We start from the raw sequence: 142881 nt of genomic DNA, 5'->3' as shown, positions 1-142881 counted from the left end.
AGGACCTTTCCCTCACCAATTATATTTTTCATTTCTCACACATCGGTGTTAAGTATGTCGGGAAGCTGCAAAGAACTGAGGAAAGGGTTTGTCCACTGGGATTGTCAGTTAAGGAAGTTCCATTTACTCCTCAGTGGGCAGATGGACCATGGTCCATTTGAATGGCGAACATAATGAATAGTTCATGCAACCTGTTCCCCCTTGACCTTCATGACCTGGGGTCAAACTGTCTTCAAAGCTTCCTGCTTAGAAACATGCAACAATTGTCTTGTGTGGAAACACTCATAAGCCCCCCCCCAGACTTTTTTGCTCATGGTTTGCCCTGACATTATTGTTATATATACAACATGCTAATGATGGCATCAATGCAGATGGCCTCTGTTTGTTTGTAGAAAACCATTTTGAAAAAAATCCACAATTCCTAAAATTTGCTCCGTCCATTATTTTTGTTGTTGCTTCTAAGTTGAAACCACCAATGACCTAAATTCAGGCTTCCTCAACGCGTCACCATACCGGGAACCAAAACTCACAGAGTCCTCCGGTAATCCAATGAAGAACTTTCATTAGATACCAAGAATTCTTGAAAATGTTTTGGAAATCTGCTCTTCAATTGACCGGAAGTAGCACATCGGATCCTGCCTCACTCCTCCCTGTCTTTATCTGGGAAACAGTTGAAGAAACTAAGAGCATTTCCCTGCATCTGAATGAAGGACCAACTAACTTAGCCTCCACCATTGTGTATGTATTTTCTCACACCCAGCAAAAACCACACGCCAACCCACTTGGTTCCTAGTGCACAGCTAATCTTTAATATACACCCATGCACCTTCCATCCATCTTTACACCATCTTAAATCAGTTCCATGTTTTGTCCCTGAACATTGCCAGGTAAATCAATCCTCTATAAATCTGAGAATTTTTAAGCACACGTGACACAGTAATGCACGACTCTCACACATAACCCTCACCACACATACTGTTTATTACATCTCTGGTTATGCATACAGCTATTGATTTCAGGGATGTGGGGCAATGGAGGGGGGGGGGGTGCTGGCTATGATGGGTTGTATTATGGTAATACCACGATATTTTTGTTTGAAAATACCTCAACCACGTGCTGGAAACAGATTTTCTCAGGACGTTGCACATTATTCGTGCATGTAATGGAGCCGCTGTCAATTTGCAGGACACTTCTGGGAGGGCATTTGTATTTTTGCACATATGTGCAGTATATCGGTTATTTTGTGTATATGGTTTACATATTATATATCTTGTCTTGTGTTTTTGCTTGCACTGCCTAGGAACTTGCTAACTCAGTCTTGTTGTGCTGTCATGTGCATTGGCAATAAAGAAGTAAATTCTCTGGATTGAATCTTGTATGTAATGTAAAAATGAGCCTTATGAGTGTTACGTGATCAGGGGTGCTGGGGTGGAATTAGGAGTATCCCAAGGGCCCCTGAGTAAGGAGGCCCATAAATTTCTTGTTAAATAACCAGATTGGTCTGGACTGGGGGGGCCTGATATGATGCGCTTTCATGGGGCCCAAAATCTCCTGCATGCAGCTACTGACCTGTGTTAGCCAGGCTCCTTTCATGCTGACCATTTGTCAACAGCTGACGGAGGAGTGTGTGCAGCCAGCAGTGCAGGGCCTGTCAAAGCTAAGCTTTAATCTTATTACAACTGACCCACAGGAGAGAGGAGGGCTGCTATGCCAGGGACCAGTGCCCCCAAGGGGGCAGCCTCTCGGCCCTCTTCTTTGATTCTCTGAATAAGACAGGAGGATTCTCCATTTGATACTTATCTCGTGTGACAAATTTAATCTCATGTGACTGTAAAATGTTCAGTCTGACTGTGCAGATAGACAAAAAAAAATTATATCACAAAGAGTCAACATATGTTTCTTAGATTTACTTTGATCATACCCATGTCTGATTAAAAAAAAAAGTATTTAAATCCCTTTATTTGAAATCTCTAATTTATGATTTTCTAATGATTGGATATATATGTCAGGTAAGCTGTGGATGTTTGTGGTTTGGGTAAATAAACAAAATTAATATTTATAATATGCAGCCATATATGAAAATCATGCAAAATTTGTGAACCTGTAAAAAGCAACATCAGTACATTTATCCTCCACTTATTGTAGTAGATATAAAAAATTTCATATTTTATCAGGCTACTGGTATGAGATAAAACTGCATAATGATTAAGTTGGATTATCCCAGACAAGGCAAAACAACATATAAATTTGTCATATTTGTCTTTTTAAATAGCATGCATATAAAACAAACTGTGATCATTTTAATTATTTATCCACAACAGGTGAGTAAAATATTACAAATTAAGAATGTTAAAAAAAGTTACAGAAGGAAAATAAGATTTTTTTTTTTTCAAGTTTATTAAGCCTATTTCCATGACTGCCAAACACTTTTGGCACATTAAGAAAAAGAAAAAAAAAACAACCTGTATGCATAAGTGCAAGGCCGGACGTCACCAAAAAAACTACTTTTTAAAAAGCAGCACTTGGACATTGAGATACATTTTCAATGCAACTCTGAGACGCCACCTGGTGGTTATATTTTATAATAGAAGTATGGTTTCTTATCCTTGATATTTTTTTATTCTTAGGAACATAATTGGTAGTATATTCAGTATTATATATATATGTATTTATATGAAGGATGTAGAGAAATATGTATATTTGATTATCTAAAACATTAATAAATGCAAATGCTATTACATTTCCAGCACCACAAAAATATCAGCGTTAAATCTGGTCTAATCTGACAAGTTTGTTACCAAACAATGTAAAAAACAGACCATACATACACATAAATCCACATAAAAACAAAATCTGGCATGACGTATAAAAACTATGTACAGACATACATACACATGCACACAGGAAATCCACGCAGTCCAGTTGTCGGCCCATTGACAGAAGATCTTAGCAGGGGGAGACCAGATCTGAGCTGCTGTAAACGTTTTAGCGCAGAATAAGACAGGTGAAGCAGGCGTGACCTGTTCTGATGCTCAGCCATTGAGTGGCCTAGCCACCTCGTCCTGCTGCACCGGAGTCAGTTCCTGGTGGGATTCCTCATCTCCTGGAACCTGGACGACAGAGAAGGTCAAAGAACGCAAAATAGTCAACTCCCACTCCTAAAATTACAATTCATAAGTTTTGTTAGCTATGTATGACAATACATCATATATATATACACCTCAAAAACAACAACAACAGTAACAACAATAATAATAATCAGTTTAACAAATGGTTCTGTGGATTAATGATAATAATAATTCAATGTATATCTATATTTCTCTCCAAAATGAGTTTGGTGGCCTTTATAAACCTGCCACCAAGTGGACTAATTGTGTATTGCAGATCAGCTCATAATGCTTCCAACAGTTTTGCTTGTGGTTTTATTAAAGCTTTTAAGCAGTTGACTGAATATTTTCCTGCCAAGCTTAGTTGGTTTTTCTCTGTCATCCAGATGTTGACGTTGGAGTATCGTTTTTATTTTCATTTTAATGTTTTAAAAGTTATGTTTAGATATTATTCCAACTGCAGGAAACACATGGGATAAATTAAATACCTCCCAGTAGATGTTGTCTTCAAAGCAATTGGTGTCAGGAGGAGACCCAAGAAAAGGCATCTTCAGAATGAAACCTACAGGCAAAGCAAGCTTCTTCTTCATCATATACACACATAATCATGTATGCTCAAGGTTAAAGGACTGTATAAATGACATGAATAGAATGGGGCCATCCCATGCTGACACACTACGCTTACCCTGCAACTGTTGCATGAGTTTCACGGAATTCCTCAGAACTTATTATGGCCGAGCTCACTAGAACAGGTTCAAATGAACGCCGATCCGACTGGAAGTGAAGCACGTCTGCGCAGTTTTCCGACTTACCCACGATGACCCCTCCCACGGCTGCGAAGCCCAGCGTGACTGCCAGGGAGATGGCCTGTCGCACACCTTGGCCAGAGGGTGTGAAGTTATTGTTTGCGATCTCGGGAAACACATCCGTCATTCTGTGGAGACGACATACTGTCAAGTGAGCTGTGATTCCCACAAATCTAACAGTCCAAAAGGCAGCATTGGTGGGTCCCGAACCATATGTTGCATCTTCATACATTATCTGAGGTCTAGTGTTTCAGGAAAACGGTGAAGGAGCCCCTCTATACCCGCTGGGGTATGTTACATGGTACTGTGCAGTGCGAAACAATGCAGTCGCATGAGCCAATGAGATGCCGAGGAAGTCTGCTCTCTTACCCATCACCGTAGACATCCCGCGATGCCGCAGAGGCAGTGATTGCCCCCACAATGGCTCCCAGGATACCGGGCATGCCATGGAGGTTGTGAACTCCGCAGGTGTCCTGAATGCGCAGCTTCTCCTCCAATATGGGCTGAATAAGATGCGAGAGCAGAAACAGCCACTTGAGTCCATGATAAAAGGTCTCCTGACAGTAGGAGTCACTTTATTTTGGCCAAACAGTGTAAGTACAGGGGCAGAAATAGCTGAAAGAACTGCTTTGATTGAAACATAGAATCCCAGTCAGCCTGAATGTGGTCAGGAAAGTTAATTATTAATTACTGAAATTGAAGTTGATTAAGATGTGCAAAGTTACAGATGTCTCTCCACCTGAAGGCATAGGACTAGATTTGTCTGCATACTCCAGAAGTTATGTACACATATTTAGATGTTTGGCCTTCCTGTTTACCGTCAGAAACTTGAAACCCAGGGTGGAAATGACTCCAGCCAGGAAGCCCACAATCATAGAGCCGAAAGGCGTCAGCATCATCTCGCCGGCTGTGCCCACGGCCACGCCTCCCGCGAGTGCTGCATTCTGGATGTGAACCTGACAGGGGAACCGATGGTTCATTTCATAGTGAACATTTGCAACAATGTTTATGATAATGGTGTCATTTACAATTAGAATGGTGATTTTCATGTTCATTTTACCCCATGGAAATGTTGCAAATGATATATATGCTGTTTCTGACAAGGGACTGGGGAAGCAAAAAAATATACGGTAAACAATAACCACTACTGTTTCTGACATAGCCAGGGAAGGATGGAAAAGATGCACAGTCCCTTTGACAAATTAGCGTGAATTTTGGATGATGGGGATGATGATGATTTATTTGCTTAATCATGATGATGATTTATTTGCTTAATCAAATTATAATTAAGACGATGCAGGTTAGAAAAGTCGTTTGGACTTTTCAGCTTTATTGCCCAGTTATAAACATTTGTTAGATCTGTAACCTATTATATTTCAAAAGTAACCTCCCCGGCATGGATCCTATGCATAAATTGTAAAAACTAGTATATAGATAATTTTGCAGAATCACATTATATTTGTGGGTCCATTTTCCTGTAAAGGCAAAGATATGTACAACACCAAAAAGCATGACATTTACCAGTCAGAGCTGAGACATTGAAAATCGATAGTGTTGAACCTTATACAATTGCTCCTCACCATATCCAGTTTGCCTTCATTGTTGACTAGTGCGGAGATGCCGAAGGTGGCCAGTGTGCAGGAGGCCAAGGAGTAGTAGGTGTTCATCGCAGTGCGGTGCTGATCGTCGCCGTGTGCAGTGACGGCCGAGTTAAAGCTGGGCCAGAACATCCAGAGGAAGATCGTACCTGGGTGGAGTCACATACGATTGGTCACTCCTGGGTGGAGTCACATACGATTGGTCACTCCTGGATGGAGTCACATACGATTGGTCACTCCTGGGTGGAGTCACATACGATTGGTCACTCCTGGATGGAGTCACATACGATTGGTCACTGACCCATGATTTCCACATTTACAGTACTGCACTTTCAGAGATTAACATGGATACGCAAAATATGGCCCGTTAAGTAACAGCCATTCGTTTGAATTAAAGAATGCAACTCACCAATCATGGCAAAAAGATCTGAATGGTAAACGGAACCATTTTTGTGCTTGCTCTTGTGCAGCTGGGGGCGATAAAGAACTCGGGCAACAACCAGCCCAAAGTAGGCACCGAATGTGTGGATGGTCATGGAGCCTCCTGCATCTTTTGCCTAGCGAGGAGATCAATGGGCACACAGATTTTTATCCATTCAAATGCTGTTCAGTATTCCAATACTTAATAAATATCAGTCAACTGCAAGATAGCACAAATGGAACGAAGACATGTGAAAAAGGTACGGCGTCCTTGGAAGGTATAGTCATGCGAGAGAAAAGACATGCAAGAATTGAGTTTGCAGATCCACTTACCTCCAGGACAGACAGGATAATGAATTCATTAACGGCAAAGAGTGTTACTTCAAACACAGCCATTATCATCAGCTGTACTGGACTGGTCTTCCCTAGCACAGCTCCGAAGGAGATCAAGACAGAACCGGTGCAGAAGTCCGCGTTGATCATGCTGCACACGGGATAAAAAAAAACACACAGCAAGTCACCTTAACTTAAAGTGTCACTTGAAGAGTCTAAACAACTGCGGGAGAAGGGTTAGGGTTAGGGGTTGGGGTTAGGGTTAGGGTTAGGGTTAGGCAACATTCAAAATATCAAATCTGCGTCATATCTGCAACATGTATCCAAAACCTTCCAGTATAGGTGCTGCATGACAATTGCTTCACATATATTTCCTGAGAGGCCCATCGGTAGCAGTGGGCCTGCTGTCTGTCAGAGAGATACATGCAGACATGGCCACCAGTCTGATAAAAAGCACATTTGTAGATATATGTGTAATATCTGATACAGTCACACTGATCATTTGTTAATTGTCCCAGGCATTATGCAAGAGTATTCATCGATCACTTTACATGTGCAGTACTATGCAAAAGGTTAGGCAGCTCGTATTTAAATTGTTCAGTCACCCCCTGTACCTGCAGTTACCATGTAATATATCCACGTATTTGTCACGTATTTGTAACTCACCCACTTGTACACCTTGTTTAGACAATAAATACTGCATGAAGTTAATTTACACATTCAGTTAATTGATTAATGAGCTATTGATAAAATTTACTAAGTACCAAAGCTGTAATCTTCTTGCCATATAATAACATAACAGGAATTCCAGGAGATACACAAGAAATTCTTATATTTTTCATTCACACATCCATCCATCCATCAGTTTTCTGCTGCTTATCAGGGGTCAGGTCGCAGGGCAGCATTCTAAACAGGGATGCCCAGACCTCCCTCTCCCCAGCCACCTCCTTCAGCTCCTCCGGAGGAACACCAAGGCGTTCCCAGGCCAACTGAGAAATATAATCTCTCGAGTGTGCGCTGGGTCTGCCCCGGGGTCTCCGCCCGGTTGGACATGCCTGAAACACCTCTCCAGGGAGGTGTCGAGGAGGCATACTACATAGATGCCAAAACCATTTCAACTGGGTCCTTTCGATGCAGAGGAGCAGCGGCTTCGAGTTCCTCCCAAATACCCAAGCTCCTCACCCATATCTCCAAGGCTGAGCTCATACACCCTGTAAAGGAAACACATTGCTACTGCTTGTATCCACGATCTCGTTCTTTTGGTCTCTACCCAAAGCTCATGACTATAGGTGAGGGTAGGAATGTAGATTGACTGGTAAATTGAAAGCTTTGCCTTCTGGCTCAGCTCTCTCTCTTCACCACGACAGAAGAGTACGGCATCCGCATTACTGCTGACGCTGCACTAATCTGCCTGTCCATCTCCCGCTCCCTCCTTCCCTCACTCGTGAACAAGACTCCGAGATACTTTAACTGCTCCAGCTGAGGCAGTACCTCATCCACCACCAGGAGAGGGCAATCTGCCCTTTTCCAGTCAAGAACCATAGCCACAGATTTGGAGGTGCTGATCCCAGTCACCTCATACCAGGGGGTCATGTTTGGCTGGCTACCAATCAAAAGCAGGGGTCTTATTGATGACTGATCATCGATGACTGATCATCGATGACTGATCATCGATGACTGATCATCGATGACTGATCATCGATGACTAAATCTGGCTATAAGTCATTTTAATTTTCTTACCATTTATTTGTATTTATCATAATGTTAAAATGTGATTTTATTTCTGAACATATATAACCTCTGCCCAGGTTATGATGGGATTATATTCCGCTAAATTTAGCGGAAGGCTAAAATACCGTAAGACAAAAATGCATTTTAATACAGTACACCTAACCTAACTAACATCATAGCCTACCTTAAAAATGCTTAGAACACTCACATTAGCCTACATTCATTAACACCCACTCAGGTTCAAAACCTATTTTTTAATGAAGTGTTGAATATCTCATGCAATTTGTTGAATAATGTACTGAAAGTGAAAAACATTTACCCCCTGTAAAGTTGATATATCGTAACACAGATCGTCGAACCTGGGGAGCATCTATATACAGTTAGTACCCAAACCAATTTAAACAAACTTTTCTTTGTCTGCCTAATACCTTAGCACAGTACTGCATCTAATTAGTCATGCGTGTCACGGTTAAATTTGCCAGGGTGTCACTATGGCCCTCAGGCACACAGCACACGAGTCTCGCGTAAGTGGCTGTCGTCCTGTGTGCGGGGACTTGGCTCGCACCTCTCCACCCCGACGTGAATCTTGCCATGGTGCATGCCGTGGAGGAAGCCCTGCATGAGGGTGGCCCACTGCAGGGAGAAGGCGGCAATCAGGAAGTTGAAGCCCACGCTGCTGAAGCCGTAACGCTGCAGGAAGGTCATGAGGAAGCCGAAGCCGATGAAGATCATCACGTGCACGTCCTGGAAGCCTGAGGGCCGCACACATACATGCAGTATATGAACATGTATTTATATATATTTACATTTGTGTGGCACATACCATATTCTTGATATATATATATATATATATATATATATATATATATATATATATATATATATATATATATATATATATATATATATATATATATATATATATATATATCTGAAGCAGGATTGGCACACCACTATATCTGACACTGTTTCATTAACATTATACAACATCCATCCTGACTGTCTATTTTGGTCTGTGTAGGTAGGTTCTGTGTGTGTGTGTGTGTGTGGGGGGGGGGGGGGGGTCTGAACATATCAGAGATGATTGCATTGTTGTACGATCTGTAGTTCAGGTCATTGGTCTCGGTCAAATTTTCCATATTAGCGAACCTCTAAGCATAGAGTGCAAGACTGGGGGGCAACCAGGACATTATTTAATAATAAGAATGGTTACTTTAATTCACAGCAGTCTTATTATTGAGTTTTAAGCTTCAAATCCACTGTACTCTAGAGAGACTGGGAGCCATCAAAAAACCTAACGAGCTTCCCTTTTTGTTTATTTTCCTCAATCTATTAATTTTTAGTTCTCCAATTAGGTGAGTTTATGGCCTCTTGATAGTAAACATTTTTTTCCCAGTATAGTTGCCTGGCAACTGGCCATTGGGACAGCAGGCACTGATTGTGCCAGACATGCTTCAACTGCTCTGTCCCAGATAGTCTGGCTCTTTAGCCCACATTTATTAACTCCAGATGACAGGCCCACACAGTACAATGATGTACTGTACTGACGCGGATGCTAGCAAAACTACTGCTTGGTGATGTCTTGCCTGAATGAAAATCATAGCATGTTATGGGGGATTCTTGAGGAATACACTATCATACTGGCATGTATGTTCTTAGGATTGGCCAGCATGGCATTCTTTCGTGTATCAGTGTAATCTAAACTGTCCCCCACTTGCTTCCCACACTGCCCCTCTTCTCATCCATGGACCGTAACGGTGAGCACACCCCAAAGCCTTTGCCAGTTACCCAGGGAACTCACATTCACACCCCTCATCCACCCAGAAAACCTGCATGAACCTGGGCGAAAGCCCACAGAGGAATCTCCCTCCATGCCAGCACGCACCCCAGCAATGAAGAGAGCGGGGCGCAGCTGAGTTCTCAGCACAGTGCGTTTGAGACACGCCCCTATTAACGTGGAATGACAGTTAAGGTGGAATTCCAGTGACCAGAAGCAGAATCCAGTTATATACTAAATGCATTTTTACTGTAAAAAGAAACTGTTGGGGGGGGGGTCGGGTAACAGATTTTACTCCATTTTAAACAACAGACCGACTGGACTGTTCGCGTCAGTTCGGACCCTTAGCAGGCATTGCATGCCCTGAGATCGCGCTATTTAATTGAAGGGATCATTAAAGTATTAATTTTGTTTCAATTGGTAAGAATCCAAAGTATAAGTGATACAATTTTGAAAGTAAAGTGAGCGAAAAAACTTCCTTAATGTCTAATGCAGTAAGATTGAGGACTTTGGTCATCACTGAATTAGGACTGTAGAACTGGTGAAGTCACGGATTAACGCCTATAAAGGCAGATTGTGCTGTTCAATTATCTCACCAAATAGACACTTTTCACTAGGCTGTGCTGTGATATTGTCGGTATACAAAATTCTGTAATGGTCAGTGCTCTCCATAAACATATGTCATCCATAATAGGCAAAGCTTCACAACCTGATGAACAGAAGCTCAGCTATTTAGATGGCGTAGCTATGGGGCGTGTTTTAGAATCCGCGTTGTGAAAGCTGAGCGTACCAGCCTATAGCAGCACCACCCCACAACACACATGGCACGACTTTACGATCTTAGCGGTTCCGCTGGTTAAAGTGCTGTCCGACTGAGCAGAATGAGAAAATCAAACGCAGGTTTGCTGTCTGGGACATTTAGAGTAATCTTATGCGACAGGATGGAAGGATGGGAAAAATAAATAATATGTGATATGTGATTTACCAGTTACAGTTATAGCACCAAAGACCTTAAACTTTGTCTAAGTCTTCACAACATTTGCAGGCCATTCAGAGAGGAGCAACTCAAATGATTTTCATAATTTCATACCTTTAAACCACATATCACCTCACACCTCTTCTGGGAAAACCTGATCCACTACGTTCTCCTCCTAAGCAGGTCCTGCTCCAACACCCTTGGACATACTTCTCTTTTCTTACATCCTACTAAGTGAACTCGGCATGGCTACTGACTGAATTCTTTAGAATTTTTAATATTTAAAAACATATTCAATATTCATTTAGGAACATGAAATGACTCCCAAAATTTCCCACTCCCAGGTCTGAAACATCCAGGTGGTTCCCAGGGCCAGGATTAGGGGCGCTGTCCTGAATCCCGGCAGGTACCCCAACTTACTCACTTGGGTAACGGTAGTAGAAGTCGTTTTCATAGTTGATGGATCTGTTGGCTTTCAGCTCTTTGTGCCACTTCTTGGCATCCGTGTCCTCGTCGTAGGTGACCAGCACGGCAAAGAGGATGATGAGGATCACTTCCAGGATCACGCAGACGATGGGCAGCTTCAGCCGCATGTTGGTCTCGTGGACAGCCATGTCACCTTTAATGCCAGGACCAGAACAGCCTTGCAGCTCCACCGAGTGTGACAGAGTGAACTGCTCAATGTGGATCTTAATGAATGTTAAACTTTTCTCTGGAAGTTCACGCCCGGAGCCTTATTTGGCCAATGAGGAATGACAGAGGATGTTGGTCCCTCCTTCACCTGCTTTAACTTTTTTTAAGGTGGACTGTGGAGTGCAAATGTTCAAAATGTTCTCTTTTCTTCATTGAGAATGTACCACATTTTGTTTCCTATTTATATATCACATTCCCCTTTTAGTATGTAAAAGATTCATATTCTCAAACTATGATATAATAACACTTACAGCATGTGGCATAAGAATTCATAAGAAATTGAGCTACTCACCCTGTTGCTGGTTATAATTGGGCAGTTGGGGTCCCGGTTGTACAGCATTATACAACGTCTACCCTCCGATGGGATGGTGATCCCATCCTGAGTTATTCTCTGCCTTGCTGCCATTGTTTCCTAGATAGGCTCCAGAAAATGTGATATTGAAGTGAAGAGGAATGATTATATAATCACACACACGTGCACACACACACACACACACACACAGGTTTGCAATTATATCTTTGTGGGGACTCTACATTCATTTCTGTGACATTTGGTGCCCACAATGTAATATAAATATAATCCACACTCGTGCACACAACGGAAGCGCAATGCATTCACAAACGAAAAAAAAAAGACACCTTATGTCGTAATTGCGACTTGTTATCTCGCAATAACGAGATAAGGACCTCATAATTATTAGAAAAGTTAAGGTATAGCTTATCGTTATCAACCTGCGCTAAGCGAAAGGATAATGCAGACCGCAGCGCTATGATGTTGAACACGGGAGAAACCCGGGAAAACGAGAGTGTTTACGAGATCTTTTTTCAGAATTACGAGAACGTTTCTCGGGGAAATACACACACACATGATGAATGGCATCGTTCCGACAAAGGGGAGGGGCTGTTCAGATGACCACCGTTTCAAGATCACAAAGTCCGAGAGCGTACAGTCATTAAGACAAATCCAATGCAGTGTCGCGGCATTTTAGAGACCACCGGGCACAAGGTAGGGTGACACCCCTTAGATGGGGTTAGTCGAGGCTGCACACACAATTGCGCACTAAGAGCAGTGCAGTTTACAAAATGCAATCCACCTAATCTGCATGCATTTTCTGCGTGGGAGAAGAAACGGGAGTTTCCTGGCAAAGATGCAAATTTCACAAGCAGAGGGAAGAACCAGGAATAAAGTTGATCACAATGAAAGTATGAAGACACGGTTCTACCCACAGGCCACTGAGTCGGCACATTAGTCATGCTGGGTGCTTTGCAAAAGGAGGCGCGACTCTTTGGGAAATTAAACAGGACAAAAGAAAGTTTGCACTACAGCGCTTTGCAGAATTAAATCTCCCTGTACATGTATGTGTATACAAGGAGTCTCAACCGTTTTTGCGCCGCAACACAATCGTTACCATGCCAGCTCAGTCGTGACCCCTGTATCAAGTATATGTTTAAATTAACGCTATGATGAAGTGCGGAGTGTACTCGGCAATTTATGCTAATCGATGCCTATCGCACAAATCTGATTGGATGTGCCAGTGAATTTTAAATTAAGCATCTGTGGTTCGGCTTCTGGGATTGGTTGACTGTTCACTAGTGTTGCGCTAAGCAGTTGCAGACCCAGGGCCCGTTTACAGAGGTTAATTCCAGGATTGGGGCTGGGAAATCTGATCGTGGATCAGCATGGGAGCTCGGTGGTTTTACAATGCTTACATGTCCAACTGTACCTCGTGACCCCTTCAGAACTTACCGCAACCCAAATTTGGGTCAAGACCCATGTTTTGAGAATCGCTACACTACTGTAGCTGCTAGGGGCAGGGCTGTGCAGTGACTTCCTGAGGGTGTGGGTGCTGAAAGGTTAAAAAAGGGACACTCTGTACCTTTAAATTTCACTTTTAATAGTTCAGGCAAAAATGGAAGGTGTCAGACACCCCCCAGGCAGCCCCCCCTATGCACATGCATAGCCAGAGGAACATGGTACTGTCCCAGTGACAGATATTATGCCCTACAAAGGAAATAGACATTATATCCTGATACTGAAATTGAGAAGGAGGGTGTTCCACCCCCTGTTTTGGTGTGACTTTTGTAGTTACTGTAATTTTCACATGTTTTCTTCTGTTTTCATAGTCAAGATATTTTGGCACAAGATAAATCAGAGCCAAAATGGCCAAATTTTCATTTGCAATTTTAATAAAATATGCAGTTTTGCCTTTGTGTGGTAGTATTTGCAATTTAGTGTCAGGGATTTTGACATGCGAGGCTTGTTTGCACACCCCTGTGAAAATGGAAACGAATGGAACGTACATAAATGGTGCGGATACGACTATGAGTTGAGTAATGTGGTCTGTGGTCACGGGGGAGAATTGTGTGTGTGTGTGTGTGTGTGTGTGTGTGTGTGTGTGTGTGTGTGTGTGGTGGGCGAGGGGCCCACAAAGAGCAAGTTCCTGCAAATCTGGTTCCCGTGAGACCAGGCAGCAGACATCATTCACCACCACTTCTTATCTAGCTAAACTGCCAGTGTCTTTAGCTTTAAAGAGCAGGAACACACGCGGGTGTTATGGTTTGAAGAATTTCAGGTGTTTGTGAGATACCTTGCGGGTGGGTGGAGCCATCTGTAGTGCTGGGTGAGTGGCTGTATTCTGATCGGGGGTGCAGATGAGGCTGCAAGGAATGCGACGCATCGATCCTTTCAAAGCAGCGGGCGGGGGTTGGGCAGAACCAGTCATGCGGAACATGCACAGCCAAAGATCCTTCTCACCTGCATGCAGTGTGTTTGCTTAGCTTGCAGTGTGGACCAGCTCAACAAACTGAAGATCACCTGATACACTTTAATCACCCATGATTTTAGCTTAATGTATATCTTTAATGAGCAATGGAGAGCAATCAGACCAGAAAAAGCACCTCAGACTACAACAATTCTTCACATTCACCTACAAAGTGTCTAACTATGACTTAAAGCAGTTTACACCAATGACCTTCAGGCTTTTGTGCAGTGGGAGTCAGTTTTACAAAGTAATTCATCTGGGGAACTCCCGAATGTCGGAATGTATTTTGCTAGGGGGGGGGGGCACTTTTACTATGAATGTCTTCAAGATCATGATTGACTGGTGGGACCACTGGTTTGCCAAACAGAAGCTAAAGAAGCCATGGGGCAAATTCTGACACTGGGTGCTTAAGAAAGATAAGGAAAATAAACTGTATTTTTTATCAGCCTCATATAATATTTATTTAAGCCTTGATCTGAGGTCACACTCACTTCCAGAAATCACCCTTTTCAAAATGCAGCCCAGTCAATTTTCTGCAGCGTGGCTTATACTTTGCAAAACCATTAAAATGTTACTGATTTGTTTCCATATCTATTAAGGATTTACACCAGTGATTTAAGGATGTCAGTTAACCTGCCTGTCTTTAGTCTGTGGGAGGGAAACCTAAACAACATGAGGAAACATTGCAAAATCACAACATAGAGTAAACTTCAAACCCCAACCTTCAGTGTTCTGCCCCTTTTAAGCCTTTGTCACTTTTAAATTAGGAATGACTAAAAATAATATTTGTTATTCAATTTTGAGGAAAGCAGCAGGTTTTCCTTCCTCCGTGTTTCAGTTGGATTTCGTCTGACACTGTAGAAATAATCATGGTAGAACTGCATGAAGCATCTGCTTGGAAAATGTGATTTTAAAAAATAATCTCCTCCAATACTTGTTAAAGCAGTACTGACCAGAGCCGGCTCTGAGAGTGGTGGGGGGGGATAACAGGTATATTTTCATGGGCCCCCATCCCACAGTCAGCAAAAAGGACCCATTTCATCAGGGGCCAAGAATTCCGTGCTACTCCCCTGGTAGTGACATGATGTGTCATGTGTGATGCTACAAAGCTGTGTAGTATTGAAATAATTACTGTCGTTTGGCCTTTCGTGTGATTAGTTTATATTTTAAAGCTTATTTATTTATTTATTTATTTATTTATTTTTTATTTACCTTTTGGCCACTGCAAATCCATGCAAAAAATCTACTAGGTTGAAAATAGTTGTCATTTGTGAAGCGTCAGTTAAGTTCTAGGTACAATTGTTCATAATTATATGTTGTTAGTAAAATAATGACTTTTAGAAAATATGCCGTGTTAAAATGCCCATAGCGTGTTAATGCGTGCATTTATGTGGAAGTGAATTTTTTTTTTTGTTGAATCGTAATGCAACCTACACTTCTCTGTGAAACCTAATGTACGTAGAGGTATTTGGCATAATGTGGCTTTTAATATTAATAATCTCAAGCAGTCCTCACAAATTTTAGCTCTTTTTTTTTCACAATACCGCATACATGTGTCATTAACGTAAACCCGTATGAGTGCTTGTGTAACAGGGATCTGTTTGTGCAAGACAGTGACTGTACTCTCTCTCTTTCTTCAAACACAAAGTCCGATTTTTCAAACCCCGAGTTTCCAGTTTCGCCGAGTGTAAATCCATCAGGAGAAATGTGTCACCACAGTAGCTACATATCTGAGCCTGGCATCAGAGAGCATTCAAACCCAAATATGTGGAAACAAGCACTGGAGATGTTCTTAAGAGATATAGGCTACAATAACACTGGCCTAAAAATATATCTTTGGGGTGTTTTTTTGCAATGATGCTTTGTCCAGAACCACTAAACCAGGGGCGTCAGAAGCATTTTGAATGTGTGGGGGGGGGGGAGACCCTCCCCCAGATATTTTTTAATGAATTAGATGCTTTTTCCTGCATTCTGCTGTATTTTTAACAGGTTGTTAAACACCTAATTTTACCTACAAAAGTTACTTAATTCAATGACTATTTTAGAGACTCAACAATAAGTCCTCATTCAACTATTCATCAACCTGTCTTTAACTGCTACCCACTGCTATGCCTAAGATGTGAGAGGGCGATGGGGCTGACGTTACCTCCTCCAGTATCGAGCAGCCTGCACCTTCACTGTCTGGTGCCTGCACTGACCGTTCTCTTCACTCGCCTGTAGCGAGTTGCTGTCGGTAACCCGGAAAACCCGGAGAGGCCTTTCAGAGGTGTGTCGGTTCTCATATCGATCAAGTGGAATGGATTCTTTCGCGAAGCAATAGAAACAGCGCTGGGTGAACTAATATTTTATTGTTAAATGTGTGGGGGTCCAAACGAATAATTATGAAATGTGAGGGGGACACATGCCATGCACTAGACACAACAAGCGTCAGTCATCCCAGCCACAAACAGCATCATAGCCACACACACACACACACACATATATATATGATATTTATGAATGACATCACAAGCCCCATCTCTGGTTCATGACTCCTTACAGATTAGTTATCTGCTGCACTTGAGGAGGTGTCCCTTGAAGGTACAGCAGGCCCCTATTAAAATGTCACATAGGTGAAATTTATACGTTTTGATGCTCTAAGATAAACGTAATCCATGAACATATGTCAAATGGTGTCAGTGCTACAAAGATCTGAGCATTGCATTGCAAAAGAAAAGAAAAACACAAAAAAATGCACTATTCCAGAATAACCCTTCGCCATAAAGCTGACACTTTGTAGTAAACCGAAAACCCTTGGTATTAGCAGCGTTCAATTTATAGCAGAAGTCAGTTATACTGTTTTTTTGTGCATTGTATAAATCTGATGGGTGCCAGGAAACCGAACGACTGAAGATCCGTCACTTGATACAGAGCGTGGTGCCCTCCCAGCCGACCAACTGAAATGATTATTTTTTACGTACAGGAAATGATAAAGCCCATTTTCGGTCAGTCGTAGCATTCCAGTGATACTAAAAAGCGTGCAATCATTTGCTATGAAGTGGCCGTATCGCGGCATCTCCCGCGAGTCGTCGAGACTCCACAGATAAGACAATCCGACAATCGGGCACCTCTGCTGGGGCGAGAGGGAGGTCAGGGTGCCTGAGGGAAGCGTAAGGGGTCAGCCTGAGGACACAGCTATCCAAACTAACTATAGTCCGCAGAATGCGAAACCTGATTCTCCATGACAAGTCGCGGCCTGCAGGTTATGCAACTCAAAGTACCAAATCTTCACATATAGTTTCCATGCAGTGAAAATAAAAACATCTGATTTCACTCCAGATTTTGATCAAACTGACATTCACGACAGCACCAGAAACTCTAAGCGACAGAAAAATACCATACAGATAAAAAATACAAAAGGTTGGTGGTTTGCAGGGTTCCAGGTACATGTTTCATTAATGGGGTGCTAGTTAGAATTTAGAGACTTGTGACCAATGTCGTTATTATACCAAAGTGTGTAATCTGGCCCACGGGGTGAGCAGTACATCCACATTCCTTGCTATGATAAGTATCTGCAGCATGACAGTCACATGGGGAGGCACATGCTTAAAAACTGATACGATAAATATTTAAATTTATCAACGCAAATCTACTATCTTTTTTTTTCTATTTGTATTCTCAGAACGCTGATGCTCTGGACATTCTGTCGTCCTGACACCGTCGTGATCATTTCACCCATTTTCTGCAAACACTTATCCTGTTTGGGAGTCACACACAGAGCCCTGGCAGAGACTCGAACCCAGGTCGCAGTGGCGTGAGGTGACAGTGCTGACCACTGCACCACTGCTCTGCCCCCGATCAGCGGTTTCATTAGTTTAAAATGAGTATCTCTCTTTAGCTGTTAGCTGTTAGCCATCATGTTTTTCACACCAGTGAAAAAGACAGTGACGAATCAACATTAGCATAGTCTGAAAATGATTTATATTTATTTTCTGAAGGGCTTCAGTTTAACTTAATCCATCATGACATAACAGCATGTGTTAACTAGGAAGATCTGTACATGATTTACTACAATAGTATCGATCCTAATCGGGGAGCAGTTTCCAGATTCCAGAGATGGTTGTAATGTGCATCTATATCATTAAAGCTGTCAGCTAACTGAAACAGTTGCATAACGATACCAAACACAGGCACATGTACGAAAAAAAAGCACCTATAGGATCTTTGAGATTTCACACAATGACCATTTCTTACCATTTCAAACTTGTAGATTCACGTCATATTTCCATAAAGTAATAACCAAACACAAATAGAAAACATGAAGCGTTAAGTTATTTTGAAGGGACCAATATACTACAAAAGATGTCATAGATGTTCCTGTCCATAGAGGAGAGCAGCTTTCAGACACTATCAACACAGTCACACATCGATGAACTCTGTCACTTACTAAAACAGTCCAAAGGCGCAGGTATTAAAAACAAGTCACACAACTGAATGTGGGCAGACGTTCCTCTTAACTCAACATTCCACGGAGGTAAGAAACACCTGTGCTTAAAATGCAAAGAAACAAAACTCCGAATGTCACCCTTGTTATTCTAATGGGAACTTGGTCTGCAGACGAGTGGCTCCTTTTAACAGCGTAAGTCACTGCAAACGAATGCAAATACAAATGTAAAAACGAAGTTTATTTAGTCACTGAGCGTTACTCCCTGACATGTTTCTGTCTCTACTTGTAGGGCTTTGCATATCTCTGTGGTGACTGATTTTCCAGTTGTTTCAGCTTTTTCTGCTCAGTCGTTAATCAGGTGCAGTAAGGGAAGAAAAAAAACCCAGATGTTTATGGTTTCCAGCTGCAGTCGCCGTCGGCTTTTCCCATAAAGCGAAGAATTGGCCTCACCTCTGGGAGAAGCCTGACAGGCCTGTCGTTTGGAATCCGTCACGCTGAAGGACAGATACGTGATCTTTACGACCTTTTAGGCACCAAAGTGTCACTACGTTAAATGAGCCCCTTTGAACAAATAATCACAAAAGTAACAAGTCAAAAGTTAGGACACACCTACTGAAAATCACTTTACTTTCCATGATCCTTTCAATTACCCTAAGTTGACCTTGAGGTTATGTAGTAAGTATTACCTTGTGAGAAATAAGGAAAGAGATGGTTTGCTGTGACAGACTTCTTACACCTGCCTCCCACAATCCCCCCCGACCTAAACCCTATACAGCTGGTTTGGGTTGAGTTGGATTGACGAGTAAGAGCAAGGTAGCAGACTCGCGCCCAGAAGTTATGGAAAACCCTTCAGGACTGTTGGAGAAGCATTTCAAGTGGCTACATCTGTAAGCTTGTTGACAGAATGCCAAATAGATAAAATAGAGACAAGTGTATTAAAAGCAGTTGTGTATAGATTTTTGACTCATACTTTATAGTTTGTAGTACAGGAGAACAGATTCAAGCAGAAAATCTTTTCGGCAGTAATAGAATTCAATTCTCTCTGTAAAATGAGGATTGCCAAGTATAATATCATTATTTATATTTTATAATATATGTTATAAATTATAACGCCCCCAAAAAAAGAATATTGTATAAGATGATAAGAACAAAAGACAGTTGTAATATTGTGGGGTAGATGTTCCCAGGCAAATTATTCTTTGTAATTTGTATTATTATACAACAACATTCTTATTCCTATAAAGATCAAGATTTCCCAGGTCAGCTTAATAATGGATGAATCAAGTTGGATTCGCATGGTTACTGGAATCTGAACTGCAATGACCATATTCAAAGGAACCATAGCTTCTATGTTTTGAATAAATCAAGGTACATGATATGGCAAAAAAGCATGTGGACACCCCAATGGATTAGAGGAACTGCCTAATTAACCAACACCCATTATTGCGCAAAGTTAAGCAGACAGTCACGCAATCTCCTGAAAAAAATGTAAAAAAAAATAAAAGCAGAATAGGTGGTTGTGCAGAAAAGGTTGGTGATTCTCCACTTGGCGCCATCTTTCGAAGACGTGCCACATTCCTGCCCCGCTAGAGCTGGTCAACCACAAGTGAAGTGTTTTCAAAGCTGAAAAGGTCTGGGAGCAAGTTCAGTTCACAGTGAGGGACCTTATAGCCCAACATCAACACCCAGTCTGACTGGCAGCAAATACATTTACGCTACATAATACTCGTTTGTCTGATGTTTTTATCCAAAGCAACGTGCATCAGCAGGAAGCGGGGTGTGCCCCCACCAGTGCCCCCACCAGTGCCCCCACCAGTGCCCCCACCAGTGCCCCCACCAGTAATGTTCTACCATCTGATGGAAAGCCTCCCCAGAAGGACAGAGGCTATTATAGCAGCAAAGAGTGGACCAGCTTCATATTGATAGTCTTGATTTCAGAAAGAGATGTTGGACAAACAGGTGTCTACATATTTTTGGCCTTATGGTACAGATTAAATACTTAAAAATACAATATGTTGTCTCTCGATCTTTAGTTTTGTCCAGTACAAACATACTACAAAATTCTATAAGCTGATTCTAGATGCAACTCAAACTGAAATACAACTAAGAACATAACCACAGACATGCACAAAAAATAGAGTAGTTAACTCAGTCCATTTAATTCTGTAACAAATATTGTTATGAAGTTTACATCAGCTGTATGCTGTTTACCAGCCCTTCCCACCCATTCTGCAGTAGTACCACTCCACTAGCTTTTGGGTCAGCGCCACATTGCCAGGCAGCGTCAGTATTTAATCAGCCTGGCAGGACCGCTGGGAGGAATGCTGACGACATGCAGACAGCAGCAGATCAGGAGAATCACCCACAGCCAGCACTTCTGGATGAAGGGAGTGTGGGGAGCTGAGGCAGGCGCAGGAGTAGAATCTCCTAATGGAGCCGTAAAGGGTGTGGCAGCCCTGCCGGGACCACGGCCCCTGAAAGCTCTCTTCAGGTCTCCAGTGACGCTCTCCCCAGGGCACCTCTTCACACTGCACTATTTTCCCATTGTGTTGCAGTGTAATCACCCACCTGCACACCGGCCTACTCCTTCCTCACATCTGAGCTTTCATTCATGTCCCAGCCCCCCCCCCCCATGACAGGGGTATTCATTTATGAAAAATATTCATTGCTGAAAAATATTCCACTAGATGGCTGTATAACATAACTGCAAGCAAATCATGAAGACACTGAAAGGATCCCAGCAATGTTTGTAGATCAGGGGTGTCAGGCTCCAGTCCTGGGGGACCGTCACTCTGTGGTAATTAGCAGAGGGAGTTGCAATGAGTTGAATCAGGTGTGTTAAATGAGGGGAAACCCAAAAAGGTGCAGGGTTAGGGTTTGGGTTAGGGTTAGGGTTTGATACCTCTGTTCTAGATTAATCAAGGAATGTACTTGATAGGTCACAGACCGCCATGAAGCCAAAACAAGCCAAAGCATTCACAGCGTTTATGACAACTTCCTGTGTCATGCTGAGGGCCGTCTCTAGGCTGTAGGAAGTTACCCCAGGCCCCCTTACAACCCGCATTGTGGTGAACGTGAAATCATTATTCATTTTCTTGCCGGGGGGAGCTAAGACTGTTGAAAAGTTACCGGTTGTCCTGATTACACTCATTCGTACTTAACTATTTAAAGCTACTGGCAGACAGCTAGGCAGGATCCCCTCCATTCTCACACCTTGGTAAAAGCATAATTACACTCAACACGCAACACATGCATACTGACAGCTATTTAATATTGTCTATTCATTCAGGTGCCTTGAAAGTATCATACATTTACAGTGTCTGATGTTAATTTTAATTCCCTTGATCCCCTCTGTATCTTGCACTGCCCCACATCCAGTCCGCTCTGGAATGCCTCGGTTGCCATAAAAGCCAAGGTGTCCCCCCCCCCTCGTCCTTAGCCTGTGGGCCCCACCCCTCTTCTTACCATAATCCTTTCAGTAATAATGCACCTCTCTTTTTGTCATTGCATCCTTTGCATTGCTGAAGGACAAATTCACTTGATTCATATTGTTTCCGGTCACCTTTACAAATCCTCAAAATAAGTCTACGGTTCTGCCCACTGCTAACAAGAAATTCAGTGAATCGCACCTGAGGTCATTTTTTTTCCCAGGAAATGTTTTAAAAATAAATAAATAAATAAATCTCTCTCCTCACAGTCCCCATTACCCAGTGCACTGAATAACTCGACGCACACAAGCAGAGAGCGAGCCTTTAAAGGAAGGGCCGAGGAGATGGATTTACACAATCATACAGCTCTGTTGGAGAATGTGGCAGGTTTGAACAAGACAAAATATAAGTCAGGTAAAACCTCTCAGTATAAAGTAGAGATGCTAAAAGCCCAGGACTTTGAAAGAAGAATTAATTACTCCTATATTTGGAATGTCACGACTTATATACATTCGGTGCTTACGAGTTAAAGCCATTTACTGGCCTTGATAGACAAGCTCTGACAGAACACTAATCCGGGCTATCCCATCCATCCATCAATCCATCCATCCATCTATCCATCCATCCATCCATCCATCCATCCATCATGCCAGGTATTCTGCCCCCTGAGACCAGCAGTCCAAACACTGCTGGAAACAGGGAACTAGGGGGATTTGGGCCATTGACAGGAAGGACGACTACAGGATGAGGCCTAGCAGAAGGCAAACTCACGCACATGTAGAAAACCTCAAACCTTCTGCACAAGACACCAGTGTCACAGCAGACCAGCTGCAGGAATGTCTGCTACCTGGGATCATCAATCCCTGAAAACAGAAAGCAGAAGCCCAAATCAAGATGATGGTCAACATGAACCCAACCCACCAAGCATGGACCTGCTGGCAACTGACAAGCACAAAGAAAACTGACCTAGTCAACCTACTCCCACAACACAAACATAAAACCATCTAACCCATACGCTCCAAGAGCAAAGACGATGACAGAGCTCTGAAAATTGCTCACTGCTCTCCTTAAATAAGGGTGGGATCAGCAACGCAGATCAAGCTCAGTTCACTAATCAGGGTCGGGTGTGACATGGCGTGTTGCACAGCGGTTTACAAATGCATGCAAATGCATAAACTGAAGCTGTCGCACCTCTATGGGAGTATATAGATACTGAAGCGCTGTAATCCTAGCTGGACGCAAGCAGAGCACGTTTGACATTTCACTGCGCTACACTGGTAGGTGAAATATTTGCTGAATGGTGAGCAGGAATGCACTCAGACGGCTGGCCCGTGGAAATATCAAAATTCGATATATTTTTTCCGCTCCGTAGGGAGCGCAAATGGGATGCAGAGAAGGCATGAGAGAGAGCAGTTGTCACCTAGAAATGCCTTCATGAATACTAATTGCTGTCCGAGGGAGGTCAGAATGAGTCCCATTGATAAGGATGTACAATGGAGAAAGGGCACAGGGGAGGCAGCAGAATCCAATTATTTGACTTTTCTTCTAACCTTTTTTTTTTTCTGATTGTCCACATGCTTCTCTGGGAAACGGAGGTTACAGCTTCTACAATGCAGTCCTTGTGTCTGGGGCACCAGGCCAGAGAAAATTTCCATGTACGCTCCTTCCTTTCTGCAGGACACGGTGCAAGATCACAACTCCAAGCTGTAAGAAAACAACACCCCAGTTCTCACCTCCGAATGCGGCGATCAAGAGCAAAAAGATGCAACTGACGATGTTATTAGGTACAATATACCACTGGGTGTAAGATTTACAATGCATGGATTATGCCACAGGAATTCAAAGAATTTCTCCAAAATTGGTAATTTAGACACCAAGAGCTTCTCCTCCACATGATAGAAATGTTCTAAACAGGAGCCTCATTTTTAAATGCAAAGGTCATGTTTACTGGAACAATGGACAATCCAAATTTCTGCACAAAATAGAAGTCTATTGTCTGCAAAAATGAACAGGTAGCAGCACATGTTGGCTCAGCTCGGGACACTGAAAATCATTTTCAATCAATCATTCAAACGTTCCACTTCAAGGTCCCAATCAACTTTCATAATGACGCACAGTCCCCTTGTTAGCAGGAATCATCACTGCACTATTCCAGAGAATTGGCCATTGAATGCCATTTAATCAGTCAATGAGTTTCCACAGGAAAACAATGCCACAATGTAAGCTTACCAATGAGCGACAAATTCCCTTTGTCAAAGCAGAGGATTATAGAAATAATTTAGTCCCAGTATCCCATGAAGCAAAATAATTACCAAAAAAAAAAAAACACAAGCATTAAAAAGAAAATGAGAAATCCTTTACAAAGGGAATTCAAACTGGCATTAAGAATATATTTAATTATATGTAGCCACAATAATATGCATAGCACTGAAAATGTGTGACATCGCACTTGGCATTAAGGATGCTCTTCAACTCTCTCTGATATCGCAACACATATTCAAAATGCTGTGCATTAAAAAATTATAAAATATGTTTAATATTGTATGCCATCATATTAACATGATTAAAGAAGAAAATGAACGCGTGAAACGCACGCAACATTAACACACTAATCTCAGTATCGGCAGAGACAGCAGGTCCGGCACAGCAAACAAAGGTTTTCCATAAAGGCCAGTTTGAGGAGTGTCCATGTCTCCCTAAGAACACTCAGCCCCCCTTCCGTCCACGCCGCGCTCACTCTCCCCCCATTACCCGTCATTCTTACATTGAGCCACGGCTGAAAGAGCACGCTGGGCAAACAAGGGAAGCTTTGCACTTTCTAATTAACATCTGGACCATTGAGGAGAAAAGAGCTGTTTGCGTGCCTCTTTCGGCCTGGCACAGCTTGTGTATCGAACAGAAGCCTGCCGGCTACAAGCCAGGGGAGAGCGAGGGAGAGGCAGAAGGAGATAGAGAGAAGATACTGCTCGCAGACAAAGCCACTGTCCTTTGAAGTTACTGCCAGTGTCTCTCAAACTCGGCCACCAAGCCCACCGCAAGGAAGCTGACGTGTTAATGGCTCAGTAAACGGGAACGAGTCCGACGCTTCACTGGTCACGTCAACTAGCAGGTCAGGCTTTTGCTTTTCTCTACAGAGGTCTTTGGGGATGGTCTCTTACCAGAGGTAAGGGGTTATATGTTCAGTTTATTTACCAGGACATGCCAACAGAGTCTAATGTTTACATCTCTGTGGAGATGGCAGTGCTGAGCTGAAGTGCTAGTTGCGCTTCTTCGTGCCACATGCATGCCAGTGTTCACAGCGATGGCAGGTGCCGCTTCGGTTCGGAAGGCTGAGGCTGATGTACGGCTCTGCAGTCTGCATGAGAACTTAAACTGCCCGCAGGTGATGATTACGGCCGTTTGCATTGTCAAAAACCGCCCCGCAGCTTGGAAGCCGCCGCCGTGCTGGTGTTACCCGCTAAGGGGGGGTGCTGAACACGCCTGTCTGTCATGCAGCCTGCAGCAGCCCTGGCGCTCGTCGTCACCTGCTTCACTTGGACGTCAGCCCTGCTGCAGCACAGACAAAGTGAGCAGCTGAATCCGCAGGCGTTCTTGAAATACACATTCAAAAGACAGGGCAGTGAGGTTTAAGGAGATCTGAAATTTAGCGGCTCAGGTACTAGTTCCAGTGGAGTCCTTCATATTTAAGCCTTGAATGGACCCCCCCAAACCAGGTAACTCAACACCCCCCACCCCAAAAAAAAAAGACAGACGTAAATGTAAAGGGCTTTGGAGAAAAGTGGAAGTAATAACCAAATGATTGTTACAAATGAAATTTGCAAATGACTGCTAAGAACCATTTAAATTTACAATAGATAAATAAATAATTAAAAAGCCACTGAAAAAACCTTACCAACAGCTTAATGTGTTAAACACACACACAGGGAAGCATAACTAGACATTTAGATATCAGTTTCAGGATGGCTGGCTGACAGTTTCAGAATAAAAAAAAAAAATCACAAAATTAACTTGATGGAAACTTGTTTACATTTGCAAACTGTCTGCAGCTGCTCATAAGAGACTGCAGTACCTGCTGGAGCCCCCGGTTTACGCGGAAATCTTGGTGCGGCGAGGGGCGAGCGTCACTCTGCCATGTCTGCTGCAAAACAAACTGACCTCGTACAAAGTCAAATGGACGAAACTGGAGCCGCTGTCGCCTGGAGTTGAAAACATCATCCTGATCAGCAACGGGCTCGCACAGAAGGGCTACGGACCGCTGGGACCCCGGGCCTCGTTACGGCGGGCTCACGCTCTGGATGTCTCCTTACGCATCGCGGGCCTGCAGTTAGCGGACGAAGGCAGGTACCGCTGCGAGCTGATCAACGGCATCGAGGACGAGAGTGTCGAAATCACCCTGAGGATAGAAGGTATAAATCGAGCCTTTCGCTGGGAAATATACTACATAATAAAGTGTATGTGTGCGACGACTAATGATAAAACTGCTGAGATGTAGGCCAGCTCTGGATTACATTGACATACTTCAATACATAACAGAGATGCTAACTTTGGTCAGCTGGCTGGAGTGAGATTTTCAATGCGAGACAACTCTGCACACGCATTTGCATGTATGTAACAATTTTATCACCTTGTAAATAGTTCGTAGGGTTTGTAAACCTCCTCAAAGCTTTTGATGTAGCTAATTTTAGGTTAGTAATGGAATAATACATATTTGCCGTAAGATTTCTTGCGTGAGGGTGCGAGTCTGAAAGAGTGAATGTCACACCAGATGCGTGACAGGTGGCGACCCTGACGTAATGTTTCTGCCTTTGAATGGAATATGCATGTATTTATTTGTTTGTTTTTTTACAGGAGTTGTGTTTCCATATCAGAGTGAGAAGGGTCACTACAAATTTACTTACCGAGATGCAAAAGAGGCGTGTGAGAGTCAAGATGCTACACTGGCAACATATCATCAGCTCTTCAAAGGTGAGCGAAATGGTATACGCTTGTGTGTTGGGTATTTGTACTATCTCCACATCCTCCACTTATTCTTGTCATGGTCATGGGGGACTTGGAGCCGAGGCCACACAGGGCACATGGCAGGAACTCACCCTGGACGGGATGCCAGTCAATCACCACGCACACAAGCAAACCCTCAGGATATTCATATTAATCCATATTATTAATCCAGACTTAGAGTTGGTCCTCTTTGTCCCGAATCATGTTATTAAGTAAAAACGTAATTAGTTATAAATTGTGACAAAGCTATTTCAGCGTAACAGAATGACAGCTCTGAACTTGTACGCCTGTATGCTTTTCCATTTTGTTTCCCTGTCATTATCTGTACATATATAATAAGATTATGTGATTGTAATACTTCAGACTGATGATTATGACTAAATCTGAAGATATAAAATTAAAAACTGATAAATGTAGAAGATAGTTCATAACTTTAGTTCTGTTTGAATGGAAGGAACATGACAAGTAGGCAGTGGCACTACATGATATTGAGCCGTATTTTCCTTTGCAGCCTGGACAGAGGGACTGGACTGGTGCAATGCAGGATGGCTAAATGATGGGACGGTCCACTACCCAATAATCCACCCGCGTGAACCCTGCGGAGGGAAGGAACTTCTGCCAGGGATACGTAGCTATGGGCCCAGAGACAAGACCCGCGACTATTTCGATGCGTTCTGCTTTACCTCCATAACCAAAGGTCAGGTGGCTTGCAAGACAAAGTGGTCTTTAGGGTTAAGGCTAGGGTTAGGGTTAGGGTTAGAGTATGGGGTTAAGGATAGGGATTGGAATAAAGCAAGGGTTAGGGTTAGGTTTAAGGCTAGAGTATGGGCTGGGATTGGTCATGTTCATAACCTGGGGACTGCTTGTAGCATTGCTGTGATGGTTAAGATTAAGCCATTAGTGTTTGGGTTGGCAGAAGAGTTAGGGTTAGGGTTACTGACACTTTGGTTAGGGTTAAGGTTAGGTTTGAATTAAGGATAGGATTTGGTTTAATAGTACAGTCTTAGAAAAGAAAGACTTGGAATTTTTGTATAGACTATCCCCAGCTTACAAGAACCTGCACCTCCAATCAAGGTTTAGAGATAAATAAGTAAATGTGTGTAAAAACAAATTTTGGGTGTCTGTACACATGCCATCGCTCCATTATCTAATGGGAGCTGCAACCAATACGACAGTTGCCATGGAAAATTCCCCCTGTATGGCAACACGAGCACCTCAGCCACTCAAGCATCTCCCAATCAGAGGTCACTTCATAACATTCTCACCTAAAAGTCAGTGTGATTACCCTATTCTGACATATGGCCATTTCAACATACGACCTGTCTGTTGGAACGGGACCCAGTTGTAAAGCTTTTCCCAAATGTACCTTTTCCCGTAACATTTGTTGCTTTAACTGATAGCCTGTAGATTGTACCTTTAACCGAGAGATGTACTGTTCACCTCTTAGGCAAGGTGTTCTTCATCAGTGAGAAACTGAGCTTTACGGAAGCGGTACGCAGCTGCGAGGCCCGAGGAGCTCAGCTAGCCCGCGTGGGGCAACTCTACTCAGCCTGGCACTTCCAGAACCTGGACCGCTGTGACGCGGGCTGGCTGGTGGACGGCAGCGTGCGCTTTCCCATCGCCACCCCCAGAGGGCGCTGTGGGGGCCTGCAGGAGCCCGGCGTTCGCAACTTCGGCTTCCCCAACAAGAGCCAGACCCTCTTTGGGGCCTATTGCTACCAGTAGAGGGTGGGGGCTACCAGGACAGCCAATGGTCTCCAAGCTCAGAGGGACTGCTGGACCCAAGATGCTTTAAAGAGGCTTATATGTTGCAGTTCTCTTTCCACGGGCAGTATGAATGTTTTCAAAAGAAATGTATACACATCACTAGGTGAATACGATTTTAGGTAACGCTTTACATTAACTGCACCTTCATAATGCCTTTATAATATACATTAATAGCGAACATTATATGATTATAATGCTTGTTAGTAATATATATTTTAGGTGTCAGGTATTGATCATTGAAAGTATTGTGAAAGGTATACGTTATGCTGCTTATGAACGTTCTATGAATGCATTATAAAGGTATTAAGAAGGTGCAGTTCATACAAAGAGTTATGTGGTTTTGATTATATATTTTTTACCTTGATTGGCACTGGTTAAAAAATCAAGGATCATTAAATAGTACACGTGTTTGTGTATATTACCGTACCAGAGATGATTAATGGAAAATGCCACCTCCCGTCTTCTAATCGTTTATTATGGTCACGGCTATGGGGGGGGGTCTGTTCCATGCAGTACAGGACACAATGCACACCTAAGGTGAGATGCTACTCCATCATGGGACACATATTCACACATACAATCATACTCTATGAATTTAACTGTATGTCTTTGTACTGCAGAAATTCATGCAATATGGGGGGGGGGGCATATTCCACACATACAGCAGAGGCAGAGGTGTGAATTATCATTGCTACCCACTAAGCTCCCCTGCCGACAATGTAAATTGCAAATAAAAGCAATTTACTATGGTCAACTGACTTGACTCTACATGCTGCTACTCCAGTAAATGATGTAGACACCAACGCAAAGCAGGAAGAAGAATTCAAGGAAGTTCAATTCTCAATACATTAAATACAATGAAAGCTACAGTAGTATGAGGATAACATTCTGTGTTTTAAGATTAGCCCTAAATGTCATTTTCAGCATTCTGTCGTCACACGAAGTGTTTGTTACTTGTGAAAGACTTCACGTCTTCATCATTAATTCATAACATCCTAATCCTGCATTTTTTAGGGCACTAAAAACAGGCATCTGTTTAAATGTATTTCTACGATGACTTTAGCTCCACCAAAACTGAGACCTGCCATTTATGTTTATACTGCAAAAAAACGTTTTGCTCTTAAAGAGATCGCCGAACCCTAAAAGCTGTTGTGTTTAGTATCATGCTGCTGAGAATTCCGAAGCCAGTAAATAACTGAATTATCAGCTTAGAAATGACAGTGAGGCTGTGTTGTTCCTGCTGAATATTGAATGATAAACTGTCAAAAATCTCCGACTTTGTACGGCCTTTGTGTTGTGGCGTCTTTTAAGGGACCTCGTCGGCTGCCTCGCGCTTTGTATGTATGTTTTCAAATTCATAATTGTCATTGAAGATGCTGTAATCCAGACGGCATTGTGTCTGCAGAGCTGGAAATTTGATGGGAAAATACCGGAGGGGGTGGAATAAAGATGCAAGATTCTTATCCACCCACTGCAGAAGCCCAGTGACAGGGCATCTTTGTCGTGTTAGCATTCTTGACCTTAAAATAACTGTCCCAACATCTCTTTTGCACCGCAGTATGTAAGGTTAAAGATCAATAGCCTAGCTGAGCTACTCGGTAATAAAAACTACGTAGTAACAAATATTATTAGTATAATATCTTCTGTAATAATTACTTAATTACATTCAAGCAGATTATACTAGAAAAATACATTTCCAGGCAATACATTCCCAGTGTTGCATTAAAAAAAATTCCAGTATCAAATTTTCAATGGTCGCTATAGTAAAGGTTTATTAAAATAATATCCAGCCCTAAAAAACCAGCAGAACAGTTCAGATTAGCTGTTAAACCTTCTCTTGATCTTGAAACTTTAAAACTGTAGCATTCATGTCGCACGCTAAAGAGCATTTTCATAAACATTTTCGTTTTATAGGCCAGCTGTGTTGAACAGTCAATTACACGATAAGAGGAACAAAAACATCCATGTTTTTCAGTTACTTATGACTTACATTTTCAGTTCTTAACCCTTAAAACAAATATGCCTAATTACACAATACGAATGGTGTGTTGCACTGTACACCTGGGTTTCTCCCACTGGGGGATCCGATCTCACTGCCAAGCTCACATTCAGTACACAGTTAATTTGAAAATAATATGAAACCTGCAATCGGAATTTCCTTGAGTTGAAGTTGTATTTTATTTTGGCCTACATGACCTCTGCTCATTGTTTTTGTTTTAGCTTAGGCAATAACTGGGATTTTTGGTTTTAGTTGAAGAAATTCACATGCAATACAAAAAAAAACACTATAGTAAAACCCTTAAATTTTCATTTGAGCATATACAGAAAATAAGTGAAATACCTTTTTATTAAAATTGAAACAATATTACTACATTTTATTTGAAAAGAGAGGCATAGGTACAGTAATGAATGTTAGCAGCTTTAAATATTTAATGGCTACAACTGTATTATAACAAAGTTTACTGGTAGAAAATGGGGACATATAATGCAATTGGGAAACAATAGCCATAAAAAATAAACTATCCATCCATCCATCTTACAACCACAGGGAGCTCAGGAGCCTATCCCAAGCAATGTAGGGCACGGGGCAGGGGTACACCCTGGGCGGGATGCCAGGCCTTCACAGGGCACGGGGCAGGGGTACACCCTGGGCGGGATGCCAGGCTATTACAGGGCACAGGGCAGGGGTACACCCTGGGTGAGATGCCAGGCCTTCAAAGGGCACGGGGCAGGGGTACACCCTAGGCGGGATGCCAGGCTATTACAGGGCACGGGGCAGAGGTATACCCTGGGCGGGATGCCAGGCCTTCACAGGGTACGGGGCAGAGATATACCCTGGGTGGGATGCCAGGCTATTACAGGGCACGGGGAAGGGGTACACCCTGGGTGGGATGCCAGGCCTTCACAGGGCACGGGGCAGGGGTACACCTTGGGTGGGATGCCAGGCCTTCACAGGGCACGGGGCAGGGGTACACCCTGGGTGGGATGCCAGGCCTTCACAGGGTACGGGGCAGAGATATACCCTGGGCGGGATGCCAGGCCATCGCAGGGCACGGGGCTAGGGCATCCCAGGCAATCATTGACTTTATTTTTTAATATTAAATAAAGCCAACCTAGCTTAACCTAACCAAACCTAATGTAACCTAACCTACCGTAACCTAACGTAACCCAACATAGCGTAACCTAACCTAACCTAACCTAATTTAACCTAACCTAACCTACCGTAACCTAACCTAACCTAACGTAACCTAACCTACTGTAACCTAACCTAACCTAACCTAACCTAACCTAACCTAACCTACTGTAACCTAACCTAACCTAACCTAACCTAACCTAACCTACCATAAATTAACCTAACCTACCGTAACCTAACCTCCTGTAACCTAACCTAACCTAACCTAACCTAACCTAACCTAGCGGGTCCATTTAAAAGAAGGAAAAAAACAAGATGCAGAAACAGGGATTTTACTATTATTTTGTTGACAGCAGAGGCAAACCAGACAGCATATTTTTCTTTCCTAGTGTTGCATTTAAAAGCTGGACGTTTACATTTTCAATAGCATATTTTTTTTGCACATTGGAGCAACTTGAGCGTATATTGTTTCATCTAATTAAGATGTGCAGGAAACTGCATTTCACTGGAAACTGTATCTTACTGGAAAGGCACCCATCAGAGATATTTTTTTCCAATATAAACGGCGGTGAGTGGCTCAGCAGGAAAAGCATCTGTGCCTGTGATCAGAAGGTCACCAGTTTGAGCCCCAGCCTCAGCAGGACGGACACACGGAGCCCCCAGCTCCAGGGGTTCCGCACGCTGGCCGATCCTGCGCTGTGACCCCCAGGTTTGCTCTCATCTGTCTGTGTGTTTCATGGACTGCAAGATAGGGTAGGCAAAGGGAATTATTCCATCCGTGCTCATACTTCTTCAGATGGCAAATAAAGTATCATTTCAATTGTGTGGATCTGAAATGGTGTGGGTGAGGTGATGGCAAGTCAGCGTTGAAAGATAAAGCGAAAGGAAATTACATTGATTAAAACAAATCTATATAATAAGCCAACACTCACTTAAATCTTTGCTGTGTGCTATACGGTCATTATAGAACTGTTAATTTACAGAAGGATCAGCCTTTGATGATTCTGGATGTCCTTACTTTTAAATAATAGGGACTCATAATAGTGGGCGTCCATCATCATCCAAACCGAATCAAAAAATTGAATTCTAAAAAATCTGGATGATAAAAACCTTGCATCCTATAGAGAGTATAATTGTGCTCCTAAAGTATAATACTCTGTGCAATCTAGCAAAAATACATTGTACTCCTAAATATCAATACTGTCAAGAACTAATCACACTGGAACAGACTAGGTGAAGATCTACAGTTGGGACAGAGGACTACATGCAAAGCACATTGGGACCAGCTAACAAAATGCGCAAACACTCATCTGTGTTCAGCTACAGGTAACAATATTATTTAGATCCCTTCTGAACACCAGATCACGACTAGGAAGCTTAGAAAAGAGTCTTAAACTTGTCTGAGACAAGCGATGGGAAGGGATGGATTCACAGTAGGGCATATAGATGAGGTCTAGATGTTCCAGTTTATGTCCCGAAACTCTGCTGCAGCCTTCCTTGTAGTTGTATCCTCCACAATGATTCCACGGCCTGGTTGAGACTCTGTGGCCTGGTTGTCTTCTGCTGAGTTCACTGAAATCAAGAAGTCGAGCAGTCATCCAAAACGGTGATGTGTTAAAGACGACTACGGCATTAAAAATAACAACTGTAGCATTCTGAACTAGAATCTTACACATATATGCTGGCCTATTCATTATAAGTCTATAATTACTCCTGATGGCATGAAATATCTTCTATATTCTCACCTGGGACACACATGAACTGAGGCTCCTCCCATTGGCCATTCGGTAGACACTTGATGATGGGATTATGTCTTGGCAGGAAGCCATCGACGCAGTAGTAGCGGACCATGGAACTGACTTCATGATGCGGATGTCCCTTGCTGAACACCTGGGTGTTAGGAAGAGTGGGGGGCTCACCACAGAAGGCTGTTCAACAAAAATGCCAGAGGACAAGTCAATACAAATTCAGACAATGCTTCAACCCAAAGAACAAAGATCACACTGAAGACTCTGCAATAAATGTATTGAAGTCGGTTTCATAAAATTGTACATATCAATGCATTTCAGAAATGGAAGTCAATGTAACCCTATCATATATTGCAGATACCATAAGAAATACATGAATTGTATTTCATTCTCCATGAGCACCCTCTTCATGTCAAGAATTACCTGATGCTGATAGACATTTGCATGCACCCACAGCTGACTCACCGGTACCCTTTTTGCAGATGTAAGAGAGATGGTAGTTGCAGGGTACATCGCTCCACCGCCCTCCATCCTGCCATACCATCACTCCACAGTCCTCTCCAGACAGGAAGTAGCTGTCTGGTTGCCCAGTTTTCCAGTTCTCATACAGCTGGAACGACATGTGGCATAGGTTAGTCAGTAGTAGTATTTTTCCCTCCAAAAATGCTCATTGTAGTTACTGGTTAATTTACAAATATCTGTATGATTTTCTGGAGGTTGAATAGATAACGAAATTTGAGCTGACCAAGGGGCTTCCATCAGACCAGTCAAAATCCCCTTCTATGGTTCTGTCATTGAGTCCTATCCACTGATAGTCCCTGTAGTTATCTTAGGAGAGAGACATCGCGATGAAAAGATGCTTTCAGATGCAGTAAGTGCTGCAGGAACACAAGATTAGGATCAGACTTCTCACACAAGACATAATATAAAGTCGAGAGCATTAGAGACCCATTTTTATTTTGGCAACACAAAAATGTGGGCTTATCGCGTACAACATCAGTTTTCCAAAGGGGTAAAGAATAACTTGAACTGGTAGACGAGCCGGTCAATGAAGTTGTGTAAAGGCGCTGGCTTTCTGCCAAAAGGGGTATGAAACTGAAAAAAACCAAAAGCATTTTGTTTTTGTTACAATGGGTTGCCAGGTCCATGGGAATTTGTCTGTGAAGTTCACACCCACGTAGACGTACAAAACTATCGGAATCAGCCATGTTGTGTTACACATCATGGGAAAGTATGCAATCTAAAGTTTTACATGAAAACAGATTTTATTTAACATTTTCTTTTACATATTAATAGCATTATCCAACTGCTAGGAGATCGAACATCAAACTTAGACTTTTAGATACATACGATTTTGGCATTTTAAATATCATATTTTACAAGTCAGTTTTATGATAGCCATTACATTCACACTGAACTTCACCGTACTCAATAAACTATAGTTAACTTTAATCAGAGGCCATGATTCCTTAGAGACCTGAAATCCTTGTCTAAAATTATTGCTGTAATGCAATTTCTGCTGTTCTTAATAAGGGTCAGACAGGAGCCGTGCATAGCAGAGATATCTGCCCTACTGTAGATGAAGTCCTGCTCCTCCGGGGTCCGGACGGACGTCAGGTGGCCTCCGTGCGCCCGGCAGTGCTGCTCCGCCTCCTCCCAGGCCTGCTGGTCGGTGAAGTGTCTGTAGCAGAAGCCCTGGAACTTCTGCCAGTCTGCGTCACATGGAGCTAGATCTGGCATGGAGACAGAGATAGACAGAGAAAAACGAGAGAGAGCAGGGGAAAGATAAACACGCACAATGGGAAGATTTATACTTATTTTTTTCTGGAATACATCATCAAGATAGATGCAGTGAAGGATTGCAACAATGCAATTTATTATTTTTTCTATAACAAATATATATGTTATATATATGTTCTTATGTTCTTATGTTCTTATATTACGTTTTGCTCTGTGGTGGTATCCCATCTGCTCCATCAGCTGAACTATTGAAATAATACCATTTACATCTGTACACTCCTTACAACCATTACATCTGCCGCACTGCTACTGTAAACTTGGACAGCATTTACAGTACATGCACTTCCACAGTATAGAGCTAAAGACAATTTATGTAGTGCAAAAGACCATTCCTGTACAATTACCAATAATTTAAGGGTACATTACAACCTATATTTCCTAGCTAACATAACAAACACTCACATTGGGTCCAGGGGGAAACGTTATTTCATTTCACTGAGTACTTGTACACGGCTGAGATGACAATAAAGTTGTACTTGACTTGGCGTTCGCCTGCCTTGTGCCTCAAGGACCGAGGAGGGTCTTACGATTTGTTTGAAAATTTGAGCATCATCAGATATTATCGTGCCTTGCCAAATGATTGTTTGGCGTGCTTCCTATAGGTTTTCAATATCGCAGAAGCAAGTCATTAGCTAGCGACGTCACTGTGGTACCACTCGTGTATCACAGCTGACAGCCTTACTAGCTGCAAATCTATTACTTCTGCATGCATCTCATGGTGTTAGAATGAACGTGCACCCTGAGAGTAATTGTAAGGAGCACAATGAGTAATGCTGTAATATAAGCAGCAGAGAATGTGAAGCTGACACCTCACCAGTCTGACAGAGGTGCCCCCCGTAGGTCGGCAGGCAGAGACACTTTGCAGAGGCCCCCACCTCCACGCAGGTGCCTCCATTGGCACAAGGATTCCTGAAGCAGCCACCTGAAACAGTCAAGACATTTCAAGAGATTACTGGAATCAGATGACTGGATCATGAAATGTCTTCCCAGTGGTTTAATCAATTGTGTCATTATTTGTACCAATGAACAAGAAAATTAACATAAATTGCTATAATTTGTAGGTGACACAACGCCCTCAAACCTCAAAGGTTGGGGTTTTGAGTCTTATCGAACATTTTACAATATTAGGTATTGTTCTTCTATATGACCTAACAAGTTGTTTGGAAGTATCCACTGCTCTCTCTCTCTCTCTCTCTCTCTCATCTCTAAGATTTGCTTACTAGGCTAGTTATTAATCATTCTCACTGAACAAATTAAACATTTGTAGACGCAATGAAGCTGTCCTAGATATCAAGTGCTGTAAATGGTAAAACAGTACCCACTTCTCTTAACTGCTTCAGATCTTCAAAAAAGTCCATGCCACCACAAGCTATGCGGCATCAAAGTGAAGCAAAAGCACTGCACGCAGTGATGAAGACTGTAAGATAAGTCTGGAAATTTCCTGCGGACCGGAGGTGCTCTCGTCAGGGCGTGATATCGCAGAGGCTTTCGTTGCAGCTGTTTTATCCGACCCCTGCTGTGGTTCAAAGTGGCCCGACCCGAATGGAATGATAACTTCTACTATATGGTCGCTGGGTCTACTAGCTTCCACCTCTGCTGCCTGATAGGGAAAGGTTGGTCCAACCAAGGTAAAATAGGATAGATGTGGTCATCAAACTGATGGTGACATCATCAGGTCGGACCTCATTGTGGGCCCCAGGCAATTTGCAGGACCCAGACACCAAGGATGTGTATAAGAAACTCTCTGTAACTTCAACAGGAACTGACCCAAAGCCTGAGATACCTCCAAGGACTGCAGAGCCAGTGGACGATTCTATTGCTGCATGTCCTGATGCCTCCACGTCGTCTGATGGAGCAGATGAGTCTGGCCACATAAGGCCAAGCGGTTTCTGTCTGGATTCTGCACCTGTCAGCAATAAATTATATGCTTATTAATGCAGAATCTTTCCTGCCATACACTATAGGTGTGACATTATATTCTAGGTGGTAATGAAGATGACATTATATACATTCATTCAGGCTTCTTTAGCTGTAAATGGCTATTTTCAAAAAACCTGATAAATAAAGAGAAGTGACTCACCAATAATTAGACAAAATCACAGCCCTATTAATCTCCTATTGTCCACAAATTACATTCTTTAAATGTAAAACGCTCCAGGCAAAACCACTTAAATCCACAAAGATGTGATTAAACAAGGAGAGGTGCAACACAATGTTTACGTTTATGCGTTAAGAATTTTACCTGCAAAAATGTCAGCAGATTGACTTTGGTGGGAAGACATGACCGGATCAAAGCTGCCAAGAAAAATCTCCTTAGAATCGCCTGACCCAGTGGGTATCTCCACAGATCCATCCACAGCCTCCTGACCCGCCTGCTTCACTGGAGAAGAGGAATCCGGCAACGCAGCACTAGACTGTTCCTGCGCAAAGTCAGTCCCTGATGGAGATGTACCGTTAGCTGAATGTAGCCAAACTGTCCATACATATAACAGCAAGTACCACTGTTATTAAAATACAACTATTATAAACAGAAAATCACAACACTAAACCAATGGACAGGAAAGATAATGTAAAGACTAAAGAAGAATGTGCCCAGAATCATTCTTGATTCAGTGTGAAACTAGTAACCAGCTTTCCAGGATATATAGAAGATATACATTGCAACAAATCTTTTTAGGAAAAATTTGAGGGCAAAGGTAAGGAGGTAAGGAACATGTGCTGGCAGTGCGTTCCTGCACCCACCACGAGACGAACCACCTGTGGCTGGTGATACCTCAGCACCACACCGGTCCGAATGGACCGGCGTGAGTTTTTTTCCAGTGGCTGGAGTGCCAATCCTGCCACCAACCCCTAAATTTCCCTGTAAGTTGGAGGACCTCAAAATTTGAGAAGCTGACAAATTTTTTAATAATTGCTTTGAAAAGGAAATTAATCACAAAAACTATAACCCAAACCAGTAGAATAATCCATAGATCTATCTAGTAGGAAAATTCAAACGTAAGTGTTAAAAAGAGTTGGGGGTTCTTGAAATGCCCGATTGTTCTTCAATGGAGTTTGGGCCTAAGAGAAAGGAATTACTGTGTTTTTCACATTTACATTTTACATTACATTATAAATCTTTACATCTATATTAATAGCATACTTAACATTTTATTATACCTGGAGAAAACACAGATGACCCACCAGATTTAGATGTCTGGACATAGTCCAGAGTGACAAAAGATTCTGTCTTCTGAGTTGGCAAAGTGCCCGTGTTCCTGAACTCCTCTGGGGCTGAGATGTTGTCCTCTCTATACACGGCTTTAACATCATCCCCAGTCATGGCCGATTTGGTAGGAGAGAAGCTGGCAAATGGCTCTGCAGTGCCCTCTGGTGGAGCGCCCACTGTGGTAGACACCAAATCAGAGGTCTGTGGGTAAGGTCCAGAATTTACGCTCATATCTTGGTAAGATTTAGCAGTCCCAGAAGTTTCATTAAATTTTCCTAACATTGCCTCTTCGTATTTCATATCTTCCTTAGAGGAAGATGGCTTTGGGCTGCCAGACAGTAAGCTTGTTTCTTGCTCTCCATGAGTGAGTTCTGCTTGGGTAAAATTAGGTGTGACTGTGGTTCCGTCTAAACGTGCTTCTGAAGTGTTGCCACCGGGGCTGGAACTGTCACCTAAATGTTTAAAATCTGTACCGCCTGTGGTCTGATTTGTCTTAGGCAGAATCTTACTAAGTTCAGTGTTGTCACCAGGAACTGTAGATGACGTTGTCGGAGTATCAGAGCCCATATTTGTCTCAGGCGTCGGTTGATGAATGGAGCCACCAGCAGTAATTTCAGATAGATGGACAGGATCACCTGATTCCAGATTTGTCTCGGGCATATCCTGATAATGTTTTGAACCATCACCAGTAATTTTATTAAAGCATACAATAGTATTGAACTCTAAATTTGTCTGAGAAACATGCTGATAATGTGTATTGTCGCCAGCAGTAATTTCAGACAGAAGTACAAGATCACCTGATTCCAGATTTGTCGCGGGCATATCCTGATAATGTTTTGAACCATCACCAGCCATTTGGTTAGGGGGGTTAATGCCACCATTTTCAAGATTTGTCTGTGTGACACGTTGATTATGTTTGGAGTTAGCAGGCATTTCAGATATAGGATCACTAGATTTCAGGTTCATTTTTCGATAACGTTTTGAGTTACCAATAAGCATTTCGGGTGATATAGCTGTAAGAACTTTCAGATTTGTCTCAGCCAAGGGCTCATGGTTTATGGCTCCTTTCATAAGAGCTTTGGCATCTTTGGACTCGGGCGCAGGGGTAGCAAGGTTCTGGGAGTCGGTGGGCGAAGACGTGTCCACCAGAGAAGTTACGGTGTGCAAATTCCTCATTGTTCCTTGGTCTTCTACCTGTCCACCAACATGGCCACCCCCGTTTGGCTCATTCTCCTGACCCAAGATGATCTCCTGCAGGGGTCCCATCATTGCCATTGTCCCTCCATTTGTCTTCTCGGACTTTGTCTCCATGCACTCCTTCGAATCATCAACTGGGGAACTCTTTGGGCCTGTCCAGGGAGAGAAATCATTCGCATTAATAAAATCATCACCGTCATTTACCGTTATAAATGTCGTAAACATACTTCTTGACCACGCTGTTACTCTACCTTGGAAACAATAGACACTGTGGAGGGTGTGTGGCTCAGGGAAGCTTGTCTGGTTGCTAAAACGGTAGATAGTCTTGACACCAGGTGTGGAACCTCTACAGTTTTCTCTTGAGTCCCCTACTGGGTATCGCACACTGCCATCTGCAAGCCAGCCAGGACTGCAGTGGTGGAGACCATCGTTCCAGGCTGCATAAACCTGAGCCAGTGTAGCCAGGTCCGTCCCGCCTGCCTGACAGTAGTCCTGGGCTTCTTTGAAGGTAAGGTGCTGAGGAGTACAGCTGTACAGTACTTTTCCTACAGGAAAAAAAACATTGACGGCATGATTTAACATAATGGATTTACAGTAGAACCTGTCACAGATAATATTACAGTGTACCTGTGCCTAAGGCACATGATGCAGCAATAGAAATCCCTGAAAACCTATCGAATAAGGCCGAGGTTTACTAATAATATAAAATAACTCTAACCACTGTAGGTTTCATACATCAGAGCACATATCTATAAAGTTTAGATGAACTATAATTAGCAGGAAGTAAGTACTAGTTAGGTTAGCTTGTTAGAAAAGCAACCTATTGGAGAGTTAAGGTTTTTTTATGTGTCAGCTTGTAACAGCCACGCTAATAATAAAATGGGTTACGTGTGTACGGAGTTTGCATGGGGTTTCCCCCACAGTCCAAAGGCGTGCGGAGGCGTCCTGGGTTGTTCCCTACCTAGTGCCCATAACTTCCGGGATAGGCTCCGGACCCCCCCGCGACCCAGTAGGATAAGCGGGTTGGAAAATGGATGGATGGTTACTTATTTCCAACCTGTAGCCTGACTGCAGTGCAGCATTATTCAACAGAGGTGGCAATTCCAGGTCCAGAAAGTGAAAATGATTTAGACCATGATTTACTTTCAACCAATCATAAAGAGTCACAGTCACAGATACTCATCTGATTGGTTGAAAGTAAATCATGGTCTGGATTTTTACTTTTTGGACCTGAAATTGCCACCTCTGAAAGTTTGTCATTCTCAAGGATTTAACATATGTACAGGTAGAACTGCTTCTGAAGGATGAGTCACTGCTATGCAGTGGGTCTTACAGCAGGGTATTCTAGTAGGTTGCATGTTATAATGTGAACATTTAAATCTATTAAATAAACAGATAAGGGTTCCTGTGATGTATCAACATAGTGAAAGAGGCCATACAATCCCATTACCAGTGACGTCCTCCACGTAGCAGAACACATCCCAAAGCTCTGAGGGATCCCTCCCTGTGTAATTCCACAATCCTCGTTCCTTTTCCTTGTCTCCAAAACAACCTTCTTCAGGGAACTGGATAGGGTTTCTACAGAAGGAATACACAGCTAGGATTCTCTCATAGAAGTTACTGGTGTGTGAGAACCTGGAGTGAAATTTAACTGCGTCAATTGTAGTATTATGCTACATGTGAACGCAGAACCTCATTCCAGTCCTGTTACTTTTAAAGAACAAAATAGAAATTAAATAAACATACTTCTGTGTCTATCACACTAGCAGCCAAAACTGTCTTACAGTGATGTCTTCAGTGACATACGTCTGAGACTCTTTGGGGCGATTAAGGGTTAATGCAATTTGCAGGTTGGGGGGGGCACGATGGATGACTCAGAAGACTGTACTGCTGCATCACCAAAGTCAGAGGCTAATCTCACCACTCCTGTCTGTGTGGAGGTTCCCACCTGTTCCACCTGTGTTGTGATGGGTTTCCTCTTGCAGTCCAAAGACAAATAGTCTAAATTGGTTATTTGGCATCTCTCATGTGCCTGTGATGCATTTGTGCATGTATCCAGCAATGGACTGGCATCCTACCCGGGCTGGACCCCAGCCTTGTGCCATATACTGCTTAGGGGCCTACAGACCTCCCCATGACTCTGACCACGGTACGCAGTTAGAAGATGGATGGGATTTGTTGGGTTCATTCCAATACTTTATATCCGCAATATAACATCCAAGGAAAATAGCTGGCCTGGCTTGTCACATTGGTAACACCGCAAAGGAACAAAATAGGTTGGCTTGTGTCCACTTTCTGGCACTAACCGGACAGTCTGATCGGACACCCAGCCCGCAGTACACGGCTCAGGGCCGCCTTGATAGCCTGCTAGGAACTGGGCTGGGGTGGCCATTCGGGCTCCAATATCCTCACACGCAGTCTGGGCCTCCGGAAATGAGAAGGCATAGAGGCTGGAAGCATGCCGGTAATGAAAAACCACTCCTGTTACGAGACACACACAACAAATTTGCAAGTAAGTTTGCATAGCTGGCCGTACAAACCACTACTCACGTTCTGTAAATGGCTTCAGGTAATTGGCACTGACGACAGCCGGTATTGTGTCGCTAAAATAGAGAACATTACCAAGGCAGACTGGAACATTGGTAGCTGCAGACAGAAAATGTCTGCCAATTAAGAGAGAACATTTATCCTAATAAGTCACTGTGGTCTATAAGAGCCCTGGATTCATACTTTCTGAATGTTGTTATGGTAACATGATGCCATGTCTGAGAATGCTTCCTTCTTGGCATTTTGCATCCGGATAATGAGTCCTGTCTCAGTGTTAACACTCACCACAGTGCAATGGTCATCATTAGTGCGCCCTCATTCCACAGTCACCTACATTGCCATTAAGGAGTAAGTCGGCTGCCTTGTTACCAAGGCAACCGCCTCCACGTTTTTACCTTTGACCTTGACAGGCACTTGGTCATAGGAGTCCTCCAGACCCTGCTGAGTCATGCAGCGGTAGACACCCGAGTCGTTGTAGCGCAAGCCTTCCAGCCTCAGGGTGAGGTTGGTGGAGGAAGAGAAGTAATTTGGCAAAGAGGCACGACCTTTGTAGACTTCGCTGACCTTCACCCTGCCCCCCCGGGCCACCAGAATCTCTGTCTCCAGGCCGGATGACAGCACGCTCCACTTGACCAAGGGCACGGTGTGGACGGCTTGGCGGCCAAAGGCAGTGGGTGTCTCTGCTAATGACACGAAGCATGCCAGTGTAATGGAGCTCCCCAAGACGGCCGACACAGGTGGAGTCTTACTGACAGTCACCTTCAGGAGCCTGGAATGATCTATTTGATAGGATATAAAAAGAAAGAAATCATTAAGATTTTGCAATATTTCAACTGCCGCAAATCATAGAGTGCATTATTATTATTCTGCATTATTATTATAATGTATCTGACCCATCTTATCACATGCGAAACCTTGCCGTATTCTGTACAACGGTTATGCTGTGATTATTTATGCACAGTGAACCCAAAGGTATACATCATACAGATTCATCCAAAAATGCAAGTCACCAGATTCCTGGTCGGGGACAGAAGAGGACGCCAGGGAACAGATGGCAGAGAGCAGCAGTAGAGGGAACATTCCTGATCTGCAAAAAAAGAAAGGACAGGCTGGATGTAATAGGCCTGCGTGCTGCTAATAGAATATGTAGGGTTTGACAGATAGGGGGCTGGAGAAGGTCACTTCACATCCGCGTCGAATCGCGTTAATGTATGAAAATGTGCAGCTCATTAAAGACTGCTGAACTCATCTCTGTTTGACAGGGTAGGAGAGAGTCTGATTATGGGGGGGGCATACCTTAATAAATTAAATACAATACAAAGGTCAATTTATTGGAGGGGATGAATTAAGCCAAACTAAATATTGGGGGAGGGGGGGGTTACCCATCACCCCCAGTTCCTACATTTCTGTCTGTGTTCATGGTTATTGTGACACACGAGCAAAGAATTAACAGGTCGGAGGTGAGAATAAATATTCAAAAAGTGAAAAATGTGAAAATACTTTTAAAACTTAAAAGGAGTATGGTATATAGTATAGAGTACAAATACTTCTTAACAGATCTCAGGATTAAAAGATGGATGGAAGTGACCATGACGCGAATGTGTGTGCGCGCTAATCCACTATTTTATCTTAATTTAAAATTAAAAGCTCTTCTGTACGAGGTGAGGCACTGCCCCCATATGAGAGGTAATTCAAAATCTCAGTTTCTCAATCAACTGGACAGCTATCTTATCTACTGTTCATTTCTTAGTATAGTAGTATAGCTTATCAGAATTATATTCTATCAGAATAAAGAATTCTACTATAAATTTTGCATTGAACTATAAAATAAAACTAGCTGTTCCTGTATTGTAGAAAAGGTGCTTATAAATAATGAAACTAGCAACAGATAAGAAGACAGATTATACATATAATACCAATATATACATATTGAAAGAAACTACAATCAAACATTCAAATAAAAGTAGTGGTTAGAGAATTAGGTATAATACAAAATCTGGATACAGTCAATCCTATATTGCATTTAGTTGTGTTTCCATTTAACTAAAAAAGAATTAATGTTCTCTCTGGTCCAAAAATATCCAGATAATTATAGGATTTGTTTCACTATTTAATGAAGGGGCTTGAGGGCTGGTCGTCTTGGGAGGAGAGAGTCAGGTGGATAAGAGCCGCACATCCCACCTGCTTTCCGTTCCACGCTGCCCTTTAAGGACTCTCTCCTGAACACCAAGACACCACAGAAGTGATTCTTAAATACACTCACACATATTTCAAGCTGAAAATGCTCCTTTTGTGTCTGTGTTCCACCGCTCTCTTATGATGGAGTGGTGGCTCTGAGGCTGGGGATCTGTGCTAGCAACCGGAAGGTTGCTGGTTCGAATCCCGTGAATATCAGGAGTGATTATACTCTGCTGGGCCCTTGAGCAAGGCCCTTAACCTGCAATTGCTTAGTCCTGGGTATGATATTAATCTACATCTAGCCTTATATGGAGGTATTCCAACTTACAGGGAATGACTTGCTGGCAGAATTGGCTCTCTGGCCACCAAGAAAAAAGAAAATATAAAAGGTACTGAGGTATCTCCTGCCGCATGGCTGCACTCAGGTTCTCATCGCTGAGGTGGTTCGTTGTGTGGTGGGTGCAGCAATGCATCCATCCATCCATCCATCCATCCATCTATCTATCTATCTATCTATCTATCTATCTATCTATCTATCTATCTATCTATCTATCTATCTATCTATCTATCTATCTATCTATCTATCTATCTATCACCATGGAGGGACACAGTGCCTGCAAGTCATGGGAGAAGATGAAGGTCAAACTGAGTTGGCCAGACAGAGAGACGGTTTTCTTTCACTTTTCAGGCTAAAGCTGCAAGTCACCTCAAACTAAATAGTCTGACACCCTGAATGAACTTTCGCCGCCAGCACACCGAGCTTCTCCCTGCCCCAGCAGCGCACCTGTTCCTCTCTTTCTCGTTCTCTACATCTCTCATCCTCTGGCTCCTCTTTTCAGCGAGTCTTTTCGTAGCATAGACAAGTTCTCTGGGCAACAAACATACGCCACAGTGTATGCAGGTCTGCAGGACAACCAGCTGAGGGGTCTGAGTTATGCAGAGACGTGGCTCATTTGCAGTCTCACAAGCTGACAGGGCAAAACAAAAACAGCTGCTGGCCTCTTCAAGGGCACAGGGACAAGGCTACAGAAAGCCTAAGACGACATTCAAGAGAGCAGAGCACACCGTCAAAATAAAACCATCATGGAAGGGCTGCTGTTTACGAATATTTGCAGGACCATCGACGTTATTAATAATTAGTGTGTAGAAATACAGGATTTCTTTCTTTTAAAGAGCATTTTTTTCTCTTTCTTTTGGAGTCTCATCTGGTGACTCTCTTATTAGGAATATAGCCGGACACTAACTCTGTATGCATTGAGGTCTCCTGGTGCTTTATTCTTATGCTTATGTGAAATGGTGTCTCTATACTGCCCAGAAGTATGAAAGCATGTGCCCTGTGATGGGTGGTGCTCCTTCAAGTGTGTCACCTGCCTCATGGCCTGTGTTTCCTGAGACACACCACCGTCTTAAATAGGCAGTTATGGAAGATGAATGGGTGGGTGGATGGAAGGATGGATGGATGGATGGATGGATGGAAGGATGGATGGATGGATGGATAATAAACAAAATCCTTCCATATTTCTATTATATTTGACACAACAGAATCAGGATAAAAATGCACCAACAATAGATTTCATAACTGGAGTGACTCATTTGAAAATGTGAACTAACAAGCATTTCGATTTTCAAATGAAGTGAATACAATATCATCAAAACCAACAAGGTACGAGTGGAAAAAAATGCAAGAAAAGTTTTAGCACTATTTAAGCGTCAACAGCGATGCGGCAGACATGTTTCTACCGTTTAAAGAACAGCAGGCAGAGATGCAAAATCAAGAAGTGATCAAATAAAACTGACTCTTCGGGCAGGCAGGACGTTAAGGGAAAATGTCGGACGGCTCCCAGAGCTAAAGAGACCAGTCACTGACTGCAATGTCAGTTCCTGTCACATTCATGTCTTACATCATTATCACCATCGGAGGAGAGCAGAGCTGAATACAACATCACCAGCTCTTCACCTTCTCAAGGGCTTTCTCAATAAACTTTGGTGTGATGGGCAACAATGTGACTCACCAAAGTATTCATGTGTATCCTGTCCGGTTCCTTGCTATAGTGTTTAGCTAAGGAATGAAATATAAGGTTTTGCCCTAAAGCTATAGTCCAAACGCAATATTATGCCTTATCAACATCATCCTTTCCTGGTAAGTGTTATATCGCTAATGATAGTGATAATAAAGAAGTTTTGAAATTCAGCTGTCAATCGCTTCTCATTTTAGGTTTCATTTCAGTACAGTCTTTTGTATTCAGAAATATGACATTTTATATCTAAAAGACAAATGTCGCCCCCCAAGTGCACCATCAGACTCTGCCTATGCTCCTCCATGGTGTTATGTGTACTTAAGGTGTATTAAAGTTCATTACATTCAATTTTCTACTCTTTTTATTATAGACTTATGAGAATCTTGGAAATTAAGTAGAAAGTCTAAGCACTTTGCAACTAATTTACAAAATGAATGATAAGTCAAGAAATATGAAGTGCAGTGATCCCTCGCACTCCATCAAGTAAGAAACAAGCATCTGGAACATCACAGCTTCCTCAGACAAGGAAACATGAAACTTTTATTCCTACCAAATGAAGGTAACTTGCCAGTAGGAAAGTGTAGGTTGCTTGTACATTTGTGGATTTTCTTATGAACAATGCGGCTAACATACAGTCTGTTTCTCTATCCAAATTAGATTCTATCTAGAATTCTGTGTAAATTAGAATCTAATTTCAGTGTCAAAAATTGAATTCCCCCTTGTGGGTCCCCACATAAAAAATAACAGGTTTTTATCACATATGTTCCCCACAATGTAATGTATACCTGGACCACACACACACACACACACACACACACACACACACACACACACACACACACACACACACACACACACACACACACACACACGCACACTATTCACCAAAAGAATACAGTACCTAGCCTGACCAGTCAGGGAGTATCATTTTAAACTTGCATTGCATTGTACTTCATAGCACTACACTCCATGTAGCATATTAACAGGGTCACATATGCATTTGTATTTCATTAATGAAGCAAAATAAGTACATTTAACAGGCCTAAATGTCAATGACAAAGATAAATACAAGTCAGTCCTAGACATTGTTCATATTTCCCAATGAAAGAAATAACCTACAGTCAACAGTTATTTTCAGAAGAAAATGTTTGCTCAGAAAACTGTCAAGGGCAAAACTTAAGACATATGATGAGAGTATTAATTTGTTGATATAATAAATTAGGTGTACAGTGTAATGACCTCTACAAATAGTCAACGTCATAAAATATATGTACACCCTAATGCACCGTTAAGTGTCGTATATCCTGCAGCGCAGCCTGAAAAACACACAGACTACCGCACTAACATGGAGCTACGGACCTTCCTCTGTATGAATAGCAAGAAAAAAAGCGCAAAGTGTTTTTTGAACTTTTCAGATCATCAACTCGAAAGACGATAAAATCGAGCTTACGTACCTTATTTCACAGTACACTTGAGGAAAGTCTTCTTTACCTTTCGTGTCGGTATTTTCTTCTCTACAAAGGAAACTGTAAAGCGACCGGTAGCGCACGACAACCAAGTCAATGCAATGTAACCCAGCCTTTCGTGCGACGAGAAGAGGTATCAGGAAAGACCTTTGCTGTCAGTGTAGACGAGGGCGAAAGGAAAGATGCGGAGACAGAGAAGGCAAGGAAAACATCCCTTATAAGCCGATTGCGTGGATTCGCCGGTGAATGGAAACTAAATGGGGATGACAGGGTGGTGAAAACAATCTAAGCACATCACATGCATCTGTTTGTAAACATCGAGCATGGTGGATGACTGGGATTCATCTTAAATGGAAAATGAGGCATGCAGAGGGTGGCGAATTAAGACGTTATTCAGGTCATACCCTGAATGTTAAAAAATGTGCAGACACAGGAAATCGAGGAAGCGTCGCTGGTGCTGCGTTGAAGCCTCGTGTAATAAGTCCTCTGAACATCCTGTGGTCTGTCAGTGCCCAGCCCCAGAAGCCGTAGGTTAATGGTTAAATTACATGTGGGATTTTTGTTATCGAGCTGGACAAAAAAAGGACAGCCCAAGTATGCCCAAGAAAGTGTTACTAACTACGGAGCAGGTCAACGATAGACAGATTAAACGTGAAGAAGCGGGGTCTTACCAGAAGGAAGTGAAATCATTCCCCGCTACTGCCAATATTACCGTGTACAAATTCAGCCGTCGAAAACAAATCAAACTGTTTACCAAAAGCGGGACACTGCACTCCACCAAGATGTAGACTGTACTTGTACGGGATTCATAATTTAATTGTCGTTCCAGGTCCTGTCAGGTAAATAGATGTGTTGTTCTGTTCTGTACACAGAAATGTACTCTCGACTTTTCCCCTCTGATTTAATATTTATAAATCTAGTTTAATATATGAGCAAAGAAAGGCATAGGCACTTTGGGGGGGGGGGGGGGGGGGGGGGTGTCTCAAATTGACTTGTGAGTATGACATCAAAATCAGACTCTTATGATTTGCGTCTGGGACCCAACCACACCTGAACGTGAGGTGAGCAGAATCATCCATTGAAGTATTACAAAAGAATGTTAGAAAGGAGGTAATGCGGGAAACAAGTCGGTGAGACAGGATAACACTGATGAACCACCAGCAGCGGTTAGCAGGGAGGGTGAATGCATCTTTGTCAATCCACCCTTTCCTCTGGTGGATGTGGCTACATGTCAGAGGATGGAGGAATTTCACACAGAGGCACAGGTGAGACTCAGTAACACTGCTCAGAAGTCAGTGGTGTTTTAATGCATGATAAATGGGAGGAGCCCAGGACTAACCCTAATCCTAACGATCATTAAAGTGCAGCTTCCATAGCTACTAACACTGCCAACTATTCAGTGTATCACTGTTATTTTTATTTAGCAAATCTGACATCTGCCTCCAGGGGCAATAGATAGCCAGATGCATATAGGTTAAGGTAATTTCCTTTAAAGGAAAACTAATTAACATCTGCCTCATTACCATTTTCAACGGCATTCCAATACACAACTATAGCGTAGACAGAATAAAATACCATGCCATTTGTAAATATGTAGAACATCTTTATGTCTAACAATCCTTTGACAAAGTTCACATAAATCCTCCAGTAACTAGCAGACACAACCGACGTTATATCTGTATATTAACCATTCAGTCACTAAAAGCTTCTTTAGGAAATCAAGGCTCCAGGAGAGAAAAAGTTGACTAGAGAAAGTCCATCCAGGTGGGAAGTGTGTCATCCACTGCGCAGGCAAGTTGCAGTAAGTCACACTGCGTCATGTTTTCTTAGTGGTGTGAATGTACAGTAGGCAGTAAGTGCAATGTTCTGGACTTCCACAGCTGCCAGAAGTTCTTCTCACTTCAGGAAATCAGGCTGGACTGAGACTGCTAAGGAAGCACGTCCTGTGTATCGACCAGGCTGATGGTGAATGTAAGATAGTTGGAAAAATTCGGTCCAGAACAAGGCCTGAGTACATAACTCTCAACTCTAGTTTTTAGGGAAGGTCTTTCTGTTGTCTTGAGACACATGATCTATTGGTCTAGCTTAAACTAATCTTAAAACAGTGATTCCATAGTTCTGTCATAACAGCTAAGACACAAAAATTACAAGGTACATTTTAGGGGACGATCTACCCTGTTAGATTATTTTATATCATTGTTATTATTTAGGCTACGGTGGCAATATCCCATCCATCCATCCATCTTCCAAACCGCTTGTCCTACTGGGTCGCGGGGGGTGGCAATATCCCATCCATCCATCCATTTTCCAAACCGCTTGTCCTACAGGGTCGCGGGGGTGGCAATATCCCAATATATCAAAAACATTCCCTAGCTGTAGCTTAATTACAAATTGTTTTTCTCGTGCGAATGTTTCATTCTCTTCAACTAAACCCTATTTTCCCCAAAAACCAAAAGGTCAAACAGCATGTTCTGGCAAAGACATCCTCCAGAAAAAAGGGCATTGCTGACTCGGGTTTAGTTTGAAGGGGAGGAGGGAGATGCGTGCAGTTAATAAGATGCTATTCAACTCACAGCACAGGATTAATGCCACCTTGCTTTGCCCAGCACAGAAGTGGTGCCAGGCTCTTTAATAAAGGGAACCATTTGCATAGAGCATGGTCCAGCTTGGACTTAAGACAAGGTAAAGAACTTAGGCAAGGACATTATTCATTTATGCCTTTGTAAAAATATATATAATCGTCCGTATGGTATGGTACCTTGTCGCGGCTAAGACTGCCAACGTTTCCATAGCAGAAAAGTAACAGAAAGCTGGAAGTGGTCAGGATGGAAATGCAGCTTGTTATCTTAGACACTGGTGAACTTACAAGTATCCTAACCCAGTCTATTTAAGTCCTGCTCCGTGCCAGACATAGGGGTCCATGAGGGTTGGGTTGGGAAACACCGACAAAGACTAAAGTGTCACGACCAAGTGAAGGTAATAAATCTGAATAGCAAAGACGTGATCTGCTGCAGATTTCTCATTTACAACTTAATTGGAAGCTGAAAAGGTGACACTGTGAATTCCAAAAAGGAAAAGAAAAAAATTAACGAACTTAGAGAATATAACCTTTGCCCGCCAGGACATTGGAAACTGATTTAAAATGCTGTACCAATCTGGTCCAGCGGTCAACAAATGAATACTGGACAAGCAAAAGTGCAGGGCAGATAACAGAAGCCAAAATTAAAAAGCCTCAGTTAAAGGGCATCTTGAATAGTTTCTATCTATGTGGCCACTTAGAGTTGATGGCCCCTAATAATAAAGCATGATAAATAACTCAAGGAACACAGATACATTTACGGTTAAATCCATTTAAAAATCCACTTAAAAACTAGTCTACAGGCCATAAATTAAAGCTAAATACTTATTTACTCCATTCTGAGAAAAAAAATGATAATGACATTTTGTCCACAAGTCATAACAAATGCCAGTGCTGATTAGATTATCTGACCTAGTAGATTATTGGATTATCTGACCTAGTAGATTATTAGATTATCTGACCTAATAGATTATTAGATTATCTGACCTAGTAGATTAATAGATTATCTGACCTAGTAGATTATTAGATTATCTGACCTAGTAGATTATTAGATTATCTGACCTAATAGATTAATAGATTATCTGACCTAATAGATTATTACATTATCTGACCTAGTAGATTATTAGATTATCTGACCTAGTAGATTATTAGATTATCTGACCTAGTAGATTATTAGATTATCTGACCTAGTAGATTAATAGATTATCTGACCTAGTAGATGGCAGCAGCATTTCAATAATTCTGACTGCTTATTTATTTTCTCAGCAACTCACATTAAGAGGGTGGCTTGAGGGTAAAACTTATTGCAAACATTTGTATATGTGGTATGGATTGCATTTTATACATCATAAATCTGATGTGTACTTTAACTCAGATGAGAGGAAAAAAATTGTTTAGCATGACAAAAATGATCAATTTATACAATTTAAAACCAGACCGATAGGCAGACAGACGGAATATGAAACTACCAGAATTGCATATGTTTCTGAAAAAAATAATCAAATTTCAAGTATGACTGCAAGGGAAATTTAACATTTGTGTATTTCAGCTAAAAATATTTTAAAAGGACGAAGCATTAAATCACACTCTGGTAGGTTTAAAAACATGACCCAATGTATTCACTGGCAGCATTAAAACAGGACATTTACTACGGTACATACCAATCACAGAGTAAAAAGGCCAACTGGCTGAGGCCAGCTGGAAAGGCAATTCCAAATTTCCATAAGAAAACATGCTGACAATATTTCGCCGTCTCCCATTTTACAGACGCATACAGTCCTTCATACTCCAGCTCCTCTGACTTCCCTTCCAATGCTCCATCCTCAGCCGTTTCTACGCCATCAGCTCTGGCTGCTCCCAACGTTCATATTCATCGCCAAATGTTGTTCCCACTCTACCTCCACAGTCTTATAAACATCCATTGAAGCTTTGGCATCCTCTACAGACGAGTGCCCCATTTTGCCCACCTGAGGAAGGCAAAACACCAAGTTATATGGAATATAACACACATATATTAATATGTGAAGTGAAATAAGAGTACATCTCTCTCTCTCTCTCTCTCTCTCTCTCTCTCTCTCACTATAGTCCGAGTTACGATGTTCGCACTTTACAGGGGGCAAATGTTTTTCCAATTTCAATACATTATTCAATAGCTTACAGAAGATATTCAGCACTTTATTATAAAATTGCCTTTGTGTTAATGAGTTTGCCCAACTGTAGACTTATGCAAGTGTTCCAAGCATGTTTAAAGTAGGCTAGGCTAGGATGTCTGTTAGGTTAGGTGTGCTGTATTAAAATGCACGTTCGACTTATGATATTTTCGCCTTACGACAGGTATTCTGGAGCATAACCCCAGCGTAACCCTTGGAGAGGCAGTGTATGTATGTATATATGTATGTATGTAAGTGTGTGTGTGTGTGTGTGTGAATACAGTAACAGGTCAGGTGTGTGTGTGTGTGTATACACACACACACACACACACACACACACACAATATAAAAAATGTATATATTTCATATATTAATTTCCATTCCAGTTAATATGCTGCTGTGGTACCAAGAATTAAGATACCAGATAAAACAATATATGGCAAGACTTAGAAGTCTTAATTTAAGTATAACACAGAAGATGGTGAATTTGGGATAAATCCTGGTTGTTCTTGCTTACCTGGATGTCCTGTTTAAGGAGGATCCGAGAAAGTTTCTTAAGCGACACCGTTTGCTGCTCTGGGAAACCAGCCTTCTTGCTGAGCAGTGGAATTGTAGCGATGTCCCGCGTGAGGCCAGGCGGATGCGTGTAGTGCAGGACCTTGAAGTCATTTTGGATGGAATGGCCCACAACTACCTTCTCCTTCAGGATCTTCAGGATCTGGATCATTTTGGCAAAAAGAAAAATTACAAGTCAGGAGCACTGCTGAGCATTCTGCAAACCTCATAATCCGTCTTTACACTTGACAGTACGGATGTGCAGCAGATACACAGTTTCCAAGGTTAGCACACGATTGGGTAATACAGCCTCGATATGCTTACCTCAAACCTGGCTTGATTAAAGGACGCAGCTTTGTGGAGGTGCTTTGGTTTTATACCACTCCAGCGAGTACGAAAGTCAGTCACGGGCGAGGAGGGTGAGACGTACTTGTCGTAGACGACGTCGCCGTTATACGAGACGATGCTACAGCGGGCTAGCTCACTGTTCCGACCTTTGGGCCCTGTGCCGACCATCTCACAGTCTAAGGCCACGTACTTGTGTGGATTTCCAAAAAGGCAAACTTGTTCGGAGGTCTGCCTAGAGTTGCTCAGACTTTCGTTAGTCTTGGGTATGGCAGTAGTGCCATTTCTCTCTTTTGACTGAATGGTCAAAGAGCTTTGGCTAAAACTGTGTGGAACGGCGGAACATTCTTTGCTCAATGACAGCTTCTGAGTACTTTGGGAAGCAGAGGTCTTAGGGACAGCGCATGTAGTGGCAGGGGGATTGCGGACAAATGGAATATCCTGTCTTTTTCTCGCACAATCAGGTCTTCGATTGGGCTCCTTTGCGTGTTCCTTCGATTGCCAGTGCCGATGCTGTTTGCTGCCGAGGAGGCCTTTGCGCTCCAAGAATCTACGCCTCTTAAGAAACTCTGAATGTTTTTGTTTGCCAGCTGACGTTGTTTTCTCACTGTCAGGCACACGATCATTGGAAAACTCCAGGTTGAACATAAGTTCAGACATTTCTGGCAAATGTTTAGTTTTCACTTTTCTGACAGCAGAATTGCCTTCTTCCTCCCTTTTCTTTAGCTCAGTACAGTAATGAAGAAGACACGCTGCCTCATCATCTTAATGCGGGCTTGGTCTCGGTCCGATGCACCGTTCTGACAAAGAATAAACTGTAACTCATTCAACAAGACAGAAACATCTGAGTAAACATGAGCAGAACATTCTCGTTTCATTTCATTAACTTGCATTAATTTTAACTCGCGTTTTAATGTTTTTCAAGAATTCAATTAAAATACTAAATTCACGCTATCAGATAGTTTCGACACACTAAAAAGCAGAAATACATTTCAGTGACAAATACCGCTTGTCAAGATATTTCAATATTACGTAATTACAGGTAAAGCATAATACCAAGAGCTCATACTGACATACAGAAACAGAAATTTCATATACAAGTTGTTACGTAAAGCTTAGATAACAAATTAGCTAACAAGATAAGAACAACTAACACATACAATGAAACCTCCCAGAACAACTTTAAACTGTACACTAAAAGCTTATAACTCGATCAGCTGTGTACATACCAAACAAGATATTGCAGGTAGCACTAACTGGCCAAAGAGAAACAGTAGCTAGCAAACACTTATAGTTTTTATTTTCGGGTACGGGTTCGCTCCTTGCCTTTCATTTTTCACCATGGTTAACCATGGATGTGAACAACATACGATCTTCCCCCGATATTGATAAAAGCGAAACATCAGCCAGGCTGATACGTTCTCACACAGGAACACCGTGGACTTCGCTCACCCACACTACTTCCGGGTTCACGGGTCACGTGGGCAAAATACGGTAAATACGTTCGGTTGTCCTCGGGATTTTAAAGGTACGAACGCATTATTAAACTTGTTTTTAAATATCAATAAATAATAATAATAAAAACATTGGAATCACGGATTCATGCTGGCCTACTGTTTGTTCCGTATATACAAGATCATGATATCTAGCTTCAGACAGTGCACAACGTATGTGAGATGTGTAGTAAGTGTAATGTAATTTGAAGTGCCCGTTACACTTTGAATTGCACGGCAAGTTCCTGCTACATATTTGTTATTTAAAGCTGGCTTGTGTATGCAATTTGCCGTTAGACCGTCATGAACGAATTGTTGTGTCGATGTAAGGGAATCGACGCCTGTGTAGCACCTGCAGCATGGTCTTACCGGCGGGGTCGCCGACGGTGACTGCTGGGCAGCGGAGACAGCTGGCCGGAGACCTGACGGCATTCCTCTCTCAGTACAAGTATATCTCCGACTCCTATGTAATTGTACGTACACATGACTGAGGTTGGCTCCTGGTTATTAACAACATTATTATTTTAATGAATATTGTCTGAGTTACACTTTAACTTATCACTAATGCCTATAAGCTCTGTATCGTGAAATTCGAGTATATTCCATTTTAGATATCAAGAATAAAATAAAATTACAATGCAAGTGTTACATATCCGGATTATGTTTTTTTGCAATTTTAAAATCTTTACTCTTGATCATTTTGCATTCCTAAAACCTTGAAAAATCCCTCTGTAATTGGTCATCTATAGTAAGATTATTGTAAGTGTACAAACCCCAGTTTTCAAATTTGGGCAATTTAGAAACACCAATTTCCACAGACTACAAGTCCCAAGTTGTGAGGTCACAGACTTAAGCATTAGGAAACCATGATACAATTTAAGGGAATGACAACACATTTAACATTATGTCAAAGTAATAATCCGAGTGTGCGAGGACTGGTTTAACTATGATTGTTGTAATTGCGTTATCAATGTTTAACGTTTCTAACTTTTCTTATTCTGTAGGAATTTTTCAGTGAGGATTTGTGGAGCAAATTGCCCCTCAGCTGGCAGGATGCCCTGCATGACCTGTCCGCTCCCCAAATCGCTGACCTGTTACTGGACAGAACCATCACTCAGAGGCGGTAAGCACCTCATTGAGCACTTATGTAAAAAAAAAAAAAAACAACAATATTTCTACCAGTAATCAGTATTTAAAGATAAATTAAAATAAGAAAATCTTCTATATACCAGGTACCCTTCTGTCTGGCCTCTCTCGCTGTTGGCATTTCGGACGACGGCACACACGCTGGCCTTTCCCAGAATGCCCCACGATCAAACAGCACAGGATGTAGGTTCCTTGAGGCCGAGGGAGTTTCAGCAGAACCAGAGCCAGAGTTTACTGCTGGGACACATATTTCGAAAGCACGTCAAGCCTAAGAAGCAGCATGAAATCCGACGGCTCGGAATGGTGCGGACGCTGGGTGTTCATGCGGACGTGCTGTCTGAAGGGGTGGCATGCTGGTGCAGTGGTTAGCACCGCTGGGACCCGGGTTCGAGTCTCCGCCTGGGTCACATGTGTGTGGAGTTTGCATGTTCTCTCCATGTCGTCGTGGGGTTTCCTCCAGCTACTCTGGTTTCCCCCCACAGTCCAAAAGCATGCTGAGGCTAATTGGAGTTGCTAAATTGGCTGTAGGTGTGCCTGTGTGAGTGAATGGTGTGTGAGTGTGCCCTGCGATGGGCTGGCCCCCCATCATGGGTTGTTCCCTGCCTCGTGCCCATTGCTTCCGGGATAGGCTCCGGACCCCCCGCGACCCAATAGGATAAGCGGTTTGGAGGATGGATGTATGGATGCTGTCTGATACTTGTTATTCAAGAACATGGCACAAAATGTTACAAAGTGATACGTTTATAATATGAAAAACTAGTGTTTCTCTGGTTTGGTGTGCAATCTCGATTTCTGTCCCAGTTGGTGAAAACACTCTGCGATACAACAGACTGCAGCAGAGTAGTGGACGTGGGATCTGGACAGGTAATCAAATGTTATCTGCTTTCATATTAACATGCTTCTGGTTTAGTAAAACATTCCAGATGTTTCTAAGAACAAGGTGTGTTTTGATGTCTCTAAAAATCTGTCCCACCAGGGTCATCTGAGTCGCTTCATGTCATTTGGGCTTGGACTCTCTGTCACTGGCATCGAAGCAGATCCCGCCCTGGTTTCCATGGCTTCAAAGTTTGATGGACAGCTGATGAGCACTCTGAAGAAAGAGAGCCAAAAGAAGGTCAGATTGTTTGTCCTACACTGTCATTAGATTACTCATTATATCGCCGATTCATGATGAGTCTTTATTATGTAGCTTATTAATGTATTTGTTTTTCCAGAATAACAGGATAGACTGTACCCTGTCTGCCCCTGGTCCCTCACCCAATCACATTACTGGTTGGGTGAACCCCAAGGCCTCATGGGAAGTATTCATCAGACAACTGGAGGTGGCGGAATATGAAAAGAAGGAAGTAATATTCACTCCAAAACAGCTGAAATCAGTATCAAAGCCCAATCAAGACGTGGACCATGCGAGCCGTTCTCTATCTTCAATTCAGTCTTGCTGTAGCTGCCAAGAAATGAGAAATGACGTGTTATCCAGCGAAAACGGCGATCTTGGCTGCCGGAGACCAGCTGCGCCCGTGCAAGCCTGTCAGAAATCCCCAAACCTTGACCTGCCATCTTCTCCGAAACGGCAATGTCTGTTTGAGAAAAGTGTGAGTCAGTCGTCCAGCTCTACCAAGCCTTCATGTGTGGAAGAGGCTTCTGGCTGTTTGGACCCTGCAGAGCGCGGCGTGGGGTCCGGCACTCGCGGGTTCATCTTGACTGGCCTTCATTCTTGTGGGGACCTAAGCGTCACCCTCCTTCGGCACTTTGCCAGCTGCCCCCACGTTCTGGCCATCACCTCGGTGGCCTGCTGCTACATGAAGCTCACCACCCTGGAAAACCCCTCCCCTCCTGGAATCCTGGTCCCACCTGGTCTCGCCCACACTGAGGATATGTCATCTTCGGAATTTGGCTACCCAATGAGTTCGTACGTGAAGGGGTTGCCTGAACACCAGCTGTCCTATAAAGCTCGCGAGGGGGCATGCCATGCCATAGAGGATTATCTGCAGAGGTTAAGGCAGGAGAACGGGCTGCTCAGGACGCACTGCTACAGAGCGGTTCTGGAGGTGGTGATCAGGGGGGTGAGACCAGATCTACGCAGGGCCGGCATCCAGACCATCAAAAAGGCCCATCTCCTTTCCTTCTCAGAGTTAGTAATCACGAGAATTTCCAACAGAAATCATAGTTATACTGGATATAACTTCCCTGGCCTGTTGCTATTCTTGATAACTATTTCCAATTTCTATAGAGTTTTTTTAATCAAGCATTTAGTTAAATAAGTCAATATTTTAGTTCCATTAAGGTTCAATTTGTAAAATGTTTTTCTCTGACATTTAAATTGTTCTGTAGTTTGACATTCCTATTTTGCTTCTTCATACTTTAATCCCATTAATATGCATGACTGCAGTGCCCTTTCTGTAATTAGAAGTTTTACTGAAGTGCACCTGCACATCCATGTCGCTCCTCTGCCTGACAGTTGGCTTGGATCTGCTTGTCTGCAGTTACGCACGTCTGGGTCTGCCACGAGTCAGCCTGCCACCTGACCTCCCGCTGGATGACATCAAGCTGGGTGCTCTACTGCGGCAGGAGGGCCGAGTGGTGGTGTACTTCAGCCTGGGGCTGCTGCTGGCTCCCGTCGTGGAGAGTCTGGTGCTGCTGGACAGGATGCTGTATTTACAGGAGAGAGGTGATCAGCCTAGAGGCCGCAGGACAGAGGGATTCTCATTTTAAACATGTGTGCAATAAGCATCTTTATGCATTGTACCAATGTGGACCTGAAAATGAATAGTATTGATTGATAAAATAATAATAAGCTTCTCTGATCATTAGTGAGGGATGAAGGGAGCAGAGTTGGCAGTAATGCGGAAGCTGCACCTTTCTGTCGTGGTGAAGAGAGAACTGAGTCAGAAAGCTATCGATTTACCAGTAGATCTACATTCCTACCCTCACCCATGCACACAATCTCCGAGTAGCGACCAAAAGAACGAGTCTCCTTCGCAGGGTGTCTGGGCTCAGCCTTAAGGCTGGTTTGTACTTCCCTGCACGAGTGCAACGCTCACGTATCTGCACACAGAAATGTTCAGAGTTCTCCGGCCAAATCGCATTCTTTGCATGTGGTATCTTTAATTGTTAATAATAATATAATAATTCATAATATTCATTAATAATGATTAATAATATGAATAATAATTATTATTCTGATATTCCCTGCACACGTACCGCAGCAGTTAGGTTTGTGTACGTTCCCCTTCGTTTTACAAACTCCAGATCACAGGATTGCCACTCACATCCACACGCATTTACATGTATGTAACAGTTTTATTACCTTGTAAATAGTCAATGACGTCAAGTGCGTCATAAACGTTTGAGCGGACATGTCCGCTAGCACGTGTACGGAGAAGCGTGAACCAACCTAGGGCTGAGGTAGGGTGAGGCCCTCAGACGGCTGGGAGCGGCTCTTAGCGGAGCTGCTGCTCCTCCTCATCAAGAGGAGTCAGTTGAGGTGGTTTGGGTATCTATTTACGGTGCCTCCTCAGCTCCTCCCTTGGCATGTCCCACCGGGAGGAGGCCCCGGGGCAGTCCCAGGACTTGCTGGAGAGATTACATCTTTTGGCTGGCCAGGGAACGCCTTGGCATCCCCTCGGTGGAGCTGGAGGAGGCGGGGGAGAGGGAGGTGTGGGCATCTCTGCTTAGATTGCCCATCCTGGATAAGCGGCGGATGGATGGATGGATGGATGGATGATACGTTTGATAGCCAGTTGGTCCACCAGCGTCGATACATCTTCAGCTGGCCTTCCATCTTTGCAGGTCTTCAGAGTCAGCTGGTGCCTCTCTTTGATCCTGCATTCTCACCTCGAAACCTGGTGCTGGTGGCAGTGAAACCAGGAACAGGACAGCAAACTGCAGAAGCTGGTAGCGTAGCCTCGGCCCCCGCGGAGACGTGCGCTGCTGTCAGAACCTGAGAGTGTGTGGTAGAACACGACTGTAGCCTTCCTGCTTGGAGAGTCTCCCACGGACCCTGAAACACGTGTGATCTGACAAGCATAATTCAATGGGTTTTGTTTTTATTCCCTTGTTTTTTAAATTTAACTTCAGAATATGTAACTAAATACTACAAATATATATATATTAAATACAAATATTTTTAAATGAAAGATTATTTTAATATCTTGTTTTACCATATACATAAGAGTCATTTCATACACCGTACTTTCGGATTACAGCCTCCTACTTTCGGATATCCACCAATAAAGTTACATCCCTCGGTAAACACACCTAACTCCTTGCCACAAGAGGGCGATCACTCAGTTCTTGGAAGCAGGATGGACAATGTGTTTGAGAAGCAATGCTTGACAAATTATTTCTATGGACTTAAACATGTTTAAATGGGATTTGAAAAGTTACCAAAAGAAAAGGCAGGACACAATGCCTAAACTTTGGGTAGCTATTTGCTACCATTAAGAGCAAAGAAAAAATAGCCTGAAACAGAGTATAACATCGGAATTATATCATTTCTACATTTTAAAGGTCAAAACACTGATTTGCAAATGTTATGATTTGAAATCTGAACGTCAATTAAATCCACTGAACTAGATTAGCATAGTACTTTTCTTGCAAAATTAAACCTTTATTTGATCACATTAAAAAAAAGATTTTTTTTTTGTTTTTAATTTCTTGTTTTCCTGCTGTGCTGACACCTAACGGACATGCATATTAAGTAACTAAATAATTGCTCTTAAATGGCTTAATTTTAACTGTCAAATGTTCACCACACAACAATCAGCTGCGGTGTAATACTGTCACTCTGTACCTCAGTGGGTTAAGACGCTATATCTGTAACTGGAAGGTCACTACTGCGAATCGCAGGGTCAGCAGGGGCAACTTCACTATTGGGATCCGGAGCAAAGCCTTGAACCCCCTTGATCGAGGGGCCGTCTGATCATGCTTTCTCAAAACGTTATCTTGCTTTGGACAGAAGCATCTGCTAAATTAATTAAAAATGTTAAAAAGCTGGGTTCACCTAGAACAACTGTGCTAGATTTCTCCTGAATATTTTACAATCTTGGGTAGATATTTAATTGTTTTAAGCTCTCTCTGTCACTGGCTAGAAGGATAAAGAGTGTATTATGTAATTGTTTCAGAGAAACTAAGCCCTGCTTTTATAGATACTAGCAGACATTATGGAACTGTGCAGCCACCACTGAGCCCTCTGCCCTTCTGTGGTCACCTGGCGGGGGCTCGTGCGGCTCCATCAGAGACGTTCCGTGCCCATGCATGTCTTCAGTGACAGAACATCTGCCCTCGTTTCGCCTCAGCACCTTGGCAACACAAACACTGTTGTGAGGTATGGCTAAATGTTTCATTAAATGTTAGATATTACCAGGCCAAAAAAGAATTAGCGTATACTCGTTTATTAGAGAGAATAATGAAACGGAAGAGATTGAAATGTTTGTGCCGTATGCATGGGTTGACAATTTTATAATCAAGCAGGTAATTTATGCCGTGTTTACGGAACTATGTTTAATCTACTGAATAACTATGTATATAAGGAATTTGTATTTTGTAATATTTGTCTTCATATTTCGAATTGTGTACTTCCCACATTATACAGTATTTACTCCAGCAACTGGTCGGATTATACTATATTGTACTTATTCGATTCTAAATGTAATTAAGATAATATGTACCCAGTCATAGCTGCATTGTACATACACATTAGTACTGTTGTGTACTAATGATACATTATGACACATGTTTGTGTGTATGAACATATATTGTATACATGCCAGCATCATTTTATACGGAATCTGATGAGCATTGACAGCCTGTAGATTTGAATAATATAGCACAGCACCATGTCTAAGGAGATAAAAATGACATTAAATTCCTATGCATGGTGCACCATTAATTGGCAGGGTAACACTCTGATGTTGACAGTCCCTCAGCATATGTCTAGACTGCAGTGCTAGCTTCGATTCCCTACTTATAGCAAAACTGCTTTAGTGGGAGGGGCTACTCAGACAGGAGGCTCCGCTGCAGCATTATGATTGGCTGTGGCCTTCATGAGGTCACCATTTTCCTCGGTATCATCCGATTTCTTGTGTTCTCATTTTCTCTTTCTGGCCCTAAGTCATTTTCGGATGGTATACATGAAGCATTAGGTGAGACCGAGTTGCAGTATGAAAAGGTATCAATTCATTGCAGATGTTTATTGAGGACACTAATTCCACACTTCTGTCTGGTACCATGGAAATGGTCGTCAATATTATTTTGCAGATTTTTCTAACTCAGTGAGCCCAATTTAATTATCCTAATTAAGCAGCCGCACACCTGCCACCCAGAGCAATTGCCAATTCATCTAAATCTCATCGGGATTGAGGGAAAAAAATACTTAGTACTTGTTGAATTTATGATTTGTCTCCAGCTTCTGGCAGCTCATCAATGTGTGCAGACGGAATAAAAACGCAAAGTTGATAAATGCACTTGTTTAGTAACATGACGGCCACTGGGATAACAGAAATGCATGGACCATTTTCCACTCTCAGACTGGCATTTTAAAGATCAATAGCTGCTACCGCTCAGGAAACAAATTCTCAACAACCCAGGCAAAGCTGGAGTGTTGGTCGTAAGGGGGACTTGCTTTGTGGAGTCATTGGCATGTGATGCCAAGGACCAGGTTCGTGCACAGAGACAGGAGACCAGGTTCGTGCACAGAGACAGCAGACCGGGTTCATGCATAGAGACAGGAGACCGGGTTCATGCATAGAGACAGGAGACCGGGTTCATGCACAGAGACAGGATACCGGGTTCGTGCACAGAGACAGGAGACCGGGTTCGTGCACAGAGACAGGAGACCGGGTTCGTGCACAGAGACGGCAGACCGGGTTCGTGCACAGAGACGGCAGACCGGGTTCGTGCACAGAGACGGCAGACCGGGTTCGTGCACAGAGACAGGAGACCGGGTTCGTGCACAGAGACGGCAGACCGGGTTCGTGCACAGAGACGGCAGACCGGGTTCGTGCACAGAGACGGCAGACCGGGTTCGTGCACAGAGACGGCAGACCAGTTTTATGCACAGAGAAACCAATATACATCCATCCATGCATCTTCCAACCCTTTCCTTTTCTTTGACATGGTTGTTGAGGGCCCTGGAGGCTATCACACGCAACACAGGCCATAAAGCAGGAAGACACTCTAGATCTAGAGAGAGCAAAAATGTGGACTGTTTGTGGCTCCCAGAGGACAGGGTTGAGAAACACTGCCCTAGATGGGATGCCAGGCACTGTAGGACACTCACACACTATGGGCAATTTAGAGATGCTGAATCACCTAATTATGTGTCTTCAGGCTGCAGAAGGAAAGCAGAGGACTGACAGAAAACCTCACAACATGGGGAGAACGCACAAACCCACAAAGACAAACACAGAGAACACGGGGCAGGATTTGAACATTTGGCCCTGGAGGTGTGAGGCATTACCCACTGAGCCACCAATATACATTTCAAAGCAAAAAAACATGTAATATTATTAATATTATTTTTCAACAATTTACAAAACAAAAGACAAAATACTTCATACATGAAATACAAATTTGTTACATTCACTCATGAAGAAACAGGACAGTAACTCTAAAACACATACTCCAACTGTTAACCTGAATCCATCTCTGTGAATCATTGGGGTGTTACTAACACTCCCACGTCTCCTGTACTGAGTACAAAGAGGAGTCATGCAGAACAGTCTTTGCATCACATCATTGCTCAATTGGAGCACTGGCTTCTCTAATTATACGTTAATTCCGTTGTTGAGGAGTTACATCAACAAAGGCAAACCCTCCTCCACCAATGGGAACAGACTGAGTAATAAACGAAAAAAACATAAAGCATTCATCCACTGAAAAATGCACTTGCATATCAAAATATCAAAGTAAAAATAATACCGAAGGACATGACCACTCCTGCAGGCAGGCAGGCAGTCAATCAGACAGGCAGATTTTTATATATTTTATATATATATATAAAAAATACACAGGTTTGTAATTATATCTTTGTGTGGACTCTCCATTCATTTGTACAGGGAAAACTCTAATCCCAACATGACAACCTTAACCCCTACCCAGCCCAAGCAGGCCCAAGAACGTGCCCAGATGCACGATGCAGCTTCAGGTACAGCATATGTAGGATTCTGAAGCAATCTGTAAGAAAATAGTGCTTATGGTTACCTGCTTACTCATCCTCACTGGTTCCATTGCTGGATTATGGACCAGGCCAGTGGGCCCAGCGCCCCAGGCTGTCAGGATGGAGGGAGCCTCGCAGCACCACCTGGCGCCCCCGCTATATATAGACCAAGAATTAACCACCAGAGACTCAGGGCTCTTTGACATACACAGCACAAATTAGCCAGGAGGCTCTCCTAGTCCCGCAGCATATCTGTTGTGCTCTGGACATCCAGTTCTGGAAAAATTTAAAGGAGCGGTACACTGTGAAGCAGGCTGCTTCCAGGCTCAAAGTTTCTAAGACAGGCGTACATAAGAACAAGCAGGAGACACTGGGAAAGATCAGAAACCAGTAGAAGCAGAGGGCGGAAGCGACATTCTAATGCCAGAGATGACCGTCAACTTATCCGACAGTTTTCTCATGAATCAGAGGATGACATCAAGTGATCTTCAAAAAGAATGGGAAATATTAAGTGGTGAAGTGCACTGCTAGGACAGGATCGTATCAGGCCCCTAAAAGTAGGACTGAAGCAAGGAAGATGCCGATTGATGAGAAGCAGGGAAGAGCCAGGCTGCAGTTTGCAAAAGAATGTATGAGCATAAGAAATTTACAAATGACAGGAGGTGGACACCCATAAATTGAGGAAGGAGTGAAAATTAACATTTTACTGTGGTCTGGTAATTTTTTGTAGAGCTGCATTTCTCCAAAGGTGGATTTTAACATCTAGTAACCTGCTGATTTATACAGTGACGGGGCCATGGATTCTGATGTTTTACATGGCCGCATACCCATAAATTGAGGAATGAGTGAAGCTGAACATTTTGCTGAGGTCTGTTATTTTTTTCCAGGGCTGTACATGTCCCCACCTCCTGCCCACCCCACCCCCCATGACAGGGGGGGGGCCTCAAATATCACCATGATCTAGTCCTGGCTGGCCCTTCATTTTTTGCAAACACGACATCCTCTGTTTTATGTTGTCATAGCCGAGTCCATTTGGACATCCTCACTGCAATTCAAATTTATTAAAGGCAAGTAAACGCATATGAAATAATCGCTGGGGAAAATATCTGCAGTCTATGTCATGCATAGAAACAGGAGCAAATAATAATAAAAAAAACAACACTGATGCAAACAGGACAAATGATATTTCAAATCAACCAGACAGCAGTGGTTTGTCTGTTGACTGACTGCATTATTATTTTAAAAATTGCCAACATGCAACTCCAAACAATATTCATTAAGATTACAATTATTTCCTGTAATATCTCTACACCTTGCACCTAGCACCCCCTCACGGCTGATAACATGAGTAAAAATGAGTCAGTTCAAATATATTTGGAGTCAAGCATCATCTGTGATTTGGATCAAGAATTCTTTGCAATAAACTTCCCTGTAATATACATGAAATCGAGACCAAATAAATAGATTATAGTTAAAAATAGATGTCAAGCTAATTATTTAATATACTTTAAATATTCATCATGATGTGGCCCAGTCTTAAAAACAATGTCACTAGTCACTGCAATTAGGTGTTATTGTTAATAGTAGTATTAAAACAGACCATGCAAAGTCCTGTTGTATTCCAATTATGCTTATATTACAACTATTCTGTTCTAAAATAGTTATTTTTAACAAGCAGACTGTTTATAGGGCATCCAGGAAAAAGTAGAGCCATCTGTATAACCTAGTTCTTGCAGCTATGGTAGAACATGCAGTGTTGCATTTTCATCAAGAGATGGCGCTAGTAATTCAGCTTGTGTGAGGCTTAGGGAATCCATGGTAGCCTGGAGCTAGTAGAATGGCACAGGGTTCTTCATCATCATCATCATCATCATCATGTTACAACCTTTTGTTTTTATTTTTGTGTACTATAAGCCATTCATTTGGACTGTGCCTCCTTTACTTGTTTTCAAAAGAAAGAAAGAGCAGAGACCTCATCTGAAAGCTTATGGTGTTTATTAAACAAGGAAACTTCAGGAGGAGGAAGATTCATTTCTTCATGGATTCAACAAAGAATTCATTACAGGACACAGTCAATGCCGCAACGAGAACTACGAATTCCTGGAAGTCGACTTCCCCGTCACAGTTCGCGTCCAGGTCTCTCATTATCTTTTCTACCACCATTGGGTCTTTACTGGCCTGTCAAAGGAGAGAGATGGGAAAATAAGAAAGACAACCCAGTTAACGTTATACCTGGAAGTGGTTCTACGCTTCTCCGTTAACTACACTCACATGCATCACTACAGAATTTAACACTTCATAACTGTTAAAATTTCATATATTTAATATCCTGTTCCATCCATCCATCCATCCATCCATAACCGGTACAGGGAAATGGTGAGCCTGGAGACAGGAAGTACAGGGTACGAGGCACACACACACACACACACACACAATCACACACTACGGGAACCCCCCCCCCCATGTATGGGCTGCGGGTGGAAACCTCTACAAGCACAGGAGGAACATGCACACTCTACTCGTCCACAGAGCCAGCTGTGGTGTTCCGGTCTTCACTCACCGACAAGAAGCCATTGAGTTCTCCCTGTAGGAGACTCTTCAGCTCTCCTTTGCTTAACTTGTACTTATCACCCTCTTTGGAAGAATAGCTATGAAAAACATGGATGAGGCTCTCCAAGGCCTTCTCCAACTGGGAACTCATTTTACTGGCAGATGATCTAACAAAGATAAAAACAGATTATATTAAATGAGAGGACATAATGAAAATGTGCAACAATGTTTACTTACTGGTTCTGTAACTGCGATATTTATTATTTCCATTGCAGTAAAGCCTAGATCTCGCTTCTACTCTTTGAAAGCATGTTCACTCCATTGTTGGTATGTTATCAATGTACATCTATACCAAGAGATGGACCTGAATTAATAATGTACAGCACTCCTGTGGGGCTGTGGTTAATGAAACCCAATCTATCATCCGCAACTTGAGTGAGACAATATTTGCCAGTTTGCGAAGGCATAAAAATAAAACACACTTGAATAAAATATCCAAAATCAAACTTACTATTAAAACTTATTTAAACATCATTCCGAAATCAAGCAAATGTATCACACTAAAAGATTTATGAGTGGAAATATACAAGCCTGATTAAAATATTGTAGTAAAAATTATTACACGAAAATCTTCCAGCTGATCCCTTGACTACGGTATATTCGAAACGCACGTACTGCTTGCCTCACTTGCGCTTCGTCATAGATAAAAGCGTCTGATAATAAATAAATGTAAATCAGCTTTTTACAAAGAGACTTTGCAAGTATAAGAACATTTATTTATATTCCTCTTGTTTTTTTGCGTTAGAAGAGGTAGTGTGAAATGTACGATACATATTTAAATTATTGTTTTCCAAAATTATGATTGCACTTATTATTTGTAACACGTGTTGCCACTTTTCGAAGACTGATCTTTACCATTGGAAATTAAAACATACAGCCTCTTTGTCACTATTAAATAAATTGCATTCAAAAATACTTTTCCGCAAGCATTGGTAAACAGAAATTGTGCTGTGCTCTGCTGTAAATGAAGTGTTACAGTTTTACAGGACAGTAGTTAATAAAAATTACCGAATGCTTCCCAACAACCACTTTTGTATGAAGGATGCAATCAGCAGCGAAATAGGTATCTTACAGGTATTTTATGTTCTAAATATAGCTATGCTGTAACTTACCGCACAAGTGTACCGGCAGGAATAAATGCTTTGAAGGTGACCAGAAATCCCTTGATCCCCTTTTTATACAGCTGCCCTGCACCTACCTGGGGAAAAAAACGGCAGAAGCGCCTCCTACGCACGCGAAACTAAGATATCTAGTTTAAAATTCATAAGAAACACTTTACAGGACATAATCAGTCATTTCTGAAAATACAAGATTCTTTCTTTTACTGTTTCTATGTACAAGCCAGCTAAGTTCCTCGACTCATTCTAAAGGTTCTGTGACTCCTTCCTCGTGTCCCAGCGCCCAGGCTTGTACTCCAGTAAAATATAACAATAAATCTGCTAAGACATTAGGAAGTTTGCCTCCAGCGGAAGATTTGGCCTTATATAAATATGTTTTTAATACCTGAAAGGGATTATTAATGTTTTTGGGTTTATGTCAGTATCATTTTTTGGATTTAAAACTATGAATTCAAAATATACAACATATTTCAAAAACTATGCATTGTGCTGGACTCCAAAATAATACATGCACCTTAATAAGGTTCAAAGTTCACTTTACTGTCATTCGTAACACGTCACATGAAGAGAACAAAATTTGTGGCTCAGGTCCAGCAGCACGCTGTACATTAACATAGGACCCTCGGGTTATTTAATAAGAACTGATTGTGTTTTTCTTTTCTTTTTTAATTAGACGAGGCATATCCACTTTCTTTACTTCAGATATGTAAATACACATAACACAATCAACTATATCTTATTTTCTGGAATCTAGGCGTTAATTTCAGCTTTTTTTTTTGGCGCGATAGAGCGCCACGTCTTAGCCCACTACTCGACGCTTTTATGTTCATGTTGCATTTTTCTTCCACTTCGAATCTTTTTTGTAACATCTCTTTGGGTAAAGTCCCATTAGCGTTTCTCCTAAAGTGTACATTTCATTTAGCTGCTTATAATTTACACAGTTCCATACACTAGAGGACCATCGAATCTTATTTACTTTTATTTTGTATTGCATTTTTCCTGAACTATGTTCCTTGTGCAGTTATCACTAAGTGGAAGAATTTAATGAACCATGCACAATTTCCTCTCATCCCTGGGGTCTTACAACACTCTCTCTGTTCTCTGTTACTAGCAGCAATCATTGAGCCCGAGCTTCTTACAGTACTGGTGGTATAAAGAATAATGAATATTGAATTGCCGACGTGCAGATCATTGAACATCTCAGTGTAGCCAAACCTTCCAAAAAATGCAGATAACCTCATTGCGCTTGTGTGTACCGATACGCGCATTAACATAAATCCACATTATGCAGGCGAAAATGAACAAATTAAAGGAATGATAAATAAAACCACATTACGAATAAATTCATTATTGAGCCTGTTCCAAAGCTGAAATCCTGTTTTACACATATGTAGCTTTCCGTCAAACCTATAATCATTTTCAAAGAAAACATAAGCAGAAAATGCACGAGCATTGCATCTGATTATCAACTAAAACCACCGCAGTGCATGCGACGTCATGAAGGGAAAGCGCAGTGTGTGATCTCATCGAAGCACATGGCAGGCCTTTTACAGGAAGAGTACAAGTCCACCCGTCTGTTCGTAGACCCACTAATATTTACGTTTAGGTTAGTTTACTGAACCCCTGGGGTACAGAGAGGATAGGAAACACCGTGGCAGGGAAGTCACTCATCGAGGCCGACCGTAGATGAGTCAACAAAGCTAGTCTCGGCAGGCGTTGCCCCGGTGATCGGAAACCTGATGTAGTGGAGCTGTGTCGCATGAAAAAAAAAAAAACACACCATCCTTTCCTTTTTGTTCTGGAAACTAAAGCTTCCATCTCTAATTACCACACGACGAGAAGCTGAAGCTAACTGCATTCCCATCATATTCATGTCCATCAAATATGATTCTGTTCAACAAAACCTCAAAACAAATCTTGGCATAGGCTACATTAGGCAGGCTAAGTTACAATAACTAGGCAACCGGGAGATATATTTGGGAATATAGCCCATCAGATCACTAGGAATTAGCCTAACTTGAGGGAGTGCAAGCACGCATGCATAAATCGATTACATTTATGTACCAAAAACTATTTAGATGAATTAACTGATATCATAAAAAGACTATGTAGCAGTTCAGGCACTTGAGTTCATTGTTCTGACTTGCTGCTTCTTTTGTAACAGTGACTAATCATGAAGTACATTTCTATGCATGTGAACCAGAGAGAATAAATCTATATAAAATAAAATTCTATGGGCATCCAAGTTTGGTATAAAAAAAAAATAAAAAATAGTTGAGTTAACCCACTGAGCCAGTGTGAGTCAAAGCCCAGGAGGCACCCTAGGCAAGCTTCACTGCCAGTGACCTTCCCGGCAAACCTTGCTGCCAGTGCCCTTCCCGGCAAGCTTCACTGCCAGTGCCCTTCCCGGCAAGCCTCGCTGCCAGTGCCCTTCCCGGCAAGCTTCACTGCCAGTGCCCTTCCCGGCAAGCCTCGCTGCCAGTGCCCTTCCCGGCAAGCTTCACTGCCAGTGCCCTTCCCAGCAAGCCTTGCTGCCCATTTCTGCTTTGCTGCCTATGTCTCTTAACGGGCTGACCAGGACTGCACTGAGCTACAGTAGCATGCTACTCTCATTCAGTTCAGGCAGGCTGACATTAAAAACGCAGACTTCCATTAAAAGATTTAAAGACTCTAGTTGAAGCATACTTGGTGTCTAGGGTATGCAGTGTTGCTGGTGACCCGTGGTGCCCCTTGAATGATGTTACCCACCTTGCCCTTGCAAGGATTCATGCCAACACTGTTAAAGAGCAGAAGCTAATAGTCATCATCTTAAATGGTCATCGTTTCCCTCTTAAGATTAATAAAGTACCTATCTAAAGTTTACCCAGTAAAGACCATCTTACAAAGTTCTTACAAAGAAGTTTACTAAGAAAAACACAATATACCATATTACAAAACTTAGCATTTGTGATTTTTTTCCTAATTAAAAAAATACTTAGTATTAGATTTAATTGAGTTGTAGGAGTCATGCACCTTTCTATTATACAGGATGCATGTTTTTAAAAAAAATACTTTTCATGTGTAGTGAATTCCATACAATACAGTGCAAAACGTGAACTTTAAATAAAGTATTAAAACTATGTAACGCCCTTAATCTAAAATACATTTTTAAGTATGAAAAATAATGCTGTATGTATATAAATTCCAAGAATATCAAGGAATATTCCTCCAAATACAATTCAGAAGGAAGCTTCATCCATCCATCCATCCATTTTCCAAACCGCTTATCCTACTGGGTCGCGGGGGGTCTGGAGCCTATCCCGGAAGCAATGGGCACGAGGCAGGGAACAACCCAGGATGGGGGGCCAGCCCATCGCAGGGCACACACACATACCATTCACTCACACAGGCACACCTACGGGGCAATTTAGCAACTCCAATTAGACTCAGCATGTTTTTGGACTGTGGGGAGGAAACCGGAGTACCCGGAGGAAACCCCATGACGACATGGGGAGAACATGCAAACTCCACACACATGTGACCCAGGCGGAAACTCGAACCCGGGTCCCAGAGGTGTGAGGCAACAGTGCTAACCACTGCACCACCATGGAGGAAGCTTCAATAAAATGAAAACATCTACACACTGAGAAAACACATGCCACGTCAGTTAAACCTTGTACATTACTCTGCTCCTCAGGTCAGTGTTGGAATTCATTTAGGCTGAACGACAGTCTATAAAGATTCTTTTCCGTGCACCTCAGCTCAGCCAGTGCTTCACGTCTTCCTGCTGGGAGCACACGTTAGCCGTCTCATTTAATTCTAATAAAATTTTCCGAAACGTTTTTTGCATAACCATGTGAATTAGACATACTTTCCAGAGCTCAGAATTTTTTTCCCCTGAAGATACCTACAGTTTGGTAAAGGGTTTGTAACAGAAAAATGGTCATTCCAGGTGTTGTTTTTTTTATGAGCTGTAACTTTTGTATTATTCCAGCTACAATTTCCTCTTTTCAAGGTCAAAGTTATTCCTGCAAACTACATTTCGCCAAAATACAGCAAAAGGACTCGGAATATCAAGTTAATTTCTTTATAATGAAAATTGCATGTGTACTACTTGTATATAAAACATTGGCCTGTTACTTGGCCCCCTTCACTGGACAAGCACCCCAATAATAAAAAAAAAACTATTGGGAAGAAATTACCATTTAACTGCTTTCAAACAAAATTAAAATAGTATTGTTCAAAAATTCGGTTATTCCATGGGGTGTAGGACTTACGAGGCTTGCACTCCATGAAAACCCCCCCCCTCCCCAAGGAGCTGTCTCTCTCCAAACAGCTTCAGTGCAAAGCACAGCCCATAGCTCCAGTGGACTCTCAGGATTCATGTCATTGGCTGCTTCATATACTGCTAGATCCAGTGATATAACAAATTTGACTCGCTTTTTTATCATATAGTACATTCATATTACATTTAAACATAAAGCAAACCCCTTTTAATAAGAGTATATTAGTTTAAACCGATACTGCAAACATGACAACTTTAGGTCACATGACATTAAAATTTATTTTGTCGGCTGAGAGCGATTCACACCAAATAATCCAAATAGTCACCTTTGGTAAAGAGAAAGAACCTTGTGTCTCTGTTGATAATAAGCCAAAATTTCAAACTGAAAATAAGGAGGAAAATCTAGCCCATAATTAACGAAAAGAGAATTTGTATTAGTTGCCAAATAAACCGTAAAACGTGTCCATATGAATCGTACAGCCTGAAACATACTTGAAGGTCGAGAGAACTCGTGACTGATTACAGAAAATCAAAGGATAAACTAGTCATTTTATTTTGTTTACTGGCACCTCAAGTAAACACTAATAAACAAAACACTTCAATTAAAGCTTTTTCTGCAAAGTTCAGTTTGAGATTACGAGTTGGAGGGTGCGGTTTGTGCTGAAGTCGTTGGGGGTGAAAATGATGCAGGTGAACCATGTAGCTGTGACGATAAAGACGGTACAGCTCAATAACACTGTGGGTTATCATTTTTTGCTACGAATGCTATAAAAATGTGCTACATCTCAAATGAAAAAAATGATGTTAAACGCAGGAACATTTTTTTTTATTATTAAATTCTGAGCTCTGGAAGGCAGGTGTAATTCACATGCCAAATTAAAAAAAAAAAATCAAGATAGGGCCGAAAAAGGCCATTTGTTGAGTTTAAATGGAATGACCCAGCCCTGCTTTGCCATATGAGGGCACCAATTAGCCAGGGAATTTTGGCTGTGGAAAGCAGTTTCTTTGATGTATGGTAAGGATCATAACGAACGCTACCTCTGTAGGGAGAGATCAGTTTCATTCATTTCCATGTTCACTTCATCCCTATTCATTTCTGAGAGAGCTACTTCCTGACTGTGTACATCTGGCTGTCCTGTCATTGGATTTTCTAAGTGAAGCTCTGACACAGATTCGCTGCCTCTTGATGAAATTCTAGTTCTCATACTGAGGGTCCGATCCCTGGTGAGAACAGGTTTGCCCAGCACACTCTTCAGCTGAGCCCAAAAGAAGATCTGCTGCTTCGGGTCTTTAGGCCACTCCAAATACGTTTTGGTATTCAGCATCTTTTTAAGTTTGCAATACTTGTTGGGCAAAGAATCCGGGTCAATGGGCTCTTTAAGCACCAGGACGACGTCGCTGAAGGTCTTGCCGATGGCTCGTTGTTGAGCAAAGTACAGCTCATAGTTGCACCACTCACTGTTGACAAAGTGCTTCGACAGTACGAAGATTACCTGAGAAGAGGGGAGATACAACAAGATAACTACATGGATACTTAAAGTGCAGGACTTCACCGTATTTATTTTTCGGGCAGCCAGTGCGTTCAGATTACAAACCTTTTGTATTTGCATTTCCAGAGACTAATCCAATAAAATTGGACACTTACCTTGCAGGTGTCATTATGGCAATTTGTGTCAAAATGTACTCAATATGTACTCAAGCTTTAAGTTTCCTTCACAAACAGGAGTCAAGTCAGAAATACTAAACAGAACATCTGATCATCATTTATTATACGATGGTGCAATTTCACTCGCCTCGTATATGAAATCTGCGTCTTACCTTTCGGCTGTTCTCGATGTTCTCTATGATGTTGTCAATGATCCATTTGCCTGGCATGAAGTCTCTTTCATGAATACAAATGTCATACGGGGGCTTGTTGCTTTCCAAGCAGGTCAACAACTGGTCTCTCACCCAATCAGCATCCGAATGGCTGTAGGAAATGAAGGCGTGATAGACAAAGGTCTTTGAAATGCCGAGTCCCTCCTGGTAAGCTCGGTATTTTGCCCGGATAATATGGCAAATGGCTCTAGTGTACCAAGGCACGTTAAATACGTAGCATAGCAGCATGAGCACCAGCACCACCGCTGCTGTAGTTACCACAGAGATGATAATGACAAGTCGAATGTCACATACTAAGAGTCCAGGGAAAAAATTAGCAACCAATGTATTAAGCATGGCTTCGGGGTGGTAACATCTGTAGTTACCCGGCCAGTCTGTGATATTGACTTTCCCTTTGGTTGTAGATTCCTGAATAAAACTGTGAAGATCACAGGTGCAGTGGTATGGGTTGTTGCCTGCTTTTAGTTGGGATAATCGTGGCATATCCTTAAAGGAGCTCATGCTGATGAGTCCAAAGGAGTTCCCATCCAACTGCAGCGAATGCAAGGTTGGATTACTCCACCCCGAAGGGATGAACTTGATCTTGTTGCCACTGAGCAGGAGTTCCTTCAAGTTAGAGACTTGCTGGAAGAAGTCCATATCCACGTGGTCCAGGTTACAGTCGGAGAGGTCCAGGCGCTGCACGGTGGTTGGAAGGCAACTTAAGTCACTCTTGCCAAAGTCATTATGATGAAGAATCATCGTGGTAATATTCTGCTTCCAATGACATACACCCTCTTCTTTGCTGGTGCCAAACTGGTTATAGCTAAGATCTATCACCTGCAGCTTTTTAAATTCTCCCACAAAAGCTGATACGTCAACCAGACTGCTCAGGTGATTGGTGCTGATGTTAAAACGCTGGAGAGCAGGGACTCTACCCACATAGTCACACTGCTTGTTATAGAGGTAACTGTCCTGTAACTGATTATTAGACAAATCCAATAACTCTATGACTTCCATCTCATCCCAGGCATCACAAGGCACGAAGTTGAAATTAACATTCCTAATAGTCAGTCTCCGAACCTTGCTAAACCATGTGAAGTGCGAGTCAAATCTCAAGATGTCCGGGTTACTGATATCCCTGTAGAAATATACAGAACATAGTAAAATCGTTACAAAGGTTCTTAGATTATTACAAAAATGCATTCACAGACAAAAAGGAAATATTTTATAGCATATTAATCTTATAGTATTTATAAAAGCTCAGGCTTTGTGCGACAATAATGTGGTAGTGAAAAAATACTAGATACTAATACTAGATAAAGATACTAAAGATACTAACTAGATAAAGATAGATAAAGATACTAACCGAAGAATCAGATCATCCAGAACAAGGTCTGTCACGCTCGAGTCCTCATAAGACTCCAAAAATTTTGGTGACCGAGCAAAATCAAGAGATAGAAGTGATAGAGATTTAACCGGAGAAAGCTGTAGGTCGACCAAAGCATTCCTCAGAACATTCTCATTGAACTTCCCACGATACAAAATGAGTTGTTGCATGTTAATGTCTTTCAAACCTTGGAAAATGTTCACTTCACCAATGTAGTACCTGAATTCAAAAAGGTTCCGAAAGCGAAGCTCACTAAAAGTCATGTTAGCCAAGTCCTGTAGTATCATTGGTAGATAAGTGGGCTTTAGGTCTAAGGCCACATCAAACCACATCTTTTTGGTCCTGATAAACTTCAGACATCCTTGTTCATATTGGCTGAGACTAGATGCACTTTTGATAGCAAACTTTTCCAAGTATATATGTTGTATAGACTGAAAGTCTCCCTTTTGTAGAGAGGGTATGAGAGGACCACCCAAGGACAGTATCTTTAGTTTGGTGAATGTGGAGAAGACCTCAGACAAAGTGGCATTGCGATATAAATTGTTGGACATATCCAGGCTTTGCAAGTTAGTGAGGGGCTCCAGGGCTTTGTCGGGAATGGATGTTAGAGAGTTGTTGAAGATGTTAAGGTCTTCCAGGAGGGTGTTACAGTTGAATGCGCTGTCTTCAATCAAGGAGATGTTATTGAACTGAAGTTTGAGGACGCGCAGGTAACGGAGGGGACAGAAATCTCTTTCGTGGATTACTTGCAGTGCATTTAAGGACAGGTCCAGCTCTTCCAGTGAAAGTGGGAGCACCTCTATGGGAACGTAACTGAGATAGCGCCCCCTGCAGTCTGCTGTGCGGTTGTCCTTGGAAACGGCACAGATGTTATTCAGTGGCATACGAAGAGAAGAGCAGTAGGCACTGACCAAAAGAGTAACCACTATAATTCTATAAATTCCAATTCCTGAACATAGGACCTGTTAAGACATTAATAAGCAAAATCAACATTTTTTTTTTAAATAAAAGTTTATGAATTTGTTTTGTTTATCAGCACAAAATATAAAAATGAAAAAAAAAAAACACACACACACCTATCTTCCAATCACTGTCAGGGTTACGGGGGGTAGGGGGTCAAAGCTGGAGAGGATGTCATTTTGACCTGGGGTACTTACACCCTACAGGCAATTTAGCTGCACCAATTAGCCTACCTGCATGTCTTTGGACTAAGGGAGGAAACTGAAGCACTCAGAGATAACCTGTGTAACAGAGAACATGCAGAGTCACACACAGAGGTCACACAAGCACCATGTTGCCCTCATTTAATTCATGCAGGTCAGAGATAAGGACACAGACTTCAGCACATGAAGGTTGCTTGTTCCCAGAAGGGCCCTGTTGTAGGACTTTTCTGTAAGATGAATTTCTCTAGTAGCAAAAACTTAAAAACATAAACTGCTGAAAAGTTGGAGTACTCAAAGATATTTCTCAGGGATTATTTAGCCATCCATCTTCCATAACCACTTATCCAGCAGAGCAGCATTTCTCGGTCCGGTTCTCGGGGACTCAGTTGGTCCATGTTTTTGCTCCCTCCGAGCTCCCTACCAGGCAGTCCATGTTTTCGTACTGGGAGCTGGGAGGGAGCAAAAACGTGGACCGACTGTGGGTTCCCGAGGACCAGACTGGGAGACACTGCAGTAGAGGGCCACAGGAAGCCAGAATTCCATCCCAAGAAGCACATTAATTACTTGCCTAAATCTTTATGCATAACTGAGGTCAGAATATTTATCCTGATACGGACACACATTTGCATTTATAAATATTTTGCAGCTAAATGGAAAACATTGTCATAGTTCAGGGCCTTCAAAAACACCTCACTTTCAGCATGTTATCTAAATAATTATGTCCCGCGGTTTCAGTGTAAGATTTTGTATTTGAATACTGACTAAACAATTAAGAGTAACCAAGGTTAATTCAAGGCGGCGCTGTGGGTTCGAATCACACTTTCACTCCGTGTTTGCACATTCTCCTAGTGCTGTGCAGATTTTCACAGGATACTCGGGTTTCCTGCAACCGGACAATGACATATAGCATCACTAATCGACCCGTATTGTATGGTTGGGCGTGTGCACGTGTGTTCTGTGACGGACTGGCATTCTGACATACTGCAGCCCTGCACTCTATTCTGCCTGTGATAGGCTACAAGATACCGTAAGCAAGATAAACTTTCTCTCCATGCAAGTGGTTTAGCTGAGCAACGAAGTGTTAATAGATTGAGTTTGAAATATTTCATTCTTTCCAGCTTGACAGATAAAGAATGTGATAATGTTTGCAAGAGTTAACGTGTTCTCTACTGACATATAACACGTTAATTATGCATTTAAATAAGCTGAGCTATTTCTGCAGATGTGAGATCCTGTATGCTTACGGTTTCGGTGCGCCCAAGGTATTTATTGATGACTAATGAATAGCATCATAATAGTCCCATGAATAATGCATTTAAGCCTCAATCATTCTGTTATGTGAGCTTTGCCATCTCTGGATTTGTCTAAGTCACATTTTTTAGAAAACAAATAAACAAGGAGGATCTCTCTCTAATTGATCTAACATTAACTTCTTGAAATAACTAAAGTTTTATTCGTAAAATATTCTCAGCGTTTACCATAACTCAAGCCACTTATTTGCCTGGGGCCTGTAAGGTTTGGGGGGGGGGGGGGCGTGTTGGCTGCAAACAGTCACTACACAAGAGGGACAGGGGGCCCCAAAGCAATCACAGAAACCACATACCCACCCCAGGACACGGATGTCAGTACCGAGTGACAAGCTAATTACATGGTTTGCTTTGAATGGTTAAAAATGGTCAGTCTTTGCAGTTACTTGAACTTGGGCTGGAAGAATATAACACTACCAAAGAATTTCACAAGATTGAACTCTTAAGCAACACGGCTAAATAAACATGTAAATGAATATCATGAAATGATAATGTTTCAGCACAGTTATAGAAACTGTGGCCTCTTTGTGTAGAGTTTCCCGGACTGGTTTTCCTCAGTCTGCTCTGGTTTCTGTCCGCAAAACATGCAGTTAGACAAACTGGTGTCACTGGATCTTATCTCACCTTCAGTATCTAACCAGTAAGATAAACAAGAAAAAAAAATTTGAAAAAGAAATGTATGAACAACAAAGATCAGAATAAAGTAGAACTACTACACTTAGCAAAATGTAATATTGCCCTATTCCCAGGCTAAGATACAATGGAACACAGAATACAATACAAACAACAGAATACAGATCATTTTAAAGAAACTTAAAATCTCAACATACTAGCTTAACATGTTCTCAACGTCGGTCACTACTTCGTAAACACGTTTTCTGTACTTTATCAGCAGGTGAGGAAAGCTGAAGGTACCTTAACGGGTTTCTCCATCATGGTGCCGATTTCCACAAAAATAGGATCCATTCTTACTAGTCACATTAAAGACTGCAACTTCTGCGGATGCCACCTAAATAGGAAGCAAAGATCACGTCAAACCTCACATGACGCTACCTTTTGTCCAACTATGTGCATTCTGCCTCCAGCTATTGTACTGCGTAAACCAACTGGGTAGAGCCAATACCTTTTCTTTAATGGCGCTGAAAGAAATAACCGAATCCCCACCCTTGCCCAGTCAGCACTTAATGTTTTCAGCAAGCTTGTAATTTCTCACCCTGGTCAGGCTGAATCATGTCTATGAAAACACCCCTCAATTCAGGAGGTTGGCTTATTATGATCTTGGACGTCTGCATTTTGGCTGGTTTTCCTCAGCAGATACTAATTCATTTCACACACTTAAATAGGTGGCTGTTTTACAACCACGTCGGGAGCTCCAAAATATTCATAGTTTTTTCACAACAACAAATGCCCCGCTGTGTGTTAGTTGAAGTTAGCAGATCGCCATAGATGCATCATTCCACAGGATAATATTACTTGATCCATACTACTTATTCTAGAGCTAACCCAGTGGGAGCACTGTAAAAAGGCAGGTCCAAACTGGATGGGATGCCATTCCATCACATACTACAACCTCACACCTTTGGGGTGTTTCAGACACCAATTCACGTAAACATGACTTTGGACCGTACAAGGGAACCCAAATGACCTGGAGGAAACCTGCACAGTCATGCAAATTCGCACATAGCCAGAAATGGGAAATTAAACCCACAATGTTAGGGATGTGAAGCAAACCACCATGTTATTTATTCTGCCACCTAAATATGAATAAACTGATGCTCAAATCAGTCTTGTTATAGTGATGATACGTTGGGCGTATATAATGACCCACAGAAATTTACAATCCTTGTAACTGTAACCCTGCAAACATCTTCCTCAGATTTCACAGTGAGGCAACGACAGTTTACAGTTAAGATGAAGTTTAACTTCACACATCATTTTGAGCTTCGTTTCCTAGAAAACAGGGGAAACTTGTTGAGTGAGTAAATCACTCACTAGCTAACAAGTTGTCCTAGAATCGCCAGAATTCTGGTAAACTGAATAAAATATTATTCTCCTAATTACAATGACCTAGGCGAATCACAGTTCACTGTATTAGTTAATGGAATAACTACAAATATACACTGCGACCAAATAATATTATACTATGGCCAACATAAGCCTAAATCACACGGGTGTGATGATCCAAATATCACAGAAACTTTTTTCTTTTATTGTTATTTTTCATTCAATGTATTGTTATATACATTCAAGAAGATTTTTTTCGTTCTCACTAAATAAGCAGATAAAGACTGCAACCTGCGTTCTTGATTAAAAATGTTTAATTTCCAAAACTTTCAACAAACATGCAGATTAACTTACCTCATACAATAAAAGAGAGAAGCTGATGACAAACCACTTCCAGACGGCAACACACCAAATACACAAACTCCCTTCAAAAACACGCAAGTGCAGCTAGTGTAGCGAGACGTAAACATCACCGACCAATCCCGTCACACGCTTTACGCAACCCCCCCCCCCCCCCGCTCGCGTGCGCGCGCGCGGCGGAATGCGGAATATGCGCGAGCGAAAGCTGATTTTGGAATAATAGTGTAAAGTACTGCGCGGACTAGTGATGGGTAATCCTGCAATAATCAAAGTTTTATTTTTAAATTATGATTAAAAGTTTGTAAAATCAGTAAATGTTGCTGTTTTTTGAAAGCAAATGCCATCAAACAAGGTGCACAATACTAACTGCATGTTTTTAGCCTGTGAGATGCACCCCAATATGACGCACGAGAACGTGCTAATTCCACGCACAAAGCAGAGGCAGGATTTAAAGCTCAATCCCTGATACCGTGCTACATACACTTGTAATTTTTCATAAAGAAGACAGTGATAAGTTTATGTATTGATTTATGCAAATGCTGTAGTTTTTATCCTCTATAGGTTTGGAACATTAGCAATTATATCATGATTGCACGTTCACATTTTAAAAGAAAGCATTTCTTATCCAAACGTACAATCATAGCACTCAAACCCTTTAGAATAAAGGGGAAGTCTTGCGCATCAAAAATACGCTTCAGTTAGCCACATACTTCAGGTATGCTTCACGTTTGTATTTAGGCTAATTAGCTGCTCTTCCCCTTTTCACCAACTTGTACAAATAATTTGTCAATAATTATCATTTTAATATAAAGTTTCTAACTGGTGGTGGCTGTTGATATTGGCCGGTTACTGGTTTCACCGTAGTCAAGGTGTTTGTTTTTATTTTTACAGGCCTGGATGATTCGAACTTGGGACATTTGCATGTTCGAAAACGGCACTTTCCATTGTATAACATGACGTATGTGAAATAGTGTGCTAGAAACAGCAGAATGCATTCCTTATGAGATAATAAATCCACACAGTGCATCATTGTCAGTAAATCTATTGCAACATCTTACCTGTATACCTGCATGCATATTTCACATAACATTTTTTAAAATAAAAACTTATTACATGACATATTGGTATGTCAGTTGTAAGGGCAGGGGGAGTATTTATACATTTTTTATGTGTCAAAAGTACCTCCTTTTCTGCACTGCTGGTTTTCCGGAATGTTTGGATACTGATAAGAAGGAAGTGGAACAAAATTCCTATTGTTGTTTCAGTATATTATTGCTAGTATTGGTACCAGTTATGCCTGATGTGGCACCCTAAGCACGCAGCAGCACTGGCACCCCCCATCCAAAGCAAAGTGAAATCGGCAGGCAAGTCAGCGCGCCCCCCCCCCCCCCCCAGAAGTTTTCACGCCAGGTAGCTGCCTGCGTCACCTACAGAATTCACCAGCCCTGATTAGAAACAAAAGCAGGAAAATCAGGCATCACATTTAATGTCTTTATAAATTATAATGGCATTATAAATGATAGTAACGGCTATACTGACAAAATATAGCAAAGGACGACCTATTTGAATTAAAGAAAGGTATAAATAACAGAAGAAAGGTATAAAATAACATTTTTATGTTAATTGTACCCGACTCTTATTGAAAGCAATGTAGCCAGCATTTGTTCAACAGAATGTCTTGTCGGGGCTTAATCCATCCAACCATCCATTTTCCAAATTTCCTATTGGGTCGCGGGGGGTCCGGAGCCTATCCCGGAAGCAATGGGCACGAGGCAGGGAACAACCCAGGATGGGGGGCCAGCCCATCGCAGGGCACACTCACACACCATTCACTCACACATGCACACCTATGGGGAATTTAGTGACTCCAATTAGCCTCAGCATGTTTTTGGACTGTAGGGGGAAACCGGAGGAAACCCCACAACGACATGGGGAGAACATGCAAACTCCACACACATGTGACCCAGGCGGAGACTCGAACCCGGGTCCCAGAGGTGTGAGGCAACAGTGCTAACCACTGCACCACCATGCCGGTCGGGGCTTAATGTTGATTATATTTCCCATGACGTGGCATGATGAAAGACAACCCACTTGTGGCGGACAAATGGGGAACTTTATTTTTAACCCAATTCAAAAAGACAGGAAACAAAGGGACCACAGGGGATCTGAACAAAAAGCAGATAGATATCGTGGGAATTGACAAAGACGCACTGGAAAGCAAGGAAACACAGAGCTAACTAACATACTGGGAAGGGGTATACTGGGAAGGGGTATACTGGGAAGGGGTATACAGCAAGCGGCGTCAGCAAGGAACAGAGGCGGACACACTCTAACACCTACAGCACATACCTACAAAGTCCGACCTATGGACAGGCCAAGGACAGGAACATATATACACTGATACGAGGGATAATGAGGAACAGGTGTGGGCTATTAATCATTCCAGTGTAGCAAGGATACAAACACTAGGAAATACAATGAACATAAGTGTAACAGGACATAACTAAGAATCCAGATACAAGCAAGGATAACTAAGAACAAAGACACAAAACAAGAACGAATGCTAAGACACATGAACACAGTATAGAAATATGAAAATAACGGATGGAACGAGACAAGATGGGGAGCGGCCCTGTGGTCCAATGTTCGCTGATACTCAGTTTTGGAATTTTGGAACCAGATTGGGCACCATATGTGTGAACCAGAAAAGTAGGCCACTGCAATAAGAAGCCTGAATGACACCAGAGAATAATTTGCTAATCCCAGCACTGGTTACAGAAAAACCAGTGAACCCTGTGTGGGATGCACAGTAAGGAAAATGGACAGCTCTTATAAGAAGCTAAGAGCATGCATTGATTAATACACGGAGGCTAAACCCTTTTGGGAGGACGGAGAGTATTTTGCAGCCATGTGTGATGCACTGAGTGGCACTGAGAGGAGCTGTGATCCCTCTTTGCTGTTGTAAGTAGGGCACAAGTAGTTACTCTCTTGTATCTGTGCTGTGTGTTATTTGGAAGCTCACTGCAGGTAACAGTTCTCTTAACATCATTGCTTTTTGCCCTGAAATGGGGAATGCAAGTTGAAGCCCTGACAGATTTCATGTATAACTGATTAATGTAGCCCTTTGTAATTATCACTTTCAGTATTTCAATATTTATAAATCTTAACATGTGTAAATATATTTATAAGAGGGAACAATGGCTCGATGGGTAACATTGTTGACTTAGACCTCCAGAAATGGGGGTTGTAAGTTTAGCTAAAATGTATATAGTTGGGTCCCCTAATTCCGATCCTCGAGGGCCAGATAAATGTGCTTCCCTGCTGTCATCTAAAAATATGTGTAATGATTACACAGAGTGGGTCCAAGCACTGAGACGTCTGCTTTAATGTATCACACGAGTCATGGTCAAAAAAGTCAGGACCGGAATATCACAATATCGTAAGTCGAAATAGGATCCAGCAGACAAAACATGCTTTTCGGCGAATTGGTGTTTCTATGTCGCGTATCCATCCATTTTCAGTAGCCACTCGTCCTGTTCAGGCTTCGGAGGGGTTCAGAGCCCATCCTGCAGGCTAGGGGAAGAAGGCGGGGAGCGACCCAGGATGGGATGCCAACCCATGGCAGGGCACACTCACACAGCAGTCACTCACACACGCACACCTACGGACGATTTGGTAACTCCGATTAGCCTCGGCATGTTTTTGGACTGTGGGAGGAAACCCCGCGACGACACAGGAAGAACATACAGTTAGGTTCAAAGGCATCTCCAGATTAGTCAGGGTGTGTCTGTTTTTATGCCCTGGAATGGATTGGTGCCCTGTGCTGACTGGCATAGGCTCAAGGCCCCTACAACACTGCTGCGAATAAGCGTTTGGAAGATGGATGATGGAAAATACTAATAAAACTGGTAAACAGAAATAATAACAAAGTAACTACAGGAAAAAAATAATTCTCTGCAGAATGGCAGCTAATGTGTGACCACGTCATTATCAGCACAGAACACTCAGAGAAGGCCAAACAAGGAATTAAGAAGTCGAGGAGATAATGTTCTTCTCCTTCCATTAATGTACTTAATATTACTTCTGCTTCCATTAAGTTCAGTGACTGTCTAACTAGTACAGCCCTGTAACACTGACAAATGGAACCAAAGAGATTCATGATTCACTTTTTAGTTTTTAATGAAAACTTTCTGAGCTGCGTTCAAAAATGTTATTGCATTGATGTTTGTTTGGAAATCAGCCTCGATTCTGCTAATGTCACACTATACAGAAGCAATGTTAGTGATGTTTACTGGAAGATTAGTCAGCATCACTGCCCCATTTCATAATCATTTTGTCATTTTTGTCATAAAAACTCATTCATAGATCTGCATAAATTCCTAGCACAATATCAAGTTCTTTAACAGTGCAACTTCATACAACTTGAATCAATATAAAAAAAAAATATTATTTACAGTATTATTATTTAGTGTCATTTACCGGTATGTTTCCTGATTGTTAAATTTCTTTCCTGTACTGGAATCTTTTACCCTCACAATCGCTGTGTTGCAAGTCTAGGAGATGATGATTACATTATATTTATTATTATTAGCTTTTAACTAATGCTGAAACCCTGTTTCATTTCTATCTTCATTGGATAATGGTTTGAAAAACCTGCTGGATTGGAGGTGGGTGCAATTATAGTATTGTCCTTTTTTTAAACCGTGACACAGATCAAACTAGTAAGTGAAGAAGAACATAACCATGAGTGTTGTTCTGTCACTGAATACTTTATTCATTTTCAATAACACGTTCGGTGGAAGGGATCAGATGGCAACTGCTGGATTTGATACGTCTCTGTACATTTACACCTTTAAAGAGATCTGTTCTGCATTAAAAAAAAACCAGACATAACTAATCAAAATCTATTATAGAACAAGAAGCACAAAGACAAACTGGTAGGAACAGGGGACACGTGAAACTCTCAAAATAAGTTTGTTCTTTTTTGTATTGGGCTGGACCTTGAGCAGATACATAACTTGTAATAATACGTGTCAGGACCAGTGTTTGCCAAGTGAATGTGGTTCGGTCCAGTTGCTCCCTGGGTTCCTGTTTCGTTCATCCACCACCGCTTCTGGAATCTGTTTGATTATTTTTTGTCTTGATTTTTTTAGTCCCATGCCTTGATTTTGACTCCACCAATAGGCGTACTTGAGTCTTTTTCAGCACACCTCATTCTGGAACATTCCATCCAGTCACTAGTCCAATCAGACCATCAGGCTGCAAACTTATCAGCATGTGTGAGATTTTCTAGTTCGGGACACTTCTGAGTCTTTTCAATTCTTGGATAATAAGTCTGGCCCCAGCAAACCCTGCATTCATGTTTTGATAGCTAGTACAAGCAGAAAAACAGGACCTCTGTGAATCACGCTTTGTCGTAAAGGTCAAAGCGAAGTACACAAAGTTAAAATAGCCATGGAACATTTTCGTATTTTCCGGATATATTTCGAAAAAGGAGCCACAAAAATGTAACTCCCATTTACTTCATTTTTAATGAAAACATTTTTAAAACTATGTGGTTCATATCAGGACAGCAGCAGAGAGTGTATCTGTCTTGCGTGAGAGTGGTCTGGTAATCAGGCACAAGGTATAAAATGTGCGGGAGATAAATGAACAGATATGACCTGTGTTTGGTAAACACCAGACTCTGCTCTCTCAAACCAAGCCTGGACCACTGAGAGGGCACCACTGCATGACAGATCCAGCCAACTGTTGCATTTGTTTAAGAGATCTACGCAAATTGGCACATTTTTGGCTAAGTCAAACAGCATCTTCAAGTTGCATTACATTGAATGGCAAAAATGAAACTATTACTCAGTTACTTTCAGGGAGCTACGTGCCATGTATAAATATATTTGACAAGTTTGTCAGAAGGAGCTGGAGAGGGTAGAGGATGATATATACCTATTGACATGCCTTCTGGTTTACTGTTGAGATCAGAATTCTAATATCTCAGGAGTCATGTCAAATTTCACATTGCAGGAAAACCTCAAGCACCACCAGAAAAGATCAAGGAAAGTAAACATCCAGAGTTCCGTTCAGCCAATGAGTAAATATTGGAGCCATGCACTGGGAGTATGGCGGAAGATTGGAGGATGAAAGAATTTAGGAATGAAACGACCGCTAGTTTTGAAATAGTTACGTTACGATGTGCCAGCCCCATCCATCTTCCAATGGCTTATCCTTATCAGAGTTGTGGGGGGGGGGGGGGGGCAGCTGGCTATTGCAAACAGCACAGGGCACAGGGTTGGAGTACACACTGCCTAGGATGTCAGTCCATCACAGGGCATCAACACGCATCTAGACAATGGGAAACCGAGAGTCGCTAGTCAGCTTAACCTGCGATGGGTTAGTGCCCCATTCTGGGTTGTTCCCATTGCCTCCAGGATTGGCTCCCGACCCCCCGCAAGCCTGAACAGGACAAGTGCTTTCAGAGGATGGATGTTTAGCTTAACTGTATGTCATTGGACTACATCTTATTTACTTAGCAGACGCTTTTCTCCAATATTTGCGAAAGCAGGGCCCGACAGTCCCTAAAGCAACTGGGGGTCAAGGGTCACACTCATGGTGCCCAACAGTGACATCACTTTGCCGACCCTGGGATTTGATGGGAACCTGTGTGAGCACAGGAAGAGTATGCAAAATCCACAGACGAAAGGCAGGATTCGAACCACTAACCCTGAAGGTGTGAGGCATCAATGCGGCCCAGTGAGCCTCCTCTGTGCCCCTCCCATTAAAAATTAATTTTCCTGCTCTTATCCTCCGTGGAATATCTGCTGCCTTTGCACTAGGTTAAAAAGGACACTGCTGAAGCCTAGGAAACGTGTGTCTACCTCATTTATAGACTTTATAAAAGGAGGACGTCAGTCGCCGTATTAAACACTGATTTCCCCACTGAGCTCAGCCAGATATATATGCAATATACAATTCTCTAGCCATCCTTTCGAGAACATTATCACCATATAAAATATACTGTAAAGGTCATATTTCATACACGCTGGTAAGGAATGGCACACATCAGCCAAAGGTAAGACTATAGTGCTAGCTCTATATAACAGCATGTCACTTAACACAGCAACTACAAAAGGCACGCCTATATGTTATGTACACGCGTGGTGTTGGTTTTGCTCGTCTGTTCTGTTTCGGTACACTTCCACTACTGGTTTTCAGTGACTTGCACTGCAGCTGCTTAAAAATCACAAATAATTTATGGGAAAATGCAAATACTTAAATCTCAGGGACCTTGCTCAGAGGCAGTGGCATCCTCAACCCTCCCCCCTCCCCCCCCCCCCACCCCGTGTCCCCCAGAGTCTCATTTCTAGGACTCCAGCCCAGACTCCAAAGCCAGCGGATCGCTCCAGATCCTCTTCTCCTCCTATCCTGCTGTCCTTGTTGGTTATGTGACATACAAGTTAAGCTTGTATACTTTTGTTTCTGGCAAAGCGAGGTTCATATAGCAGTATTCCAGCCGGAAGAATATCCACAAAGTAGCACAGTCACCTTTAAAATCAGTAAATAATAAAAAAAAATACGATACATCCTCGTAAACTAGACTAAACCAATTTAGCTCAAATAATGACCCATTTGGGCCCGAAATGGCTGGGTTCGCAAAGCACTCCATACAGCTGGAATATCATGCCAAATCTCTGGATGTCCCATGATATCAATATTGTTTGGGGTAGGAAACCAGCTATCTTTTAAAAGCTAATTAGAGAAAATAGGGTGCATTGAAATGCCAACAGTAATCAATATTTACGTGTTATGCATTTACTTTGGTTTCTTCTGCTACGGTAACTCATAATTGCAGGCTTAGACACCTAGGACCGGTCACATAATTATCGCCTAGCTTTTAACAACACGAGTTCGGTGCTTTTACGTCGTTTCATAAAATCTAGAAACTCTGCTCCTAATGAGGCTTTTCCTTTGCCATTCAGTAAATGTAACCACAGTGGGCTGGTTTGTCACTGTAAATGATCCTTCTGGGGCATTTTAAAGACGGCCCACTATTTCTGGGAACTTCCTAGGAACAATTTCTCTCCCGGGAGTCACCAGCGGCTCTGCGAAAATGGAAACAGCCGAGGAGCTTCTTGGGTCAAAATAACGACGACATGTGCATGGAACTCGCAGGCATGCTTTCCTGCAGACGCATTTCCCAAAGCTGTGATAAAGTGCTGTGCGACCCAAACTTAAGCATCATGACTCTCTCTGGGGTACATTTTTTGGGGGGGTTGGCAGGGCTACAACAGCCAGACTGTGGCAGCAGCCAGGAGGAGGGATGGACCAAGGGTGGAGGCTAGGGAGGCCGGCAGGGACCCGCCATTGAAAACTAGCCGGTAGGACACCACCTCTTCCTTGTGGCCGTTCTCCAGCGACATGCAGCGGAACACGCCCTCCTTGAGAGGCAGATCTGGGGTAGGTGCTAACACACAGGAGCCGTTCAGAATGGAGCAGGGATAACGCTTGATGCAGTTGTCCTTCTCCCAGCGGTAGGTGGCGTGGTACGAGCGTATCGGGCACGGCAGGAGGACAGGCCCGTCGGGGTCCACCACCACATCCTTGGGAGTAGTGCTGCGGCTCTTTAGAGCTGTGGACAGAACAAGGCGGAGGTTCGTGTATCTTTCCGCGCTGAATTACTGCTGAATCGTAAGCTGTTTGCGATGCAATTTCGGAATGTGATCATTCATAAGGTTAGGAAGAAGATAAACTCCAGCACAACAAATGTGCAATATAAATAAACTGGTGATTCTTAAATGTTTCTCAAACCAAGATCCAACTCCTTATTCCTTATAGAATAATGTAATAAAAATGACAATTTAACCTGGAAGGAAACAGGAAAGCCAAGCAGTTAACTAGTGTTGGACTTACCGGTGGATTCTTCGCACAAAGAGGTGTTGGACGAGTCGAGACTTTGGATGATTGCACTATAAATAAAACAAAAAAACTGTTTAAGAAACAATTACAGTTACAGTTGCCTACAGGGTATTCATTGTCCGGCGGTAATTTGAATCCTACCCAGTGCTGATGTTATATCCTTCAGGTACGGCGGTACACCTCTTCCTGAAAATCTCCCATCCACAATAGGGATCGCGAGAGAGAACGCATTCCCTGCAAGTGTCTCCATAGCGACCACAGTCGGCCAATGGGAGGCGATGGGCCTCCATGGCCGTACTTACGTAGAGCTGGCCCTAACGATGCAGCATGAGTTAAAAACGAAACAGCTGTAGCAGCAACAATTAAATGTTAATTAGTGCAACAATTAAATTTCACAGGGAATCGGGCGAAACAGAGTTATGCATGAAAGAGTGGATCTTAAGATAAAAACACCAGAAGGCTTATCGTGCCGACTGGAGATTAAGTGGCTCTTCAGAGGATGAGTGATACAAATAGAATCTGGTGTGTCGTCAGCCTGCTGTTTAGAAGAGAATGTTGCGTGTTTGGTTCCTACCCTCTGGGAGTCGATGGCCATGGCAGTGACTGGGCCCTGGTTCTGGAAGAGTGAGTACTGGGAGATGATGAAGGCTTCATCAGCTGTATGCAAGACCTTGAGGACTTCACCCTTTTCTGAGGAGCGATACGGTTTAGTCAAACACGTCGGAAGAAAAATAACCACAGGTTACATTCACTAAATTGGACCAGTACAGTCATCATCAGTAATGAAAATGAATTGCACTAGATTTGAACTCTGATCACCTAAAACTGATCTTTAGAATTATAACAAAATAAGAACAATTAAAATGCAATGAAGGTTTTATTTATTATATATTATGCAGTACAGTCCTCTAGCCCAACGTACTGAATATGATCCCAGTCAATTCTTAGTGGTTACACCTGGAACCTGTAATTCCATTAGCACTTATCTGACACTGAGCGATTTACAGTAGAGGGAATGAATGCCGACGAATGGCAACCATAGCTGGTCCAGACAATTGAAATGTTTACAAAAGCAAATGTTATTATATTTGTTTACTTTAGTCAATTGACACACCAACCAAACCTATTTCAATCTGATATGTATGGCTAAAACAAAACCCCAAACTTCTAAAATTGAAATTGCTCAAGAGTTTCATTGGCATTTTGTTTCTGCAGTGTTGTGTTAAAATTCTTTCGTCACCATTTATTATTAGCTAAAGCTGCTTATATCCCCATTTCTTCTTGACCTCTGCCTCTTACCCGTTCCCAAGTACAAAACACCGTAACGCTCCTCATTGACTGCCGGCACGGAATCGGCTACTATCTGGGTAAACTTGTCGGAGGTTGGCAGGTCCAAAGGAGCTTCCCCTACTGGCTTCATCACAGTCTCGATCTCTGGATGGTCTCGTATTATGCCCAGGGTCTTAGCGTTCAAAGCCAGCGACACATTCTTTGTAATACACTGCAAAGGCAAAAAAAATTAACTCATTAGAAGAATGTCAAAGAGCCTCACAGTCAAAAAAAAAAATAACGGGGGGGGGGGGGGGATTTACCGTTCCAGGCCGCTGTCCTGCCACGGACAGGCTATAGCCCTTCAGTTTAGATGTGGTGAAGGCTAGGTTAATGTCTTCTATAGAGTATGCACACACCACCGTCGTGTCCCTAGGTAACGGGAAAACATCATTATGTCCAATAGCAGTTGTTTATTGTTTTCTTTGAAGGCCTTAGATTGCACAGCATATTAGCAGAGATGATTAACAAAGCATAACTTGCTTCCTAAATGTTGACCAGAGGACCTGCCATCTGTCTCCAATTACAGACCCAAAGTCCAGTCTCAGTCCTGCACCCTGACCCCTCAAGAGAGAACCGTATGCTCACCAGGCGTTGGAGAAGAGGCCGTACATCACGCCAGTTCTGTTTTCACGGGCAGTTAGCACACTGGCCTGTCTGATGTTGTTATACTGCTGCGAGGTGTTACGGAATCCGCACATCACGCGAGCTTTCATGAAGGTGGTCCAGGAGTCGGGTAATACTGCTTTGGTGCCACCATCGTCCGCCTGCGGGAAAATGGCATCGCGGTGTGACGGCTGAGTGATTCCACTTCGTCGCTAAGCCCCTCCTAAATTCATCTAATTGAACTATTCATTAATGCATGTGCTAAGGGTATAACACTTCCCTTTTAATAATAAAAAAGACACCAAAGGTTAGGAAGGGATTTCAACATAATGAGTGATCGTTTTTCCTGAGGTGACAAAGGCCTGTTGTTGTTTAACGCAAACTAATGTTCTGTAACGGAAAGCAGAAAGAGACGCGTGGGATCAAAAGGGGACTGCAACCCCAGTCTTCTTGATTAATAACGTTCGGTTCCGGAAGCGTACCATGCACACACGTCCGATCCAGGCCTTGTGGGGTTCCTCGTCCACTTCAGCCGTTCTGTTTACCTCGGTGAAGAAGAAGTAAATTTCTTCTTTGAATTTCTGAGGAGCTGGGATTACAGCCGCCCCAGCAAACGTGGGATCTGTAAGACAGGAGGCCACAAAGCTGATATCACAGGATGGAGCAAAGACGTAGCCTGCTGGGAAGCTCAGCCCAGCCAAAACTGGAAACTAGTATTTAGTCATCGGTGTACTGCAGGCGTCAGGGAAACATACTTCATCGTTACTGTAACTGTTCTCCAAGAAAAGAACAAACAATCTAGGCTAATAATATATCGTTGTATTATGCTTTGAAGAACAGTTCTGGGAATCTCATCTTCCCACCGCCGCACGGAGACTTGCCCTGTCACGCCCTAACCCACACTTGGTCTTCCTTTCGTTTTCATTACGCCATGTCACCTTCCACTCCCACGCCCTATCCCGCCTCCACCCTGCGCGGTCCTCCATCCACGTTACTCTCAGCGTTCCCCCCGCTCCGACTCACTCAGCAGCCATTTGCCCTCGGACTTCAGCAGTCTGCGGGAGCCGAAGGTCCGCTGGATGGAGCCCCTGTGGCGGCCGAACGCCGATAACGCGGAGTAGAGGTTCCCGTCTGCGTGGGACAGACACAGGAAGGGGAAACACCCTGAGCTGCTCGGATTCACTGCACACGCTCAGCATCTCCCAGGATGCAGCCTGCTTCTCCTTTAAGTCTTCAAACTAATACAAAGTACAGCCAAGGACAACTGCGGGCAAAACATATTAGCATCACTGTGGCGGATGAGATGGTGCATCCCATTAGTTTTCGAGTTTTTAGCACCCTATTCATGAGGCTGGTGAACAGATAGCTGGCAGCTTTTTGCAGCTATGACCTACCTTAATATATATATATATGTGTGTGTGTGTGTGTGTGTGTGTGTGTGTGTGTGTGGGTCAGATATGCATTGCATTGTGGGGACCAAATGATCCCACATTGTAATACATACCTGTCATTTTGACATTGTGGGGACCATTTGTTTGGTCCCCACAAGGGAAAATTCAATTTTATACAAATCTGTAACTGCAATCAAAAAACTAAAAATGACAAAAGTCCTGTATTTTGTTTGGTTACTTATGGTTAAGGTTAGGGCTGGGTGGGGGGTAAGGGTGTCGTTGTTGGGATTAGAGTTTTGCCCATAGAAATGAAATGACAGATATAAGTATAGGTCTGTGTGTGTGTATGTGTGTGTATAAAGGTTAAGATTTTTACCTGTTTTGGAGGAAATGAGAGATAAATAATCAAAAATATGCAAAAAAAATAATAATAAATGTGCATATTTGGGTATCCATGTTGTCAGTGTACTGCTTGTGACCTGGAAGTATCTGCACTTATAAAATGCTGTCAGAGTCACTAAGCCTAGGATGTGGGTAATTTGGCACTTTGGGGACCGTCTAAGAAGGTCAACTGCAAAATATAAGGCTGCGGGTTCAGCAGGACCAGAGCACCAGCTGAGATCTAGAAATTTCCTGCTGCTTCTGTGGACTGACTAAGGGCTTTTTTTTGCACCTGAGATGTAGGTGTTTTGCTGTAAGACACAAAGTCACACATTCCGGATCTGGAGGACGAAGGCACCAGCTGGGCCAACCCTAGAAACTCACCTGCTGAGAGACTAACAGACCTCTGGGAGGGACTGCCTGGGGAGATGTCAGACGGGGTTATCAACAATCCGCCGGCTGCAATGTCGGTGAGTACAGTTTTGTTCACCTTCAGAGAAAATTACATTATTAATAAATCAGTGAGTACTAAAGCTTGGGGAACCTGCTAACAAAAACATAGCCGACGCTTAATTACAGATCCAAAAAAAAGAAGATAAAGTTCTGACCAAGATTAGTAAAGAAGTAAAAAATATAATAAAAATATATATCAATATATACCATATACAATTATGCTTGTTTATATGACCCAGTAAATGGTATAATGTGATGGCTTACCAACAACCAGCATTTTGGTGCTCCTGCATTGGTTCCACACACCACAAGACTATCGTTGACTTTCTGAATAACTGTTATGAAATTGTCACAGTTCTGCAGGATGAAACACAAGGATGCGATTGCTTAGACATCATCACTTAATCTGGCAGCCAACTAGAGTCAAGCCTCTTGCTAACTAGAAAAAAATAGAGATTTCTTTTTGTTTTACTGGGCAGGTATAGCCCTACAAAAAAATTTACCATTTCGTTTGAGTATTTCAGCGAACTTTTCCATGGGTAGAGTAGTGGTCTCCTAGGTGACATGAGCTCTGGAACTCACTCTGAACATACTACAAACGTACAAAGAAGCAGCATATTCCATTGTGTCATGACAAAAAGGCAAAAAAAAACATCTATCTACCCACCTCTATTGTATCATTTTTGCTAATACAAGCTTCCTTTGCATTCTCGTCTGCCAAGACTTTAATCTGGAAAAGATTTCACAGCAAATTAATTTTTAGGGCAGTATGACACTCTTCCCCTAGGAAATGGTCAATTCCTAAAGTAATATTTCTCAAAATCCTATAGTGAAAACATGGTCATGATGTTTTAAGAAACTTAACAACAAGATATGCTCAGTTATACAGGGAGGAACGGAAATTAAATGTTGGTAAGGGGGGCGACCAAACTTCAAAGATGTTTGTTTTGGCCTATAGTTTAACAACAAACGACTAAACATTAGAGAGATGGAAAGTGAACTTAAGCTGATGCATGACCTGTGTACTCAGAGGACTATGGTTGTGTTCAGATACAGAAAGTATCATCGACAAGTTTGTCATCACCTACTTGAGTATCCTTGACCCCTTTGTTAGTAAATGTCAGCGAGTAGATTACTGCCTGGCCTCCCACATACAGGTCATCACTGCCATTTTGGTGGTACACTGTCACGTAGTTCTCCGGTTTCGGGAAGAGAAATCTGGATGGTTCTAAAAGCCCATCATCAAGGGAATGAGCACATTACAGCAAAATTTTACATGATACATATATAACACACAAACCTAAGTGTAGGTTTTTTTTCAGGTTAAACAATTCCCCACAAATGTACATAACGCAATAATAATAATAACATTAATAATATTAATAATAATAGTTATTTCTCCTTTAAGTAATCGTTGCAATCTCATGGTCCTTCAAAATATCCCCAAGCATTCTTGTGTGACTCACAAAATGCCGCGCTCCCATGAAATCAAATGAATGTGGTTGCCATGGCAAATAAACTGCCCCAGAGACAGGTCGGACGGGAGTTCGCCCAAATAAGACCTCTGATATGATAAATAATACATCTGAAATTACAGCGCGGACCTGCACCGCTGTGCTTTGCGGTTGGCTTCTATACATTTCCAGTGAATGCAGACTTACAGCATTTCGCTGTCCATGGTACTTAATATTGTACCATAAGCAAAACATATGGCGACAACGAAAGACGAAAAATTTCAATGCAGCAATTATCCCTGTTACTCATACTCTCATCCTTCTTTTACTCTATGACAACTGTTACACTGTTACTCCCACTTGATAGTACGTAAGTGATATTTAAATCGATCGAGGTGCTTGAGTTTGAAACGGATTCAGCAAGCTTTATCCATATATATTTTTTTTCAACATATTTCACAATTAATTAAATGGTATATTTACTTCATTCTATGTGGCGGTATGTGTGTATGCGCACGTTTCTGATGCTTTCAGCTGCTACCACTACATCCCGACCCTGCCTCAGCTACCGCAGTCCCATCTAGTCTGCTCGTTCACCTGCATTGCAGTTCTGCAGCGGAAGCCGCGCCGTCGTTCACTACGCAGACAACATAAAATTGCATTCAAGATGCTTGATATTCACTCAAATATCTGACAATCGGTGCAAAATACATCCAGTTTATTGGAAACAGAATTGCATATATCCATTAATTTTTTTTTTTAACGAAACATCTGCAATTTGGTGCGTGCTATTATATGCAAATGTAAGACTATTCAACGATGTAAATTACCATAGTTTGCATGATAGTCAAACCGGTTACCCTGACTAATAATCAATGTGTCCACGCAAGCAGTCCGAATATTGCAGAGATTGTTAAAGTATCTATAAATAATACAAGATGAGCCTGATTATAATGCATTTGTTAAATATGTATTGTGCAGAATAGTGTTGCAGATCTGATAAACACGTGGTATGATCTGCTCGCAGAACTATTGAATAAATCAAAAACGTCTGAGTGTTACATATGCTGCCTGTTACATTCGCCATATCTCTGTTCTGTCTTTTCTGCGTTTCTTGTGTTCCAGTTTTGTCGTCACACCAGTAATAAAATGTGCAATCCAGACGTCACACATTTTTATCGCGTTTCAAAATCTGACATGTCATATATCTCACGTCGCAAATGGAAAAATAAACTGTCCTCAACATCAGTGAGATCTTGAAATCACGCCTGAAAAATGACTAGGCGGTTATTACCGGTGCTTCAATGCAATGTACAACAAACCAGCAACCAACTATAAATACGACAATGCCATAATACTGCCTTATATTGATCGCGGCAGAGTCGTAATTATTCATTTGATGACATCCGACGCAAACATACGCTAAATATAATTATAAATGTACACAGAAGCACAAGAGAATGTAATAAATCCGTGGGAGGACAAACCTACCGTTGACAGTAAATTTTAGCCTTGGTGACTTCTCGGCAAAACCCAGGTAAAAAAGTGAGACTAAAATGAGGTAATTCATAATTACTCGCTGCCCGTTGCCTAAGGAGGTAAAACTGTGCCCCTTTCAGATAAAACACTTTATTCCGAGATTCTTGTTGCTCGGAGGAAGTGACGCAGGCGCAGTTCGCTCATCTATTGCCCACAGCCTCGGCTGCTTATCACCCTTTTCTGTCTTTCTCTCCAGATCACGTCGCAAAACTGGGGGTCTCAGGCTCCTCCTCAAAAGTGTGTGTATCTGGGTATGTGCGCGTCCCTGCCAGATGCCCGTCCTTCTGGACGTGGACAAACGGGTTAAGAGGTTTTTATAGTCTCTATGGCAAATCCCGTTCGCGCTTCCTATTTGTACATTCATGTATAACTTTGCCTTTAAGTGTGGTGTCGCACTGCTATACACAAACAGGTATTGTACTTGTGGATTGGCTTGTATATGTTCTGGATACTTATACTATATATACAAGGCAGAACTGGAGTGATAAATGAAAACCGTCTGTAACCTTGTGGTTTATTGATAAATATTCGCATTACAGCCATTAGTACTAAATATGGAAACTTAATTAATACATAATGCATTATTTAAAAGAATGCGTACAATCCTTTATGGAGTTATTAAGCCTAAATACTGTCGCAAAAGATCTGCAATGGTAATTTGAAGCTTACCGACGCATTTTTCGAGGTTATGCAAGTCAGTAAGTCCATACACTGGCGCTGCAATGTGGTTTTGCATTGCATTGTGTGCGTTTTGTTGCAGGAATGACGAGAAATTTACATTTCAGCAATGAGAAATTTAATGATAAATTTCTTCTGGGCCCTTAAAAACTGCATCAAATTTTTGGAGTTTCTGGCATCGCAACAAGTAGATCGGGGCCGAAAAGTAGGTATATAGCCCATAGTTAGCATATTTAATTTACGGTGATTTAATGACATCATGAGTAACACTTAGATAATAGTGATTAAATGAGTAGTTTAAACACGCTTATACATCTACGTATTTAGAAACAATGAACTTTTCGTTATGAATGAATAAGCATCAAGCCTGAGCCCTCAACCCTTACTGTAGACATTTAAGAGACACCATGCTGGACAGACCTATATAAGACTGTGAGGGGCACAGGAATTATCTAAAGGGGTTTAATTCCGGTTGTACACGTGATTAGAGTTTTCTAGGTTATACTGGGTCATTGTAAAAATGGAAAACGACTCACTGTTTAACCCACTTAATATTCCGCCGTGAAAACCGTCAGTGATGGTGGAGAGGAAGGGTCGCCATTGGTAATAGGGCCGCAGCCAGCTATGGGGTCTCCGAGCTCCGGTGCTTTTTTTAAGAGCTAAAATTGAAGCTAAATATTCACCTGAACAAAATTAGGCTAACGTTTCACATAACTAATTAATTAGAAAAATAAACAGCTTATGAAGGAGTTAGTATCAATAATGTGATTGACGAGATCCAGCCCCAACCCTCACTATTTTTCAAACCTTAGTCTGGCTACAGCTCTGATTGGTAATTTCACATTTAAAAGAATAATTATTAGAAAAACGCATATATCAATACGTTGTTTATTAATGTCGCAGTAGGAGCTACACAGAAATCACTAAGTAGCCTAATACAGTGCGGTACAGAAGTAAGAAACGTTGAGGAGTCTTTTGCATAGATTTCGTTCCGTCGGTTAGCAGTACTGCAGCCTACCGTCGAGACATTTCTAAATTATGAAAACATTCGCGAAACATGTCAAACTGCCGACATAATTCAAGTACTGACGTGATGGAGGGAATGGCACAGCATTCCTTAAAACGCCACAGGCGCTGTACAGCATTATTAGTGTACAAGCACAAGAGTGCAATGGTGCCATTTCCGCATACAGCCATTCATACACACACATTGAAAATTTAATTAAAATATACATACGACTTAAAACAGAATAATAATTTGAATGCAAAAGTATTTCTCCAGAGAGATAGTAAGCAGACGAGTTCCTTGTTCATCAGAACACAGGGATTGCAGTAAGACATAAATATTCATAATATAATATCATCCATCCATCAACTGCTTGTCCAGTACAGGGTCACTCTGAACTTGAATCTTATTGCAGGAAGCGTGGGGCACAAGGCAGGGGAGACCCTGGAAGGGATGCTAGTCCATTGCAGGGCACACATAACATAAATTTATCCTTAAGAATATTTTAAGCATCTGCTTATGAAAGACATGGTAGAGAAATGTTATTTATAATTCTGAAAACAGTCATTGACATTTGACAGTTTGGTTTCATAGCATTTAAAATTTTGGTAACACTTTACTTGAGGGGCTACAAATAATGTAGTAGTACACTCTTACTTAATGTATTAATTAACCAGAAACTAAGTGTTAGTTATGTACCGATCCCATGTTTGTTTATCATTAATCATAATATTTCTTGCATTTCACGCAGTTATTATATTTGTTCATGATTTGTATTTGAGCAGTAACTGAGTTACTAAGTTACTTCTGCCCCCTCAAGTAAAGTATTACCTATTTTTTAAAATTGTATTTAATATGAATATTCTTACTGAGTGTTCTATTGATATTAATAAATACTTACCTCCAGTTTATTCATCACTGATCATGATGTACATGACTTAAAGCATGCAATTAAAATAATTTTTTCGGCTACAGTAGTAATAAAATCTATCCAACCATCTATCCATCCATTCATCCATCCATCCATCCATCATCCAACTTACTGTCCGACACAAAGTTGTGGTGCAACTGGAGTGTCTCGCAGGTAGCAGAGAGCACGAAGGTACACCACTGCCGGCATGCCAGTCCATTGCAGAGTACATTCACTCACACGCCATTTAGCCTAAATGCATGTCTTTGGACTGTGGAAGGAAATATTTCAAATCACAGCCTAAGCCCCAGTAAACCAACTGCATATCAGTGATTTCTGCCTGTGTGATAGTCAAAATACGTCCAGCCTTTGTGCTCATAAGTACTGAGCAAGTATTATGCACCAATATAATATATTCTGAGCCAGAATAATTAGCAGTTAGAATTCCTAGCATAATCAGATAAGTTTATAATAAGGTCATAATCTGGTAATATATATTCATAAGCACCCTGCTTCACCAGGGCAGGGGTCCTACATTCAGTTAAAAGTTCATAGTCCTTTTTCTTGCGGTATTTATTTAAAGTTATTGGCAGCTCTTGGTTTCCCAGCCTGCCTGCACCTCTCTTCAAATGAGTTTCATTGTGAATCGCGAGTCTCCTCCTGCTCCACCTCCCATGGGTCTCTGAGGCACAAACTCGATGGTGGAGTTGCGTTTTATCTGACCCTTTCCCCGGCTCCAGAAGAATATGAAGACAAAGCAGATGGCGACTGAGCTGAGAAATGACAGAAAGCCCATAGTCATGGCAATGACTAAGGTCTTGGCATCGAACGGTAAGCGATTCTGAACTTGGGCGGACGTGCCGTTTGCAAACTTCCAGCCCTCTTCGGAGTAATTGCGGAAGAAGCGGTCACCCAGCACACGCAAGGTGATAAAGACGCTGTCGTTTCCCGCAGCGTTGCTTGCAACACATAGAAAAGTGCCGCCGTCCTGAGTCTGTGCAAACTGAACCTCCAGAGTGCCGTTGGCCAAAACACGGATTCTTCCTTTTGATAACAGGGGTGTACGCTTACTGGTCATCCAGGAGATGGAGGGTGGGGGATCCCCGTCTGCCTTGCAGTGAATAGTCACGCTGTTTCCCTCTTTCACTTTAATTTCCTGAGGCCTGAGATCGACGATGCGCGACTTCCTGCAGGTGAAGAAGCGCGACACCTCAGTGTCACGGAAATCCCGCAGCTCTCGCTCCTGTACTATTCCCGGTGAAGAGCAGGAGGGTTGATGGCCATCAAAATCCAGGCTCTGGCGCGCTGCGCATGACCCACAACAAGCGGCAGTCACATGCCAGAGGATTGCCATCGAGTCTCAGGATCTTCAAATTTCCTGCCGAGTGAAAGACACCTTCCTCGAGTGTGGAGAGCCGATTTGATGATACATTGAGAAGATTAAAGCGGACTAGTCCTATGAAGGCTCCTAGCTCAATCTTTAGTAGGTGTCCCCCAGCCAGGTGGAACTCCTGCAGACGAAGCAGGTCACTGAGAAGGTTCCTATGCACTGTGGTTATGGGGTTATATGACAGGTCCAAGTATCTGAGGTAGGCCAGGTGGTGGAGTGCTGTGTAAGGGACGACAGTAAGGTTGCATTTGCTGATGGTGAGGGAGGTAAGATTGAGGCCAATCAAGCTGCTGCTAGCCAGTGTATCCAGTACTGGCCAGTTGGAGATTTCAAGGCTACGTAGCCTATTCAGTTGGCGAAAAGAATTACTGGGCAACATGCTAATGCTGAGTCGGTGAAACCTGAGACGAGTGAGACTCAGGAGTTGGGACAGTGCCTCTGTGGGAATGGAGGTCAAATTACAGCGGCCCACATTGAGGTCCTGGAGGTTTTGGATACCTGCAAAGGCTCGATGGGAAATGAAGACCAGGTCATTTACCCCTATTTCAAGCACGTGCAAGTTGACCAGCTCACGAAACGAGTCGTCCAGGAAGACAAGAATCTCATTGTCACTCAAGTCTAGCAAGTATAGACTGGGTAGCCCAGTGAACACTCCAACAGGGATAATCTTTAGAAGGTTGTGCTTAAGACAAAGGATGCGCAATTTCTGAAGCCCTTGAAAAGCCTCCACCTCGACCATGGAGATATTGTTATAGCTTAGGTCAAGCTCCAATAATTGAGTAAGATTTGAGAGCTGCCGGGGACCTAGTATTCTCAGTTTGTTGTGTGACAAGTTCAAGCTCTGAGAATATACAGGGAAGCCACTGGGTATACTAGTCAGGTGCTTATTAGAACAGTTCACTTGCAGCTTCTCTTGGCGGCAGTCACATATCTGAGGACAAGACCAAGGAAGTTCAGCTGCAGATGTCCCCAACCCCACCTGGATGAGGATGGTCCACAGCCCCCAACAGAAAATGACTTCCTCTACCATGTTGTCCCAGTCTGCATAAGAAGACAAAAATGCAGAGTTTAGAAATACTGTATAACAATGCTTGTCAGCTCAACATACAGACGGTCCCCAGGTTAAAAGCGTCCGACTTCCGGACAACTCGTACTTACAAATGACCTGCCATAAAGCCTGTTATATTAAAAATTCAGGTTAAATAAAATGGTTTGTAATAACAAACAGACGCACTACTTTGTAACACTCATGAAAACATTGTGCAGCTTCAGTGGTTATTCACCTCAAGATACAGTCTGGTATGTAGTTACTTTTAATATTACTGTATAATTATTTCTGTGTACTGTACTATTATTTTTCTGACTTACCTAGAAATTCCACTGAAAGACAGATTTAGGAAGATCCCGTTTCTAACCTGGGGACTGCCTCTATTCAGAACAAGCAACATGTATTTGAGACCAGAAGGATTTTGTGACATATTCTACTCACCAGTTTGATGAGAAATCACAACTTTACATAACCGGCATTGTTCAATTAGGGACTAAGGTTAGTTTTCTCCCCCTTTCATTGTAAATTATCTTCCATGAAGCCTGGAATGAAATTACAGAATATTTAGTATTTCTGGGAATTCTCCACATTGTATTCAGTCAGATCCTTTTCAGAGGGTCATATTATAAAACAGGCTGAAAACATCCGATCCCAAACTTGGCTGCTTTTTTTCCCCTCGTTGCTTGTTCCATGCAATCAAACGTAGCTTTAAGGTGTGTAAGAGCTGCTGCTGCCTCCCTGACTGTCATAACGAAAGCATTCAGAATTCGAGTTAACAATCAGGTTAGTTATAATCTAGAGATAAATGTTTATTAATAATCAATAGACCCAGCCCGCTCTTTCTGAATCTGTCCATCCTTGACCATCAGAATTTAGTTGTTGCTATAAGGGTTCCACGCACACAACAAACCACAATCAAAAAATGTTCTAAAGATCTTGTAGAAAAATGCTGTTGATGCCTATTGTTCTGGATTGGGCTACAAGGCCATTTATGAAACATTGAATCCCAGGTGGAGCCACATCCCCATAAAAGGATGGAGGTTTGGACACCTCCACGAGGACGGCCATCTTGGCAAGTCTCCAAGGTATGGAGATGTTAGGAAAGCCAGATTCGCCTGTCTACATCAGATTGGCTCGAGAACCAGATACTGGATAAGATCCTGGAAGATTTCCCATATTACATAGGGCACTGGGCGTTACATGACTTTCATCGCTCATTAAATGGCAAATACACGTTCTTTTTTGACCTAACGACACAAAGAAATCAAAAGATTTCTGGTGGCCCTCTTGTCCAGAATTTCCATGGGATCGATAACGTGTGTCTTAGTCTTTATACATGACGGAAATGTATTACAGCAGGTATCACTGACGGATTAAGAGATGTGACGATGCTGTGCCCTTAAGCTGCGTCAACAGTGCGATGTTCAAAAAAAGGATTGCGGAAGGCTTACAGTGTGTTATTTATTTATCATTACATTGCACAAGTCTCATTTTATCTCAGACACTTTTGTAGAAGCGGGAGGGCAGGCACAGGGAATGCTGCTTTGCGCAAAGCCCATGTCACTCTGCTTTTAAATATACAAGAGAGAGAAGCTTGGCGTCTGAGTGCAGAGTCAGCTGGTGTGCTGTGTCCCTGGAGCAATCTGGGGTTCAGGGCCCTTTTCAAGGGCTTAACTGGGGACCTTCTGATCAGAAGCACAAAGTCCTGCCCCTCTAAACCCGCCCCCCCCTCCCCAAGTAGTAAGAGACTTGCTGAATTAGAATCCTGCATCTTTCCCACCGCACCACTCGTGCTGTTCTTCGTCAGGTTGTTCTCTAAAATCATGGAAGCAAATGAATATTCAGTTATGAATATTCATATAGTTATGGGTCCCTTCCTTCAGCTATCACAATAAAGGAGCGTTGAAATTGCTGGTCATTTTTTTTTTAACCTCCATATAGTTTTGTTAGCTATCGGCAGCAAATTTTTCACCGCGTGGGGAGCACAAATAACCATAAAAGTATTACATGGGTAGTTTTTGTTTTTAAGATTAGGCATGAGGTTTAAACAGGAAAAAAAAGTCAATCGTTATACAGTAGTAGTATTCTTCAGTATCATCAGACTAGATTTTTGCTAAAATTAGTAAATATTCCCTGATCATGATCATCAACCACAACATTTTTAAAGCAACATAGGACCACAAGATTTACTTTCGGATGATTCTTCCCTGACTGACATGCCAAGCAGACATCTTTTTCACATACATCAGACTGATTGAAAGTTCTAGGGTATTCACTGTGGGAATTGGACAATTCTGATGAGTGCCACACAGAACTCATCTCACTAGGGGCCCAACATTAACCACTGCCTATAGTGGCAGTTTACTAACGCAGATTAGCTTTTCATATTACTAAACTGAAAAATTAAAAAACAAGCCCCTTAAAATTTGCTTCAGTTTTCACTAAACTGATCAGTACACTTACAGCAAGCATTACTTTAAATCAAGCACCAGATTCTCACATTTCAGTCTTTACTGCAGCAACTTCAGAGACAGAATTAAAAACTGTCTCAAAGGGATGCCGTTTTGCATTAAAAATTGAAATAACAGCCATACCATTTCACACTGCTGATTTATAATCCACTCAGTCCACAGTTGTCTTTGAGATAATTTGGAACTGACTGTGCTATTAAAGCTTGTTGTTTACTTCGTCTGCCAGTCCAAACTGATCTTTCATCAATTGCAAGCGTTAATCCCAAGACAGTGACAGACAGTAACAACTGCACAGAGTGGAACTTAATTGCTTTCAGTGGACACGGTGCAATATTACAACATTCCAAAGTATTGGAATTAATATCCCCATAGACAATAAACATAAACACTTTTGCAAGGTAAAACAGAGATATTACAAACATGTCATAAAAATTGCGAGATGGACACCAGTTGAAATCGAGTCCATTTCTCTGCATTCATATAATTGAGGGAACGGGGCCCTTTTGACTTCTGTCGCCAAAGCCTGTATCAATGGTTTGGTGTCTAATGGGCATGTATTATGATGTCAATCTAATCCATCCCATAATACCTAAGCACATCCATCCACTTTATGGCCAGCCAGGAGCTTAAACAATAAGACGCCAAACACCATCAATATCCCAACCTCAGCTAAGGCTACAAATAAGGTCATTAATTACTTAACCTTTTTTTATGGCCAGGTACTTACTTAAATTAAATCTGCCAAAAAAATGCCCTCTTTTCATTGGACATGCTTCTTCCAGAGCTGAAAATTACCAAGAACATTTGTTGGATAAATCACGGTAACAGGAAGTGCACACAATGTCTTACGCATACAGAATAAGGTTGCTAAAATTATGCCTTGTCAGCTAATTTTATGGTTTTATGCATACGTTTATGCATTAAATGAAAATGATGTCTAAGTATTTTTCAATTGCATGTTTTTGGATTCAGCTTCTTGTTTCTTTGTTGCCAAAGGAAATTAAATGGACCATTCTACTGCAGTCTAGATGCACGTTTAAAAGGCCATCTTGGAAGTTACATGTGCCATATCAAGGTCCATAGCATGCTGAGTGTTCTGATCACTATAACCATTGTCATCAGTATTGTTCGGTCTAATAGTCAAACGATGATCTTTAACATTGGCTTGATATCCAAAACAATGAAAATTACTTGAGCGTTCTGCCCCTAAATTCTTCATTCTAGATCAGGGGTCACCAACATGGTGCCCGCGGGCACCAGGATGCCCCCAAGGACCACGAGTCACCCGCGGACCTGTTCTAAATATAGCAAAACTCACCAGTGAGCAGCGTCTAAAATTTTATTTTATCCTGTTGCTATTCTTCTTTAATCACACTTGTTTTTATGCAGATTTGAAAATGACAATATCTAAAAAAAAAGCTTAAAACATGTTTATTATACATGAAGTTTAGATAAGTTAAGGAGGACGTTTCAAACTGGTAGCCCGTCGTATGGCTCAATACCCATGAACTAGCTCTCAGTTTCAAAAAGGTTGGTGACCCCTGTTCTAGAGGTATCTCAACAGAATGGTACCCTGTAGAAATGTATTGACACTAGATGTCTTTTCATGATGAGGGCAATCGCTGGTGGTCTGATTTCCCTCTAAGCCTTCCAGTCAGCCATGGTGTGGTGTTGGATTACCATTGACCGAATTACATTGTCTACAAGCACCAGGGTACTACAGGCATCATCTGCTGGTGGGAGAAAAATTCAGTGTTTCCTTCCATAGCACTTTCCTTTCCTTCTGCTCTACTGACAGAATGCGTAGATTTTGCTGTTTGTTCCTTAACAGCAGAATGCACACCAAAGAATGTCCATGCATGTCTAATTTATGTACTGTAGCATCTACACAGGACTGGGTCCCACCCTTATATTACACACATGCTGTAAATATAGTTGGAAAACTTTTTTAATTTCCATAATCAATCTCCCCAGAGCTCCGTCTAGCTCTTTCCGAATTGCATCTTTATTGACCTCTACAATATATTTGCTGAACTTCCACAATATTCTCTCCTGGTTAATATTACCGGGGTTTAAGCATAAAGTATACAGCACCATTATTCTTAGCAAATGCAGTCAGGCAAGAGACTTTGCAATGCAGATCTTCTGGTCATATTGTTGAGTTTAGGCACAATAACCCCCTTTGAATTCATCTTCTTTGCCTTCCTAGAACCAAGAATGTAGTCTGCGTGCTAGACACAGGCAAAAAAAAAAAATTGGTCTCTGCATGTCATGCTATTCTTAGTTATTGGCAGGTGGACGCTAAGCCCTCATTATCCCCAATTAAGATTTCCAAAGCCCAACAATTAGCAACAAAGGCAAGTGGGCTTACGTGGAGGACAACCATGTTATTCCCGGCATTGATCTCAAATTCCATACCTTCGTACACACACTTCACTGGGGTGGGGTCTCAGTTTGAATGCCTAAAAAACAGAACTGATAAGGTGTATGTGGGGGCAATTTTGGTGTTTTTACTTCTGTTTTTGTCAAGGAGATAAGTCCGAATAAGTGTTAGCACACTCCGCGAAGCTTAATAATGTACTTTCGAAGAGAGCACTGTTTTTAATTCAAGTGTCTGCACTGGCAAATTCACTGCGGCTACAGTGCAGGGCCGGCACTGGGTGTTCTGGTACCATAGGCATAATTCCTCTAAGCACTGCCAACCCCAGAGCAGCAGAAAATAAATTGTAACGATTTATTTATATTAAAAACGTTCCAGTAACTTATGGCATCAGGCTATTAGTTAGCTAGCTTGAGTTTGTTTCATAAGTTAAAAAAAAAAAATGTATTTCTCCCGATTTATGTCAGTCGTCATTTTGCGCCTCATAATCAAACGCCGCCCCAGGGGGCTGTATCTCACATCAGTCCTCAGGGACCCCCAGACCGTCCACATTTTTATTCTCTCCCGGCTCCCAGGCAGTTGTAAGGCAGCAAAAATGTGGGCAGTCTCCTCCCTGAAGACTGGTTTGAGAAACACTTCCTTAGGCGACTGCCTATGTCACCTTATTGGGGGGGGGGGGGGGGGGGGGGGGAGCTGTTGCAGTGGATGCAATTCGACTAATCAGAAGAAAATGCTACTTGACCATCTTAAGTCCAATAAAATTAAGCTGTACAGTCATTTTTAAAAACAAGGCTTGCACCAGTCATATCAATGTGCAATGATTTAGTGCAAATGTATTTCATATATTTCTTTTTCACCGATTTAATTATCTGCGTTAATGACTAGTTGAGCGCTCTCATCTTGCACCCCATGGGAGAAAAGCACAGTGTCTGAAAGTGAACAGTAAAGTCTTCCATGCATTCACTACTGGTGTCAAAGAGTGTATACGTGCGCATTTCATCAGAGCACTCGACCAGCTTAAAGTGAGTATGCGTGCACTCTGTCATGCATGTAGACCTGAGGTGTGCTGGCATGTGTGTGCATGTGCACATCTGCATGTGTGGGTTTCCCTCTTTGTCTCACGAATGGATTAGAAAATAGGTCACTATCACAGCCCAGTCAAACCGATAGCCTCACCGAATGAGCGTTCTGCGAAAAACAGTGTTATTATCCTCAGTTTTAGGGACCTGGTTTGCGTGTTTATACAAAAAAATAGACCATAACAGGATCAGGTAAGCACACCGTCACACTGACTAAGCTGAAGCCAGGACCGCCTTAAGCAATACTAACCTGCCTTCACTGTCACGACGATGATACTTTTCCATTCTACCCTGTTATTTTCCCAGAACGAATTAGCTGCCTTGTCACTCTCCATACAATGATGTTTTATCCCATGAAAATCCAACTAGAGATATTAACACGATACGAACCACCAGACAAAATAACTGTGTTGCCGTTATAATAACATACTGCATGCACCAAATTTCAAGCCTTCTGATGTATTTTTTAACTTCACCTGATTTTGCTGCTGCTGTAGAAAGATTCCAGTCTGGCCTCTGTTTCTGACCTGGTTCAGACATACAGGTCTATTATTAGAAGTAATGCATTTTTATCAAAAAAAAGGTTAAAGACACTTTATATTGCAGTCTATTAACGGGTATTCCTAAATGGATTTCGTTTAGCCAGTAGGATTGTGTTGGGAAACAAAGGCAATGAATTCTAGTCTGACGCACAAACTGGATTGAGAAATACAGACTTACAGGAAGTAACACGCCAATATGAAAACCCCAGCCATCTTATTCGAAAACATGGGTGTGCTGGGCGCAGTGATGCGAGAGATGTGGACCAACAGGACGTGAACTGTATCTGCCCTCACTGGTGCCTTAGCCGACCCTGTTGGTGGGAGTGAGCAGACTGGAGTGTTACACCAGACCTTTTGCTCTCAGCCTAGTGGGACCCTGGACGTCCCCGCTGTACTATAAAAGTCATTAACCAGACTGCACCGAGTCCCAGCACAGCGCCAGACGCTGCTTGCTGCAATGCACATCCAGTTCTTTGACTCACAACAGGCACCAGGAGAGACAATGTCCTTTCGTGTCTCTTCTGCACAACCTCGAATAGCCTGCCTCGTTCTTAGCCAGGGTTTTAAAAATAGACAAGCAGAGGACGAGGACACAAGCGAAGCATAATGACCCTTTATGATGGGTCTCTGATTAATTTGAATATTTAAACCCGGAGCGATGCTTATCCCTTACGTATTCACACCGTCGACATGGCACATTTAATCCTATTCACAAGCGGATGAAAACATGCTAGATAAGAAATACTTATCTAGAAACGCCCTGCACTCCAATTAGTGTATTTGATCTGAATTATGACTGTGTCGCATAGGGAATAGACTGTTCACACGCGCGATTAACCCTGCAGTTTCCGAATGGATAACATGACTGGGGAATTGGCTCAGTGTTACACAGCGAAAAGTTGTGTAAGCAGAACAACCAGATTTGTCCAAGTCGTTTTTTTTTCAACTTCAAAACACCACCTAGTTCATCTATCCGGAGAATGGTGATGCAAGACACCATTTAATCAAACGTACCTTAAATTGATCAAAGCAAATGTAATAATCGTCTCAAACTTTCTTTAGTGACGTTGGCCGCTGTTTGTCTCAGTGGCCGAATGTCCCTCTGATGACCTTTGTGACGTCATAAAACCTAAAGGGACTTCATGCCGTGCATGAGCAACCAAAAAAAAAGCGCTCCTTAAACTGCAGATGAGATGGCACTTCATTTTCCGATAAATCGTTAACCGTAATTATTTCAGCCAAGTGAAAGCTTATCCATTGCTCTAAAAGTTAATACAATGTTATTTTGTTTATGTATTTATTTATTTTCCTTTCCTCCCCAAAATGCTACATGCAGGAGTTTTAACGCGATATAAATCAGTATTAAATATTAAGGAAGGCTGAATAAATAAGCATGGTTAAAACATAATACATGAATAATAGTAGCAACAATATCAGCAATAGTATACAAACGCAAAAATACCCGAAATTAATGGGGTTTTTTTCTTATTACCCCCACGAATCGTTGTTTATTTGCCGTAGGACGTTTTTGACCGAATAATCGCGTTAGAAGTTACGGGCGCCCCGGACCTCGCTGCGGTTGGCTGCTCTTAATGTGCACTTTGCGTTACAGAAGTTTCACACGGACACTAAATAAAGCTTTTTAGCAACATAAAACCAACTCACCAGTTGTGGGCATCGCGTCGGACTTGAGACGGACAAGGTCTCAGAGCAGGGTTTCCGTGCATCAGTCGTGCGATTTTACGCCGCACCTGCTTTATGCTGCACCTCCCGCACACATCCTCACAACTGTTTCGAACTAATTTAGCCTCCTGATTAAGTTCCCTTGTCTAAAGCAATATCCGTTAGATGGTGTCAATTAGCCAAGTCGCAAAACCATTATTTAGGTCGACTTTTTTTTGTCGGCACACGTGAAAACTCGCAGCTCTTAATATAAGTAGGATTTTTATGTCAAATGCTGTCTGGTGTCTCTGTTTCGTTTGGAAAGAAAAGTGAGGGGTATCCGAGGAGTCAGTGGCGAGTAATTCCGCACTTGATGGAGGGGAGGGTATGAAATCCGAAGGCAGACCAACCTTTCAGCTGGCATTGTTCATAGGTCTCTGCGAGGAACATCCAGGGGACGCATTCCTACGCATAATTTGTGTTAGAGCTTAAAACGTGAAAAGAATGTTAATTACGGAGGGATAGGGTGGTAACTGGCCAGTATTACAGAAAACACCATCTATGGAGGCACTGCCTGTATTTGCATTTATTTAAATTTTAACTTTCAGAATCTAGTCTGTCTCAGGGACATCATGACATTATGACGGTATGGACTGGTCAGCCAAATCTGGGGATTTAAGTAAAAAGCCAACTGGAAGCAAAATTAACATCTAAGGCTAGGCATAGACACAATGAATCCCCAGCCACTAATTTAGCTACAGAGAAAGGAATCAGATCAGAGTCACCTATTTAATTTAGTGGACTGCAAAATGAGGTTAAAAGAAAAGGTTTATGGCAACAACAGGCAATGCTCTCTTCTTTATATCCAGAAGATACCTAAGCATCTACAGAAATGTTTAGTGTGACAAGAGCATTTTTGGGCAAGCCTCTGTTTTGTGCCTGTAGTTTGAAATATGTGCCAAATAAATGCTTGAAATAGATTTAGTGGTGCTCTGAAAAGTCACAAGAAGGGGGGAACACTAGTACCAAGTGGTGGAATGTGTAGAGCTTTTGATGAAAGGTGAAGAAGGCAATTTTCAGTGGGAGCTTATGGTGTGGTGGAACAGTTTGATACTATATGGACGTATTGCGTTATTGAAATTTTCCATGTCAAACTGTGTAACTTGAATCATCCATCCAGCTTCCATATTTGCTTATCCAGCACAGTATCACGGTGGGCTTGGAGTTTATCCCAGGAAGCATAGGGCACAAGGCAGGGGACACCTTGGACGAGATGCCAGTCCATTGCAGGGCACATTCTCACACACTACATGCAATTTAGGGACCCATTTTCTTTAGGGACACATGTTTTTGGCCTGAGAGGGGAAACCTGAACCTGAACCTGACAGAACAAGCTGCTGGAATTCATTAATATTTATATTTGTAAGTTACACAACATATTCCAGGAAAGTTAAAGTGGTAAAGATCTCCCAGTCATAACAGGACACAATGCAGAGATGAAAAGGTCATTTCAAGACACCACTTCACCCAAGCAACATTATTTTGGTCTGCAAGAGGAAACCTACATAAAAAGAGGGAGAGAATATACAAGCCCCACTTATACAGAGAGGTGTGGGAGCCAAAGCCCCCAAGCTTTGAGCTGAGGATGAGAGAAAAGTACTGTCTACTGTATTGTCATGAAAGACGTAACATTTGTGAATTTTTACATTTAAGTAGCAGGCTTCAACTGAATTTTATTGAATGCTTACATCAGTGCTCATTGCATCACATTTAATAAATTTGCCTCTGTGAAGTATGGATGCAGAATCATAAAAAGATAAATACAGAATTCATGAACCTCTGATGATTTTATGCTGGGAAACATTCCAAGAATCCACAAAACCATAATCTTACTGGGAAAGTCGTGGCATGTGCTGCAGTCATTGTGGTTATGGTCCACATTTATAATATTTGTACACTGGCTTCAGATATGTTACGTTATAATAGCCCACAAATACATTATGTCGTATGATGGATCTCCTTAATAGCATTTGTTTGTTCAGTACAACTGTTTAAGGATTCCACAATATATTATAAAAGTCTAAAAATCAAAGCAGGAAAATAATGAGTGGAGTCCATTAGTGTTTTGGGAGGCCGGCAGCAATCTTGGCAAAGCTCATGGGAATTTAATTAAATTTGGCTGCTGGGGGGGGAGGCATCTTAATTGAAGAAAGGGAACAGTAGCCAATTCGCTCTTCTCAGAAACGTTCACCTCCATCTCAGCCGGGAGTTAAGTTTCCAGAGCTCTTTAAAAGTAATGCAACAAATCCAGAGTGTAGCCTAGATTTCTTGCGCTGTCAATCACCGTAATTGTAGCATAGAAATGGAGGGTAATATTATACAGAAAAAAAAATCTAAATTATGTCACCATTGACACCAGTCAGTGGTGATTATGGCAAGTCGTGGTCAGTTGATAAAATGGCCTATCGGAAGCAGGCGGAGAACTGGACAAGATGAGGCACATCCTTAATTTCGGCAAGACTAATGGGTTAATTGTGGATTTTGAGAGGAAACCAATAAGGCACTTTCACCTCCTCACAATCAGCGGGGTTCCCGTGGGGAAGGAGTCCTGCTTCAGATACCTGAATGTCAACATCACTGAGAACCTCACATGGGCAGTGCAAACCTGCACTTTTATTAAAAGGTACATCAAAGCCTCCTCTACCTCAGAAGCTGGAACCGGCTTACGGGGTACTCAACGCATCCGGCACCCGCACTGCCAAGAAGAATCTTGACTGAGAGCATGACCAGCTAGTTTGGGAGCTGTACCAAGCAGGATGCCATAACCCTGGAGAGGGTGGAGCATTCAGCTGAACATGCTATTGGGTGTGTGTTCCCTAACCTGCAGGTAACCTTCAAGAGGTGGTGCCAGGACAAAGGTAAGAAGATAATTAAAAATACAATCACCCAAACAAAGGCCTTTTCTCTCAGCTGTGGTCAAGGAGGCGCTACAGCAGCCTGAAGACCAGCACCAAGAGACTTAGAGCAGGTTTCCTCCCTCAAGCTGCCTGAACACTAACTGAGGATGCAGCTACAATGTCTCCATGTACGCGTCCACAGCCATCACAGTTTCAGCCAATCCTCGTTTTTTAATTTTATGTTTTTCTCAAATATACTCCCTTTTATAATTACCATTACTGACATTATTGCTTTTCCAGTTTTATTGTCTTATTTTACTGCTTTGTCCTATTTTTATTGTTATCTTAACTTTATTTATTTCATCCACCTGGAAGACCTGTACATTTTTACCTACATTAAGGCTGTTCTCTGTTTGCTTCTCTCATGGCGTGAAGACCTGCAGTTTAGGTGAATAGCCTGCAGTGAGTGTGAACGTGTTTGTGTGAGATTCCCAGAAGGAGGGGGGCCCTACTTTACGGTAAGGGGCGAAAGTGCTGCACCCATACCGCACAGAATATAATTCATAATTAAGTCATTATGCACTGGAATAATTGCTTAGGTAATACGCTTTTACCTGAATTCAATTTCCTCTGCTATTATAAATGTAGAAATACATTAAATGCAATTTAAAAACTAATAATGGCAAAAGACTTGTATTTTGTTTGGTTACTTGCTGTTAAGGTTAGGGCCGGGTGTGAGTAGGTGTGGATAGTCCACATTTTTGCTCCTTCCCCGCTCCCAGCTAATCAAGAACACCAAATACCTGGTGCAGGAGCTGAGAGGGAGCATAAATGTGGAGTGTCTGGAGGTCCCCGACGACTGGATTGAGAAACACTGTCCTGTTCTGCCTGAGATACGCAATATTACTTTCACTGGAATGTGTTGTATATCTCACAAATAAAAATGCTAATGAACTCAGCAGTATTAATATGCGGCCTCTGCAGATTTTTCCTGCTTGTATATTATTCCTGTTTATGACAGCAAATATTATGATGAAGTCTCCCTCCACACATATCATAACCACTTACACCAGCCCATCAGAGGACACATACACACACAATCATACTTCATGGGTATTAGAGTATAATTACAGTATAAAGAAACCGCATATCACTGGAGGGACCTGACACAACTCAAGTAGCATATGAACAATCCACACACACACACACACACACACACACACTCAGGTTTGGAATTATATCTATCATTTCTGTGGAGAACCAAACAAAATACAAGACTTTTGGACGTTTTCGTTTTTTGATTTTATTCATAGATCTGACAATGTCAAAATAACAGGCTTTGTTACATCGTGGGGAATATTTGGTCTCCACAATGCAATGCATACATGACCACACACACACACACACACACACACACACAAAGTAAAGGCAGAATTTGAACTCCCACCCAAGGGAGTATGAGGCAGCGATGTTACCCATCACGCCTCTCTTACAATAGACTCCCCATGTTTATTCTTTACATTGAATTTTATCCGGTATTTTGTTGGACAGCAACTAGTTGGTTGACTTGCAGTAAATTGTCAGGGTTGTAATGCAGAAAAAATGCTTATCAGAGTTTTCAGTTTTACACGCCATGCACAGTCATAACGATGCTGCGCCTCAGCTGTAGAGCTGCTCTGGATAATGGGATGCCTTATTATTATTATTGTTAACAACTGCCTGTCAGTTTCTGTCATTTTTATGTCATTTTTCTCCTCTTGGTGGACTTACCAGCATCAGTTTCAACCCTTGGGTAAAAAAAATGACATAATCATACCATTACTTATGTACTCTCCATTATGCTATAATAATAGCCAGGATATTCTTATTCTTTTACATCATTTAATTTCTTTTAAAATATCATCAGAAGCCCACTTACTTCTGGTGTTTGTGAAGAGCATATAATGTGTGTGTGTGTGCTTGTTTTTTTAAGTAAAATCCCAGCGAATGGCAGGGCTTAAATATGGCAGTATTTATGTACAGACTGCACTGAGCTGTTTATAGTAATCGTGTTCTTGGCCAATGAACGCTCAGTGGTGACAGAGGACAACACTGGAAATCCCGGTAGGTTCTCCGGAGAGAGACGACGAATATCCACAATGTATCAGACAATTTAGTCAGTCGAAACTGTGTGACTGCCAACGATGCAGGCATGAGTAACATTCTGACTCAACACAAAGACTTATACAGCGTAATGCACATATTTGTCTATAATGCAGATTTAAAAAAATATATATATATTCTGTGTGTTATCACTGTCAGCCATCTTTGCCGGACAGCTGTTCAGGGTGATGTCTGTTGACCCTTTTTTCAGGCACCAACTTGCTATTCCAAAAAGCAGGTAGAGAAAAATACAACTGCAGACTAACAGAATACATTAAGCCGGTGGCACCGCGCTATAGCTGAAGGTGAATGGAGTTTGTTTAGCTTTGTTCGTGGAATCTGATTTTGCCATGCATTATTAAACTCGAATATCTGGAAAACAAAGCAGAGTGAGTGCATGTTTAAGTCATGTATCTTTCTATTGTTTCCCCTTTCTTTCCTATTGGCCATCTGACCTACATATAGGTCTAAAAATATAATGTGGATTGAAACACAAGGCACTTGCTGACGCGCTTTACTATGACTAACCCTCATGATTTAGATTAACCCTTTGCAAAGGCATTTAGAGATCAGCCTGTACATGACACGTCTGGCAGCTGAGCATGGAATAAGATTTGGCTTAGGGTGAGGGTTAGGTTTAGGGTTAGGGTTAGGTTTAGGGTTAGGTTAAGGGTCACTCAGAAAGTCCCTTCTGCAGAACAAACAGTCTTTTACAAAATGGTGAAGGACATCAAAATGACCTTCGGAAATGCTTAAAATTAGATAATAGTTTGGGTTTTGCAAGTGTTTGTGTTCCAGCCCTATCTCACAGCTGCATTGGCTTTTATGACCTTCCCCTAATCACATGACACTGGCTGCCATTTCCCAAGTCATGTGGCATCATCCAGGTAAACAGATCCCGTTTCACATCTGCCAATGTGTAAGCTGTGTTTGAAACAATATAGGCAGTCTGTTCATTGTGCAGGAAATGAGGAAAGTCAGAAGACAATGTAGCCTGACAGAATTTCCAGGTCTACTGACAAATGAAGGGACTAATTTTTAAAATAGAATATTCTGGGGAAAAAATGGATATGCACGGCAGCAAGGTCTGAACTAGGTGAAATGAAAAAAGAAATCCTTTTGCATTTACTTATGCAGATTTTTTTGTAGTTTGAGGCAAGTAATGCCTAAAAAAGGATACTATAAAACAAATTTATTTATAAAACGCAATTTAAGAAAGTGTAAAAATGGAACATAGTATGAAATGAATGAAAGAATTGCTGTGACTCTGTACTGGATATGGCGGTTATGGGGGGGGGGGGGGGGGTCATAAAGGCATTAGAAAGTTGGGACGATTCCAAGGGCCCCTAAGTGACAGGGGTCCTAAAACATTTGGATAATAATTGTATTGGTCTGGGTTGGGGGCCGACTATGAAATGTCTTCAGGGGCCCCAAAATGTGTAGCAAAAGGAGGAAGCAGCTACTTCATGTCAAGTGCAGGTTCTCCCCTTTCCGCAGATGACTGCTTAAAGTCAGGACATCACGAGCGTGCCGCATGACCGTGACGAGGTGCAGCAGCCATTTCTCATGGAGCTCCCACTCCTGGCCAGAGACACCATCTGATCCTGAAACAGACAGCAGTCTGTTCTGACTCGGTGATAAACAGCGGTAAACAAAGTGATAGATAAAAGAGGGAAAATGCACTGCCGGGCCCAAAAGAATGTTGCCATTTGAACTTGTCGTTGAACCGCCTTTAGCTTTGATTATGACGCACGTTTGTCATGTGACCGTTTCCACAAGCTCATGCAGCAGCTCAACATTAATTTTCATCCAGATTCGCCATAATTTCTCACTGAGATATCGTACTGGCAAATGTGTCGTAAACTCTTCTTCAGCATGTCCAAAAGACTTTCAGTGGGGTTAGGGTCAAGCATCCGTGTTGTCCAAATCGTGTGTAAAAATGATTCCTCGTACTCTTTCGCAATTTGAGCCCAATGAATGTTGAATCTTATCTTCCTGCAATATGCCCAGGCCATCAGGGAAGAAAAAGATCCATTGATGATGGATATAGGTGTAACCTGGCCATTCAGCAGGTTCAGCTGCATGAGGTTCCTGAGCTGGAATAATTATCCCTTCATTGACTTTTAAGTATTTGCTGATTTAAACACTATGACCAATGTAGCTTGACTTTAAGTTTAGGGGTCACTACATTGTCCATTATTCGTGATTGTGCCCTGATTTGGACTGACATCCAGTTCAGGGTGTCCCCTGTTTTTGGCCCTGTTGATCCTGAGATCCAGGCTAAACCTGACTTTGTTTTGGGATGGCTTATCATAGGTAATTTACCGTAAAGCATCATTTATACTGTCAACTTTAATTTAACTCTCCCATGCCTGTTTATACACAGTAGCTGCTGCTCATATAATGAACCATATTTATGAAGTATAAGTGAAGTTTTTGCTATAAAGAGAGAAACTGCATTGATGCAGAGACTGGATCCAAGTGCAGAGCAATGTCTTTTCATGACACAGTCCACAATACAGGACGGAGGGATCAAAATTAGAAAGGAAAATGGAGTCTAAGGTGCAGTAACAGGAACTGGCCTGCAAACAGAAATTAGGCAAAATTAGGTTATAAACAATATTCAAAATCAGAAATCATTAAACAGGAACAGGCCAGCAGACAGACAGACCAGGAGAACAAACACACAAAAGAAGAAAAAGGGTGTGTACGTGTGTGACTAATGAGGAGCATGTGATTACAACATTCAGGTACAGCAGGGTACAGCTGAGCTTAGCTGGGTATAGGGGCTGCGCTCGGCTGGATATCGGATTTGGACTCCAGTAGTATAGCAGGCGTTTCCAGTGATGTATTCCTCTGGTTAGGTGTTAATGCACAGTATAAACAGCAGTTTAATAAATATCATTATATAGTACAAATTGTTAAATTAATTGATTTTATTGCTTGGAATATCTCTGTTCACTGATTTGGATAGGCCATACGTTTTTCATTGTTCATTGTTTGCAAGGGGGATATTTTAAATTTAAATTGATTATTTTCAAATTGCTTAAGATGCTTCAAAATATTAACAACAAACAGTTTTAGGAACAAATTGACTTCTCTTATCTATTTATAGTTAGTCAGCTAGTGCTCTGTTTATTGTACCTTTCATGTTTCTGCATTATTGATTATTGTTTACATACATAATGCACTATGTGTATAAACATCTGTGTCCAGCTCCCCTGTTTGGCATTGTTGTGTGTTTTCGCACATTCACAGCTCGTGAAACCCTTCGCTTTGCATAAGCTCTCTATATGTTGCAAAATGGTCCTGGGGAATGATAATTCATGATAATTCATGATAATTCATGATAATTCATGATAATTCACGATAATTCATGCCACTGTACAATCTCAGAAAAAAGGTAAAAATACCTTTGCGTGTCACTGGGGCTGCACCCTCCCGGGTCCCCTTAGCTGTAGGTAATTTAAGGTACAGAAATTAACTCTGAGGAACATTTCTGTACCATTGATGGTACATTAATGCTGTTTGTACCTTTTGGATGTTCTTCAGAGTACATTTCTGTACCATTGATGGACATTAATGCTGTTTGTACCTTTTGGATGTTCTTCAGAGTACATTTCTGTACCATTGATGGTACATTAATGCTGTTTGTACCTTTTGGATGTTCTTCAGAGTACATTTCTGTACCATTGATGGTACATTAATGCTGTTTGTACCTTTTGGATGTTCTTCAGAGTACAATTCTGTACCTTTAAAGGTACAAATACAATGGTACAGCCCCAGGCACATGCAAGGTACAAGTTTCTGCCCTCTTTTCTGAGAGTGTACGGTATGACAGTACACCCCATCCGACTTGACGTGACTTTATTTATATATGCACTGATGTGTTCACCATCACTTGATAATTCCATTATGTCTTGGCTGTATGTCCATTATGCTGGATGGTTTACTTGCGCACATTAGCATGGATGACTTCATCATTACAAAAGGTAGTGATGTTGCAGGTCATATATATCTCGGCGCCACGTGACCGGATTATAGATACTCTGAGAGCTGACACATGGCCGTGGGACCGCGGCAGATGAGTAAGATGGGGAAGTGGGCTGGGGCCCACATGAGGGCCCGAAGTGCTTCCATGCTAAGCCAGCTGGGCAGCTTCCTATAATCAGGTGCCCAAGCATAAAATTAGCCCCATATGTCACGGGCTGTATGTGGCTCTGATAAGTGAGATAAGCAAACATGATGGTCAAAAATATCTGGATCATCTGTATTTAACTTCATAGGACAGAGAACATCTGAAGGCGAAAAGGACCATTAGATATTCTGCTTTGTGTCTTGTTTGTGAAGAAGGTCCGGGATATTTTGTTAGAGCTGCTGTATTGGCAAGACCTTGGAAACAAAATGTGATATGACATGCATCTGCTAATATACTGTAACAAAGTCATGTAACAACAATACAAAAAGAATTTTAATATTTTGAGGTCATAATACTTCCAGTGTATTTGTAGTACAGGTGATTCTGCAAATAGATAGAAACATTGATTTGTAACAATCCATTTGGTCTCAGAGAAGCCTGCAGTTTAAGTCCCTCCAGGTGGGTGTGTGATGGGAGTTAGCGATGCTGTTGTAGCCTGGAGGACTATATTAATGCGGAAATGGGCAACACTGTACTTCATGGGGCACAGATACTTAGTAACAAAATTACTGCTGATGTACACATTATGAATAAATTATGAACAAATATAGTTGCTACTTAAAATATGCGTCATGATTCATTAAAGATGAACAAATATGATATCAATATTTAACTTTTTACTGACTTCCTTTTGGTAGTTCCTTCAGTAGTTCACAAAGGATTAATAAATACAATAACAAATGTAGTAACTGTTTGATATAAAAGATGCGTCACGATTCATTCATGATGAATTAACATGGGATCAGTATGTAACTAAAACTTAGTTTGTAGTTAATTAACACATAAGTAATAGTATTATATTATATTATATTATATTATATTATATTTTTCAGTAGTTTTTTAAGACGGTATGGGAATAATAAAAAGCAACAGTCATAATAATTATTTTCTTATGTTTTAATGTTTTTTTAATTGTATAACCAAGTACAAAACTTGCTTACTTAACAAATCACATCAAGGAACACGCAATGAGCTCTTTTAGTTAAAGGAGGAAATCAGCTCCATATGGATCGCCACTTCCCGTAAAAACTTTGATGTCTCAGTTTACTTCCTCAGAACTGGGGGTATATATGGAAGGATCTCTCTGACCCCGATTCAAAGAAGCAAAGCCTTCCTCTCTATTCAACAGAAGCTGTACGTACCAAAACTGGAAAAGTAAGCATTTTACTGTTTCATTCATTTTCATGCTTGGTCTGCATTTTATAGAGGTACCTGGTTTAATCTTGTGTATTGTGTTTTTTTGCTTTTGACGTTGTGTACTGTGGTGCAATATTAATAAATTACAAATAGTAGCGATGTGAATTAAAGACAATAATATGACTGCATAACTAGTCGAAAGAAGCATAGTTCTTTAAAATCCATTCAGGAGTAATAGGATGAACACTCGATGTATCGTTAACATGTAAGCCATTATTCAGATCATACCGAACTATACAAGAAAATCGTTCTGTAATTCGAACTGTCAGTGGAGCACTTCAGCTTCAGGTTTTCAGAAACTCGAGCAGGGTATTGAAAATCTAGTAGAATAACGAGTTTTATTACAGTAACTGGTGTAGGGGCACATTAAATAAACTATGCGTTTCAACTTTACAAAAAAAAAGCTTTATTAACTGTTACATGATAAAGTTAGGAGTCTCGTTTTTTTGGGGGGGGGGAGGGAGGGGGGCTTTGGATTATTGACAAAGTATGTTAAAGCTTTTCACTCAAAAAGCCAGATGCATTTCTTTGTACATGATGAACAAAACGCGCACTAGTTATCACGTGACATGTGTCCATGCCTTGTGTGGGATATTTCGCAGCATGCTGCTGTGTGGAAATGTACTTCTGCTGCTGCTGGCCCCTGCACTGGCCGCCTCCTCTGAGGAGCTGTCTATGGACGCACAGTGGCAGAACTGGAAGGTCATGCACCGGAAGGAATACAATGGCCTGGTAGGAATGCTCTGTCTAAATGGATTCATCTCTGTGAGCCAAATAGGCTTCAATTGTTTAAGAAAAGTTTGTTTCCCTTCTATGTCGAACTAAATAAGGTAAGTCAGTAGGTAAACTGTATTTAACAGTTACATTCTGGGTACAGAAAGGTGCCATTTTAGGGTCATAATTCAGCTTACATCTCTCCCATAACCTGCAGCACATTAATAAAATGTTTTCACAGGATGCTAGTTTACTACATGCAAACTTCAGTCTATAATAGCAAACATTTACATCTGAGGATGTGAAGGGAGATACATCTGGATTTCTACTGTCATAGAGATCATACTTATTTAAAAGCAGAAGAAAAGTAATTCTTATACTACTGTGATACAGAAGAACTGAAATATTACATACAGTAGAGGGTGAAGGGAGGGGGTGGAGCCTCAATGAAGGGGGTGGAGCCTCAAGGCAGGGGGTGGAGCCTAACCCAGGCAGCATAGGACAGCGGTAAGCTTCAGTGGTTGGTCCCAGGGCACACATGGCTATACAAAGTAGGCAAAGGAGGGGCACCAACTACATGTCTGCGGGTGAAACTCATCCAACATGGGAAAGACATGCAAACCCCCAACCCTGGAGCAGCAGTGCTCCTCAGATGGTCAGATCTCTGCTGGGCCTTTAAGGACCGCCCTTAACCTCCCAGAATGCTCCAGGGCACCAGATAACTTTACTGGCCCTTCATTCTCAACTCTGTGTCAGTGTGTGTGTGTGTGTGTGTGTGTGTGTGTGCGGATTAGGTTTCTATTACTTTATTGGGACCAAATGTCCCCCACAGTGTAATAAAAACCTGTTTTTTGACATCGTGGGGACCATTTTTCAGGTCCTCACAAAGATCTGTGAATGCAGTCTAAAATGTAAAAAAGCCAAAGGTCTCGTATTATATTTGGTGACTCATGGTTAAGGTTAGGGCTGGGTGGGGGTTAAGGTTGTCATGTTCGGAGTTTTCCCCATAGAAATGATTGGAGAGTCCCCACAAAGATATAATTATAAACTTGTGTGTGTGTGTGTGTGTGTGTGGGGGGGCGCGCGTGTTAAAGGACAGCAAGATGGGATATGCAAAGACGTGCCTTCTGATGTGCCTGTACTTGTGCAAATGCCACATAGAAGATCTGTTCATTTGTTGTCTCAGTCTAATATCTAGTGAGTTATGGCAGGAATAGCAGGTGGCACACTGAGTGTGTCTGGCTTGTATCCCACCAGGACGAGGAGCCGATCCGAAGGGCTGTCTGGGAGAAGAACCTACAGCTGATCAATACCCACAACAAGGAATATGAGCTGGGCATGCACTCCTACGAACTGGGCATGAACCACTTCGGCGACATGGTGAATAGCTGGTCCTTTGCAGCACTCACTGCATTTCATTTCTAGCCAGTTCTGGTAGCTGTCAGCTCTTTGAAATGCTCTTTACAGTCATCCAATAAGACCTATACTTACTCAGCTAAATCTGTAGATTAAGCCAAGTGTGTCTCGCTGCGACCTGTAGGAAGACGAGGTTTGATATCCAACCCAGTCCAGATCCAAGCACGCCTACCGTACGCCACCTCGCAAAACTGGCGATCATGCCAGCCATTCAAGAAGCACTTTGCCACGCGTGATGTATGCATGTCACACTTACATTCTCAAGAAGCACTTTGCCAACTTCGTCGTTGTGTGAACATCACAGAGTGTCACACGGCATATTGTTTTACAGTAAACCTTTGCCTTTTTAATAAGTAAAAAGAGTACACTGTACAATTACAATGAAAAGTACAGTACATAAACTAGTAACATAGCTGTTTATTAATATACTTTATTATTATGTTTTATCACCCTTATCAAGTACAGTATTATATATTATTATTAATCTTATAAATTATCCAAAATCTTATAGGTCCACCATCTTATAGGTCGCTGTACGGTGCATGACTGTGCATCATTGAGGGGCACATCCACAGCGGTCTCATCAGGACTGTATTTAAATGTTTTAAGACTGTCTACCTTTTCTGTTTGTTCGTTTGTTTGTTCGTTTTCTGTCACCTATATGATGATGATCAGCGACTTTGCTTCGGCTCACACTTCCGCTTCTGCTGGGAGATGTGTTGGATGTAGGCGTGGCCTTTCACATTACGATAGGGCCGCGCCAGACGCTTCTCTGTTAAGCTGTTTCAGTGTCTTGAAGATTCTTTTTATCAATATGGTTCGGAAGTCTACAGCTTGGAAGTCATCCCACTGATCAAGAATATTTTGTTAATTACTTAATATGTTGTTTGCATTTTAGAATGACTAGTGATTTGCAAATAACAGTGTAACTTATTTCATGTGAATACTTTGAGCACAGCTTTGAATAAGATAAAAGGCATTTTTACCACAACTAAAGTGCTGTTGTTGAGGGTGATGTTGTTAGTATTCTAGGGAGGTTTTAGTTGTGCAGAGCCGACAGGAACAGCCACAATGCCTTACTGTCTCCTGGTGCTCCTCTCAGACCCCTGAAGAAGTGACGGAGAAGATGACAGGCCTGCTGGTCCCACCTGGCAGGAATCGCAACAGCACATTTATCCCTGACGCTGACCTGAGAAAGCTGCCCAAAGCCGTCGATTACCGCAAGCTTGGTTATGTCACCTCAGTGAAGGACCAGGTCAGGCACTGAAGTAACATCGATACATTTGTTAGCGTTACGCTTCTGTGTATGTGAGTGTGTCTTACAATCACTTAAAAACATACATTTTCGAGGAAAAGCTTGTGTATTGGTGTTCATACATCTAAATATTTCAATAATCAAGTATAGTACTAATAAGTTAAATCCTTGTGCTCTGGCTTTGATATATTAAAATGTTTCAGTAACCAAGTATAGTAATAAGTACTACAAAAGCACGATAAGTATATTTATTTTGCTAAATTGTCAAAATCCCTGTCAATGTAAGTACTCTTTAATTTATCCAAAAATACACAAACTCAAATATGAACACCATCTGTCCTTCACTGAGAGAGGAAGAGATGGTTTCCAGATGTAGCGCATTTCATCTAAATTACTGCTACGTCATTGTAGTTTGGTTTTAATTGGCTGCACCAGCAAGAGTAGTTGATTGACAAAGATAAATGATTTGTTTTGCTGTTGTAATATTTAATTAAGATGCTGTACATTCTCGCCATTTACACTTGTTTGTTCGAAAAGTTATGATCGATTAGTAACGGTTAATATTTTTACAAGCCTTTTTCATAAACTATACCAGAAAAATTCCAAAGAGATTCTTACATGCAAGCCTGCCCCTTGGTGGAGAGAAGTGTGCGGCGCATGCTGACACTGGGTTTAATTCTCGTTATCCAGGGCTCTTGCGGCTCTTGCTGGGCCTTCAGCACAGCTGGAGCCCTTGAGGGTCAGCTTATGAAGACCACAGGGCAGCTCGTCTCTCTCAGCCCCCAAAACCTGGTGGATTGTGTGACTGAAAACAGCGGCTGTGGGGGAGGCTACATGACCAACGCATTTGAGTACGTCGAGGAAAACCAAGGCATCGAGTCTGAAGAAGCGTATCCTTATGTGGGACAGGTAGGATTCAGAGTCATGGGTCCAGATGATAAGCATCTTTCATTATAGATTTTATAAACACAGAACCAAGCTCTTCTGCAGTATGACAACAAACACTAAACACATAGATACACATAAATATGGAGGGCATTGCCCCATATATAACTACAGAACAGGGCCATAGCCAGAATGTTTAGAATACTGAGGTAAAAAGGCGCAGCCTGTCCCTTGCGTGCCCCATAATGGATGGTGTTTACTGGAGTTGCAGAAAGCATATGGACCTTGGTGTCCTCAATGGTAGGTACAGGCATGTAACGGAGAGCTCACTGTTCAACATATATAACCAATGTCGTATATTTGAAAAATATTTTATCCTACCTAATACAGGGTCTTGATATAAACATATGTTCATCTTCCAGTCATTCATCCATTACAGTCTATTCCAATCTGCACAAGCGAGGCAAACACCCTGAATAGGATGCCAGTCCTTCACAGGGCACACACAGGCATACACTCACACATATGGGCAATTTAGACACGTGCGGATCACCTACCTGAAGGTTTTTGGATAACTGCAGGAAACTGGAGTATCCAGAAAACCCATAACTTTGGTGTAACACACAACACGACTCTTTAAGTTTCAGTGATGGTGATAGAACAAAAGTGCAATGTCATTCTCCACTCCCCCTTAGCTTCTCTTTTTTCGGTGATGTTCTCTCCGGTTGAGCTCTCTGCGTATCTAGGTCATTGTGAGCATCCCAGACTGACAGGCTCTCTCCCTCAGCAGGGACAGTGTGCCTACACGCCGGCCGGCCGGGCAGCCAGCTGCCGCGGCTACCGGGAGATCGAGGAAGGAAACGAACTGGCGTTGCAAGCTGCTGTGGCCAAGGTGGGGCCTGTGTCTATCGGCATAGATGCCACCCAATACAGCTTCCTGTTCTACAAGAGAGGTGAGATGCCGCTGTTCCCTCTGCAGGGTCGGTGAAACCATTACTTTACAATAACGAATACTCTGATTAAGCTGCTCAGTAATCTTATCGAACTGAGCTTCCAGGTGGTATTTCAGTACATTCAGTACATTCAACCAGGGCCATGCGTGGGGGTTGGGGGGGGGGGGGGTGGGCGGGGTCGGGGGAGTGTGCCCACGCACCTGCACATTTTGCCCAGATTTTTTTGCCCAATTTTGAGTGCCTTCCATTTGCGGTCCTGAATGCCCCTTTTTGATCACCAACGCCCAAGTTAGCCAGCTGGTTGAATTTTGTTTGGCCCTCGCTTGCCCCCTCAGTGGAAGGGGACCCCCTTTGTCCCACAAGCAATCTCTACACGGCCCTGCATTTACCTGTATTTTTATATCTATAGTATTTAATGTGTAACTGTGGTGTGGTTGTTAAACCTGTTGTAGATAATAATAATAATAATAATAATAATAATAATAATAATAATAATAATAATAATAATTTCCTCCATGTGGATCAATGAAGTGCACCTGCATAAGTACAGTAGTATGTTGATGCGTTGTTGATGTGCAATACTGGAAATCATTACAACAAGTCATTAGCAGAAAACTTTGTGTTAGCAGTGAGAAATTATTAATTTAAGGTGATGAAAGAGAATAGGAGTCTCAGAAGTAGGTGAGTTGTAGCCAGAGGGGCATGAAGCAGAAACAGCCAGAATTAGCGTATTCCAGTTAACATTCTTCCTGCCTACTGCTTAGGCGTGTACTACGACCGCAACTGCAACAAGGATGACATCAACCACGCAGTGCTGCTTGTGGGCTACGGGGTCAACAAGAAGGGCAAAAAGTATTGGATCGTGAAGAACAGGTGAGCCTGCATCTAGATGTTATGTCCTTCTCAGACTAGAAGCAGTTTCCATTATTGCAACTTAAACAGCTAATAACAGTTAATTTTATTGTTGTACTGTAAGAAACAATGTAGTCCTGAAATAACTTTATTTGAGGATTCAAGGTGAAAAATTCATTACTTTCAACATAACAGCACTCAGAATCTCTAATAGGTAGTGGTGTAAATCGTTGGTCCCAAGGGAATTTGATTTAATTAAGATTATTGAGGAAATGGCTCCATACATTGGATTGAAAACAATGAATAGATTGATCATGGACATCTAGTTATAATTCATGCATGCATTTACCTGCTTCCTATTCAAATGTCATAGACATCGACAGACTCCTGAATTCACATCTTAACCATCTGTAACTTTGAAGTTACGTTCCAGGTTTTCTGATTGATTTAAGTGTTAATATTTTTTGATTTACTGGTGAGCTGTAACTGCCCTGATTCTGACCGTCTCTCTTTTGCACAGTTGGAGCGAAAGGTGGGGAAACAATGGCTACATCTTAATGGCACGGAACCGCAACAACTCCTGCGGTATCGCCAACCTAGCTAGCTTTCCCATCGTGTAGTGGGGAAATTATATTATTCCAACACCCTGAAGCCTTACGCCTGAAACTGATGCCATTGTAAAATGCAGTTACAGTTCTGTAAGCCTTCACATAAGGTTCTTGTGCATATCAACGGCATATCAGCACTTTTGGGTGGATTATTGTTTCTGTGGTTTTCTTACAGTACATCTGTACTTTGTTACAATCTGTTTTTAAGCTTATTATTACCATAATGTACTGAGTGTGTAGTTTTAACATTGCTGCAGCTAAATAAAACTAAAATTAACAAATGTTACTTGAAAAGAGTAATTTTCCTGTGGCCATTAATACATATGTGTAGTAAAACATTTTAATTGTGGAACAGTAAGAACAGAATTTGTCTGAAACTACTTTTGTAAATTGGTTGCAAATGCAATGTTACTAACACTGAATAAATTAAAAATAAACACATCACACTGATTTCCTGATCACTCATTTCAGTCTTTTCTTCGTGTTTTTTCCAAGGCAACTTACATTAGAGAGAAGAGTTATATGTATATATTTATAAGTACTCTGTGGGATTTGAACCTACAACCCAGGGCGGATTAATGAACAAGCTTCCCTAGGCTGCAGCCCAGGGCCACAGAGTGATCAGGGGGCCCCTACTGGCTGGTTTATTTTTTTTAATTATTATTATTTTTTAAAGTGATCATTTATGGGTTGTTTATTTATTTGCAAGTTGGTGCTGAATGTGTCACGCCCAGCTCGTACGATCCTCGTGTGTGCCACGCCCCCCCTGTGTGTGCTTCCCCGATCGTACCCAGCTGTGCCCTGTTATCTTGTCGATTTCAGTCCCCGTCTTGCCTCAGTTCAGTGTCTGTCATTGATGTTAGTTATCGTCTGATGTTTCCTGTCCGTAGTCATCGCAATAAACCCCTAGTTTCCCCGACTTTGGCCTTCCTGCCTGATCCTTGCCTGCCTGCCTGTCTGTGCGCCTTACCCACGTTCAGCGATCGTGACGGAATGGGGGGCCAATTTCTAAATGTGCCTTTTTGAGCACCTCCTCTTATACCATTGTGTATTTTCTGGTATGCATATCCATAGTGTGTTTTCTGTGTATCCATAGTGTGTTTTCTGTGTATCCATAGTGTGTTTTCTGTGTATCCATAGTGTGTTTTCTGTGTATCCATAGTGTGTTTTCTGTGTATCCATAGTGTGTTTTCTATGTAAAATGTGAAAGTGTAAACCTGCCGGTGTGTTGTGTTTCTCATGTCATTGCTCTTGTTTGAGACAGCATCAGAAATTTTGTGGAAATTATTTTATAGTTATTAACATTTTTATAGTTCATTCTTGTATTGTTTTGGGGGAGTGGGGGGCAGAAGAGGGGGCTACGGAAAGAGCAGCCTAGGGGCCCCCGAAATCGTTAATCCGCCACTGTCTACAACCTTTGCATTGTCGGCACAAAGCTCTACTGGTTGAGCCACAAGAACTCAATGGACCCATTTTCTATCCAACTTATCAAGTCCAGGGTCATGATGAGTCAGCAGACTTTCTCAGGCAGCCTTGGCCATGAGGCAGGGGACGCCCAGGATGGCATGGCAGTCCATTCCAAGGCACACACCATGTGAAACAACGATAAGACACAACTGCTTGCACTGTGGAAGAAAATAGCCAAGAGGCGAATCAAAACCCACAGACCAAGAGGTGTGAAACCACATTTCTTACCCGGGCCATCATGCTAATGTAATCCAATGTAGATATTCTTTCATTACAATGCATTTTTAGATTTCAAATTAGTTCAATTTACATATAATATGACATACAGTGTCAATAAATGGGTACAGCCTTGGTACAGTTTTGTTCCCCAAGGTGCAAAATATTCCTCAGAGTCTATTTCTGTACCTTAAAAGGTACATTTACCTACAACTAGGGTGCAACTGGCAGACGCCTGAGAATATAACCTCAGTGATAAGTAAGTGTACCCTCAAAGGTATAAATTAGTACTTTTTCTTGATCAAAACTGAAATTCAGCAACACTAATTCAATAAGGATTTTGCTATTTAGGCATACTTGCATTATATAAAGTTAAGGCAGCATTTCCGTTTCCTGTGACCTGTCAGAATCACGGAGTAGTTGTGATATCAAGCGTGTAGATCTGGGTATGAAAGGTAGGGACCTGTCTGTACAGATATTGTAGGAATATCCTGTGTTTTTAGGGGGGCGGGGGGTCCAGGGCTGATTTGTTCCCTACCACTGTAGAAACCAAACCTACACCGTTACATGACGTATCCATACTTTTTATTTTTTTTTTTTACAGGTATCAGCTTTTCCCTTTCTTTAAAACGCAAAACTCTCAACATTACATTTCGTCATTAGATTCAGGTACCTGTGTTCGGCACCGTGTGATTTACGATGTATGTAACGAATAGCTGACCTAGAATGAAACGGGGTTTTTCCTTGTGTTATTATATGCTTCAAGAAAGAACCAGTTCTTCGTAACTTGCTCACGGGTTGCAAAAAATTTCCGGGTTGAAAAATTCCTGTCCTTTAGAAACTTTACAGAAAGACAGCATACCATGCAATTTAACTCATAAACCAAGCAATTCACATCATCAAAACAGCGGTACCAAATTTATTACTCAGGGAATTAAATCACTAACAATTAGAGCTTGAAGAAACGTAATTATTAAGTAATTATTTTACTTTATTCTCATTTACTTTCCCTGTATTTTACTATTTTTCGTTACCTTTACGTATAGCATAGCATACATGTAACTGCATTGCATATGAAGTCGTCCTTGACATTTATTTATCTTTAAGCTTTGTTAGGCTATATGTGTTTTTATATCCTCATTCAGTTCGTTAGGCGGTAAAGGATCGGGCGTGTAATTCATTGTTGGTAAAAGGAAGAAAAAACACATCAAGCGTGTATGAGGTTTCAGTCACATGACAGTACAGCTATATGAAGGCAGCGCTTCCCGAAAGTTAAGTTAAGTAACTTATCTACAGGTACGAAGAACTGTGTCTGGCGCGCTTGGTAGGTAAATGACATCTTTGATTTTTACAAATGAAACAATTACAGTTAAACGGTGTATATACATGTTTAACTTTGTAAAAGGTTTCTGAGAAGTATAGTTGTGCTTCAGAGGTTAATAGGTTTACTTTCACTTTTTTACACTCGCAGCCGCAACGCTTTGATTGACGCTGTATTGTATGCATTACTTTTCCATAAATATACAGTACGGGATACCATTCGCTTGAATGTCTGTTGCGATAAATGAGTACGATTCGTTTTCTTGTGAATTATGGGTGGATTTGCTTTTTATTCTTATGTGCTGCTCTGCGCACTTCATTTTGTGGAGGACTAATAAAATACCAATCTTTACTTTCGTTTAATCCTTCGAAGTGGGATCATTCTTTTGAACGTGATCTTATTCTATAGTCAAAGAATACTTTATTCAATAAGCTTTTCATTTATAATCTTGTCATTACCACAGGAAACACCGCACACTATACAATAGCCCAGTTTCGCTACCGTTTTTCTTCCTCGTCTTTTGACATGCCGTCGGTTATTAATTACATCTTTTGACTTATTAAATCATCGTGTTTTTTTATGAACGGTGGAGACACACACATATAGATAGAAGGTGTGCTGTATTTTTTTCATTCAGACATACATACCGCTAAAGTGCTATTTAATCTCACCAAACAAATAATCAGTTGCAAGGAAGTATGACATGGTTTTCGACCATCTCGTTATAACGAGATTTGCGTATTCATTATACATCTTTAATACATTTAAATCTGTTGTATTTGTATAAATTGAATTTGCACACAGTTAGATGTTAACTGCATTTCACTGGCTCTGTACCTGTGACTCTGTACCATCTGTACTCTACTCTGTACCTGTACTCAGAACACTGACAATAAAGCTGATTGTAATCTAATCTAATTATGGTCATTCAATAACTGTAATAACAAATACACGTATATAGTCGGTCCTCCTACAACGCGTAATATTATACCGCAAATCTCAGTCGGACAGAAATCACTATGCATGCGAACTACAACGCAATATTGCCTCAGCACGAAACACGACTTGCACACAAAAACAGCTGTCCAAGACAACCATACGAATCCTTCTTTTGAACCGGTTCTTTTCAAATTTAAAAGAATATAACTTTTTGTACATGCACGCATAGCACATTGACAGTCTTAGATTCTACAAATGAAAATATATATATATTTCATTATCGTGTAAAAACACATCGCAACCTTTAATTGGCTTACATTTGCTTTTCGTGCGCTGTCTATAATCATGTTACCTTCGGTACCCCTCCGCATATTCGTGGTATTTGACACATAACCATTATTTGCCACTGGTATCACTGTTTTAATTATTGAATTACTTTGGATTGTCATTAGTTACAAAGTTTTGGAGTCACATTCTCTTAACCCAGTGGTTCTCAAAGTCGGTCCTCGGGACCCACTGCCCTGCTTGTTTTCATGCTATCCCTGCCCCACACACAAGTCCCAGCTGTCTTTCAGCTTCTGGTTGACTGAACACACCTGATCCAGGTAATCAGCAGTGTGTAGGGCAGGGAGAGCTGGAAAACAAGCAGGGCAGTGGGGCCCGAGGACCGACTTTGAGAACTACTACCTTAACCCTAACTATCCCATTGGATATATGTATTTAGTACGTGATTTTAGTGAAGGTGAGGTTTTTCCAGAACGCTTTAGTCGCACTGTAACAGGACTGAGTGTACCACCTAGCCTTCATGATACGGTCGGTCTTCTTGTTATAATGAAATAGGTATTCAGTTGCAATGAGATACACTGCGTGTCAGGATAACATTCTCACATGAGTCCGTCAGTTACAGTAAATGCCCCTGATATAGTCAAACTCCAAATCCATATAGATTAGCTCAAAAAAAGGATAATGCTCACATACATGAAGATATACGGTATCAGAAAGTATTTACTTAGGGTATTCACTGTAAAGCTATCTGAAGAAACCTGCTGTTTTAAAATACCTTTACTTTCACTTCCCTCCCAGAACATCTGGCTTACATTTTAACACAACGCAACTTTCCCAGAAAAGGTCTTGCTGTCAGGATGTGGAAAATCCTGTTTATTGCCGCACTGTGTGGAGGAACAGCAGCCCTGGTCAGTCAAGACCTGGATCAGCACTGGGAGATGTGGAAGAGCACGCACAACAAGTCCTACCTCAACAAGGTGAAGTCTCACAAATTTCACTAAACATGTGTAGCTACACCTGACATGGGCTTTAAATCAGTAACTACTTCAAAGTTTTGATTAAGTGGGATGTGCAGAATGAATTGGAGCCTTACAATATGCCAATAGGAATATTTGGGATTTTACTGTTGAGCCTAAATTATGCTCCATGTGGGGACAGACTGAAGAGCTGAAGCGGAGGCAAACTTGGGAGAAGAACCTCCAGCTGATCACCCTGCACAACCTGGAGTTCTCCATGGGGATGCACACCTATGATCTTGCCATGAACCACCTGGGAGACTTGGTGGGTCGTCGGCTTGTTGTCAGGTTGTAGCCATTGCCAGATTATCCTTAAAGTACAGGGCTGCATGTTAAATTATCCACATGATAATCTGTTATTTTTATGAAGTTTCACAGCAAATACATCTTTCTATTGTGATATATGTGATATATTTTTGTGCTGCCTTTTGTTTGTGTGCTGCCAGAGATCATTGAGGAAGATTTTGTCACCTCTGTTGTAGACCAAAGAAGATATTTTATCTTCCCTGGCTGGTACCCACTTTCCTTATGGTCTTCAAAGAGGGCGTTCCACATTTATGGGATCTTCTGCGACGGTCTTGCCAGATTCCATTGACTGGAGGCAGCAAGGTTACGTCACGGATGTCAAGAATCAGGTAAGAAAATGAATGGCAACTCCCACACTTTAAACCATAAACTCAGCAGAGGTGGAAATTTATGGTCCAGAGAATAGACGCCCAGATGGAGATTTTGTTTCAACCAACCAGTTGAGTATAAAGAATCACAGTCACAGAGTCACAGATACTCAACTGGTTGGTTGAAACAAAATCATGGTCTGGACTTTTACGTTCTGGACCTGAAATTTCCACCTCTGATACTCAGGTGGTCGTTCAGATAAGTATTTCTCAAATTCTTCCATTCCAGGGTCCATTAAGGCCCTCAGCTTCGAAACCACACCCCCCACAAAAAAAACTTAAATTTTTACACATCGTCCCAAAGTAAAATTTCAAATTAATCGATAAAATTGATTTATCGCCTAGCTCTAGTTGTAAGCGAAAAAAATAATTATGTTTTTTTTTCTCAGTGTATTAGTCTTTCACCATGGACCAGTCTGTAACCCACAGTTTAGGAAATGCTGATTTAGATCACATGATTGTCTCCTAAAGCTAATGACAGTCATGTTCATTTAACCTCAGATTACACTGATTTCACAAACACACACCACAAAAAAAGGTTGTGTTCCCGAGTTCTTGCTTAGTCATTACTCTAGTGTTTAGTGTCAGCTGATTATTCTAAGCTTTCTCAATATTACTTTAAACTAGGGTTACCATATATGGCGAGAAGAAAAAGAGGGCGTGTCCGGGGATCAGAATATTAATGAGTTTCCACGTTCACTAACCAACCAGGCAACATTCCTCTCATGAATATTAATGTACGGGCAAACCCAGACGTATGGTGACTTTACAGTTCAGTGATGTGTCTAGCTTGAATGGCGTTGTATTGCTGCCTTTGCCTTCACTTGGTACTCCACTGTGCAACATTGGGTCATATGGGTTGCAGCGTTAAACCCGGGCCAAGAGTCGATGTTTGAAAAACTACACGGCTGCCCAGACAGAGGCCCGAAAAGAGGATGTGTCTGGGGAAGCCAAGATGTTTCCTAACCCGCCTTTAAACCGTGATCTGTGTAGTAAGGTATCATCTTTTCCAGGGCGCTTGTGGATCTTGCTGGGCATTTAGCGCAGTGGGAGCCCTTGAAGGCCAGCTGATGAAGACTCAAGGGAAGCTGGTCTCCCTGAGCCCTCAGAACCTGGTGGATTGCTCCTCCAAGTATGGCAACAAAGGATGCAATGGTGGTTTCATGACTCAAGCCTTCCAGTATGTCATTGATAACCAAGGCATAGACTCTGATGCCTCCTACCCCTATACGGGCCATGTGAGTTTGTTACATCTAAAGTGCTTCCATGGTTATATGTGCTCTGTCTGTATGAGGGCTGCCGTGGTCATTTTCTGTGACCCTTTTTAGGATGATCAGTGTAAATACGACCCTGCCAACCGAGCTGCCAACTGCACATCATACAGTTTTGTGGCTAAAGGCAATGAAGATGCGCTGAAGGAAGCCGTGGCCACCATTGGACCCATATCTGTGGCCATCGATGCCACCCGACCATCATTTATCTTATACCGGAGTGGTATGTGGATTCTTGGGATATGATCGCTGACTTTTTGGAATTTTTAAGGCTGGGAATTGATGGAAATGAATTAATATTTTTGCATGCATGCATTAACGAGATCAATGAAATGGTAACGCACTACAATAGTAACAGCATTACGACTTTAAAAACGCATTAACTCGTTAATTTTCCTAGCTCTAGTAATCTTCTGTAGTGTTTAATCCAAATGCTTATTTGATGGTTTTTCAGTCTAAGTGAATGGTGCATTTGTTCATAAAATATATAGACTGAACATACACATCTAACTTCCGCCTCTAATTGTTTTTGCGTGCTGATGGTGTTACTTTTCCCAGGTGTGTACAATGATCCTTCCTGCAGTCAGACTGTAAACCATGGTGTACTCTTAGTGGGCTACGGAACACTGAGTGGTGATGACTTTTGGATAGCGAAGAACAGGTAAAGCAATTTAAATTATCATTATTATTATGAGAAGGAATACAATCAAATTTAGGCTGCATGGTTTGATAAATGTATTCTCTATCCTTATTAGGAATACAGTTCATTTAACATTATACCTAGATTATTCTGTTTAAATACATGCCTGAAATGTTGTTTTAAATAAGTATGCAGTATTTCATACAAATGCATATTTATTCAGATTATTTTAGTTTCCATATTGTGGAATATATTGATAAAAGGGTCAATTTGGATATAAATGAAACATTTCTTAGCCATTTACTAGCATTTAGTTGCGTAAATGTTAATTGCAACACATTTAATATAGTCATATTTTAGTTAAGCTCGACTCCCCCAGCAGTTTTTTTCTGAAAAATTCACGTTTATCTAAAGGAGCACAAACATTATTCAGACACAATAATGACATAATCTAATGAGATGCACAGTAATTGTTAAATGAGATGGTTTAGAAATAATGCAGTTAGTTTTGAATTCTGCATTGATGACTGAACCATAAGCCTGACATGCACTTATATACTTACTTGTCGTTTCTTTTTTAGTTGGGGACAAGGTTTTGGTGACCAGGGATATATTCAAATGTCACGGAACAAGAACAACCAATGTGGCATCTCCCTCTATGCCTGCTACCCCACCATGTAGGGCCTGAAAGCTGAAACACAAACAACCAAACTCAGCACCCGGGAAATGTTTTCAAGTCTATAAGTCTATAAGACTAATACTGTGAGGCAGTACGCTAACATTCTATAAATAATAATTTTTACGGTTGTGGGATCTCAAAATTTTTACACGAATGCCGATTTTTGCATGATTATTTAGCATTTTGTACAGCCCAACAAAATCTTTTAGAAAAAAAATGTCATATATTAATATGCATTTCCAATAATTTAATGATAACTGTGCCAAGGGGGGTGGCATGGAAGTTTTGGAGAGGGACATGGGTTCGAGGCCAGCCCCTTTATTTTTATTTTATATTTTATGAGGCATGTTTACTGTGTGGGAGTGTTATGGGTGTATAAGAGTCAGGCTCTTATTGCTGTGCAATTTGCTCATTTAAGTCAAGCAGGGGTTTCTAAGTATTTCAGACCACTGAGCCAAAAAGATCACCCAGCTCCATCCTTCAGTTCCTGTCCAGAAGAGCCGGGTTTTACAATCATTTTTAGCAGAGATATACAGTATTTGCCTGTTGCATTTTGCAGGAACGGGTTTGTTTAAGGAACATCACCGACGTGGGAATCGTCATCCTCTAATTTCATTTCCCTTTTTCTTGTTTTGCTGCTTTGGGTTAGCAGCAGATCTCATTTGTTATTTAAACCCGAATTCTGAAAACAGTGAATTTTCAACTCCATTTTTATTTGAATGTCAAAGATAACCCAGACTTTTTTTCCATTTATTAAAGTAACTAATTAACTTTCATTTGAAAATTCTAGCATTAAAATGTACCTTACTGTCTCTTGTATTTGCTAAGAACTACAGTGAATTATATTATAATCAACATTTGATTTGAGTCTTTTGTATGTTGACTCTTATCAGATACATGAAATACATGTCAGATACAGCATTTGAAAACCGTACGCAAGACAACGAAATATGTATATATATAATATATATTGACAGATATAATATATATTGACAGAATTTTCAGCCAATAGAAATAACTTTCTGGCATGCCTGCTCTATTGCACACATCACCGTTTCACAGACACACTTTTCGATGCTTCCACTAATCTAAAGAGTCAGTTAAATGCCCCTGATATAATCAAACTCCAAATCCATATAGTCGTAAAGAGACTCATGTCTCGATTGGAATGGTGATGGGGGAGGGCATTAAGAGATGACATCTGACGGACGAAGCGCGCTAATTGGTTACCCTGACTGCAAGTTTAACGACATGTTATTCACACTCAATGTAGGCACATTGTACATGTGATTTTACCGAGGATGGTTGTGACCTTGGCGTGATTGGGTAACTAATGTCACGTCAATGATATCATGTCTCTGTGTGGGTCAATTAACCGTGTCAGAGTGGACACCCTGATTCCAGATTGCAAACTAGATGGGCTATCACTCTGAAGTATAAGATGGGGAGGGGGGCGAGGCTGGGCTGCCCTCAGGTGGCCCCACTGGAAGCCCGAGACAGGGGGAGTGGAGCATTCCATGGAGTATGAAGTAGGTGCACGTCTAACTTTGTACAGTATCAGTACAATTAGTAAAATCAGTAAAATCAGTTTTAAATTTTATGATAATTTATTTCTATTGTCCCAAATGCCTTAATAAAAATTACAGTTTGGGTCAGGTGTATGTTGTACTCTCAAAGAAACTGCCTTCAAAGACATCCGCAAACTCCATGATGTTTGTACTGCAGCTGGAAACTGTGTCCTGTTATACTGACAGGACAGACTTGGTGAGGTCCATAAGGCGGCATGCTTTCAGTGCCAAAGTGGGAGGTGCTTGTGTCTAACTTCTAACTGTTCCCCACCATAGCCTGTTAATCGTCACATAGTTCTGTCCAGATCGAGGTCTTTGAAAAGCTTCTGGTATCGGCACGTTGGAATCACGATCACTTGTGCACCATCGTCCAATTTAAATGGAATGGTGTACTGCTGTGGGCCAACCTCAACTTCTGCGAATGCTTGTCCATTTATTCAATTCAATTCAATTAAAATCAATTACATTTTTATGGTGCATTTTCACAACAATACATTGCTCAAAGTGCTTTATATTATCCCTGCCCTAAACCCCCAGTGAGTAAGCCAGTGGCGACAATGGCAAGGAAAAACTCCCTAGAAGGAAGAAACCTTGGGAGGGACCAGACTCAAAGGGGGAGCCCAACCTCCAGGGGGCGGCGCGAGAAGTCAAATAAGCCAGATGGTATAGTTTCTATTCACACTGTCCCAATTGTAATATTTAGGTATCAAAGCAAGGGACTGGCAGGTGTTGGTGTTTCAAATAGCGGGAGGAACAGCGACACAGCAACAGGGCAATTAGGAGAGACCAGAACGGTACCACAGGTAGTAGAGATCGTAGGCAGCCCAGGGGGAGTAGGGGAAATAAAATGTGCAGTTAGCCAAAGTAGGGGAAACTAGAGACAGTGCAAACAGTTAGGTGAGTGCAGTATGTGGCTACGGCAGCATAAGTAGGAAGGAAAGGGGGTCCCTGAACGTCAGCACTCCAGTTCCACAAGGGGGTGTGAAGCTAGAGTGCCAGACTGATAGTTCAGTTTATCCAAAGCCAATGGCACCGATCCCCACCCAGCTCTACACCTCACACTACAGGTCTGACTGGGAGTGAAGAGTTAGCTAGAGCTAGAACTAGACTTGAGCATTTGTAATTCACTCAGAGTGAATCTGAATCTCACACATCTACTGAAAGACTCTTCCACAGGTGAGGAGCTCTATATGAATGTTATGCAGCCTGCCGTAGTTCTTGTCTGTATATACAGATAAGATGCATATATACACACAGACAAACACACACACAGAGGAATCATTTTCACGCATGACTTGATCTCCACAGAGTTGTGACCTTAACCTCACTGAAGGTCTTCGGGACTGAAGGAGGCTTTATGGAGGTTCAACTCACTTGTCAGTACAGGATCTCGGTGAGAAATGAATCCAAATCTGGATGAAAATAAAGGGTGAGATGTTGCGTAAGCTTGTGGAAACTATGCCATGACGAATGTGCGCCATAATAACCGCTAAAGGCGGTACAAAGAAAAAAAAGATCACATTGACCGCGAGACACGCTGCGCCTCTAACAGATGTAATCACACTCCAAAGTTTTTATGAAACTCAAGAGCCCTGTCTTCACCAAGTGCACGTATCTAGCTAACCCCAGTCACACATTATGGGCAATGCAGAGACGCTAATGAGCAGAGATGCTTATAGAAGTTTCCTTTAAGACAACAGGTGAAGCAGAATTTCATCAAAGGAAAAGCAAAAGAAATGTAACAAACATGACATAAAATATCATTTTTAAGCAAAATGTAAAATCACAATGACCATTTCCACCTGAATCCAAAAATGTTTCTTATAATCTTAGCATAACCAGGAGGGCTGGAAAGCCAGTCGACCTTGAACCCCCAGAGATTTTTTTCTCCTTATTTGGGAGTTTCTGGTTCCTCCGGTCCATTTCCCTGTCTTTCTTTCTTTCTTTCTTTCTTTCTTTCTTTCTTTCTTTCTTTCTTTCTTTCTTTCTTTCTTTCTTTCTTTCTTTCTTTCTGTTTTTGTTCATATAACAATGGATACTGGATAATGGAAAAATGCTACTCACCTTGCATTCTGTTCCTTAGATAATAAAACCTGAAACCTCAATAAAAGGCTTCAGCTACATGTTCTCTGCTTCCATCTCTGACGCAAAGACCACCTACTACCAGGAAAAGATCACCACCACCACAAATACACACAAGTTATTCTCCACTTTCAATGACCTCATAACCCCCCCTCCCCCTGCACCCACCACCCTGATTTTATCACTCACTTCCGTGAGAAAGTGGCAGACAGCAAAACCTGGTTCTCCACACCCATCACCCGCATGGATCACTCCATGTATGGTCCAAAACTCTTCAATGTGCGGCCCTCAGTCAAATCTCCAAAGTTCTCATGAAGAACATCCTCATAGCGTTGGAGCACTTGCCAGACGTGACCCACATGTTGGTCAGGGGACGCGGAGTAGATGAGGATGTCATCAACGATGCAGCATGTCGGCCAAGACCTCACTTATAAATGCCTGGGAGATGGATGGACTGTTGGTCAAGCCGTCTAGTATTACACAGAACTCATACTTAGCAGGAGTCTTCCACTCGTCCCCAGCTCAGATGCAGATGAGGCTGTAATTGATACGCAGGTCAAGCTTCATGAAGATGCGAGATGATTGAAGCTGTTCTAGGGCAGAGGGGATGAAGGCCAGCAGCTCACGGTGTTCGAAGGTGATGCCGTTCAGGCCCCTATACTTCTTCTTCACAAAAAAGAAACTGGAGGTGACAGGGGAGGTCAACAGGCAGATGATACCTTGGGCCAGCAGCTTCCAGGTGTAGATATCCATCACCTCCTGCTCCATGGAGGAAGCGTTACAGGACAGGGAAAGTGACAGTTAGTGAAGTACCCTGACACCCAGGCCCTGATCTCCCCTGCTGCCCAGTCAATGTGGGGGTTGTGTGCCTCAGCCATGGGTGTCCCAGGATGATGTCATCACAGATGGGCGGGAGGTGTGAATGGCATGCCCCGGTTCCCTACGGCAAGGGTAGAGCTGGAGCTGGAATCATTGTTGATGTTCAGCAGGAGAGAGCGGGACTGCTGATATCCATAGACTCAGGCTCAGATGGAGAGAGTGACTGGTCAGTGGGGGATGACATGGTCAGGACTTGGGAGCGGCGGCTGTCCCGGACTATGTCGTCCAGTGAGATGAAGAGCTGTACATACTCGTCAAATGCCTGGGCTTCACCACGGCAGGCCAGCTCTGCTTGGAGGTTTGGGTCAGTGCCCGCCGGTCTCGCAGGCAGGAGGGGAGCCAGTCTAAGGGCATCCTGGAGCGAGCACTGTGTGTCTGCTGGGCCCATGGGGTTCGGTGACATATTCTGTTATGAACAGAATGACCAGGGACTCAAGTGCAGAACACAGGCAGCCTACTTGTACTTGGACCAGGTAGAGAGAATCAGCAATCAGAGTCTTAGCCAGAGTCACAAAGCAGGGGGTTTGGAAGCCTGGGGAGGTGGGGATTAGGGTCAGTCCTACATGGAGAGCTCAAAACGGGGGCAGGCACACAGAGGAAGTCCAACGGGAGTGGGATCAGGGCAGCACCAGAACCAGGCAGACAAGACGGATCAGGACTACATAAGAGACACAGTTAGAAAACTCTGCAAGTTGCATAAGAAGACAACAATACCTCACAGCAAGTAAGAGGCAGCCTGAGATTTTAGGGCTAGGTTCGATTTACCTCAGAGGATGGACCTCAGAACTGGGAATGACATCACACGTTCCAGCACAGTCGGAAAGCCATTTAGCAGTACCAGGGACCCATTTCAAAAAGCATGATTTCTTGCTTACCCAGTTTAAATGGCTTTTATCTTCGTTTACTTACATTTAGCCCCGATTACCTTAAATTCAACAAGTTATCCAGATAAGCAAGAGATCCAACTTTCTGGAACAGCTCCCAGTTCTTGCCGGGTTAATTGTTAGCAATTGTTATCAATATCAGTTTATAACAACACATTTAGTGGTATTTTGCACATAAATACACCGTGATTGGACAGCACTGTGTGTACGACCAATTTAATAAGCTACAAATAAAATGTGATAATAAACAACATAAAACTACAACTTGAACTTCTGTCGATAAATGGCGCAGCCACCTTGAATTGTGAGGTCAGGGTTGTGTCGATTCGTACGAGTTCATGATTCAGAGTTCCGACTTCAGGGGGCATTCCAGGTGAAATTTCCAACTAGGAGCTTGGAATTTCTGAGTTACAAATGCAAAAGAAACACAGAATAATGGCGCGAGGCAGGTGGTTCTACTCCGATGCTGATGTTCTCACCAGGGGCAAACAAGGTCAATGCAAGAGATCAGTCCACACAAAACAGCAAAGTCAAGAAGGTAATCCGTGAGGGTGGTCTGAGAATTATTCAGTCACAGATTAAGGCATAAGACTCTTGCTCATCGGAGAGACCAGTGGTTACATGTAAAAATCAGTGTCATTAATGTTAAAAGTACTGGTGAACAAACATCTCCAACACCCCGTTCCCGATTCCTTCCATCCATACACCCATCCATCTGGGAATATTAATATTATATTAACCAGTCTACCGTTAGTATTAATACTATATTATATAGTATTAATATTATATCAGACAAAGTTTACAATTAGACAAATGTTAGGGGTAATTACAAATATGCAAAAGTATTCCTACCATGTTGAATGATGTTTTTTATATTTCATTCTGACATACAGTACTGTCCTTTTGGTTCCAGCTGGATTGCAGCTTCAATAACAGGGCTCTCAAGTTTCATCAAAAGTTTGGGGTGGATTTACATCTGTTAGGTGGGGGCAGCGTGTGACGCCATCCATGTAATAGCGTGCTTACAGCGGGATGACATATAACTTACAGTACTTTGGAATCTACCGGGAAACAACAAATGCTATTTACTGACTGGCTGGTAGGTGGCTATTAACTCGGTGTAACTCGGTGTAACTCGGCACAGTAATGAACTCAGCGGAAGACTCTACTCCGTATGCCCGCGCATCGTCCAATAATTCTATGTAATCCTTTACTTCTCAGCGTGAGAAACACAAGGTGCGGCGTGTGAACGTGTGAACGTTTGAGACCACCACTGGTTGAAATTCGTGTTTCACGGTCAATGCGAGAGACTTAAAGGTCCAGGTAAACATTCTATATTAAGTCCATTCATTTTACAATGATTATATATCATAGATAGGCTCACGTTTCAGCCGACGGTTTCATTTGCGGAAGTGACTGATCGCCTAATCGATCTATCCCCCCCCCCCCCCCTCGATCCGTTCTTGTAGACTTATGTGAAAACTCTACTTTGAAGCATTGCACATTTGTATTTGATGTACTGCATATTATGCAAACTATTTATTTTCAGCTTGTTTGACTCATTAGTGCAGATTTATGAGGGAGAAGGGTGAATATACAGTATGATGATGTTCCTAATTTTTAAGTTTAATCCATTAATACCCATTCAAACAAAAAATTTAAAAGTATACAACTTTTAGTGGCCGAAATGCTTTGTACTGTGAAATATAACTTGACTCGGAATCGCCGCCATGACGTTAAACTCTATATAAAAAAGGAAGGAAGTTAGATCTGAGAGGGCAGAGCTGGTGCGCAGGCAGTAATGCGGGAATGACAACCTGGACATCAGTTCTTATATATGAATTCGTGTTACGGGTTAAATGATCTTATCCAGCTTGGCGCAGCATATGATATCGCATGGTAGCATTACAGCCGTTCAGAAAATACAAATAAGGACACAAAGGTGAAGCACGGGGCACGTAGAAGAGTAGCTTCACAGAAGTGACAGTCACGTGGTGAT

At 42.0% G+C, this 142881-nt stretch overlaps 11 protein-coding genes and 2 long non-coding RNA genes across 42 annotated transcripts in view; 5 read left to right on the top strand and 8 right to left on the bottom strand.

The window, feature by feature from the left end:
* Positions 1-957: 957 nt before the first annotated feature.
* On the bottom strand, positions 958-11591 carry rhbg (Rh family B glycoprotein). The gene is made up of 10 exons (XM_049026166.1): positions 11173-11591; positions 8561-8747; positions 6265-6415; positions 5921-6068; positions 5494-5660; positions 4732-4869; positions 4283-4416; positions 3920-4041; positions 3596-3669; positions 958-3110 (listed from the first exon to the last, which is right to left on the bottom strand). The coding sequence occupies exons 1-10, from the start codon at positions 11360-11362 to the stop codon at positions 3033-3035; spliced, it is 1389 nt and encodes a 462-aa protein (XP_048882123.1). The 5' UTR covers positions 11363-11591; the 3' UTR covers positions 958-3032.
* Positions 11592-24812: 13221 nt separating this feature from the next.
* hapln2 (hyaluronan and proteoglycan link protein 2) lies at positions 24813-30095 on the top strand. Its single transcript, XM_049027035.1, has 6 exons — positions 24813-25166; positions 25483-25622; positions 26104-26463; positions 26906-27022; positions 27567-27752; positions 28503-30095. The coding sequence occupies exons 2-6, from the start codon at positions 25547-25549 to the stop codon at positions 28778-28780; spliced, it is 1017 nt and encodes a 338-aa protein (XP_048882992.1). The 5' UTR covers positions 24813-25166; positions 25483-25546; the 3' UTR covers positions 28781-30095.
* Positions 30096-30594: 499 nt separating this feature from the next.
* Positions 30595-48931, bottom strand: bcan (brevican). Of its 17 annotated transcripts, none has more exons than XR_007399936.1 (17): positions 48522-48927; positions 48106-48269; positions 43466-43542; positions 42851-43234; positions 42215-42389; positions 41359-41486; positions 40160-40453; positions 38687-40060; positions 37746-37940; positions 37287-37409; positions 36318-36425; positions 35278-35436; positions 34449-34531; positions 34169-34313; positions 33701-33883; positions 31798-33527; positions 30595-31750 (listed from the first exon to the last, which is right to left on the bottom strand). XR_007399936.1 is itself a non-coding variant. In XM_049026807.1 (17 exons), exons 1-17 carry the CDS (start codon positions 48609-48611, stop codon positions 33409-33411), a joined length of 3468 nt encoding a protein of 1155 aa, XP_048882764.1. In that variant the 5' UTR covers positions 48612-48927; the 3' UTR covers positions 30595-33408. The 17 variants fall into 17 exon arrangements, 10 of the variants coding, with proteins under 10 accessions (XP_048882764.1, XP_048882765.1, XP_048882761.1 ...); XR_007399933.1 differs by having other exon boundaries at positions 30595-32120; positions 32151-33527; XR_007399932.1 differs by having other exon boundaries at positions 30595-32120; positions 32156-33527.
* A 1284-nt stretch (positions 48932-50215) lies between these two features.
* On the bottom strand, positions 50216-51879 carry LOC125749216 (uncharacterized). Of its 2 annotated transcripts, none has more exons than XR_007399803.1 (3): positions 51833-51879; positions 51683-51757; positions 50216-51607 (listed from the first exon to the last, which is right to left on the bottom strand). It is a non-coding gene; the product is annotated as an uncharacterized LOC125749216 (long non-coding RNA). The 2 variants fall into 2 exon arrangements; XR_007399804.1 differs by having other exon boundaries at positions 51808-51876.
* A 408-nt stretch (positions 51880-52287) lies between these two features.
* Positions 52288-55224, bottom strand: isg20l2 (interferon stimulated exonuclease gene 20-like 2). 3 transcript variants are annotated; one of them, XM_049026250.1, is made up of 4 exons: positions 54975-55224; positions 53725-54560; positions 53363-53563; positions 52288-52662 (listed from the first exon to the last, which is right to left on the bottom strand). In XM_049026250.1, the coding sequence occupies exons 2-4, from the start codon at positions 54403-54405 to the stop codon at positions 52537-52539; spliced, it is 1008 nt and encodes a 335-aa protein (XP_048882207.1). In that variant the 5' UTR covers positions 54406-54560; positions 54975-55224; the 3' UTR covers positions 52288-52536. The 3 variants fall into 3 exon arrangements, with proteins under 3 accessions (XP_048882207.1, XP_048882208.1, XP_048882206.1); XM_049026251.1 differs by having other exon boundaries at positions 53725-54545; XM_049026249.1 differs by having other exon boundaries at positions 53725-55224.
* Positions 55170-60520, top strand: mettl25b (methyltransferase like 25B). Of its 3 annotated transcripts, none has more exons than XM_049026246.1 (9): positions 55170-55273; positions 55569-55711; positions 56243-56361; positions 56471-56687; positions 57186-57248; positions 57361-57498; positions 57599-58515; positions 58868-59052; positions 60174-60520. In XM_049026246.1, exons 2-9 carry the CDS (start codon positions 55598-55600, stop codon positions 60326-60328), a joined length of 1908 nt encoding a protein of 635 aa, XP_048882203.1. In that variant the 5' UTR covers positions 55170-55273; positions 55569-55597; the 3' UTR covers positions 60329-60520. The 3 variants fall into 3 exon arrangements, with proteins under 3 accessions (XP_048882203.1, XP_048882205.1, XP_048882204.1); XM_049026248.1 differs by having other exon boundaries at positions 55258-55273; positions 55569-55686; XM_049026247.1 differs by lacking the exon at positions 55170-55273 and having other exon boundaries at positions 55347-55686.
* A 6000-nt stretch (positions 60521-66520) lies between these two features.
* On the bottom strand, positions 66521-68301 carry s100a1 (S100 calcium binding protein A1). The gene is made up of 3 exons (XM_049024936.1): positions 68265-68301; positions 67103-67259; positions 66521-66720 (listed from the first exon to the last, which is right to left on the bottom strand). The coding sequence occupies exons 2-3, from the start codon at positions 67241-67243 to the stop codon at positions 66571-66573; spliced, it is 291 nt and encodes a 96-aa protein (XP_048880893.1). The 5' UTR covers positions 67244-67259; positions 68265-68301; the 3' UTR covers positions 66521-66570.
* A 488-nt stretch (positions 68302-68789) lies between these two features.
* On the bottom strand, positions 68790-110146 carry tlr18 (toll-like receptor 18). The gene is given in 16 exon segments (XM_049025521.1): positions 68790-74027; positions 74353-75532; positions 75761-76743; positions 76975-76989; positions 88907-89238; positions 89465-89472; positions 89520-89575; positions 90100-90215; positions 90825-91026; positions 91118-91226; positions 91443-91621; positions 92006-92082; positions 92484-92591; positions 99900-100578; positions 100580-101703; positions 109848-110146. Coding segments are annotated over 16 exon segments (5640 nt in total). The 5' UTR covers positions 109861-110146; the 3' UTR covers positions 68790-73568.
* On the bottom strand, positions 76835-80677 carry LOC125748599 (uncharacterized). Its single transcript, XR_007399628.1, has 3 exons — positions 80610-80677; positions 79167-79260; positions 76835-77022 (listed from the first exon to the last, which is right to left on the bottom strand). It is a non-coding gene; the product is annotated as an uncharacterized LOC125748599 (long non-coding RNA).
* On the bottom strand, positions 87951-96981 carry si:ch211-113g11.6 (uncharacterized protein LOC559008 homolog). The gene is made up of 14 exons (XM_049024935.1): positions 96631-96981; positions 94774-94913; positions 94353-94415; positions 93950-94042; positions 93617-93722; positions 92484-92591; positions 91943-92082; positions 91443-91621; positions 91118-91226; positions 90825-91026; positions 90100-90215; positions 89667-89839; positions 89520-89575; positions 87951-89238 (listed from the first exon to the last, which is right to left on the bottom strand). Exons 1-14 carry the CDS (start codon positions 96707-96709, stop codon positions 88892-88894), a joined length of 1911 nt encoding a protein of 636 aa, XP_048880892.1. The 5' UTR covers positions 96710-96981; the 3' UTR covers positions 87951-88891.
* Positions 110147-120121: 9975 nt separating the features above from the next.
* On the top strand, positions 120122-127411 carry ctsk (cathepsin K). The gene is made up of 8 exons (XM_049024555.1): positions 120122-120236; positions 120881-121010; positions 122250-122372; positions 123511-123663; positions 124354-124572; positions 125336-125501; positions 126266-126374; positions 126874-127411. Exons 2-8 carry the CDS (start codon positions 120882-120884, stop codon positions 126971-126973), a joined length of 999 nt encoding a protein of 332 aa, XP_048880512.1. The 5' UTR covers positions 120122-120236; position 120881; the 3' UTR covers positions 126974-127411.
* A 2400-nt stretch (positions 127412-129811) lies between these two features.
* LOC125748447 (cathepsin S-like) lies at positions 129812-136329 on the top strand. Of its 4 annotated transcripts, none has more exons than XM_049024563.1 (8): positions 129812-129968; positions 131988-132166; positions 132348-132470; positions 132688-132840; positions 133893-134117; positions 134208-134373; positions 134709-134811; positions 135372-136329. In XM_049024563.1, the coding sequence occupies exons 2-8, from the start codon at positions 132047-132049 to the stop codon at positions 135469-135471; spliced, it is 990 nt and encodes a 329-aa protein (XP_048880520.1). In that variant the 5' UTR covers positions 129812-129968; positions 131988-132046; the 3' UTR covers positions 135472-136329. The 4 variants fall into 4 exon arrangements, with proteins under 4 accessions (XP_048880520.1, XP_048880521.1, XP_048880522.1 ...); XM_049024564.1 differs by having other exon boundaries at positions 129852-129972; XM_049024565.1 differs by having other exon boundaries at positions 129857-129968; positions 132028-132166.
* A 5528-nt stretch (positions 136330-141857) lies between these two features.
* The window catches only part of LOC125748446 (cathepsin S-like), a 6535-nt gene continuing 5511 nt past the window's right edge, over positions 141858-142881 (top strand). For 2 of the 6 annotated variants that reach the window (XM_049024562.1, XM_049024559.1), the window contains exon 1: positions 142040-142205. The gene's annotated coding sequence lies outside the window, so the exon portion shown is untranslated. Of the gene's footprint in view, positions 141982-142039; positions 142206-142637 lie in introns of those variants that run through there. The other 4 variants (XM_049024560.1, XM_049024556.1, XM_049024557.1 and 1 more) reach the window with 3 other exon arrangements.

This window comes from Brienomyrus brachyistius, chromosome 9, assembly GCF_023856365.1.
Source record: "Brienomyrus brachyistius isolate T26 chromosome 9, BBRACH_0.4, whole genome shotgun sequence".
NCBI lineage: Eukaryota > Metazoa > Chordata > Actinopteri > Osteoglossiformes > Mormyridae > Brienomyrus > Brienomyrus brachyistius.
The sequence above is the reverse complement of the archived record's forward strand: the minus strand, read 5'-3'. Positions and strand labels throughout refer to the sequence as shown.

Coding starts and splice junctions, on each gene's coding strand:
- rhbg (XM_049026166.1), bottom strand. CDS start 11,362: ATGGCTGTCCACGAGACCAACATGCGGCTGAAGCTGCCCATCGTCTGC. Junction 8,748..11,172: donor CTTCTACTACCGTTACCCAA/GTGAGTAAGTTG, acceptor TGCGGCCCTCAG/GCTTCCAGGACGTGCACGTG. Junction 5,661..5,920: donor AGATCTTTTTGCCATGATTG/GTGAGTTGCATT, acceptor GACTCCACCCAG/GTACGATCTTCCTCTGGATG.
- hapln2 (XM_049027035.1), top strand. CDS start 25,547: ATGCAGCCTGCAGCAGCCCTGGCGCTCGTCGTCACCTGCTTCACTTGG. Junction 25,623..26,103: donor CCTGCTGCAGCACAGACAAA/GTGAGCAGCTGA, acceptor AACTGTCTGCAG/CTGCTCATAAGAGACTGCAG. Junction 27,023..27,566: donor ATATCATCAGCTCTTCAAAG/GTGAGCGAAATG, acceptor TTTCCTTTGCAG/CCTGGACAGAGGGACTGGAC.
- bcan (XM_049026804.1), bottom strand. CDS start 48,611: ATGTTCAGAGGACTTATTACACGAGGCTTCAACGCAGCACCAGCGACG. Junction 40,061..40,159: donor CAGTGTCTATTGTTTCCAAG/GTAGAGTAACAG, acceptor CTCCCTGGACAG/GCCCAAAGAGTTCCCCAGTT. Junction 33,884..34,168: donor CATCTGCAAAAAGGGTACCG/GTGAGTCAGCTG, acceptor TTTGTTGAACAG/CCTTCTGTGGTGAGCCCCCC.
- isg20l2 (XM_049026249.1), bottom strand. CDS start 54,405: ATGTCTGAACTTATGTTCAACCTGGAGTTTTCCAATGATCGTGTGCCT. Junction 53,564..53,724: donor TTAATCAAGCCAGGTTTGAG/GTAAGCATATCG, acceptor AAAATGATCCAG/ATCCTGAAGATCCTGAAGGA. Junction 52,663..53,362: donor TCCTTAAACAGGACATCCAG/GTAAGCAAGAAC, acceptor TGCCTTCCTCAG/GTGGGCAAAATGGGGCACTC.
- mettl25b (XM_049026246.1), top strand. CDS start 55,598: ATGGTCTTACCGGCGGGGTCGCCGACGGTGACTGCTGGGCAGCGGAGA. Junction 55,712..56,242: donor TCTCCGACTCCTATGTAATT/GTACGTACACAT, acceptor CTTATTCTGTAG/GAATTTTTCAGTGAGGATTT. Junction 56,362..56,470: donor AGAACCATCACTCAGAGGCG/GTAAGCACCTCA, acceptor TCTATATACCAG/GTACCCTTCTGTCTGGCCTC.
- s100a1 (XM_049024936.1), bottom strand. CDS start 67,243: ATGAGTTCCCAGTTGGAGAAGGCCTTGGAGAGCCTCATCCATGTTTTT. Junction 66,721..67,102: donor AACTCAATGGCTTCTTGTCG/GTGAGTGAAGAC, acceptor CTCCTTTGACAG/GCCAGTAAAGACCCAATGGT.
- si:ch211-113g11.6 (XM_049024935.1), bottom strand. CDS start 96,709: ATGAATTACCTCATTTTAGTCTCACTTTTTTACCTGGGTTTTGCCGAG. Junction 94,914..96,630: donor GCTAAAATTTACTGTCAACG/GTAGGTTTGTCC, acceptor ATGGGCTTTTAG/AACCATCCAGATTTCTCTTC. Junction 89,576..89,666: donor GGATATAACATCAGCACTGG/GTAGGATTCAAA, acceptor TTTTATTTATAG/TGCAATCATCCAAAGTCTCG.
- ctsk (XM_049024555.1), top strand. CDS start 120,882: ATGCTGCTGTGTGGAAATGTACTTCTGCTGCTGCTGGCCCCTGCACTG. Junction 123,664..124,353: donor TCACCTCAGTGAAGGACCAG/GTCAGGCACTGA, acceptor CTCGTTATCCAG/GGCTCTTGCGGCTCTTGCTG. Junction 126,375..126,873: donor TATTGGATCGTGAAGAACAG/GTGAGCCTGCAT, acceptor TCTTTTGCACAG/TTGGAGCGAAAGGTGGGGAA.
- LOC125748447 (XM_049024563.1), top strand. CDS start 132,047: ATGTGGAAAATCCTGTTTATTGCCGCACTGTGTGGAGGAACAGCAGCC. Junction 132,167..132,347: donor ACAAGTCCTACCTCAACAAG/GTGAAGTCTCAC, acceptor ATGTGGGGACAG/ACTGAAGAGCTGAAGCGGAG. Junction 134,374..134,708: donor ATTTATCTTATACCGGAGTG/GTATGTGGATTC, acceptor TACTTTTCCCAG/GTGTGTACAATGATCCTTCC.